This window comes from Pipistrellus hanaki (genome assembly GCF_964339955.1).
Source record: "Pipistrellus hanaki genome assembly, chromosome: 16".
Classification (NCBI taxonomy): Eukaryota; Metazoa; Chordata; class Mammalia; order Chiroptera; family Vespertilionidae; genus Pipistrellus; species Pipistrellus hanaki.
In genome coordinates, this window is record NC_140518.1 from 7,428,081 (window position 1) to 7,564,761 (window position 136,681).

Genomic DNA, 136,681 nt, shown 5'->3' on the forward strand with positions numbered 1-136,681 from the left:
CTCAGTGGTTAGAGCATCGGCCCACAAACTGAAGGGCCTCAGGTTCAAATCCAGGCAAGGGCACGTACCTTGATTGCAGGCTTAATCCTACCTCTCCCTTCTACTTTCTCAAGTCAAATGGAAAAAATATCCTCATGTAAGGATTAACAACAACAAAAAACTCATGGCTTCCCATCTTACTTGGAGTAAAAGTAAAATTATCATTATATGGCCTATAGAGGATCTGGCCCCTGGTACTGCTCTCTGACTCCACTCCTACTGCTCTCCCTTTCTTTTCTTTTTTTTTTTTTTTTTAATATATCTTATTGATTTTTTACAGAGGGGAAGGGAGAGAGTCAGAAATGTCGATGAGTGAGAAACATCGACCAGCCACCTCCTGTACACCCCCCACCGGGGATGTGCCCGCAACCAATGTACATGCCCTTTACCAGAATTGAACCCGGGACCTTTCAGTCCGCAGATTGACGCTCTACCACTGAGCCAAACCAGTTTCGGCTGCTCTCCCTTTCTTTACTACCCCTGCCACGCTCACCTCTTAGCTGTTTTTCAAACACACCTGCCATGTCTGCTTAGGTCTTTTCACTTGTTCCCTCCACCTGGTTCATTCCTTCAGATATTTTCTCTCTAAATACCTTTTCATCAGATCTTTTCTAGGCACCCTGTGTAAACTCACAGCTCTCCTCCAATCCCTCTGCCCTTTTCTGCTTTAATTTGTAGAACTTATTACCATCTAACATGTAATTTACTTGTTCTGTCCTAGAGTGGAAGCTTCATGTTTTATTCACGGCTGTATCCTCAGCACTTAGAACCATACCAGGAGCATAGTAGGCACTTAATATTCAGTGAATGAGGAAATGAGCTGTTTAGTTATATTAAAAACAAAGCATCTACCCTTGACCTTGAGAGTGACAGTCATAGAACAGTATAGCATAAAAAGAGTGAAACCTGGGGAAGAAGTAAGTTGTCTAGGAGCACAGGGGGTGTGTGCAGGAGGTGGCTGATCGGTGTTTCTCTCTCATTGATGTTTCTAGCTCTCTATCCCTCTCCCTTCCTCTCTGTAAAAAAATCAAAATATATTTTTAAAAAGCTGGCAATCTTGCCGAAACCGATTTGGCTCAGTGGATAGAGCATCAGCCTGCGGACTGAAAGGTCCCGGGTTCGATTCCAGTCAACGGCATGTACCTTGGTTGCAGGCACATCCCCAGTAGGGGGTGTGCAGGAGGCAGCTGATCGAAGATTCTCTCTCATCGATGTTTCTAACTCTCTATCCCTCTCTCTTCCTCTCTGTGAAAAAATCAATAAAATATATTAAAAAAAAAAAAAAAAAGCTGGCAATCTTATATCTGTCCCCCACTTTTTTTTTCCCCTGGAACCTTAACATCTCTAAAGTCCAGTCTAGGATTTCACTGCTCCAGACAGAGAAAACATGCTTTTCTCCCCCAATGCCAAAAGGCTGGCATTTGGGGATTGAAATTCTGGTCTTAATTCACAGCATGAGGTAGGTAATCCAATCCGGAAAACTGAAACCTGGTAAGAGAAGATCTTCTAGTAAGAAAAGAGAAATCTTGCCCCCAAACCGTTAGGTTTGAAGCTGTAGTGATCCTTGAACTAAGACATACAAAACACTAGACAGCCACGGGGAAAGGCCCAGGGGGAGAAAGGGGAGCTGCTAACTGTGAGAACCCGGGAGACCTGTAGGACGCATAAATCAAGTTCCCAAACAAATCCCTGCCTATTTATTTCTAATGGGATAATGATCGTTGCCTTTTGCCCTCTGGCTGAAGGTGCAGATGGAGTTGGAGACAACACTTTCACCATTCCTCCAGGGCTTTTAGAAAGGTGTACACTTCCTTTGAACTACATTCTTTGAAGGGAATGCCTATGGTATGAAAAGAGCACGTGGCAAGCCCTTTACCTGTCTGGGTCTTGGCTTCCCCGGCCCCCAAAGAAAAAGCCAGACCATCTTTATTTATTTTAAAAAAATATATTTTATTAATTTATTACAGAGAGGAAGAGAGAGGGAGAATTAGAAACATCAATGAGTCATCTATCAGCTGCCTCTTGCACACCCCCTACTGGGGATGTGCCCGCAACCAAGGTACATGCCCTTGACGGGAATCAAACCTGGGACCTTTCAGTCCGCAGGCCGACGCTCTATCCACTGAGCCAAACCAGTTTCGGCTAGCCAGACCATCTTTAAAGCGCCTTCTGGCTCAAAGACTGCAGGAAGCTGTGTTTTCCTGCTAACAGTGAGGCAGAACTAGGTAGTGAAAAGCGGAGGCGTGGTCCCACCTTCATGGCTCAGGGGTTGAACATGGACCTATGAACCGGGAGGTCACAGTTCCATTCTGGGTGGAGCACATCTCTGGGTTGCAGGCTTGGTCTCCAGTAGGGGGCATGCAGGAGGCAGCCCGTCAATGTTTCTCTCTCACCGTTGATGCGTCTATCTCCCTGTGCTTTCCTCTCCAAAATCAATAAAAAATATTTTTTAAAAAAGGAGGCTTGTTTTGGCTTTTTCCCAGGGAGAGAGGATTCATCTGCGCGGCTTCCTGAGCCTCTTGGAAAGGTAAACACAGGCTGCCCGGCTGGCACTAGCCCAGCCCCACATGGCACCAAAATGAGACCATGGGCGGAGAGGCCACTTTTCCCTTCTCCGGAGGATGGGGGATGGGGAACCAGCATGAAGCCACAGAGGTTTCCGGCTCCGAAGCTGGGCCCCAGCTCCAGAGTTCTTTTTCCCAGACACCCTGCCCTGCAATCCAGGCATCCACAAGCAAGATGCTCCGTCCCCTTCTCCCTTCTGCTAGGCCTCTCTGAGGGCAGCACACACCCTCCCTGCTGATTTTTTTTTTTTTTTTTTTTTAAATCACAACTCAAATTTGGGTATTTTTCTTCCTTTGCCAGCCCCGCCAAAACTTTCAGTGAGCTCCACCTACTCCACGTGGACCTCCCTTCCCTGTCCCAGCAACCCCTGCGAGAACCCCCACCCCCAGCACGTGACCAATTGTTATGTTTCCTTCCTGGGGCTTCCTTTTGGCTGGCACCAACTAAGGATTGAACAAAAGTGCCCCCTTCAGGGTTCATGTGGAGCAGCAGCCCGGGGAGGAGAGGAAATCTGAGTGAGGGCTGGAGTACAATAGGGGAAATGGGTGTTTCTGCTTACACTGATTTCCTATCCACGTAGCTCCCTAGTTAATGACATTAAGGCTCACACAAAAGATGAGGCAAATTCAAGAGAAGGGAGATCATCAAAGGTCTCGCTCACCACCTTGTGTCCCTGGCTGGGTGGCTCAGTCGGTTAGAACATCCTCGCCATGTACCAAGGTTGAGGAGTTGATCCCCAGTCAGGCACATGAATCAATCAATGAATACATAAATAAATGGAACAGCAAATCAATCTTTCTCAAGTCCATTTAAACAAGAAAACTACCTAGGGTCAGGTTGAATAAAATGTTAATCCCTAGTTGCAAACTTGGTTACCTTTACTCCACCTCCATCTGCCCGAGAGTTCTTCAGGATGTTGGCAGAGAGAGCTGTCTGAGAACCCAGAGTTCTTTAATTGGTGGCTTAATAGCGGGATACAGCCTCTCCTGGGGTGAGTGTTCTGCTTTTTGCCTCCTTCACTACCTTCCCCCCCCCCCCCCTTCACACACACAACACAAAGTAGTTCTCCCTCTATGGGCTCATACTCCCGAAGCTGACATAAATTATGTCCAAAAGGGAGCCTCCTCTTAGCATTGAGAACAGTTGCTCTGGATGGGAAGAACCCCAGGCGCTCATGTTGGAGGAAAGGGGAGTGGTCAGGACAGCAAAAATTAGTCCAGTGGGAAGGCTTGGTGTACAGAACAAGGGGACTAACCAGGAAAAGCTAGAAAATAGGTCAAGTGAAGCCAAACAGCGGGAACCGGTTTCCTTGGGGGGGGGGGGGATCTGACTTAGGCTTTGCTGTTTTCCTCCCCGCTCCTTTTCCCCACATGAGATGTGGGGTTGAGAGAGTGGGTAGGGAATTGGGGTGATAGGAGGTATGTGGTTGGAGGCTGACTGGAAGGAAAAGTTGTATGTACATCTGGCTGTGCTCAGAGAAGGAAGGGATTTAAAATCACAATGATCCCTGGGTTAGTTGTCCCTCCAAAGTCATAGAAGTAATGAACCAATGGTAAGATATGTACACAGATAATAATTAAATATAAATAAATAAACAAATAAATAAATAAATAAAAGTCATGAATAGCAAACAGCCCAAGAACTACAAAACTTGGGGTGCAAGGAGGGGACCTCATTGTTGCCAATAAACACACTACCTTTCTGGGGCATTTGTGGAAGAAAAGGGAAGGAGTCCTAGGGCAGATAGGGAAATGGTGTCCTATTTTCCAGTGAAATAGCCCAAAAGCAATCCAGCTAGAACGTCAAGGACTAGGGAAGACGCTAGCTTTCCTACAACTCAGCCTCTGTCAGCGCTCCCGTTATCAGGTGCTATTTCCAGAGTGCTGGGCCCAGGGGAGGAAAAGGAGGGGGCCTGGTGGAGAGACAGAGGGAGACCCTCTGAGCGCCTCCCTCAGCCCAGCTGCAGTTCCACATATTCACCACTCGGGGGCTCCCGAGCTCAACCACAGCCCCAGGGTGAGGGAGGGAGAGAGCGAGAGTCCAGAGGACAGTGTGAGACCTCAGTAATGACCCTGAGCAGAGAGGTGACCTAGGGGTCATCTGCCCTGAAACTGCAGATCCTTCTTGTGGCCGTTGAGAAGCAATCGGCCTCCACTTTCTCTCTAATAGGAACTCGTGGCGGAGAACCAGCTTCCCACCTCTTACCCTCACCCGCTTCTTTGTGGTCATTTCCTCCCCTGCTGCGTTTCCTTCCCCTCCCCCAGCCTCGCGGTGGGAACACCAGCACCACCCCCCCGCCTGTCAGAGTCCTGAGGAATGCTCTCACGCTGGCTGGGTGCCAAGCTGTGGACTTCCTGGGCTTTGGGGTGGAGCTTGGCTAAGGGAAAGCCCTTTGGACAGTGAGAGCCACCCTTTGCACAGCTTGCTCACCAGCTCGGGCTCGCTCTCTCTCTCTCTCTCTCTCTCTCTCTCTCTCTCTCTCAGCTCATCTATTATTCTCTGTCACCACCACCTAATTTCCTGCCCCCACAATAGGATTTCCTTGCCAGGGCAAAACATCCACAATCTGGACGCAGTGGGCATCCTAAACACAGTGGTTCATAGAGAGAGAAAAAGCACCTATTTCAGAGCCTGCCTTCCCTGTCCCAGAGGCCTGTAGCGAGAAGGAAAGCTTCCGCTGCCAGGGTCCCGAAGGCAGGGGTTTACGAATGGTAATTAGTAACGGGGTTCCTTATGGATCCTTTTCAGAATCTGGGGACCTCAGGAAGTACGTGTGTCTCTATGTAGGAAAGCCTGGGAGTGGGTTTCTGCATATCTGACCACCTCTACTCAGCCTCCACGTCCATGAAATAAATCAGCTGACATCGGATTCACTGGTTCCTAGCAAGCCCGAGGAAACTTCTCTAGCAGCTGCAGTGGACTGGGGTGCATTTGGCAGGCTTGGGGAGCAGCAGAAACCACTCCCAAATCTAACAAATAGAGACCAGGCCTGTCAGAGACCTCTGGCACCTATGAAAGGGGGCTAGAGAGTCTTCTGATATCATCTGCACTCAGTTCGGTGGTGCCCCCTGCGTTGCTCTTTCTTTCAGTTCTGAAGCCTTTTCAAACTGAGGGTCTTTATGACTTACTACATGTTTTCAATTCTATAAATCCTCTCTCTTCTCCCACCCTGCCCTGACATGGCCTTTCCCTGAAAATCAGCATTCCTCGAGGCACCAAGCAGTAGTCCAGATCTGACCAGTGATCACATAGCCTGGACCTCTGGCAGGCTAAAGATAACATGTTGACCTAAGTTATGTTTCAGTTCCTGACCCCTGAGGTGGGACTATTCCCTGGCTACTTTCCCATGAAGCTGGACAAAAAGGACCCTGGAAAAGGCCTCAGAACTGAAGAAATGGTTTATTACCTTTACCTTATCTCCAGCCAATCAGTGTCCAGCACAACAACTAACCCATGAGCCTTGCGACTTTGCCCTATGTAATCTGTAACCTACATGCCATTATTATTATTATTATTATTATTTTTTTTAGCATTATCTTCCCATTCTTCCGGGGTGGTGCCATTCATCAATAAAATAGCTAATATTTCTCCACTGCAATCCTTGATGTTTAGTGTTTGGCTCTGCTGCTGCCAGATGGACGAACTCTTTCTGGTCCATAATATTTTTTGCAGCCTGCCTTTCTGACGTCATCATCTGCAGACCTGTGCCAGATTCCCCAGTTCCTATCTTGAGACCTCAGCCCCCCTCCCCTGGGCCTGGGGAGAGCTGATGTAGGTCACTGCAGCTGAGCCTGCAGGGATGTCTGCTCCTTGAGCTCAGAGCCTCTCAGGCAGAGGAAACCTTGCAGAGAAACATAAGAAAGGGCATTATGAGAGTCACAGGAAAGTCTATTCCTCAAGAAAATGAGCAGGGAGAGGCCAGGAGTCAACGGCTCACACTTGAGACAGACAGGAGGGAGAGCTGTGCTCCTGAGGGGCTTCATGTGCTGGGGGAGGGAAGGCCTGAGGAGAGCTCCCTCCACCCCCCTAAACCCACCAACCCCCTGCCACCCACGCCCACCCTTTTCTGTTTGCTTGTGTCAGGGAACCCTTCGGGTCCCCAGTTCAGCACTCTCCAGTCACTTGGCTGTCCAGGCTCAGGTCTCCTTCTCGGGAGCCTTTGTGATTCGCTTTGGAGACCCTCTGCTGCTGCGGGTCACAGTTTCTGGGTCTCAGGAAGCTGGAAAAGGCCAGGCTTGTCCCCACCCTCCCCCATTGAAAGGCTTTTTCCTGCTTGTTATCTGTTAAACTCATTTCGTGGGGTACTTCCAACCCTCTGGGACCTCATTCCTATTCTTGGCTCTCCCTAGCCCTGCCTCGGAGATCCCAGGGAGAGAGAGAGAGAGAGAGAGAGAGAGAGAGAGAGAGAGAGAGAGTGTGTGCGTGTGCGCGCTCTGCTCATATCCTTTTAGTTGTGCATGGGAAGCAAGGAGCTATGGCTGCAACTAGCTTGGGGTCCCCATGCCAGCAAAAATAGACAAGGAACCAGTTTCTATCTCCAATCTCAAAACCATTTAAACCCCAATTCATTGCTCTAACAGGAGCCTCAGGGCAGGAAGAAAAGTAGGTAAGATGGAGAAAAGATAAACAATTACAACCCTAGCCTTCTCTCTCCTTGTTTTCTCTCTCCCCCTCTCCCCCCATACGTTCCCTTTCCCTTTCAGATCTCAGCTATTCCTCTTCCTACTCATTTCCAGAATCCTTGCACATGATAGGTAGACACTCGATAAATGCTTTTTTTTTCACTGATTCTAACTGTATCTGGCTATTCCCTCTGGCCAGAGAGGAAGGGAGATAGGGAAATTTGAGAGAGAAACCCCAACCAGCAACCTGGGTATGTGCCCTCACTGGGAATCAAACCCACTACCTGGAGGACTTCTTAAAACTCAGATTGCTGGACCTGGCAGCGAGGCTCAGTGGTTGAGCCTAGACCTATGACCCAGAAGGTCATGGTTCCATTCCTGGTTAGGGCACATGGTTAGCACACATGCCTGGGTTGTGGGCTTGATCCCCAGTGGGGGACATGTAGGAGGCATCTGATCAATGATTCTCTCTCATCATTAATGTTTCTATCTCTCCCTCTCTCCCTTCTTCTCTGAAATCAATAAAAATGCATATTTTTTAAAAACTCAGATTGCTGGGCTCTACTGCTGTGTCTGATTCAAGGGGGTCTGACAATTGACATTCCTAATAGGTTCTCAATTGCTGCTGACCCTGCTCCTAGCCCTGGGGCCACCATCTTAGGGAACTCTGTCCTCACCCCAACACTCACGTGGAGACCTTGCTGGCTCCGCTTTTGTATGGGTTTAGAAGGAAGAAACAGGTAAGACTCAGCAACACCTGCCTCCAGCTCAGCCTTCCACCCCAACCACACAGGGACCTAAGGAAGGACCAGCGCGAGAAGCTGGAAGAACTTCACCTTAACCTGGGTCCAGCTCTCCGATTAATTGCCCGTTCTCTCTCTTTTTGAAGAGCCCATTGACTCCATCCGTATTGAAAGTCACTTCCCAAAAACATGTTTTGCTGCAGCAGCGAGGGAGCACTAGGAATTTCCTGTGGCGAGGGAGGCGGCCCAGCGCGGAGGGCGGGGCGGTGCTGAGCGAGCGCCTTCCCTTGGCTCGGGCAGGGCCACGTGCCCCACCCCCTCGCTCGCACATGTCTCTGCCGCCACCGCCAGCAGCAGCCCGGCTGTTTATGAGCGAGTTGTTGTGGTAGAAATGGAGCAGGCTGCACATGCCCAGCCCATGTGACCCGGGCAGCCCGCGTGAGCCTCCAGCCGGCACAAACACACTGGGCCCTGTCCTCCTCTGGCCGGGGAGCAGGAGGGAAGATGGGGAAGGAGTGAAGGGCACTGGGTGCCCTTCTGCTCCTCTCCTGCCTGTGTGTCCAGTGACTGTCTCCTTTGGTCTCCCTGGAGCCACCGGGGGAGCAAACACGCGGGGAAGAAACACGGGTTTCCCAGGCATAGTCTCTCCCCGGCAGCCCCTTGGCCTAGACACACCCCAGAGCCCTCGGTCCCAAATGAACAAAGGGCTGCCCCAAGCCAAGAGCACAGACTGGTCCAGGCCAGCCCTGGAGCTGATGTGCTCATGTCAGCCCAGAGTCAAGACCTGGTTTCCCTGCAGCCTGAGCTCCCCAAATAAGGCTGCCTGGTCCCCCTTTGTGGGAAGGAGGACACCCCACAGAGATGCAGCAGGTGCCCATCCCAGATCAGAACCAGGAGAGTTCGGACCCGTGGGGTCAGGGAATGAAGGAATGAAACACGGGCTTTCTGTAGGGTGGGTCTCTGGAGTCAGAGGACAGGAAGGAGAAAGTCCTTCTGCCAGCTGGGGATAGGGAGGAGCTGGGAGCAGGGTGGGGGGCGGGGGGAGGAGATCTGGAAGAACTTCACCTTAACCTGGGTCCAGCCGGAGGACAAACATGGGGGCAAGTTCAGCCTCCATCCCTCAGGCAAGTGTCCCCTCCCTCCCAGCCCCCAGCAACCCTCTCAGCACATGAACCCCTGGCTCCCCCTTCCTGCCCTGGGCCTCAGCCCCCTGCCCATGACCCTGGCTCAGAGCAGCAGTGCCTCTGCCTGAGCTGACAGGCTGCTGGAGTCAGGCGGACAGTAGGTTAGCAGGAACAAGCAAACGAAATGAGCACGACCCACATTTCCTCGTGGCACCAAAACTTCGCAGATCCTGCATTGCAGAGCTAGCGCTTTTTTCCCTCCCTCTCTCTCTCTTTTTTAAATCTCCGCTGGGCCCCTACACACGCCTGAATTTTTGCAACCAGCACAGATTTTTTTTTCCAGGGTGCAAATGCGCATTCTAATGAGACAAAGCTCCTTCCTGTGGCATTGAAAATCTCTCTGGCAAATTGCTTCCCCCTTCCTCCCCCCAATTTGGAAGAAGGGGAGGGATCCCAAATTGGTCTCTCTCTCTCCTTCCCCCTCCCCTCTCCCCCATGATACTGCAGTCCTTCCAGCCCAGCTAACAGCTGCAGACCAGGGGGGAGAGGGAGGAGAGGAGGGAAAATTAGCCTCGTTCCTGCTTTCCATGCAGGCTGAGCTGGCGGGGCTGGGATTGCTTTATTTCCTGGGCAGCCCATTGCACCCCCCGTTCCCTCCCATCCAGTGTTTATGTAAGCCTCCCAGAAGCTACACACGCCTGCCCAGGCCATGCTCCTCCAAGGTCCATCCTGCTCACGAGGACTGTCATGAGCATCTGCCTCCCAGGCAGCTGCATGGAGAGCTGCAGAGGCCAAGGGACTGGGGAGAGATGCTGGATAAGGAGAGGGTTTGAGACAGATCTCATCTCGGGGTAAGGAATGGGAAAGGAAGCAGACATACAGGCGCCTTCCCCTCCTCCCCCCACACACCCCTGCACACTCCCCACACACATTCTCCTGAATCTCAGTCCTACCGAGGCTCAAGGACAGCCAATGGCAGGTGCAGGGACCTGGAAGATGACACCGACAGTAGCAGCACAGCAAAGGCTGGGCAGCATGGCCCTGGCATAGCGTGTCATGGGTGCCCTTGTGCCCCAACCAGGAGGAGGAACCCCAAGTCAGAAAGAGAGCAATTGGGGTTTGATTGGCCTGCCACCGCCAAGGACAGTCCATGCCACCTCCTGGATCCTGGGCTCTGAGAGGGGGACCCCCCTTCAGGTTCCCCAAATAGTTTGCTGAAGAACCATCGCCAGGATGGTCGGGGGCTGCTGAAGGGGTGTTTAGAGGCACACGTCTCCCAGGCAGGTGCAGGGGAAGTGGGTGTTGTTTCCGTAGGGCTTGTTACACAACTTGTGTGTCCCTGGTGGCTTTCAACACTCTCACTGAATCAACCATTCTTCATTCATACCTCGCAAGGAGGCACCATGGCTCTTTTTATTTTTTATTTATTTTTTAAAATATATTTTATTGATTTTTACAGAGGGGAAGGGAGAGAGACAGAGAGCTAGAAACATCGATGAGAGAGAAACATCATCGACCAGCTGCCTCTTGCACATCCCCCACTGGGGATGTGCCCGCAACCAACGTACATGCCCCTGACCGGAATCGAACCCAGGACCTTTCAGTTCGCAGACCGACGCTCTACCACTGAGCCAAACTGGTTTCGGCACCATGGCTCTTTTTAAAAATATATATTTTATTGATATTTTTACAGAGAGGAAGAGAGAGGGATAGTTAGAAACATTGATGGGAGAGAAACATTGATCAGCTGCCTCCTGCACACCTCCTTCTGGGGATGTGCCCGCACCCAAGGTACATGCCCTTGACCAGAATTAAGCCTGGGACCTTACAGTTCACAGGCCGATGTTCCTTCCACTGAGCCAAACCGGCTAGGGTGGCACCATGGCTCTTTAAAGGGCCTGGACCTACCTGCCCCTCTCTCCTCATCACCAGATCCCCAAGTCTGGGAGAGGGGGGAGTTCAGACGCCTGCCTCAGTTACCTCTGTCTACCTGGAAGTCTGTTTGTTGCATCCTAGGCTGGCCACCTTCTTCCTTTACCACCAGCCCGGGAGAAGGTGGGAGGGAGAGAGGGCGGAGTTGAGGGACCAGGAAATGTGGTTGGAATTATAATAGAGCTTCTGGGAAGCTGAGGTACATGGGGGCAGGAGCACAGTGCTCCAGGCTTCTCTTCTCAGAGACACACCTCACTTCCAAGCGCCAGCATTGCGCAGGAAACACAGGGTGAGCCCTGCTCAGACATTCCTGCAGAAGGAATCATTCTTGGGAAGGGCCGTCTTGCTGGTGGAAGGAGTTTCATCCTCGCGCCTGGGGTGGAATTCCCAACATTTGCCATTTTCTTCGTGCTGTTGCTAGGGGTCGTGCCAAAAGACAGCTGGGAGAGTGTTAGTCCCTCCAATAAGCTCCATCAACTCTGCCATCCTTTGATGCCACATCCTTTTTTTTTTAGAATTGATTTTAGGGAGGGAGTGGGGGGGGAGAGAGAGAGAGAGAGAGAGGAAAACTGAACATCAATTTGTTGTTCTACTTAGTTGCTTCTTGTATGTGCCCTGATTGGAGATTGAACCTGCAACCTTGGTGTATCAGGACTACTCTCTAACCCAGTGGTTGGCAAACTCATTAGTCAACAGAGCCAAATATCAACAGTACAATGATAGAAATTTCTTTTGAGAGCCGAAAACCGATTTCTGTGCATGGGCCACGAAGTTTCAATCGCACTGTATGTGCGCACTCACACGTGGTATTTTGTGGAAGAGCCACACTCAGGGGCCAAAGAGCTGCATGTGGCTGGAGACCACTGCTCTAACCAGCTGAGCCACCCAGCCGCGTGATGTGACACTTTCTTAATCTTAAGTAAAATGCTATGCAGATTCACTTCCAGACAAATTGCCGAGTCTCTGGAGCATTCTGGGCAAGTTAATTAATATCCTTAAGTCTCTGATTCCCCATCTCTCAAATAAGAATGAGACCTATAGCATAGGGTTGTTTTGGATATTCACCAAGGTAAATAGCACAGTACCTGACATACAGTTGGTACTTAATATGTATTTATTATTTCCTTTTCTTGAAAAAAATAGTGAGCTAGAGATAGAATTTGAGGCAAAGCATATTCATGGGACCCAGCCCTGACTCTTGCCTCACCCTCCCTATCTCCCATCTCTCCCAAATAACAAATTAGCTCAGGCTTTGACCCTTCCCAAGACATCAAGGCTCTGGGAAGGTTAGGGCGAGCTAGCTGACCTTTCAGAGAACCAGAAAAGGCTCTAGGAAGGCTGGGTCCCTGATTCTGGGACATCCCAGGTTGTCCCAGGTTTGCATCACCCGGGCGGGCAGGTTTTCCCCCTGGGCAATGGTTTGCTTGGTGAGAAAGGAGGGGGAAGGGAAGGCACCTACTGAAGCTTGACCTGATTTGCAGTAAGGACGCACCCTCAGTCAGTCCGTCAATGCTGGCCCAAGATTTAGGCCACCCAGGATTTGCACAGGGCGTGGCCCTGTTACCTGGAACAACCTCCTGACAAGGAGAATAGTTCTTGGATTAAACACACACACTCACACCATTCACACTTACACACTCTCTCTCTCTGGCCAGAACGGAAAAGCTCTTAGTCCACTGCCTTCTCTATCTTTGTACCCTCCCAGTCCAAAGACATACAGGAGAATTAAAAAGACATATTTGGAAACACACAGGCACAGGGTACAACCCTGTCCCTAAATGGCGAGGTCAGTGCCCAGAATCCTGGGCTCTGAGGAATCGGAGTAGAAGTGTGTGTAACCTGGAGCCAGGGCTGGCCTCGCTGTGCCAAGTCTTGGATGCGTATCCATTTCCCACGGTTCCAATCGGAGTCGTATTTATTAAGGGTCCAGTTCCTTCTTGGGCTGAATTTGGTTATGGGAGGAATGGTGTGTGTGTGTGTGTGTGTGTGTGTGTGTGTAGAAGTGAACTGGAATGTCTAGCTAGCAGGAGGGGTGGGAGGCTGTGCTGAGATGCACCTGTTATTGAAGGTCAAGATTGAGGTCAGAACGAAAACTGTGCCCCTATGGATGAGGACAATGGGGGGTGGGGAAAGGGCAGAGGATGGGGTAGGAACCTGGTGGAGGGGAGCAATGGAGGGAAAAAACACACAACAGGAACATTTGTAATAATCTGAACAATAAAGATTTATTAAAAAAAAAAAAAAAGATTGAGGTCAAAGAGAGGCCAAAGCTAGATTCTACCCCAGGTACCCCAAAGCCAGATAACCAAGCTTTTCCTCCATCCTTTTGGTGGCTCTGGGTCCCCTCGTTTCTGTCCTTATCCCAGCAGCTGTTGGCAGAGAGAGGAACCAGGTGAATAGATTAGAAGCTTCTGGAGCCAAGGGCAAGTCCTGCCTCGCATTATTCTGTATCCTCTACAATGGTAGAAGGACGATCCCAAAGGCACTTCTTTGTCAGGGAGAAGAGGAGAGCCCCGTAAGAAGTGCAGAGGAAGGAGGGAGCAGCAGAAAGCCCCACCTTGCCTCCTCCCTCCCAGCCTCCACCTTCATACCTCACACAGATTGCAAAACAGCCCAGCTTCTTGCCAAGTGTTAGGCTGACTGAATTTCAGCTCGAGCTGCCTCTGCTTCCTCTTCCCTCTCTCCTGTTGCAAAGTCAGGGAGGGAGCCTTGACCCCTGGACCGTCCCCCTTCCTAAGAGGGATAAACACCAGCAAGTAGAACAGAGGGTGGGCCAGATCGCCAGTGCAGCAAACAGAGCTGTGGGCCTTGGGGAGGATCCAGGGCAACTGAAGGGAGTGTGCTCATGGTGGTACTGGGACTGGTAGAGAGCTAGAGGTCATGCCAAGGGCTCTGACTCTGAGCACAGCCCTGGCAGCGCCGTGGGTCATGGCCCTGGCTCTGAAGGAGAGTCGGAAAGGAGGCACCGAGAGCATGCCGGGCCAGACATGGCAGCTCACCTTCCAGCTTTCCCTCCGGAGCCCAAGGGGAGGAGGGAGAGGAGGTGGAGGCTGAGTTCTGAACCAAGTTTTCCTGAAAAGCCTCTTTCCTTGTTTGTCCTTGCCCCTCCCAGGCCCTCCCACGCTCCGCTGCAGCTTCCCAGCTCTGGGCCAAAGGGCCAGGGCAGGACAAAGGGGCCAGCGCAGGACAAAGAAGGGGCCAGGGCAGGACAGGGAACAGAGCACTGCCTTCTCTCTCTGCTTTCCTTAGGGGCTTGGAAACAAAGCTAAAGCCCCAGCCATTTTAGGGGGCCCATCTTTTCCTGGGAGTCAGAGTCTACTGGGATCGGCAGTCTACTCCCAGCTGCCCAGCCACCACCCCTTCAGTCAACCTCACAGTCCTCTCGGCTTACTCACTTCCTTACTCCCCAGCTATTTTCTTCCTGGTGCCCACACTCCTTTTCTCTACCTCTTTGGCGGCTGTCATGTGCCCTAGCATCCATCAGTGCTACCCCAGGAGCTGCTTGTGAACGAGTGGAGAAGGGGGGGATCTCCCTAGAACCACTGGGTCTGGGGAGGAGTTAGCAGGAAGCAGCAGGTGGGCCAGGTTCCCTTGGCTGCTTGAAGAGGCTCTTCTCTCCCCATAACCCAAACCCTCAGACAGGATAGCTCTCTACTGGAGACCTGTTTTTACCAACTGGGCAATTGCTGCTTTGAAGGAAGACGCTGGCTGTTCCTAACCTCCATTCAGTGTTTCCCTCGCACACCTGCCCAGCTCCCAGATGAAATCAGCAATGGATGTCTGCCCACGGGCCAGTCCCTTCACAGCCTCACTTTCCTCATCAGTCAGAAGGGAGGGTAAGATGCTCTTAACCTTGGGTGTTCCCTCCTGAGTTCCCTTCTGTGGAATCCACAAATTACCCTCAAACACTGGGGGTGGGGGAGTGGGAGTGTCGCTGTGCTCCCAGGCCCCTGCCTCACCTCTGGCCTGGATACTTTAGGACCTCAAAGCACTTTCACCATAAAGTTCCCCTTCCTTGTCCTTTTTATTGCACAAATAAGGGAAATGACTCACCCCAAAGTCACCTGAGATGGGTGGGAAGGTATCATACAAGCAAACAGGGAGTCCCCAAGGGGCATCTTCAGCCCCCCCCCCCCCCCATCTCCTTTCCCTGGGGGTGCCCTCCCTAAGGGGAGTGGAAGGGGGAAGGGGTCACATTTCCGTTTAGTTTGAGGACTTGGCCCCGCGGCAGAAGTTCAGCTCAAGCTGCTAACTCAGGGATATCGCCCTCCCCTACTTGTCTCCTCTCCCCGTGTCACCAGTAACCTCAAGGCGAGGTCAGTTCTGCAATCACGTGAAGCGCTCACGTTTGCAAGGTTTGCAGAAAAGGCCTATTAGTTTTGATCTCCCAGGGAGCAGCGAAGCTTGCCAGTCCCTCCCCAGGAATTCACATGCCTCTGCCATACAGGCTTTCCAAACACGCCACCCTGACTCTTCAGCGCACCCCACCCACCCGGCTCTCGGCTCCTCCCCGTCCCGGCAAGAGCTTTTGCTAGGCAGAAAGGGATAAACAGACGCAGTCCGCCCACTCTATCAGCGGACCACAAATCCCGGCAGCCTTGGCGCGGCGCAGGCGCACGGGGCTCAACGTGCCTGCTGCTGGAAAAGTGTGTCACTGGGGCACGAGGCGCTCCCCGGGATCACATGGTACCTGCTTCAGTGCCGCGTGCGGCCCGGGAATCCTGGGTTGCTGGCGCCTGCGCAGAGCCTCCTGTCCCAGGGAAAAAGGCTGGGGCAAAAGGCGGCTGAGATTGGCAGAGTGAAATATTGCTGCCGAGGGAACCTAGCAGGGCACACATCTCGCTTCTCTGCGCCCGGGTGCCCTGTTTCTCCCCATCACCTACTTACTTCCTGACTGCAGCGTCTCCCCCTCCGGGACTTCTGCACCGGGAGTTCCCGATTCGCTGTCCTGCGGCGCTGCGGAGCCGCCGGGCAGGGGCACCGGTGCACTGCGGAGACCCGACCCTCCTTGCTGCCTGCCTTCTAGCCAGAACCGCAGGCTAATTCTCTCCGGCCCCCTTCCCCCACACGCTCTCTGCTCTTCCCATGCAAAGCAGACCTCCGCGGCCTCAGCGTCCTCCCCTTCTGCAGGGCTGCAGTCCGGCCACCCCCAGACCTTGCTGCAGGGTGCCTCCGCTCCCTGCGCTCCGCCAGTGCCCCGGGGGAGACAGCCGCAATTGCGACCTCCAGTTTGCGTCAAGGTCCAGTTTGAATGACCGCTCTCAACCGGTGAAGACATGACGACCCTGGACTCCAACAACAACACAGGTACTGACATGACTACCATCATCTTTTGTCACTTCTCCTCACTTGTGTGTCTTAGAACAAGAGGAACTTGGTAAGGGGCTGGGGAATCCCTTTTCCCCCGGGGGTTTACTAGTGTAATGGGGAGCACAGACTAGGATTTCAAGAGGGTTTTTCTTTTTTCTTTCTTTTCTTTTCTTTCTTTCTTTTTTTTTTCTTTTTTCTTTTTTTTTTGCCTGGGAATGTGACCTGAGATGCCCTACCCTCACCCCTCAGAGCCTAAAGCTCTCATTAGCCAGAGGATCCCTGGCCGAAGGAGACGGAGAAGGGGTTCCGTGTGTTGAGATGGACAGTTTAGGGGGACTGGGAGCTTCGGAGCAGTGACCCTGAACGCCCCCATCTACCCGCCCCCTGTAGCTGTGACCCGCCTGGCCTTCTCGGAAAGAAGGTCCCCTCCTTGGTCTCTTCCTCTTCCCCTGGTTTCCGCCGGCAGGAAGAACGCTCAGAGGCACTGGGGCGATCGGGGCGCCCAGGCAGGGGGCTGGGGAGCGGGTCAGGTCTCGCTGGGGAATCCTGAGCGGCCGCGGGGAGCGGGACTGGAGAAGCTGGGCGAGTGGCGCTGGGCCCCAGGAGGACACCCACGGTGCCCGGTGGCCCGGAGGGCTCACATGGCTGCAGAGCCGGGCCCACGTGCTGCGTTTGTTTTCATTCAGCAGGAGCCGTGGCCGCCACCTCATTGGTCGCTGCCTCCCGGCCCTGTTACATAATGAGCTCCGCCCCCCGGTCGCCCCGGCAACGCGTGTTCCCGTTTCCCCTCTCCTCTGCAGTCCCCGCCCATCTCGCCGCCCAGCCCGGGCCCGGGACCCGGGGAGGGGCGGGACGGAGGCGGTGCTCCTGCTGTCGATTGATGGGAAGCGGAGAGGGCGGGCCCTGAGTTCCGGGGTTCCTCGTTGGGGAGCCACGTGCAGGAGGCACACGTGGAGCGGAGACGTGAGGCCGGCTGAGGGCCCGACTCCCGCCCCGCCCCGCCCAGATCTGGGTGAAGCTGGGCTGACTCACCGCACCCGCCTGCCTCCTTTTCCTGTCCGCGTTCCCCCTCCTCCCCATCACCAAGGCTGAGTAGGATGGGGCCATCCTGACCTTGCTTGGCCTCCTGTTTACACTCCTCAGAAGGACCTCACAGTTAGCCACCCTTCTCCTCGCTGCTTTCCTCGTTTTCTTTTCGCGCCTACTCACTGCACTGCCTTTAGACCCAGCTTCTCGGCATTCCAAGTTCTTTCTGTGCCCCAGGCATCTCTTTCCTTAGTCCTGCAAACACTATCTTATTCCTCACCCCACCAGACAAGCAGCAGTTTGCTTCCTTAGGACTTCTCCGGCTACAACTACATTCCAGAGTAATAACTGAAAGGACATTAAGTCTCTCTCATCTTTTTGTTTGTTTTATAGAAAGGAAAACAGATCTAGAGAAGGGACTTGATTTTCTCTAGATCACAAATCAATTTGGTGGTGATGGATCTAGAACTAGGCTCTTCTGAGTGTGCCCTTCACTTCCAGGTTAGAAGGAAGCCTTTTTAGTGAGTCTTACTCCTCTTGGAGCCATCCCGGGTGAACTAGGTCATGTTCATTTACCATCAACTGAATACCCCATCCCCCCCGAATCAGCCTTGAAACTGGAGGAGCTGATCTGTTGTGCAACTACTTTACAGGGAGCTGTGTTCACCCTGGCCAACCTTGAGCTATTTTAGGGTTGCCCTGCCCAGCTTAGTGTGTGTCAGTGGGTGAGCAAGACATGTGCCTCTGGAGACACAGTAGCATAGCCTGTGTTGGCTTACACGTGTCCTGGGCTCGTCCCTTCTCTCACCCCGCCCATGGCCGGCCAAACTAGGTGCTTGGCAAAGGCGTGGCAGGCAGGTCACCTTTTTCTCCTGCTGATGCCACAGGAACATAGCCACCTGGTTAGCAAGCAATCAGATGGCCAAAGTCCTGGAGTGGCTAGAGAGCCAAGGTCATTGTCACCAGACTGAGAGATCTGGAGGGCCGGACAGTTTGTTCTTCACATCCACCTCCTGCAATGTGCACTGCTGTTTCCTGGATTCAGAGGAAGAGTCCCCTCGGACTGGGGGCTATTGGAGGCCAGGGGAACCGGACCGGGCAGGTTTGGTACCTTCGGAGAATACGTCTTCCACTTTGGGGGGAATGTGACTTTAAATTTCCACATTCCCCCACGCTGCTCGCTGTTGGCTAGCTGCCCCTCCATGCCCTCATCCCTGGAATGGCCTTCTGTTAAAATCGGCAGCTGTTTATTTTGGAAGACGGGGCCTTATGAATGGGTCTCAGCTGCTCTTCCCATCCTTAGGTCTGCCCCGGACAAGTCATTAGCTGCAGCCAGTTTCCAAGGAAGGCTTCCAGGGCAGGGGGAGGGGGCACATGTGTGAGATGACCACAGGGGTCGTGCTTCTAGGGAGAGGTACACCCAAGGCCGAAGCTGAGTGTGCTCTGCAAAGGGTCGTGGTGGTTGATCGGCTCTGCCGTATCTAATATGTGTTGGGGGTCGCTTATGGTGGCTCTTCTGGGGTGCCACATGATTAACTTCTGGTTTGGGGGAGGCAGGGGGGTGATGAGCAGGGTGGTGCCCTGAGACCATAGACATGCGGCAGCTGACATCCCCTCCCCCTGTGTTCTATCGCCAGGTGGCGTCATCACCTACATTGGTTCCAGCGGCTCTTCCCCGAGCCGCACCAGCCCCGAGTCCCTCTACAGCGACAGCTCGAATGGAAGCTTCCAGTCCCTGACCCAAGGCTGCCCCACCTACTTCCCACCATCCCCCACTGGCTCCCTCACCCAGGACCCAGCTCGCTGCTTTGGGAGCATCCCACCCAGCTTGAGCGATGATGGCTCTCCCTCTTCATCTTCTTCATCCTCCTCCTCCTCCTCCTTCTATAACGGGAGCCCCCCGGGTGGTCTACAAGTGGCCCTGGAGGACAGCAGCCGCGTGTCCCCCAGCAAGAGCACCAGCAGCATCACCAGTGAGTCCATTTCCACGTGATGGGGGAGAGGAGGTGGCAGACCTAGGTCGGGAGTGAAAGTTATTGGCCTTGGAGACTTCTCCTAGAGCTGCATCAGCTGCTGCTGAGCCCAATCTGGTCATTTGAGTGCCCCCTAGATACCTGGGCTCCTCCTCAAAAATTTCCCCCCAGAATCTCCAGCCCAGAAAACCTCCATCTCTGACCACTCAGACATCCCTCCTGCTCACTTGCGGCCCCTCTCTTCCCACAGAGCTCAGCGGCATGGTGCTGCTGTGTAAAGTGTGCGGAGACGTTGCCTCGGGCTTCCACTACGGTGTGCACGCCTGCGAGGGCTGTAAGGTGAGGCAGGCTGGGGGAAAGGCCAGGGCGGGTGACCCCCTACCCCAGGACGCACAGGCCGGGCCTGGATGGAGACGCTCACTCGCTGCCCCCGCCGTCTAGGGCTTTTTCCGCCGGAGCATCCAGCAGAACATCCAGTACAAAAGGTGCCTGAAAAACGAGAGCTGCTCCATCGTCCGCATCAATCGCAACCGCTGCCAGCAGTGTCGCTTCAAAAAGTGTCTCTCCGTGGGCATGTCCAGAGATGGTGAGGCAGCACGGTTGCCCCTCGAGCGTTCCCCTTCTGTTTCCGAATGAACCCCTCCCTGGAAGAAGCCCCAAACTGAGGCACATTATCCGGGAGTCCCATTTGCATAGGGGAGGCCCATACTCCATCCTCAGGGGTAAACACAGTTCCTTAGTCCCTCTGGTCACCTCCTGGCGAAATCCCTACTTGGAAAACCCCTCCATGGTGTGGCCCTGCTGGTTTTAGTTTTGATGTGGAACCCCAAGCCTGCAGGGTCTCGCCCTCTCAGGAGGAAGGAAGGAAGAGAGGCATGTGAGTGCGTATGAAAACTTCCTGACACTGCTCTCATCCTGTCACAGCTGTGCGTTTTGGGCGCATACCCAAGCGGGAGAAGCAGCGGATGCTCGCCGAGATGCAGAGCGCCATGAACCTGGCCAACAACCAACTGAGCAGCCAGTGCCCGATGGAGACCTCGCCCGCCCAGCACCCAGCCCCAGGCCCCATGGGCCCCTCACCACCCCCCGCTCCAGCCCCCTCACCCCTGGTGGGCTTCTCCCAGTTCCCACAACAGCTGACACCGCCCCGATCTCCGAGCCCGGAGCCCCGAGTGGAAGATGTGATCTCCCAGGTGGCCCGGGCCCACCGGGAGATCTTCACCTATGCCCACGACAAGCTGAGCTCACCTGGCAACTTCAATGCCAACCACGTGCCCGCCAACCCGCCAGCCACCGCCCCACATCGCTGGGAAAGCCAGGGCTGCCCGCCTGTTCCCAATGACAACATCATGGCCGCGCAGCGTCATAACGAGGCCCTGAATGGTTTACACCAGGCTCCCTCCTACCCTCCCGCCTGGCCCCCTGGCCCTGCCCAGCACAGCTGCCACCAGCCCAACAGCAATGGGCACCGTCTCTGCCCCACCCACGTGTACCCAGCCCCAGAAGGCGAAGCACCTGCCAACAGTCCATGGCAGGGCAACTCCAAGAACGTCCTGCTGGTGAGGGCACCAGGGGTGAAGTGGGCAGGGGGCCTGCAAGACTGGATTTAGCACAGGCAGCTGGGTGTGCCTGGAGACTAATGCCAGAATAGCCTCTTCCCCGGGTAGGATGCCGAGCCCTGAAGCGAGGGCTCTGCCTGGGGAATCCCTCCTCTGCTCCTGGGCCCTGCTCGCTACTTCACCTGACAGACCCGTCCTCTCGGCCACGGCCTCTCAGCCGGGCCAAATCACGGGCCCGCACCTGTGGGGGGAGCTCATCTGAGCTAGCCCGGCTGATCCTCCCCTCCCCAAACCCCTTCCTCCTCCAGGCGTGTCCGATGAACATGTACCCGCACGGATGCAGCGGGCGAACCGTGCAAGAGATCTGGGAGGACTTCTCCATGAGCTTCACACCCGCTGTGCGGGAGGTGGTCGAGTTTGCCAAGCACATCCCGGGCTTCCGTGACCTTTCCCAGCACGACCAGGTCACTCTGCTGAAGGCTGGCACCTTTGAGGTGAGTGACCCTTGGTGCTCCCCACCCTTGACCTTGGGAAGCACCAGCAGGAAATGTGGCTTTCGGGGCAGGCAGTGTCTGTGAAAGGCTTTGGAACCCCCAGCCCTTTGTCCTTAGACTCTGACTGAGGAGCGAGGGGGCAGGCCGTCTCTCACTCCTGCCTCAGGAGGCTGGGCCCTCTGCCCTCTCAGCTGGGTCTAGTCACATCCCATTGCCTTACAATAACCCTTCAGGGCTCATGGCTACCCCCAGTCGAGGCCTGAGCAAAGTAGCTTTGGTGAAGTGACTTGCCCAAGACTCTGAGTGAGGCCTGTTGGATTTCAAAGCCAGTGTGGGGTGTCCTCCATCCTCCCACCTCCCAGTCCCCGTTTGGAAATCATCCCCACTCTTTCCTGAGAAACCCAGGAAGCCCTCCCGAGAACTGCAGGGGTGACTCGGCCAGTGCTGCCGCCACCTCACCCAGGATGCCTTCCCGCGCTAGGTGCTGATGGTGCGCTTCGCGTCGCTGTTCAACGTGAAGGACCAGACAGTGATGTTCCTGAGCCGCACCACCTACAGCCTGCAGGAGCTCAGCGCCATGGGCATGGGCGACCTGCTCAACGCCATGTTCGACTTCAGCGAGAAGCTCAGCTCCCTGGCGCTCACCGAGGAGGAGCTGGGCCTCTTCACCGCGGTGGTGCTGGTCTCTGCAGGTGAGCCAGCCTCCGCCTGCCCTGACCCGGGAGGAGGCGGACGCAGTTCGGTTGAACACACCTTTTATGGAGTACCTACTCTAGGCCAGGCCTCGCACCGGGCTCTGGCGATACAGACACGATTCAGACACAGTCTAGCTTGGGAGACAGACTCATGCCCGACTAATAATAAAACAGTGAAATAAGTGTCACAGTAGAAGCATGAACCAAGGGCTTGGGAAGCACACACACAGCTATTCCTGCCTGGGGAGCTGGGGAAGGAGGTGACACTTGAGTGGGGCCTCCGAGGACAAGTGAGCTATTGCCAGGCAGAGGTGGGGGAGGGGGTGGGAGCGTGGGGGTGAGGGAGAGGCATTCAAGCGGGGGGGGGGGGGGGGGGGAACTATCGAGCAAAAAGCAAGGGAGCCTGGGTAGGATTGGCCTGTTTAGGGGAGGAGAGCGGCCTTATGGGCTGGGAGGTGCCGAGCCCAGCTGAGCCCATGCTCCCAGCTCGGGGGCACCTCCTGCTCCGGGGCAGAGGCCTGGGGGGAGGAGTAATGCTTCCCTCCTCCTCCCTCCCTCGGGCCCTCCGAGGGGCTTCAGGGAGAGGCTGCATGGCCCGAGGCAGCCTCCTGGCAGACCTCGGGGTCCTCCTGGCAGACCTCGGGGGGCTCCTGGCAGACCTCGGGGGGCTCCTGGCAGGCCTCGGGGGGCTCCTGGCAGACCTCGGGGGGCTCCTGGCAGGCCCCGGGGGGCTCCTGGCAGGCCCCGGGGGGCTCCTGGCAGGCCTCGGGGTCCTCGTCAGAGGAGCTCAGGGAGCTGGCCTCACTGCTGTCGTCTTCCCCACAGACCGCTCGGGCACGGAGAACTCCGCTTCTGTGGAGCAGCTCCAGGAGACGCTGCTGCGGGCTCTTCGGGCTCTGGTGCTGAAGAACCGGCCCTCGGAGACTTCCCGCTTCACCAAGCTGCTGCTCAAGCTGCCGGACCTGCGGACCCTGAACAACATGCATTCCGAGAAGCTGCTGTCCTTCCGGGTGGACGCCCAGTGACCCGCCCGGCCGGCCTTCCGCCGCTGCCCCCTTGTACAGAATCGAACTCTGCACTTCTCTCTCCTTTACGAGACGAAAAGGAAAAGCAAACCAGAATCTTATTTATATTGTTATAAAATATTCCAAGATGAGCCTCTGGCCCCCCCGAGCCTTCTTGTAAATACCTGCCTCCCACCCCCATCACCGAACCCCCGCCCCTCCCTATTTAAACCACTCTGTCCCCTCTAATGCTCTCGCCCCCCGTTGGTTCTGTTCCTGTCTCAAATCCAATAGTTCACAGCTGAGCTGGCTCCTGTGGTGTGTGCTTGCTGGGGGCAGGGTGGGGCGGGAGAAATGCCAAGGCCGGGGCACCCCTCTCCGTCTGGTCAGTTTGGGGGGTGGGCACTCTGCCAGCAGATGGGAGGGGACAGGGAAACAGCACACGAGTCTAAGGGGGGCGCCCACGGGGGTTATTTTCATCATATATTTATTACATAAATATATAGTAAAATAGACGAGCAACAATTACCATAAAAATATCTTTCTTTAAAATCCTGACCCAAAACACAACGGGGTGAAAAATCGCACATAACAGACATACTGATTGTCAACGTGGGGCAGGAGAAGGAGCCCCCCAAGTCACTCCTACTGGCCCCGCCCCTGGGGAAGGGAACTCCCGCCTTCCCTGTTTCTGGCCACAGCCCCCCTCCCCCCACCCCAGCACCAGCTTCTCATACATTCAGTAGCGCCTCCAGGGAAGTGTCCCCCTCCCCCACCCAGGAGTCCCGGGGCAGGAATTACTGTCCCTACGGAAGGTGTCCGTCACACGCCCTGCCCTCTCCCAGCCCTGAAGACCCGCCGCCGGGAGAAGGCATCGGGGCTCCTCGGCCCCCGCCCTCCCCACGTCTGAGCAGGGAGGAGGCTGGATGAGGTATGTGTGTTATGAGTGATAGGACGGGGAATACTGAGATGGAGAGGCGATGGTGGGGGTGGGGTAGTGGTCATGGCTCTGGCACCCCCTTGTCCTGGCCTGGACCCCTCATTCTAGTCTCAGCAGCCCCTCCTCCCACCAATACTGCACCTGCTGCCCCACCCTGCCTGCCCTAGTGCCCCGGGCCAATACTGGGGGAGGCATGCTAAGCACCCACGTCTGGCCGTCCCCCTCATTAGCACCAATGGCCCCCAGGAGAGGGCCCTGTCCCCCGCTTCCACAGCAGGGACTGGGACAGCTGCCTCTCTAGAGCAGGTGTGTGGCACTCCTGAGTCCCCCCCCCAGCTCCTCCCCCACCACATGCACTCACACATTCACACCGAGAAATGCACGCGTACGCCCCACATCACAGAGTGAGGGGGAAGGGTCAGGGCAGGAGTGGGGGGGTCACAGCTCATATGATCGGGGTGGGGTAGGGGGATTCCCAAGTGCCTGTAAGAGGCCAAGCCTCCTCAAGGCCTTTCTCCGCCATGTCCATGGCTGAGAATGGGGAATGGGGGGGGGGGGGCCTGGAGGGACGGGGGAGACAGCAGACAGGTCAGGAATTCCACTGGGCCCCTAGGGGTGGGAAGGGGGTACGAGAGGGCTTGCCTATAGGGCAGGAGGGATACAGGAATCGGAGCCCCAGGAGAGAGAGAGGGAGAGACAAGACAGCGTGTGCAGCCCGCGTGCCCCAGGGGCCGGGGCAGGCACTCGCACAGGTGACAGCACAGGGACAGCGGATGCTCCTCTGGGCCCTCCCCTCCACCCAACACTGACAGCAGGGGAGGGTGGGCAGCATAGCATTGCCTCTGTGTGTGTGTGTGTCTGTGTGTGGTGTGTGTGTGTGGTGTGTGTGTGTGTGGGGGGGGGGCTGTGGCAGGCTGAGGGTCGGGGTGGGGTGGCAGGTCCCCCACGGCTTAAGACATGTTTGCCCCAGTAGTGCAAAGCGCAGGAAGCCCTGGCACCCCGCCCCCCTCCCCCCTTCCCCATGGCTTCCGGGGGCATCTATGTCCACCCATCCATCCCTGCCGACATGCAGCCCTGAGCCCTGGGCCCTCTGGTCTGCTCCGCCCCTCCCCGCCCTCCCCCCTGCCCCACCCGCGGGAGAGCTACCCCCTTCTCCGTCCCTCTCCCTCATCCCTCTCCCCTGCAGAGCGGGCGAGAGCCAAGGGGAGGAGGAGGGTAACTGACCCAAATGCAGACCAACAGAGAGCACTCCTCGCCACGGAGGGTGGGAGGTGGCTCAGGCCAAAGTCCCTGAATTAGAGAAAAGAAGAGGGGAGAGGGGTCCCGGGCGGGGCGGAGGGGCTGGCTGGCCTAAAGAGCTTCCGGTGGGGGGGGGAGAAGGAGCACCAACCGCCCCCTCCCCAGGGCCCGAGCTAAGTGCTATTCATCTAAGCGTCCCGTTCGAGGTGCCTGCCCACCCGGGGTCTGGGTTCGTGCGTGGACGTGGGGGTAGGGACGGGGGAGGGCAGGGGTTAGAGAGAGCCCAGAAGACATGTGGGAGACAGAGTCCTGAGGGGGCGGGGGCCCGGGGGAAGCCGGGGCGCGCACACCCTCCTCGCCCTGGTGCAGAGCATCTGGACTGGAGCTGGAACAGCAGGATGTGAGGAGGGTGGGAGCTTGAGCCACAGTTTTTCCTGTGTGGGTGCCAAGGGGCAGGGGGAGTGGAGGGCGGGGGAGACGGGGGAGGGACAGGGAGAGGCCCCTGGGGCTGGGCACTTGAAAGGGGAGAGCTGTGCGGGCAGCAGGGCGGGCAGGCTGGTGAGGGGCCAGCTGGCATCCAGCGTGAGAGGTAGATGGAACTCAGCGGGCACGAGTGGCAGAGAGCAGAGGAAGTCCTGGGGTGGGGGTGCCAAAAGGGGCACAGAGGGTGGGGGCAAGGCAAGGGGCGGGTGGCCAGGACCCTGTTGTGTGAACTCACAGCTCTGATCGGCAGCCCTACCTTTAGGGACCTTGTGTGTGGGTGGGGGGTGGGGGCAGTTCTCTGATTTAGGGGGGGAGGGGTAGTTCTCAAAGTGCATGGGGGTAGTAGGGGGGCTCCTCCCCTCTGGCCAGCCTCAGTTAATAACTTAATATTATCTCTCTCTCTAGCAATCGTTCGCGCGCGCGCTCTCTCTCTCTCTCTCTCTCTTTTTTTTATTTCTTTTTTCTTTTTTCTTTTTCTCTCTGTCTAGTTTTTCTTCATTTACCTTCTCCCCTCGCCTGGTTTCCAAAGTGCAGTTAGAATGACTATAATTTTTAACCTCCGGGGAGGAGCCAAGCCCAGCCCTTCTCTGCACCCAGGCATCTGGGGAAGCGAGAGGCCCTGAGCCTGGAGGGGGAATCTAGGCCAAGGACCTAGATGGGGCCTCTCTCTCTCTCTCTCTCTCTCTCTCATGTGTGTGTCGGGGGTGAGCTGAGGGCCTCTCCCTCCGGCTCCACATTCCTGTCCCCTACAGTCAAGATGGCTTGTCCCCTCTCGGCTCTCCCTTCCTTCCCCTGCCTTCTCAGAGGACGGGGCCCACGGTCCCCCCAAGCCAGCCTCCCACCCTGTCCTTTCCATAGCCAGTTCGTCTGCGGCCCTGCCCCAGGGCTGGAGGCTCTGGGGAGGGGCGGGGTGGTGCGGGCGTGTGTGGGAGCTGCATCTATCCGAGGACGAGAGGGAGGAGAGAAGAGGGGTGTGTGGGGGGGTCTCCCTCAGCCCCCCCGGCTCTGCCCCTTCTCTCCAGACTCCTCCCCACCAGCTCCGCACACCCTCTGGCCGCCTGAGGCGTTAGACTTCCTGATCCTCAAAGACCTCGAGGAAGAGAGGGGGGAAGAGTTCGGTGGGGCACTCGACTTTCATGTGGAGGAAGCGGCTGGCGTGGCAGGCCCCGATCATGCGGAGGTCAGTCACCTTCATCAGCAGCTTGGGCCAGAAGTGCGGAATGTTGTGTTTGCGGTGGTTGACGTAGTGCTCGAACGCCAGCAGGTACGCCTCCTGACTCTTCTCGATCTTGTCCACGCACAGCAGGCCCGAGCGGTCTGCGGGGAGGAGAGGCAGGAGGGCGGGAGGGTGAAGGGAGGCAGAGGGGAGGGGCGGGGAGTGGAGGAAAACATACGGGGGAGGGGGGCACGGGGGGAGACATGTGTAGGATAAGGTGATCAGATGTCCCGCTTTTGGCAGGACAAGGCCCGATTTTTAACAATTTCCAAAAATCTTTCCCAAAAATTGGGACTTTTTTAAAATGCGGAGGGACAAGTTGTTAAAAATGGGACTGTCCCGCCAAAAGCGGGACGTCTGGCCATCTTAGTGTAGGAGGAACAACTCCGAGGCAGAGGGAGGGTGACGGAAGGGGTGAGGACAGAGGGACAGACAGGTGTGGGGAGAGGAAACTCAGCAATCGGGCAGGACTGGGGGCAGAGAGAAGGGCTGGGGGGCAGAGAGGTGGGTGGGATAAGGGTGCAGAAAGGATGAGGGGGCAGAGAGAAGGGCTGGGGGGCAGAGAGGTGGGTGGGATAAGGGTGCAGAAAGGATGAGGGGGCAGAGAGAAGGGCTGGGGGGCAGAGAGGTGGGTGGGACAAGGGTACAGAAAAGATGAGGGGGCAGAGATGGGAAAGGAGCAGGAGAGGAATCCGGAGGCAAGAGCTGGGCCCCGGGAACAGAACCGAGGGGGTGGGTGACAGAGCAGGGCGCAGGGGACAGGGGTGGGCTGGGTGATGGGGATGGCAGAGGTGAGGTGTGGGCCCCAGGGGTGGGCTGGGGGCGGCGGAGGAGCTGGTGAGCGGAGTGACAGGGGCGTTGGGAGCAGCCCGCCCAGCCGGCCAGCAGGTACCTGTCGACATTAGCAGCACGGCCTGCAGCAGAGCCACCTCCGTGTCGTCCAGGTTGAAGGCAGAGAGTGACTTGCCCAACTCGAAGATGGCGTCGGAGACGACGCCCAGGCCGCCATTCTTGAGCTGCTCCCGCTTGACAGCCATCTCCCCGCTCAGCGTCAGGGTGTCGCTCTCGGGGTCGTAGCGGACGGCAGCCCGCAGGGACATGATCTCCATGCAGCACCCCTTCAGGAGGATGATCTGGTCTTCGCAAGGCAGCTGTGGGTGGCAGGGCCGGGGGGACTCAGCTGGGCCTCCCAGGCGTGTCCCCGGGGCGGGGGGGTGGGGGGGTGGCCCCAGGAGCTGCGAGGCCACGCCCGGCCTCCACCAGTAACCTGTACTCAGCACAGCTCCCCTCGCGCTGGGCCCCAGACTGGCCCTATTCCACGAAACCCCACAATCACCCAATTATAATACATCTCCACCCCCCCTGCAGGTGAGGAGGCAGAGGCGAGGGAGCTAGGTGACACGGCCCAGGTCACTGAGCTGGTCCGGCAGCCGGGCCCCAGCTGTGCTCTCTAAGACGAGAACTTACGGGCTGCCTGGAGCTGGGGAGGCCACACTGAGATGGGGGAGAGGGGCTGGGAGGGCTTGAGAGGAGCCATGGGAACCCTCTGGTTCCTCAGGGATCAGGTAGCCCCGAGTGTGTGTGTAGGGGGGGAAGGGGACGGTGGAGGGTGTGGGGTGTGTGTTGATCTAAAGTAGGGGTGTCGAACTCAATCAGAGAAGGGGCCAAAATCTAAAATCCAGCCTAAATCGCGGGCCGAATGGTTTACTGAACAGTCATAAACTGACAATGTCATAAACTGACAGCGGAGTGCAGTGATGACAGCGCGGTGCAGGCCACATTGCAAGGCCTGGCGGGCTGGATTTGGCCCGCGGGCCTTGTGTTTGACACATGTGATCTAAAGTAAGGTGACCAGCCGAGACCGGTTTGGCTCAATGGTAGAGCGTTGGTCCCAGGTTCGATTCCGGTCAAGGGCATGTACATTGGTTGTGGGCACATCCCCGGTAGGGAGTGTGCAAGAGGCAGCTGGTCGATGTTTCTCTCTCATCAACGTTTCTAGCTCTCTATCTCTCTCCCTTCCTCCTCTCTGTAAAATATCAATAAAATATATTAAAAAAATAAAAAATAAAAAAAAATAAAGTAAGGTGAGCAGATGTCCAGACTTTTAACAATTTGTCCCGCGTCCCGTGGCGTTCTAAAAAAATCGGGACTTTTTTAAAACGCCGCGGGACGCGGGACAAATTGTTAAAAATCAGGACTGTCCTGCCAAAAGCGGGACATCTGGTCACCTCAATCTAAAGGAACCGTTCCCTGCCCAGAGGAACCCAGATGAGCCAGTGCCGGGACGGAGTGGCCTGGGGAGCGGGTCCAGGCCTCCCTCCCGGCTGTCACCACGTCTCCCCGCCCCTCGGCCGCTCACCTCGGAGAACATGGGCAGTTTTTTGGCAAAGTCCACCACGCGGGTGATGGCCGGGGTGATGATCTTGGTAAACTCGCTGAAGGCCTCGAGGTCCACCTTGTCCCCGTCCGGCATGGAGACGATGGGCGACTGGCCAATGTCGTCAGGCTGGAGGGAGAGAGCCGGGCAGGGGTCAGCCGGGGGGCTGCAGACCCCTTCCAACCTCCGAGGCTCCCTGCCCACCAGGGGGAGCTCCAGGGCAGCGTGGGGAAGAGGGGCCGCCGGCACCTGGGACGGCTCTAGCCCGGGCCCAGGGCTTCTTCTCCACCTCGGGGCAGAGAACAGACCGGAGCCAGAGCTCCCAGTCTGCTAATAATAACAATGACCATCACCGCGGCAGAAGCAATGGCATAAGAATAGAAGCTCTATTTACTGAGGATTGAATATGTGGCCAGGCTTCGGGCTAAGGGTTTTACACATAGTATCTCATTTAATCCTCACCACAAACCCTATAAAGAAGGTGTTAGAGCCGAAACCGGTGTGGCTCAGTGGATGGAGCATTGGACCTCGGACTGAAAGGTCCCAGGTTCGATTCCCGTCAGGGGCACGTGCCTTGGTGGCGGGCACATCCCCATTAGGGAGTATGCAGGAGGCAGCTGATGGATGTTTCTCTCTCATCGATGTTTCTAACTCTCTATTTCTCTCTCTTCCTCTCTGTAAAAAAAAAAAAAAAAAAAAATCAATAATATATATATATATTTTAAAAGAAGGTGTGATAGTTATCTCCATTTCACAGATGAGGAAACTGAGGCACGGGGCAGCTAACCGGTAAGCCCAAGGTCACGACCAGCAAGTTGTAGATCCAGGCAGTCTGATTCCTGACCATGACAGCACACTGTCCCGCCCACCGGCAGACCTTACCGGAGCCACACTGCCAGCTTCCTGCCGCCTCCATCCCCTCGGCACTCGGTTTGGCCAGAGCCTAACACCATGCCCAGCCCCCAGCAGGTGCCCCCAAATACTGTGCCATGACTGTGTCCCCCCGCCCCCCACTCCTCCCAGTTGCAGTCCCGCCGGAAATCTGACGAGGAAGGAGAGGCTCCCAAGCGGGTGGAATCGGCGGGAGGACCCAGAGGGCAGTCACACACACACACAGGGGTTCACACCAACACCACCAGGGCCTGGGGAGCACCCGCTTTGTGCGAGGGCAAACCGGGAGGGCTTCCTGGAGGAGGCAGCGAGGCTCTGCGCTGGCTCTCCGCTCCCCGGCCCCTCGCCCCCTCGCCCCCTCGCCCCCTCGCTCCTCACCAGGAATTTCCGCCGCTGCTTCCAGTGGCTGCCCTGGGCGTTGGTGCTGCGGTGGGCCTCCGTGGCCACGTGGATCAGGTCCCACTCCTCCGGAGTGGGCTCCGGCCGCTGCTGCAGGGACCGGATCATCTCCTCCTTCCGCCGCCGCTCCCGGTTCTGCTCGATCAGCTTGCGCTTGGCCACCCGCTTCGAGTCGTCTAGGACCACTGTCAACGGGAGGACACGGCCCTTGGCGCGGCTCTTCCCGGGGCGCGGGGCGGGGAAACCGAGGGCCAGGGAGGTCGCGCGAGCCACCGCCGAGCCCCCCAGCAGCTGCGTGGCACCCCCGGGGCGTGGAGATCACGGGGACAGCAGCTCCGCTGTGGGCCGACCCAGAGGCCTAGCAGGTTCCGGTCCAAAGGGCTACGGCGACAGCCGTGATCAACAGACCCTGCCGACCCTGCCGACCCTAGGCCACGAAAGGCATCCTCTCTCCCCCAGAAGTGGGGTGTCCCGCTCTGGAGGGGGTGCTCAGGGCTTCTCTCTACCCCACCACTCCCTCTGAGGCTGGAGCGGTGAGACGCAGGTGAGCACCCGGAGCCAAGACTCCGAACATCCGTTTCACCATCGGCCTCGCCTGCATGGCCCCTGGGCCCTGTGGGCCCTGAGGGTGCCTTGGGAGGGAGCTGGCCTATCTGAACTCCCCCTCAGCCCCCCCACCCCCAGCCGCCTGGCCCGCCTCCCCCGCCCCCCCAGCCCCTTACAGTCCATGGCCATGCCCACGGCGATGCACTTCTTGAAGCGGCACAGCTGGCACTGGTTGCGGGTGATCTTGTCGATGACACAGCAGCTGTCATACTTGCAGGAGTAGGTGGGATGGAGGTTCTTCTGGATTGTGCGGCGAAAGAAGCCCTGTGGGGGGGGGGGGGAGGGAGGCGGGGCGTGTTGTCATCGCGGCCTCCCCTTCCGGGGCGGGCCATGCAGCGCTCGGGGGGCGGGGTTAGTGCGGGAACCTGGCACGCTCCTGGCACAGCGGGCCCAGGACCACCGGGCTCTGTGAGGACGGATGGAGAGGGCCTGAGGAGCGCTCGCCCTCAGCTCCTCCAGCTGCTGGGGGAGGGGGATGTGGGGAGGGGATGGCAGAGGTGGGATGATGACTGAAGTATGGAGGTCTGGGCCTGGGAGGGTGTGAGGTCCCGCGAAGCCGGAGTAATAGCAGCATTGGCAGTGCAGGCAATACCCGATGCCCAGCGTTTTGCTAAATGGCCCTGACCCCAAGACCCACTCTCATACATGCTGCCTGGTGCCCATGCAGGTGGCGGTCACGAGAGAAGGAGAGGGGGTGGTCAGAACGTCGAGGGAAGGCATTGCGTGTGAGTTCTGGCAGTGTTCACACAACGTTTCGGTTCTGTGCATCACGACCAACGCCCGCTGTGTGCCAGGCACTGCCACGCCTCTGCGCCGGGCATCGCCACCTTTAACCTGCTGCCAGTCCCACGGGGCAGGCTGTCCCTGTCTCCGTTTTGCTGGCCAGAACACCGAAGCTCGGAGAGATTTAGCAATGTGTCCAAAGTCCCTCCACCGGCTTAAACTGCCCAAATGGCCAAACGGGTGTCCGAGCCAGGGCTGAGGCGTGGGATGCCAAGGTCTGAGCGCCCGGATGCTAGGGTGCGTTAACATCCCCTAGGCCAGTGGTCGGCAAACTCGTGAGTCCACAGAGCCAAACATCAATAGTACGACGATTAAAATTTCTTTTGAGAGCCGAAAACTATTTCTGGTATTTTGTGGAAGAGCCACACTCAAGGGGCCAAAGAGCCGCATCTGGATCACGAGCCGCAGTTTGCCGACCAGGGTGCTCCAGGTCCCTGGACCTCGCTCTGACCCACGTCAGACCCTCCAGGGGCGGGTCAGGCCCCCTGTCCTTTGAGCTGCTCTCCGGGAACTCGGGTCTCAGTCCCTGGAGGTCTAGGTCCCCCTGCGTGTGCCGCCTGCAGGGGTACGGCCCAGGGACTGCAATCCTGGAGGTCTTGGCTTGGTCAACACCGAGAAAGAAAGGAACTTGAAGCCTTCACATATTTTAAAACACTCCTGTTTCTTGGAGGGTTTACATTTCCAGGAGGTGGCGATCCCAGAAAAAAACCATGCAGGTTGAAATGTCCGAATGGAAATCTAATGAACCACCTACCCCGCCCCTCCACCCGACCCCCAAGTCTGTGAACTGGTTCCCTCTGCCCCGGGAGACCCTGCTATCCTCCTCTCTCCCGGGCGCCCCCACCCTTTCCCACCCAGCTCTGGCTCTCGCCCTGTCAAGTGCAGAAGCAACTGGGGAAGCTTGTTCCAAGCAGATTCCGGGGCTCCACCACGGAAGGCTCTGCGCGGCTGAGGCTGGCGGGAGGCCCGGGGATCTGAGTGTCACCAGGCCCGCAGGTGGCCCAGGAGCCACAGTGTGAGAAGCGCTGATGCTGGTTCCACCCGTCTGTCTCTCTCCGGGCGGCTGTGAGCAGCCTGAGGGCGGCGCCTAGACTACACGCCTCACACCCGGCGCACTGAACCGGTGACGGTGGCTGGCCTGGACTGAGCGCTTCTTTTGCGCCTACTGTTACCGTTTTTAAATACTCCCGAGTGGGTGCTCACATGTCCCTCCCCCAGTCACTCTGTGAGGCAGGTGGCGCCATTGTCCCCACTTCACAGATGAAGAAACCGAGGCCCAGAGAGATCAGGCGTCTCGCCGATGAGGGGTGGGGCAGGGATTATGGATGGACACATGGATGGATGGATGGGTAAGAGAAGTGGTGATGTCACAGGTGAGCTGGAGGTGGCGTGTTCACAGAGCCATCCTGAGCTGTGCTGGGTGCTGAGAGCCTTAACAAGCGTGCGATGGGGGCTCAGGCAGTGGGGGGAGGGGCAGGAGCCGGCTGGTCCATACCTTGCAGCCCTCACAAGTGATGCAGCGGTAGTGATAACCGGTTGCCTTGTCCCCACACACGACACACTGCTCGTCTTTGTCCAGGTAACTAGGGATATACCCTGGGAGGGAGGAAGGGAGGCAGGCAGGCAGGCATGGCTGGGGCCCCTAGCAGGGAGGCTTACACTCTCTGCGTCCCCGGGCTTTCCTTCCCTGGCCCGTCCCCGAGCCCAGCCTCCCTGGAGGGCGGGATCCTGGAGACACATCGGAGGTTATCTCCTCCATCCCCTTCCCTGAGAACATGGAGAATCCGGAGTTCTCCTGTTTGCCCACTCAGGGCCTTTCTCTCGCTGCGCCCCAGGGGTGAGAGGGTGCAGGAGCAGCAGCAGCCAATGTCAGCAGCTCCTCTCGGGGGGAATACAGCCCCTCAGGCTCTGATTTTTGGGGCGGGGGCGGGGTCTCAGGCAAGAGGGTTATGGGAGAAGGGAAGAGGTCCCCTCTGGCCTAGTCCATCTTCAAGGCGGGGGCATGCCCACGCCACCCTTCTCACCTGCAGACAAGTCCATCCCAAGCCCTCTAGGGGGCTCTCCCCGGGGCCACAGCAGCGGCGGGCACGCGCCAGGCTCCCGAAGAGCTGCGGTCTGGCTCGGCGGCGTTCGGGGCAGGGAGGGAGGGCGCACACAGCCGGGCTCACCTGACATGCTGGTTTTCAGGGAACATTGGCCGTTCTTTCTTTTTCGCTTTCCATCTGGCGACCTGGCACTGGATGGGGGCAAAGTGGGCAGAGTCACAGAGCAGCCTGTGGGCGGGCAGCCCCCTTCTCCTCCAACAGGCTCAGATACCCCCCCCCAGGCCCGCCTCCCTGCCCCTCATGTCCTCATCCTACCTCCCACCCCTCCGTCAGCTGACAAAGCTGACAAGGGTCCAGCTATCTAGAAGCTTCAGAGAGCGATAAGGGGCTTGGCTGGGGCACAAATATGTTCTGTGCGCGCGTACACACACACACACACACACACAGACACACACAGCATTATAGAACCGTAAGCACCCACAATCTAAAGTACCCACATATTGAAGCCTTCAAGTGCACGAGACATGCAGGAAGAATCTCCAGGACATGCTTAGAGTTATATAACCTTGAGAACACACACACACACACACACACACACACACACACACAGACACAGAGACACACACACACACACAAACACACCCCTGTGCAACACAAGACCACTAGCTATGAGTCACGATGCAGCCCCCAGGATAAGGCCAAGCATGGTAAGCAAGCGCCAGGATCTACATAACTACCCAATTTTCAGGGCGTTCTCAAGTGTGTTACATGACCTCTCGGGTATGCCCACGTGCTACACTGCCCTCTGGACAGACACCCAATCACACCCCTCCCTCCTCCCAACAGTAAACATGACGCTGGATTTCCAGGTCACACACACCCATGCCCCCTAACCACAGTGACGGAACACAGAGTGCCCGGCGCCTGGAACCCGCAACCAAGAACGTGAGAAGGCGAAAGGCCTTCCGGAGCCACCCTGCCCCCTCAGCTCTTTCCACAGAGCGGCAGACGAGGGCCCCCGAGGGTGCTTGGTGACCCTGAGCACTGACATCAGCCGGGACAAGGACCCCGAGCCCCGCCATGCAAGGTGTTAGCAACCCACAGCCCCTGCACACACGTCCCCAGCCTCTCCACATACGTGTTACATAACGTCCGCGCACACGGGTTACATAAGCCTTGCACATGCACGCACGGATTGTATAACCTCCCACACCCACACCCGCTCTCCTCCGTGTGGCATGTGGCGTGGCCCCTCCCCTGATGCGGCTCCCAACATACTGACACAGTGACCTTGGTCAGGGTCATAGTCAGAGACAGCTCTGTGCGCCACGCTCCCTGGAGACGACCCCTGTCTGATTACTACAGTGTTTGGAAGGTCAGATCTCCCTCTCTCCCCCCTCCAGGCCCCAGGAGGGGAGGGTGTGGGGGAACTCTGGCCACCTAGGGTCCAGTTGAGCGCCCGGATTTTCAGCAATTATTAGATTTAGAGCCTCTGGGTGCAGTCCCAGGGACAGCCACCAGGTGGCGCAGGGACATGGGGGAGGGGAGGATAACGGGTAGGGGTGCAGCTCTGGGGGACCGGGAACCGGGATTCCAGCCTTTCCCTGCTCAGAGGCAGACTCTTCCAGATTCACGAGGTCTGGGCCGGGAAGTACAGAGGCTGCCAGTGAGAGCTACGCAATGACACAGACACGCCCGATCTTTTTCAGAGTCTTCCCTCTCCCCCACACCCCACTCTCCCGCCCTGGGGTGAGTCTTTCGGGAGGGGAAACTCTAGGTGCCCTACCCAACGGACAGCCCCATCCACCCCCCCCAACCCCTCCAGAGACCCAGTCTTGGGCCCCAGGGCTTTGCCTGGCCAGGCTTCTGGCCTCCTGGCTCAGAATCTGGTCTCCTAGGCAACGGCCACTCTGCTCCCCAGAACAACCCATCCCCCACCCGCTCCCTGGCCATCGACACAGGCTGTACCCAGCTCCAGGGGCACCACGCCAACTGGCACAAAGTTCTGTGCCACTCGGAGTTGATGGGAGAGGCAGAGACCCTCTGGGCTCCCTCAAGGGTACGGCGGATCACGGGGAGCCATTCCCAGCAGGGCTCATGCCTCCTCCACCGGTAAGCAAAGCCCTCACCGTTGGCATCCACTTCCACTTCCTGGGAGGAGCCCCACGGCAGCCTGCGCCCGCCCTTGCCCGTGAACAAGGAAGAGCTTGTGGGGCTCCCAAAAGGTTCCAAATATAAGCACGGGCTGACGAGGGCGCCTGGTGCGTGCGCCCTGGTCGGCCTGTCACATCACGTGCACCACGGCTTGTGGGCTGCACGCGGGGGGCGATGCGGACAGGCTGGCAGGGAGAGGAGGCAAATGGCGAGACTGTTTGCATTCCACACGCTCAGGGGAGGGCGGCGGAGGGGGCACGGGGGGCGGGGGGTGGGTGAGCGTGGGAGCCTGCCCAGTCCTGCCCCGGGAGGGGCCATGTGCCTGCTCCTCGTCACTTCCCCACGCCAAACGGGCATCTCTCCTCCAGGTGCCCAGTTCCCGTCACACGTGGACATGACCTCACCTCCTGGGCAAAGGTAGGCAGCGGCAGGCTTGCTGGCCTCGCGTCCATCCCCCCAAGGCCCAAGCCCAGCTCGCTTTTGCCCAACCAGGTGACCGTGCCTGCCGGCTTAGCGTCGGCGAGACCTAGCTGCCGGCCCCATTACCTGTTCTCCTCTGGGTCGGACCCACACTCCACCTTGCTTGGCTTCTGTTCCATTCACTTTAATTCCATCCAGGATGCCCTCCAGCACGCCAAGAGACTGGGTGGGCACAACGGCCCCCCCCGGCACACCCACAGACTGCCCACCCCCTGCCACCCAGGCCTAGGGCACAGCACCCATGGTGCCCGCCTCAGCACGTGGCCTCTCACACCATGCCCTGCGCCCCAGGGGGGTGGGCGGTGAGACAGGCCAGGGACTGGCAGGTGGTAGTGTTGGGGGCGGGGGGAGCTGGGTCCGTCGGGGAGTCCTGGGCTGGGGGAATAGCTTCAGAGTCCTGTCCTGGCGAGGTCCCTGCAGAGAGAGGAGAGAGGCAGGGATGAGGTGGCACCGCGGTGGAAAGCAGGCCTTTGGTGGCATCATGTTGGGGCTCTTTGAGCTCACAACAAGATGGCGGTGGGCATGGAGGGCAGGCACGCGGGTGGGGAGGGGGGAGACAGAAGCAGGAGAACCCCTCCGACAGACCAGTTTTAGCCGGCAAAACTGGAGATCCATGTCCTAAGCCCCAGACACGGAAAGGGGTGGAGGGAAAGAATGAGATCATCCATGTACCATGTCTCAGTCCTCGCATTCAATCAAGTATCTGGCCCCTAACAATGTCTAGTAAATGCTCTTGTTACCACGCATCCAGCCAAGTTTTCATAGAACTCACCATACTACAGGGCGCGAGGGGGCCAGAGATGAGCGGTGTTCAGCCGGGGCGCGGGGGGGACCAGGGAAGGAAGGATGGGGAGTGGGAAGGGGGGCGGGATGGAGAGAGACACTGAAGACCGTGGTGGGGGGCGCTGACCTCCCCTGCTGCTGGCCAGCTCGTGACTCCCAACCGGGCCCCCCCCCAGAGCTGCCCAGAGGAGCTGCCAAATCACACTGCCCAGGCTGAGGCCCAGACACCCCCGTAGCTGAGCCGCCCCCCCCCAGGGACGGCAAGGGGGAAAGGACAGGAAACGGACACGTGTCAACGTCACAGACGAGGAAACTGAGTCTCAGAAGTCACCGAGCTGGTGAGCAGGTGGCTCCGGGGTTAACACCTCGATGCCTGGCTTCAATGCCCGTCTTGTCCCCGTCCCCGGGGGCCGGGGCCGTGCCAGTCCGGGCCCACTGTTCCCTCCAAGGGTGCCTCTGACCGCAGGCTCTCGACCCGAGGCCCCTGTCTGCGCACACGGGCAGGCGTGGGCATGCTCGAGGGGGACAAAGGGTGCAGCTCCCAGCACACAACCAACCTCTCTCGGCAGAGACCTCGCCCGGGGCCCTCCGCCCCACCCCCGGGGCTGATAAGGAGCCAGAGGAGGAGGGGAGGGGAGATAAGTCAGCCCACTGGGCAGGGGCCCTGCCCCAGGTGAGCCCTCCCTCGGTGTGGGGAGCGTGGCAGGAGGACGGAACGGTGGCCCCTCTGCCTCGGATCCCGCCCCCCCCCCCGACCGGGACTGGGCACTGGGGGCTGGACAGGAGACGGGGGATGGGGGACGGGGGGGTTGTGAGCGGGGAGCCTGAGCCCGGAGAGCCGTCAAGAAAGTAGGTCAAGTTTTTCTTGGCTTGTGGAGAAATTCCTGTTATAAATTTATAATGGCGTAGCCAGCCCTGAGGGGTGGAGGTGGGGGGAGCGGCAGGAGTGGGTGGGGATGCCCAGGGCCTGGGCGCTGGGGCCCGCTGCTCTGGGCCTGGGCAGGGAGGGTAAGGGGCCGGGGCAGGGGTGGGGCGGGGCTGGACAATAGGGGGCTATTTTCTGCCGCCCGTTTCCACGTCTATCTGTGCCCAACAAGGCTTCCTTGGGACTGTCTGTCTGCATCTGAATGTCTCTCTCTCTCTCTCCGGGTGTCTCCCCATCTCCCCCCAGGCTGTGCCTCGGTGCTTGGCACACCCTGGCTGCAGTGCTGCCCCCGCCTGTCTCCTGCCCACCTGGCGCGCTGCCACCACTTGTTTACAGAGGCTGGAAAAATCCACTCGCCAGCAGGAGGCCCGCGTGCCCCTGGGGAGGGGAGGAGGCGGGCGCAGGAGTGGGCATGCCGGGAGGGGGGCAGCCCCGGGGAGCAGGCCCCGGGGTGTGTGCGAGTGGGTGTGCGCAGCCGCGGGCCAGGCCTGGCGGGGAACACCGGCCGCGGCGGCAGCCACATGCCACGGGCCGTGCCTGCCCCGGGCCGTGGCTCTGGGGGACCCCTCCTCCCTCACCCCTGCTGCTGCCAGCTGCTACAGGGCACACCTGGGGCAGTGCCAGCCTAAGCCTCCATGTTTGTTTTCCCTTCCCCCTCCCCGGCCCAGCCTCCGCTCCACATGTGTCTGGGCACTGCCAAGGGCTCGCACGTGCCCGTGGCGGGAGGGGAACCTCCGGGCCTCGGCTCCATGCTGCCGAAGGGTGCCCGGGGCCCGGTGCCCGTCAGCGCCCAGGCCGCACTGCACCCCTGGCAGCGGGCAGAGGGGAAAGACTGTCCGCACGGCCGCAGGCACCTTGGCCTCCAGCGAGAAGCCGGGGGTTCCTGGTCATGTCTCCAGGGACACTCCTGGGTCTCTGAGGTGACACAGCGAGTCAAGGGCCCAGCATTCAGGAGGCACACGCCAGGGTCCATGCACGGGAGCCTGAGCTAGCTGTGGGCAGAGAGGGGTCAGGGGGGACGGGGGTGGGGCAGGGGTACCCACCCTGGAGGGAGGCCTCTCCCTTCCTCCTGGAGTCCTTGTTTCTTTTTCCCTTTTTCTTTTTCTGACCTGGAGTCCTGCCTCACCCCCCAGCTCCTCCCTGGCACCCAGGCTGGGTCCCAGGAGGCGGAGGGGGTGGAGGGGTGGGGGTCTGAGTCCCACCTGCCGGCCGGCCTGGCCACCCCTCCCGCTGTCAGATAAGCACTGCCTGCCGGTGGCGCGTGGGCGCGGTGCCCGCGGAGGGGAAGCGTTTCATTAAGGCTGAGTGCCTCTGCCACGGGGGGACCCCGCGCTGGGCGGCGTCCGCAGGCGCCACGCCAGGCTCCGTGCGGGCAGTCCCGCCCCCAGACTGCGGCCCAGGCCTCCCCCAGCGGCCTCCGTGCACAGGGCTGCCCCCACCTGCCGGGGCCCCTAAACTTTGTCCCGAATGCTCTGGAGGAAGCCCAGCCCCCCTCCCTGCCAGCCACAGAGGGGGAGGCACCCTCACAGGGAGGGGCCAGGGGAGGGGAGGAGGAGGAGGAAGACGGGGGGACAGCGATGACGGGGGCGAGGGGGCGCAGGACGAGGGGACGCAGGAACAAAGGGCAGAAGGGGACCCGTAGCAAGTGCAGGGGAAGGAAGAAAGGCGGCGGCGAGAGGAGTGGGGGATGGGAGGGAGGGAGGGAGGGGGAGAGGGGCGAGGTGGAGAGGAGGACAGAGAGGGGGAGGGGAGACAGTGGAGGGGGAGACAAAGGAAGAAAGGTAACAAAGAGGGATGGGGGGGCGTTGATGCATGCCCTGCCTAAGCCCCTCCCCACGGGGCTGGGGGAGGGGGAGTGGAAATGGTTTCCACGGCGACAGCTGGTTCTCGGTGGCCTGGCATGTGGGCTATTAATAGTGCCGTGGGCAGGTTCGCACCTCCCGCTCCCCTTCCCCTCTGCCTGCTGCTAGGGTGGGGGACACACTCCCCCCCCCTAACGATCTGGCGTGGATGGGCTGACCCCACAGCACCCACTGCAGCCAAGCGGGGTGATGCTAGGGGCCCAGGTGGCTACCAAACCCAAACATACACACAGGCATGCACAGGCACACACAGGCATCCGTGTGCAGACACCGCCTCCCCTGCCTGCGTGGGCTCCGTGGGCGGCCACGGGCACCTGCAGTCCGGGGGGGGGGGGGGTCCGGTGAAGGGGGAGGCTGCGGCAGCAACACAACCCCCCCCCACGGAGGGGTAGATGCCCCTGGGGGCGGGGCCTCATTTTCCTTCCCCAGGTCCCGCTGTTCTGCTCTCAGGTATGCACTGAGCAGGACGGCCCCACCCAGCGCACTGCTATCCCCGTGCCAGGAAGGAGAGGAGGGAAGGTGGGGAGGAAGATACTGCTTGGCAGGTGTGAGATGGCAGAGGAGTGCAGAGACACAGGCACCGGCTTGGCAAGCGGAGAGAGGGCCGGAGGGAGGGAGGGAGGGAGGGAGAGAAGGAGAGAGGGAAGCCCAGGAGGCAGCACTGCCAGGGGGGCCCCTTCTGGGCACCCATGAGATGGGGTTCTGGAACCTAAAGGCAGTGGCCCTTAAGTCCGATCTCCCAGCCACTGTGGGACCCTGGAGGCCAGAGAATGGGAAACGGGGGTGGAGGGGACCGGACCAACAAAGGATCTGTCCCCCCGAAGAATGGGACAGGAAACTCCCCCGGCGGGTCAGAGACAGAAGGACATAAACAGCAGCCCGGGCTTGGGCCAGATGCCCAGTATTCACATCAAAGACCGCTCCCCCCAGCACGGCCTCACCCACCTGCCGCTCCGCCCTCCTCCCCTCCCCGCCGGCTCCAGCCAGGCAGCAAGGTGGGTGCCCAGGTCTAGAGGTCAGCCCCACCCCCAGGCCCAGCCCTGGCCTGCCGATCCCTGGAACTTTGTGTTCCTGACCCAGTTCCCCTTGGGAACGGATGTGGGAAATGCAAGTCACCCAGAAAGCAGAGCGAGGAGCACCCCCAGCTGGGCAGGGCCCCTCTCCCCGCCCTCCCCCCCGCGGCCAGGCCAGGGGTAATTGGAGCTGGGCGCTGGGGCAGCTGAAGGCTGGAGGCATGAGTGTCACGGGGCCAAGGCGCTCCCTGGCACCGCGGGCACAGGCTCGGGGTCCTCCCCTCCCCGCTCCCCTCTTCCGGGAGGGAAGGAAATGGTGGAAGGGAAAGGCAGGGATGTTCTTCTCCCAGGCCCCCCAGGGAGGTGGAAGCTGGCCCCTCCGAGGGCGGGCGGGAGGGAGAGACCGAGGGAGGGGAAAGAGGGAGGAAGGGAAAGGGAGGGAGAGAGAGGAAGAGGGAGGGAGGGAGGGAGAGAGGGGACAGAGGAGGGGGGGAGAGGGAGAGGGAGAGGGAGAGGGGACAGAGGAGGGGGGAGGGGGAGAGGGAGAGGGAGGGAAGAAATGGGGAGAGAGATTAAAAAGTGTGTGCGTGTGCGTGTGTGTGTGTGTGTGTGTGTGTGTGTGTGTCTCCCGCCCGGCACGCAGGCTGTGCATGCAGTTGGGGCTCAGGCACACACACGGACACGTGCAGACACACACTCGCCCCGCATGCGCAGAGCGTTCCCAGCTATTCGGAGCCCTCCCCGCCCCACACATGCACAAAACACGCACACATGGGCGCGCGCACAACACACCCACTCACGGATGTGCACAGAAACGCCACCAGCCACCGAAATCTCGGCCCGTTTCCCTTTCCCCGCCCACGCCGGGGGAAAAGAGAAAATGAAACAGGCAGCTGAGGCTCCCGTGCCCAGCTCCTCTCTTCCTCGCAGGAGGAAGAGGAGGAGGAAGAAGGGTGTGGGGGGAGCTCGGCCGACCATGCTGCAGTTGGCCGCTGCTGGAGGGTGTGGCTGTGCCCTCCCCCCTCATCCTGAACTCCAGTCCGGGGTCCACAGATCGAATGCTACCCCCCACCCCACCCCAAGGCGAGGGAGCAATGGCAGCATTTTCTGGGCACCAGGGAGCTCCATTTTGCTACCCTGGTCTGCCCAGACACCGTCCGACCCCTCCCTCCGGACCACCTCGCACTCGGTAAACAAAAGTCAGTTCCTCTTTGGCAGCCCTGCCTGGGCCTGCCAAGGAGGAGGGCTGTGCCGTAGGCCCAACCGTAAGCCCTCCGCCACACACCGCCCCAGAGGCCTCCGTGAGCCGCCGAGAACTGTCTGGGGTTCCAGCGGCCTGGACATCCCCACCCCGGAGCGGGCCAGGCCCTGGGCGGGCAGGGGCGTCCACAGGTGTCACTCACAGGCCGGGAGGCGCCGGGCAGGGCGCGCAGGTGTCACCCATGGTGCACTGTCACCCTCCCTCCGCGTGCGGGAGGCATCCTGGTCTCCAGGTGACGAAAACCCAGCCCCAATTCGGCGACTGGTGGATGGCAGACGCCCAGCTGCCAAGTCCCAGCCAGTTCTCTCTCTGCTGTGGTCCCGCTCGCCTCCCCCACCCACATCCAAACAGCCCCCCAAGCACCTCTGCAGCCAGGAGAGCTAGAGTTGAGATGCCCGCCCCCCCCCCCCCCGTGGCCCACCATGGGGCACCCCCTCCCCCACAGTCTTACTGCACCTTGGAAGGGAAGAGCTGAATAAAAGGAATTTGGAGGAGAGAAGAGTCTTATCGCCAGCTTCACAGAGGGAAAAGGCAACCCAGGACAGGCCCTGGGCCTCAAGGCACCGTGCCTACCGCGCTGATCCTTCTCAGCGCCGCTGCCATCCACACAAATGCCCCCTCCATGCAGGGGTGGGGACCTGGGGTCTGTCAGCCAGGCTGGGTCCTGGTTGCTCAGCCAATGGTAGGTAGCTGGGTCGCTGGGTCCCCAGGAGAGAGAAGGGGGCTATACTCTATAAGGAAGGAGGGTTACTGAGGACGAGGAGCCTGCTCTCCTGGTTATTCTCCCTCCTGGTCCCCCCCCCCCCCCCCATTCCCAGGGCTCAGACTTGCCCCAACAGAGATGCAGTGATGCCCAAACATTCATGCATGTGGCCCTGACTGGGGAGGTGTGGCCCAGGCTGAGATGCCCAGGGCTCCTTTTAAGCAGCAGCTATAAGAACTCCAGTCCGGGGCCCACAGCTGTAAGGCGAGGTTCAGAGAAGCTCGAGGCTGCAGGAGCTTGCAGAGGAGAGAATGGTGACACAAAGGCTGAGGGGTCTGGAGATGAGGGACCCACGATGCCCCTGGACCCCACCCTCTCTCATTCCCGCTCCTGTGATGTCTGGGAACTTCTCCAAGAAATCCAGGGGACCCCCGGCCCCCGGGCCGCCCCACTGTAACAGCGAACACACACAGTGCTTGAGGTGCACCAGGCACTTGGCAGAGCATTTTCCTATATTCTAAGCCCTCTGCTCCTCAAAAAGCTGAGTGAAGCAGGAATCATCATCTCCCAGTTACAGCTCATGCCAGGGGTGGGTTGAATCACTTGCCCAAGGTTATACAACCAGCAAGTGGCATAGCTGGGATTCGAACCCAGGCCACCCAGCTCCCAACAAGTCCGTGCTCTTAACCATTCTAGCATATGTATCAGCTGCCGGAGGAATACTACCTTGGTCCCTGTGACCCAGCCTCCGTTGTCCCTTCTGTGGCAACCCATGGCTTCTCTACGGTGGAATCACTACCAGTGCTGCCTCACCCAAACAGGCCACAGCTAGAGGGGAGCGGAGCAGACATGCCTGGTGTGCCCCCGTTCAGATGCACTCTCTGGAAAAGTTGCCCATTCTGCTGCCCTGGGCTGGAGCCTGCGCCTCCCTCAGCCCTGCATTAGCCTGGGCAGCTGTGCCCTCAGAAACACACTCTGAGGCTGGGCAACGGGGGCACAGCTGTTGGGCATCTCTGAGGTGGGCCTCAGCTGCCAGGGGTGTGGAGAAAGGCCACTGGAGGTCCTGCCAACTCTTGCCACTGCCCATGGGGGCGAGTCTCTTCCAGCGGGTGAGTGAGGTGAGGGGCTCCTCACTGGCCTGGTTGGAGCCAGCCTGCTTGGCATGCATACCCGGGGCGCCCACCGATCTGGTGTGCCCTGGCTGAGCCTGGCAGCCCGAGAGGTCAGCACGGGCAGTAGGTAACCGCCTTTCCTACCCCCTGTTCTGTCTGTGTGGGCATATTCCCTGTTCCCGCCTCCAAAGCTTGCTGGCCTGCAGCTGCAGCATTGAGGAAGTGCAGGATGTCCTGAGCAGCCGCGGAGCCCCATGAACACCCCCCACCCCCCAACCTCTCCATGACCCCAGAGGCAGGGCAGGCAGGGACTGAGGGGCGGGGTTTGAGTATTAACAACCGGAAAACTATGAAGACCATCCATGCCAGTTCCCAGCTCTGAGAAAGGAGGTTGTGGCAAAAAAAACAGACAAGAGCAGGGGTAGACGGGAGTAGTGACAGGGTGAGAGTTACAGTCTGGCAGACATGCAGGCAGAGGGAATCAGACACAGCGAGACAGAGCCACGGAGAGATGGCGTTGGAGAGAAATTCCAAGTCAAAAATACACATCACTCACCCAGACACTCACCAGCATCCAGCCCGAGGAAGGCTTCCAAGTTTAGACAGGAGGGCAGAGGTGGAAAAGGGGGCCAGACCCGGCCGAGAGGCAGGAACGCGGCTGGGGGAGAGCGAGCTGCCCCGGGAAAGGCGCGGACAAAAGATCCCGGCGGGGGCAGCTGGATCCCCCCACCATTTGCTTTTGGGGTGGGGAGGAGGTTCTAGAAGCTCCTTCCCCCAGCAGCCAGGACAACCCCCGCTGCTGGAAGTCCCTGGACACTGCTCCAGGCCCATGACTCTGCTCTCTGGAGCCCCCCTGTCCCTACCCTCTTTGCTCTAGTTTCTCTGCCCCTCAGAAAAATAAAATAAAATAAAATAAAATATAAAATAAAATATAAGATAAAAAATAAAATAAAATAATAAATAAAAAAATATATATATTTTTAAAAAAAGCTAAACCTTGAGGAAAAAAAGGGGAGGAAGCTTAAGGGAAAGAGTCCATGACTATGTGTGCATCCGGGGACGGCCTGCCTGCACAGTCCCAGTGTCTTTGCTGCTGGGTTTGTGCAGGCACGACCATTGGTGTGGACCTGGGCCTCGGGGAATGCCTTCTGCACCCGAGTCCCCGGGACTTGTGCGCACAGGAGTGCACCTGTGACTGGAGTTCCCACAGTCAATCAATTAACGAGTATTTACAGAGCACTTCCTGCGGTAGGCTGGGAAGGATCCCCAGCCCCCGGTGCCGTTCTGCCAGGTCTCACGCTCATTATGTAGCGCCTGCCGTGGGATGGCGGGCGGCAGGGACCTAGAACACTATCACCGGTGCATGCCTCGCACCATTCTGCAGAGAAACCCTTTCCCGCAAATACACGTTTCCTTTTCTCGGGAGCAGGGGCTTTGTCGCAGACAGAACCTCAGAGAGCCACAGCAGGAGTCCAAGAAAATACTTGTTGCTACACTGTGTATACATGTGTTGATGTGTAACCACGTTTGCTTTGACTGAGTGACAGCGGCTGCCACGGCAGGCGATAACGCCTGTGTGACTGGGCTCACGCGAGCACGTGTGTGCCCGTGAGTGACAGGGTCTTTTGTAACGTGTGGCTGCGTGCAATGGCCCCGTGTTCCTGCATGCGTGCCACTGAGACTTTTTTTTTTTTATGTGGTGACGGAGACGCCTCCTTGCCCCTGTGGGTGACAGCCTCTCCGGGTGACCCTGTGCGTGGTCTCCCGTGGGTGTGTCCCACCCTCGGAGCTCCCGGGGCGGCGCAGCCTGCCTTTCCCCTTGTCCCCAGTGGGTGTGTCCAGCGGCTCCTGTCCTTGAGTCTGCCTGGGTGTCCCTGGGCGTGCATGTGGCTGTCTGTGCGGGCATATCTCAGCGTCTGCATGTCACATGTGCTCCCCCCTCGTCTTGGACAGCAGCCCTGTTCATTCCTTCCCCCCCACGCAGGGCCAGAGCCATCATGGCGAGGTGGGTTCCCACCCCCCGGCTGTCCCTGCAGGGACCTCCGCCCGGGAAATGGTGGCTCCCTCCGCTGCCCGCCAGCCCCAGGCCTTTCTCTCCCGCCGGACAAGGGAGGGCCCCAGGCAGAGAAGGGGCACCAGAGGAGACACGTTGCAAGGGGAGGGGATAAAAAAAAAGGGGGGGGGGCACGCACAACACAGGTCCGTTCCTCCCTCTTTTCTCCAACAACGCGGGCTTGCAATTGCCCTGATCATCTCAGGACCCTCCAATACACACTCCCCCACCCCCAGCCACGTTTGTTTTTTTGTTTTTTTGTTTTTTGCAGTCAGGACTGTTGCACCGGAGAGAGCCGTGCTCCACTGGGGAGGCGGGTGAAGTTGGGGTGGGGGCAGGAGGACGACTTCCCTCTCCCGGGGGCCCTGCAAGCTCCCCAGCCCACCCCACGACGACTGGCCTCCGCGACCGGAGGCAGCTTTGCAAAGGCCACTCGGCCTCGGAGGCCGGGGTGGGGGCCGCGGGGGGGCAGGCTCCGGCGGGCGCACCGTAAACAAACCGCGGGCGGCGGGCGGCGGGCGGCGGGCGGGCGGGGGCGCTGGGCGGGCGGCCGGCGGCGGGGCCGGGCCCGGGAATGCGCAGCAGACGGGGCCGGACCGAGGCCAGGCGGGCCCTCGAGGGGGAGGCCCGGACGCCATCTCCGCTGGCAAACCCCGGGGCCCACCGACCTCCCCGCAGCACCTCCCTCCCCAAGGGCGTCCGTTGCAAGCTCCCGGGGCTGTGACAGGGTCCCCGGGGCGCCGGGGGCAGGCTGAGGCCGGCGGCGGGGCCCCTCCCCGGGCGCCCCCCCAGATCGCCGGGGAGCTGGCCACCGAGCCCCGCGGCTTTGCATAATCAATCGCGAGGGATTTGCATATTAATGCCCCCTCGCTCCCTCCCTCCCTCCCCCTTACCTCGGCGTGGCGCGCGGGCCGGGCTGGGCAGCGGCGCGGGGTCTCAGCGCCCCGTGCGGGGGGCGTCCATCGGGGGCCGGTGGGGCCCGGGCCGCCCGCCTCTGCGCCCGGGTGTGAGCGAGTGAGCGCGGGGGGGCGGGGGGCGAGAGTGGCGGCCCCGGCTCCTCCGGCAGAGGCGGCGGCCGCGCTGGCTCCTCCCCGCCCCGCCCCGCCCCGCGCCGGCTGGGGCTCCGCTGCTCCGGGCCCGGCTCGCGGCTGCTCCCTGCAGGCCGCCCGCCGCCGCCGCCCGCGCCCCCCGCGCCGCCCGCCCGCCGCGCCCGGCCCGGCCCGCCGCCCCCGCCCCCGCCCCGCGGGCCTCCCGGCCCCACGCCGCCGCGCGAGGGGTGCGAGGGGACACAGTCCCGGGGAGATGTCCTTTCAAAGACCAGCCTGTGCCCGCGGGAAGAAGGGGAGGTCCGGGGGGTGCATGGTGCGGACGGGGAAAGCAGTATGGACGAGCCTGCCTGCCCCTTCCAGGAAGGGAGAGCGATGAGATGCCAACCCCTGGGCCGTTAGGGTTTGCTGCTGAGTCCGGGTCCCCGGCCGGGAACTCGGTGTGACCTTGAGCAATCACCCCGCTCTCAGCCAGCGGGGGGTGGGGTGGGAGGGGTGTGTGTGTGTGTGTGTGTGTGTGTGTGTGAGAGAGAGAGAGAGAGAGAGAGAGAGAGAGAGAGAGAGAGCGAGCGAGCTTCCTCGACCCGAAAAGGCGAGCGTTGGGCAGGTGAACCCTGAGGTCCTTTTAGCTTCCATCATCCCGTTTGTAATCCTTCTGGAGGTTTATTGGCTTCCTCTCTCATTTCTAAGGCCCATCGCCTCCCCTTCCCAATGCCGCCCTCTTCCAATGCAGGCTTTCTCCTCACTGTCACCAGCCACTTCCTCAGCCCCCTGCCCCCTACCTGAGCTGGGGAGGGGGGAGGGGGATGCAGGACTTGCCCTAGCCCCTGCACCCTCAGCTGCACAGAGGTGGCCCTTCCTCCCGCCGGTGCCCACACCAAAATCCAGATGGTACAGGGGCCAGCCTGAGGAGGAGGGGGGCAGGCTGCATGGACATGGATTCTCTTCCCCGCAGGAGAGGGCTCCACCAGGGAGCCCCGCCAGCCATGCACACACACACACACACACACACACACACACCTGCGTTCATGGACATGAAACCAGCCCGGTGACGCCGGAGCCCCTTTCATCTCGGGATCTCCCAGCGCCGGGGGGCAGAGCTCTAATTACCCGGGCACCCCCCCTGGCCCCGCCGGTTCCTCTGCTGTCATTAGCCGCGTTTACCAGCGGGGGCCACAGCCTTCCCACGGCTCTCAGGGCGGGGCCCTGCCTCCCAGGTCTGCTCTCGGAGGGGTGTGTGCGTGCTGAGGAGGTCTGCTCCACTAATCACTCGGTGTACGCTGGAAAAAAAATCACTAAGTGTGGGGTTCTGGCCGACAGCCTATCTGCGTAGGGCTGCCCTGGCTCATCTTAGTCTCAGCCGCCTGCGTCTTCCCTCTGGTGCAGCCCCTCCTCTGACAGGGGACAGCGGGGTTTGCAAAGCCTGGGAGAGAGAACCACCCTGGAGTCGTGAGGCATGAGAAGGGCGCCCGGGATGCATCCCACGGGTTGCAGAGTGGGGAGGTGGTGATGAGGGTCTGCAGGGGGGGAGCGGGGAGCAGCCTGCAGTGTGCGGTAGTGGCAGCTGCAGTGGGGGGCCGAGGCTGCAGCATGCAGAGTGAACAGCATGCAGTAAGTGAACCTGTGGGCTTGGCCTGGGCGCACAGTGGGCATGCAACAGCTGCAAGGTGGAGCAGGAGGCTGCGCTGTCCAGTCAGAGCAGTGTGTTGCGGAGCAGACAGCGAGGTGCACGGAGGGCGGCTGCTGGGCCTCTAGGCCTCCTCCTCGATCATCAGGTTTGGCTGAAACCCTTCGGAGCAAGGCTGTGGTGTGCAGGGTGCAGGGTGCACGCTCTACCCTGTACGGAAATAAGTCTTTTGGGATAGGGCTGCCCAAGGAGTTGGGAGAGAGTCCCAAAGTACGGGGTAGAGTTATGGAATGAGCTACATGTATGCTCTCATCGACCAGGCAGAACCAGGAGGCCGTGGAGAGGTCCAGCAGAGATTTGGATGAAGGGGGGGGGGGGGGGGGGAGGAAAATGACAGAATCAAGAGGGGAAAGATAAAAGAAAATGGCTATGGCCCTAACCGGTTTGGCTTAGTGGATAGAGCCTCGGCCCGAGGACTGAAGGGTCCCAGGTTCGATTCTAGTCAAGGGCATGTACCTTTGTTGCGGGCACATCCCCAGTGGGAAGTATGCAAGAGGCACCTGATAGATGTTTCTCTCTCATCGATGTTTCTAACTCTCTATCTCTCTCCCTTCCTCTCTGAAAGAAAAAAAAAAAAAGGCTATGGTTTTGTCTCCCCTCCATTCTGGCTCCCCCCATCACTCTCTCTGACAACAGGCCTTAAAGATATTGAGCGAGATAGACTCTCAGAAATTCTAGACCCAGAGCCATCGAAAATGAAGTGAAGAAGGAAAAAAAAAAGTTAAAAAATATGAACAATAAAATGGCAATAAATAGATATCCACCAACAATTGAATCTAAAAGTCAAATGAACAAGAAATCTAATGAACAAATTGAACCGGTGGATGAAATAGAATCAGAGGCATGGAAACATGGTCCAGACGGAGGAATCTCAGAGGGAAGGGGTTGGGGTGGGAGGAGATTAACCAAAGATCCATGTACGGATGGATCAGTAGGGTAGTGAAGCGCTGTCTGGGCAGGGTAAGAACCGGGTGGAGGGGAGACATGGGAGGGGGAAAGAGGGACATCTATAATACTCTCCACAATAAAGATTTAGAGAAGAAAAGAAAAAGGTGCTTCCTGATCCCCCCCCCCCCCCCTCAGGGGCAGAGTGGGCCCCCTTGAACTCAAAGACAAGAGTTCACCATTTTGGGGAGAGATCAGCCAAAGGACTTGTATGCATGCATATAAGCCTAAGCCATGGACACAGACAACAGGGGTGGGGGTGGGGGTGAGGGTGAGGGCATGAGTGGGGGGATGGGGAGTTATGGGGGAATAAGGACACATATGTAACATCTTAATCAATAAAGAAATTTTTAAAAAGAAGAGTTCACCATTCCTATCTTCTCCTTTCCCTTGGCTCCCACCATGGGCTGCTGACAGACCTGGGCAAGGGCAGGGTGAAGGGCACGCTGCCTCCGGAGCAGATGCCAGGACCCAGCCCGGGTGTGGGCTCGGAGCCCCTGCCTCTGTGTGGTGTCAGCACCCTGTCCACCCCACTCACCCTGCCCACCCCCAACTCTTCCAGCCCTTCTCAGAGCTGGCTCATCCCCAGCTCCTGTTTTCTCTTTGCCATGGAAACCCCCACCTGCCTGTGTCTTCCCTCCCCCACTTCCACTTCAGGACCGAGGCTAGAGGGGAGAGAAGGAGGGTGGGGCCTGGGTGAGGAAGGATAGAGACCCTCCAAAGGGACATGCCTGGCGGTCCCTTTGCTCTTAGATGTTGGTTGCCATGGAGGTGGCAGGAACAGCCTGTTCTCTGGGCTCCTGTGGCAGCAGCTCTCCCAGGCCCCTCCCTCTTTCCTTTCTTTCTTCCCTCCCTCTCAGACGGTTGCTAGGAAGCACCCCAAGATTTCTTGAGGGTGCCACCCCTAGAAACCAGGGATCCAGATATCTTTCTGAAGAGCTTCCCCTAGAAGCCTTGAAGCCAAGACCCCACAGAGCACCCTCCACCCCAGCTCAGAGGAGCCTCGGGCCCGTTTGGGGGAACAGGGAGGAGCTCTGTGTCTCGGGCCTCGGCAGCTCCCCTGCCCCCCCCCCCCCCATCATGACCTCCTGGGCTCTGGGCGAGGGCAGCCAGCGGTGAGGTGTCCAGCAGAGACCCCTGACTCCACAGACACAGCCCAACTTTGGGGGAATTCTGCGAAAACCACCAGCTAAAAGAACCTAAAGCCCAGGTGTTTCTTTCCCCTCAGGGATCTTTCCATCAAGAAAAGATGGGAATAGAGGAAAGACAGAGGGGACCGTTTATGGGAGTTGGAGACCATGCACCAGAGATGAGAGCCGGGGAAATGAGCAAACAATTGTCCTGCTAAAAATAAAGCTGGTGCTACCTTTGTCCTACCAGGCACCCTGGGTATGGGCCACTGACAAGGGAGTCAGGGAAGGGATCCTGGCTAGGTTGAGCCTTGCTTTTGAAGGCCGAAGCAAGTGGAATAAATGCCTACACCTTCTCCAGGTGGTCTTTCAGGGTTCATCCTGCTTTTATTCATTGATTTGACACATTTTTATTTTATTTTATTTTATTTTAGAGAGAGGGGGGGGGGGGAGAGAGAGAGAGAGAGAGAGAGAGAGAGAGAGAGAGAGAGAGGAAGAAGAGATATAGAGATAGCTAGATGGAGAGAGATATATATGAGAAACATAGGTTGATTGCCTCCCATACTCACCCCGACCAATGATTGAACCCGCAACCTGGGTATGTGCCCTGACTGGGAATCAAACTCACCACCTTTTGGTGCAGGGGATAATGCGTCAACCAGCTGAACCACCCACACCAACCAAGACAACACTTTCTTTCTTTTCTTTCTTTTTTTTAAAGCATGTAATATGTAGCAGGTATTCGATCCCCTGTTCCCAGCTCCTGGCTTCACTCCCATACAGAACCCCCTCACCCTGCCTTTGCCAGGAGGAAAGAGAAGAGGAGGGAGGGGGAGGGGGCGGTCTCCTTTACCACAGAGTTTGGGTCTTACCATAGAGCAGCCCTCCCCTTTCAGTTAAAGGCTGGTGTGGAGGCCAAGAGTATCGAGTGGCACTTACAGAGTGCCCAGAGGGAAGGCCTTCTTCGGGGTGTGAGAGAGGAAACCGCTCAGAGGATGGTTCAAATTCTGCCTTTTACTGTTCTGGTTGGTCTCTCTCTGGACCTCTGGTGAGGTCAATGGGAAGACGGAGAAGTGTGTGGGGATCCAGAAGCTGTCCTGGAGGTGGGCCCACCATATAGACCCCTCCTCTGTCCTCCCCTGATAGATAAAGAGCAGGCAGTTTGATGGGGGACTGGTGAGCACAGGAAGCGGGTTTGGAGCCAGCTGTGTGTGAGTATGTGGGAACGGCTCCCTCTCTTTCCCCACCCACCAGCTGCCACTGCACTCTCCACAGTGGGGGGACCCAAGCAAGCTTCCAAAAGGAAATATCCCATTAGGAGAGGGGAATGACTCAGTTTCCCTCTGTGCCTTATATCCTCCCCGAGTATTTCAGTGTTCCTGGGCCTAGACTCTTACCCATTTTCCTTCTACTTCTTTTTAACCTCGATAAGAAATGTCTGTCTCATTGGGTACCCAAAACCCTGTTCCTCACAACCACTCACATCACTCCAAGCCCTCTTCCTGGCCTGGCTCCTTTTCTGCCCCTGCTCCAGGGATACCGTGCCACTCTGCCTGGCTGGCTGCTGCCACCTGCCCCTCTCCTCTCCTGCCCCCCCTTCCCCGGCCAGCCCAGCCAACATGAGGAGGAGGCTGGGGCTTCGGGCTAAGAGAGCAGAGGTGGGAGCTCAGGCCCCAGCAGTGCTGAGGGAGAAGAGACACAGCAGAAGAAAGTGGAGCAAGAAGAGTTTTTGAGAAGGACTGCGTGGGGGGAGGCTTTCCTTGTACGCTCAAAGGGGATGTCAGGATCTCTTCTTTCACATGCTGGAGGGTTGGCATGGAGTCCTGTCCTTATAGTCGGAAGGCAAGAGAGCGTGTGGGTCCTCGGAAGCTGCGGTGATGTGGGGAGAAGTGATGTACGTGAAGGCTATTTCTGATATTCACAGACTAGCAGACAGGACAAAGCAGAGAAGCTGAAGAGCGCCCTTGCCCAGAACTAAAGGAGTCCTTAGGTTCCCATGGGAGTCCAGTCCTTGGCGAAACCCTGCCACGCCCAGAGAAAGGGCTGCTGGTGAGAGGTGGGGGGTCAGGGAAGGCAGCCGGCGGGACTGCAAAAGCGACCTCGCGATTGTGAAGTGGGAAGGAGCACCCCACTCCCTCCAGCCGGATCTGCCAGGCTGCCCGCCAGAGGGAGGTGGTTGGAGCTTAGAACATTACTATCCTCAGGCCCAAACACTTTCCACTTCCAGGTGGACGGGATCCAGCACCCACTAGTCCAATCAGGAGCAGTCACAAAGTCACAAAGCTGACAGCTTCTTTCCCAGAGGGCCGTTTGGCTACGAGGGAGGGGACAGGAGCTGCGGGAGCCAGGCCTGGCTCCAGGAGGGGTTCCTTGGCGGTAGTAACAGGAAAGGAACGAGAGGGAGGCAGCAGGCACAGGTAGCGTGAGGGCCAGGGAGGGATTCCAGGTAAGTGAGAGAGCAAAGACAAACAGGGTTGGAGGCCATCTCAGCGCGTGTGTATGGCCGGGGGGGAGTCTGGAGGTCAAGTGTGAAGAGTCTGGTTCTCCCTCCTCCCTGCTCTGGAAGCGTTGGCAACACATATTTGGCAATTGTTCCCCAATGATGTCACTTGGGCAGGCGTAGAAGGAAGCAGAATGAAGGGTGTGTGTGTGTGGATGCATCGGGAGGTAGAAAGGTCAGAAGGATCCCTAGCCAGTTTGGCTCAGCAGATAGAGCATCAGCCTGCAGACTGAAGGGCCCCAGATTTGATTCTTGTCAAGGACACATGCCTAGGGTATGGGCTCGATTCTCAGGGTGGGGTGCGCAGGAGGCAGCTCATCAATGATTCTCTCTCAATCTTTGATGTTTCTATCTCTCTCTTCTTCTCCCTTCCTCTCTGAAATCAATAAAAATATATTTAAAAAATAAAAAGATGATATTCTTATAAAGAAAAAAACAAACAAACAAACAAACAAAAACCACACAAAGAAGTAAAGGAAGGCCATAAGCAGCAATGACCTTAGAGGGATGTGATCTGGCCCTCCTCCAGCTGCACTCTCCCCTTCGGAACAGGAGTCCTTGTCTCCCTGTTTAGACTACGCTCCAGATTCCCAGGATCCTGTTCTTTCTTGTTTTAAGGCTCACACATTTTAGCCTGAGTGGCTGCTCCCCAGGTTCACTTTCCTGAGAACTGATTTGCCGCTGAAAGGATGGCCAAAGAATGGCTGTTGGGAAATATGCATGGAGCTTGGACTCACAAACTAGGGTGTCAAGCTCCTCAGGCACTGAGATGGAGAGCTGAAAATAGGAGTGGGGACACTGGGCTGTTCATTTTTTTTTTTTTTTTTTTTTTTTTTTTTTTTTTACAGAGAGGAAGGGAGAGAGATAGAGAGCTAGAAACGTCCATGAGAGAGAAACATCGACCAGCTGTCTCTTGCACACCCCCTACCGGGGATGTACCCGCAAGCAACGTACATGCCTTGACCGGAATCGAACCTGGGACCTTTCAGTCCGCAGACTGACGCTCTACCTCTGAGCCAAACCGGTTTCGGCTGGGCTGTTCATTCTGTCCCTCGTTGTAAACATTAGGGACAACCTGTTCACAGGACAGAGCAAAGATGAGGGCTGTGTATGGGGAGACGCAGACATTGGAGTCAGAAGTAGGTAGCATTTGTTTTTTGACTTTTCACTGAGGGGGAAAGAAGGACCAATGATGGAAGCCATGGGCATAATTATCTACAATATGGTTCCATAGGATAAGCAAGACAGCACATTTAAAAATATATATTTTTTATTGATTTTTTACAGAGAGGTAGGGAGAGGGATAGAGAGTTAGAACCTTCAATCAGCCACCTCCTGCACACCCCCAACTGGGGATGTGCCTACAACCAAGGAACATGTCCTTGACCAGGATCGAACCTGGGACCTTTCAGTTTGCAGACTGACACTCGATCCGCTCAGCCAAACCTGGTTTTGGCAAGACAGCACATTTTTTAATAAACTTAAAAATATTTTTAGCTCTAGCTGGTTTGACTCAGTGGATAGAGCGTTGACCTACAAGCTGAAGGGTCCCAGATTTGATTTCGGTCAAGGCCTTCCTCCCCGGCCAGGGTCCTTGTCAATCTGTTTCTCTCACATCAATATTTCTCTCTGTCTTTCCCTTTCTCTTCCACTTTCCCTAAAAATCAATGGAAAAATATCATTGGGCAAGGATTAAAAATGTATGTACATTTTTATTGCCCAACTGGCATGGCTCAGTGGTTGAGTATTTACCTATGAACTAGGACAGTGGTTGGCAAACTCATTAGTCAACAGAGCCAAATATCAACAGTACAATGATTGAAATTTCTTTTGAGAGCCAAATTTTTTAAACTTAAGCTTCTTCTAACACTGCTTCTTCAAAATGGACTCTCCCAGGCCGTGGTATTTTGTGGAAGAGCCACACTCAAGGGGCCAAAGTTTGACAACCACGGACTAGGAGGTTGAGGTTGATTTCCTGGGTTTTGGGCTCATGCCTGGTTTTTGGGCTCAGTCACCCGTGTTTGGTGTGCAGGAGGCAGCAGATCAATGATTCTCTCTCATCGTTGATGTTTATCTCTCTCTCTCTCCCTCTCCCTTCATCTCTGAAATCAGAACCTCGACCTCCTGGTTCATAGGTCGACACTCAACCACTGAGAAACACCGGTTGGGCTAATAAACTGTTTTAAAAAGAATAGTTTTAGATATATAGGGAAAATTTTTTAAGATAGTAGTGGGTGTCCACACACCCCAAGCCCAATTTTCCCTTTTGTTAACACCTTACATTAGTATGGTACATTTGTTACAATTACAATGGAACCAATACTGATACATTATTATTTACCAATGTCCATGCCTTATTCAGATTTCTTAGTTTTCTCTTAATGTGCTTTTTCCGCTCCAGGGTCACACCCAGATTACCAAATTACATTTAGTCATCATGTCTCCTAAGGCCTTCTTTGGCTAAGACAATTTCTCAGACTTTCCTTATTTTTGATAACCTTAACCTCAGTTTCCTTCTTACTTTTCCTCCTGCGTCTCCTGGTATTCAAGCAGTCTGCAAAGCCAGGAGAATCTGGGAGGAATGCCAGATTTGGGGGTGAAGTGGTGATGTATGTAACTGAGGAAGCCTCAATGTGGCCTGTGGAACACACGTGTGGAAAGGAGAACTCTGGTAATAGACTCAGAGGTTTAGGAAATAATAATGCTTGTTTAAATATGCCAGGAAAGAAGAAACATATTGTTAAGAGAACGCCGCCCCCTTGCTGTGCGTACTAACTAGCGGGTAACGAAGGAGTGGCAGAATATTTAAATAACGAGTAGGCAGTGACGTCATTGGGCGAGGTCTGATGGCGAGCGGCCTTCGAGAGCCCTCCCCACTCATTCCTCTGAGCCCCTGGGATGCCTTAGCTAGCTCCCACAAGTCCTTCTACGGAGGAGAGAAGCGAGGCTGGCTGACTATTTATCTTCCACGCTAGCTCAGTCCGAGAAACTACAATTCCCAGAAGACCTCGCGGCGTGACCTGTCTCTCGCGGCATTGGCTCGTGTACGTTGTCCCCAGCCAATAGAAAACTAGCTCTTTGATAAGTGCCAAAATGGCGGTGCCTGGGTCTTAGAACTAAGTGGACCGGTAGGCTTCATTTGGGGCGTTGGTGGATGAAAAGGAAACCGGGGACTAGAGTGTCAGGGTTATGGACGATAGAGGAAACGGGGGTGTTGTCTAGATTTGGAGTGGGGGTGCCTGCTGAGGGACGGAGCCAGAGCTGAGGGTATAATTAGGCAACCAGAACTGGCTTAACCCTTTGCTGTCCTCTTTACTCTTTGTATTAAAGCCCCTTTGACACCCTCGTTAGCTTAAGAAAGGATGGTCCAAGAGGGAAGAACCTGGCAGGACCCTTACCACCCTCTCCCCCTCGTTTCCATTTTGGTTCTGTCTCCCTTAAATCTTCCTGTAACTTCTCCATTTCATTCAGGTCTGCCCTCCCCCGCCCTTCCCCTCAGCATCTCCTCTCCCCTTCTCTAGCTCGATTTCTCCCGCCTCCCAGCGGACCGCCACCGGCCGCGCTTCCTGAGAGTGCAATCATGAAGGTGGTGAACCTGAAGCAAGCCATTTTGCAAGCCTGGAAGGAGCGGTGGAGTGACTACCAGTGGGCAATCAACATGAAGAAATTCTTCCCCAAAGGAGCCACGTGGGACATTCTCAACTTAGCAGGTCTCCAGTGAAATAGGAAGGAAGGATGGGAGGGCTCCACCCGGGAAAGTTGTGACCACACTTTTTACTTTGTGATTCCCCTTGCAGAAGCACTGCTGGAGCAGGCCATGATTGGACCTTCCCCCAATCCTCTCATCCTGTCCTACCTGAAGTATGCCATTAGCTCCCAGGTAAACTGCCCCACCGGTGCCAGAGGGCGAGGGTGTGAAGGTATAAAAGGCGCAGGGTACCTTGTGGGCTCATACACCCTCCAGGGGAATTGGTTGGAATATATCACTTCTCTGAGTGGCAGTTTTCTCTTGGAAAGAATAATACTTCACTAACTTATTCTACAATAAATATTCACGAATGTGCCAGACGGTGCTATAGGCTCTGGGGATATATCTCTGAACAAGGTCTGATCCCAGCTCTCAAAGAATTTACTGGGTAATGCAGATATAATAAGCTGCCAGTCACAGGGTAGGCTTATGATAGTGGATGGGACAGGGTACTGTGGGAGTACATGGAAGGGGCACCTAATCCATTCTGAGCAAACAGAGGGATGCCGATGTTTAAACCAAAACATGAATGTTGAGTTAGCCAGGCAGATTGATAAGATTGTGCATAGTGTTTGACAGTATTTCCACACATCTTTGCCAATGCTGGATAGAATCTTACAGATTTATTTCCAGAGAAGCAAAAAATAACATCATGTTATATTATGTCTTTCCATGATTGTGATGTTGAGCATATTTTTATATGCATGTCTTCTTGAATTACTTATGTATACCATTTGCCCAGTTTTTTATTGTTTGATTGTTTATTTTTTTGGTAACAGCTTAATTGAGCTATAGATCACGTACTATATAAATAGCTTACCAATTTAAGGTATACACTGAGTGGCTAGATTATTATGTTCTTTGTACACATAATAATCTGGCCACTCAGTAAATATCCTATATAATAAAAGGCTAATATGCAAATTGTCCCCTCGACCAGGAGTTCAACCAGCAGGCAGGCCGGCCAACTGCCATGTCCCCTCCGCCTGGCCAGGCTGGCCTAACCCCACCCATGCACAAATTCATGCACCAGGCCTGAGTGGCCAGATTATTATGCGTTCAGAGATCATAATAATCTGGCCACTCAGTGTATATCTCAATAGTTTTTAGAATATTCAGAGTTATACAACTATCACCACAATCAGTTTGGAACATTTTCATTGTTCCAAGAAGAATTCTTACTGATTTTTAAGTGTCTTTTAAAATAATATATCTTGCCGAAACCGGTTTGGCTCAATGGATGGAGCGTCGGACTGTGGACTGAAAGGTCCCGGGTTTGATTCCAGTCAAGGGCATGTACCTTGGTTGCGGGCACATCCCAGTAGGGGGTGTGCAAGAGGCTGCTGATCGATGATTCTCGCTCATCGATGTTTCTAACTCTCTATCCCTCTCTCTTCCTCTCTGTGAAAAAATCAATAAAATATATTAAAATATATCTTGCCCTAGCTGGTTTGACTCAGTGGATAAGAGTGTTGGCCTGTGGACTGAAAGGTCCCAGGTTCTATTCCAGTCAAGGGCATATGCCTGCGTTGTGGGCTTGATCCCCAAAAGGGGTGTGGAGGAGGCAGCTAATCAGTGATTCTCTCTCATCATTGATTTTTCTCTCTCTCTCTCCCCCTTCCTCTCTGAAATCAATAAAAATATATCAAAAAAGTAATCTATCTTGTAATCCTTTTTTAAAAAAATATATATTTTATTGATTTTTTTACAGAGAGGAAGAGAGATGGATAGACAGAAACATCAATGAGAGAGAATCATTGATCAGTTGCCTCTAGCACACCCCCTACTGGGGATGTGCCCGCAACCAAAGTACATGCCCTTGACCAGAATCGAACCCTGGACCTTTTCAGTCCGCAGGCCGAAGCTCTAACCATTGAGCCAAACCGGTTTCAGCTATCTTGTAATCCTTATCTGCTGTATATATTTTTAATTTCCATTCTGTCACCTTTTTTAAATTTGTGATTTTCATTTTCTTAGCATGCAGAGTTTTTAAAAAATATTTTTATTGATTTCAGAGAGGAAGGGAGAGGGAGAGAGAGATAGAAACACCAATGATGAGAGAATCATTGATTGGCTGCCTTCTGCCCGCCCCTCTCCCCCACTGGGGATCGAGCCTGCAACCTGGGCATGTGCCCCTGACCAGAATCACACCCAGGACCCCTCAGTTCGCAGGCCAAGGCTCTGTCCACTGAGCCAAATCAGCCAGAGCAGCATGCAGAAGTTTTTAATGTTTCTGTTGTCAGATTTAGCCTTTTTATTTTTTCCTTTGTGGCTTTGTCTTGCATAAGGGGTTGCCTGCTCTAAGGATCAAAATATATTTTTCTCTAATTTTTGCCAACACTTCACTTTTATTTTTTATGTTTCTTTTCTCTGACACAGTTAAAATGTATTACAGTGTGAAACAGAGATCCAATTTTATATATTTTTTCAGACAGATGGACAGTTGGCTTGATCATTATTTGTTCTATCCTAAATTTTCTTATAGGCAAGATTCTATTTCTTGACATTCTAGTTTATTTTATTGATATATTAGTCTTTTCTCACACCAGTACTTCATTGCTTTAATTACTGTACCTTTATAGTATGTTTGATACCTGGCTAGGCAAGTCTTCCCATAGTTTTATCTCAAAAATTTCTTGACCCAGGCATTTTCATTTCTAGACAAATTTTAGAATCCACCTACGTTCTTTTTAAAATCCTATTATATTTTGATTGGGATTTCCTTGACTTTGTAGATTTAGGGAATTTGTGGATTAACTTTAGAAAAATTACTCTGATCGTAATTCGAAGAATGGGTTGAAAGGAGGTAAGACAGAAGGCAAGAACACAATTTAGTCTAGAATATTTTTGCTGTAAAGAACCAGACAGCAAATATTTCCTGTTTTGCAGGCCATATAGTTTCTGTCACTACTGTTCTGTCTTTATAGCTTGAAAGCAGATCTAGATAATATGTAAATGAGTGGGCATGCCTATGTTCTGATAAAACTTTATTTACAAAAATGGTGGATAAGCCGAAACCGGTTTGGCTCAGTGGTAGAGCGTAGGTCTGCAGACTGAAAGGTCCCAGGTTAGATTCCGGTCAGGGGCATGTACCTTGGTTGCGGGCACATCCCCGGTGGGGGGTGTGCAGGAGGCAGCTGATCGATGTTTCTCTCTCATCGATGTTTCTAGCTCTTTATCTCTCTCCCTTCCTCTCTGTAAAAAATCAATAAAAATATATTTTAAAAAAATGGTGGATAAGCCAGATTTAGGTTGTAAGCCATAGTTTTCCAACTCCTGATTTAAGCTATTGTAGTAATTCAGGAAAGAGATGATATTAGCATAAACTTGGGAAGTGCCAACCCTGGTTGTTAGAGCATTGGCCCTAAAACCAAAGGATCTTGGGTTCAACCTGGTCATGGGTTCAACCTGGTCCAACCTGGGGTGCAAGTTCAATCCCAGGTCCCAGTTAGAATGAAGGTAGGAGTCAACCAATGGATCTCTTTCTCTCTCTCTCTCTCTCTCTCTCTCTCCTCCCCTCTCTCTCCCTCTCTCCCTCTCTCCCTCTCTCCCTCTCTCTCCCCCCCCCCCTCTCTTCCCCCCTCTCCCTTCCTCTCTCCTTCCCACTCTCTCTAAAAATCAATGAAAAAATATCCTTGGGTGAAGATTAACAAAAAAAAACAAAAAAAACAAAAAAAACAAGGAACAGTTGGTTGGACATCGTCCCATGCGACGAGAGGTTACAGTTTGATTCCCGGTTGGGGCACATGCCTGGGCTTCAGACTTAATCCCCTGTAGAGGGTGTGCATCCAGCTTTCACTCTCCCATTGATGTTTCTCTCGCTCCCTCTCTAAAAATCAATAAAATCATTTTAAAAAGGTGGCTTCAAGAACAAGTTAGGAAATGACATTGAGAGAGGATTTGGTGATTGACTGGAGGACAAGTGTGAAAGAGAGGAAAACATCCAAGGTGGTGTCTAGGTCTCTGGTTTGGAGGACTGGCTGAATGATGGGATCGTAGGAAGACAGTGGGAGAGAGTAGGACTGTTAGGTTTGGGGTGCAGATGAGGGTGGAGATGGCATGTTTGATTTTGGCCTTGTTACGTTTAAGGTGTCTCTGTGGGCTATCAAAAAGGAGATACTGAGTTGGCAGTTGAACATACAGATCTGGAACTTAGAAGGAGAGGCCTAGACTAGAGCTGTCAATTTAGGAGTCATCGTCTGCAGATGGTAATTGAAACTATGGGCCCGGAGAGTATGGAGAGTGAGCAAGGAAGGGAGGGACCAAGCCACATTCCTGAGGAACCCATCACATTTAAGGAACACACACAGGAAAAGAATTCCTTATAGGAGCCCAAAAAGAAGGGGTCAGTGAGGAGAGAAGGAAAGAAAAACGAGAGAGCGGGGTGTCAGTAGAAGCCACAGGAGGAAGGAGAGGAATGAAGAATGAGGAGGTGTCTCCTGGTGTGAGATGCTGCTGGGAGGTCATTGAGATCAAAACTGAGAGCTGTCTGTGGGGTGTAACAACAAGGGTTTGCTGATGAGCTTAATGAGAGGATTCATGCCGTGGGAAGGACAGAAGTGATTGGAATGGGTTGAATTGCCAACGGGAGGTGGGGAGGTAGTGAGAATAGAGAACTCTTATGCCTGTGAAGAGCAGACGAGAGGGTGGTGGACAATTGGAAGTGTGAGGTCTGCGGGAAGTTCCTTTAAAAATAGAAGAATCTTGAGATGTTTAAACACTGAAGGGGAAAACAAGAGGGATAAAGAGGCTGAAGTAACAGGGAGAGAAATAAATATACATGGAAGACCTTCGTGACTTCCAAAGTGCTGTGCACAATTAGTCACTTATTTTCCCTTCAGAGTCAAGAGGCTCTTTGGTCCAGTGCTGTAGGGTTCCTCAGGAGCAGTTGGGGTGCTGACTGTGAAGAGCAGAGGAGATTAGAGAGCAGTCTGGGCTGGCGAGGTGTGCAGGGGCCACAGACGGTCTCCATCCTTGGCTGCTGGTATCTAGTGCTCCCGCGTTGATGGATATATGACGACTGGCATAGGTTAAATCCTGCTGTTAAAACAGTTCGCCACGTGGAAAGTATTTTTAGGTCTCTAGAGGAGGAGTGCTTTATTGATACTGTTGGCAAAAATGTACTAAACAGAATCCTGAATTTGGAGACCATATAAACATACAACCCGTGGCATCCTTCAGGACATACAGAATTGGGGGTGTCTCTTCTTGTAGTTTGGGTCCGTTTCTCGTGGGGACATCCAGCTCCCCCTTCAGGTTGGTATCCAACAAGGTTCCGTGCTCTGCCAAGCTCTTGCTATGGGGACATTGGTTATAAATAAACAGAGCACGCGCCTGGAGCGTTATGGTCATCCTGCCCAGGCAGGCGCCCAACTTTCTGGTCTCTGTCAGACACACACCGGCTTCCCGGCGCGCCCTGCTGAGAGCGGCACCAAACACCGGTGGTGTATTTAAGTCTTCTGCGTGCTTTGCACCTGTTCAATTTAAGAATATTCATTAAAGATGTCTGAACAGAGAGCAGTCTGTGCACACGATGGGGAAATAAGACGGGAAAGGCATTGCCACGCATGTAAAATTCACCCGACTAAGGACATGGAGGCTGACTTAGCTTTCCTCTTAAATCTTTGGAAAGTTCTGTTTTTCTAGGGAAGAAAACCCACGAGGCAGGTAATTCATTGTCTTGACAGTTTCTGTCATTGTATTTATTTTTATTTGGTGTATTGTGCTGCTAATTTTGACTTTTCTGAAGAATTACTCATTTTATCAGCATGCTATATTGTTATTTTTTTTTTAGAATATGACAACTTAAAAGATTTTTTGTAGGGTTTAATTTCATTCAGGACAAATTATTTCTTTTGAATTATATCTCTGATCTTATGGTGATAAGTAGGTTTTACTAATAGAAATTTGTTTTAAGGTAAATTCCCTCCCTTTCCCCACCCCGCCCCAAACAATAGTTACATGACATCTTAGATATCAGAATGAAAGACACATCAATGATGAAAGTGAATTCATCAATCTAAAGCAATAAAAACTTATGGAGGACCCACTACCAGCTGGGCCCCAGGCTGGGTTCTAGAGAAGCAGATAATACATTTTAAAATTCTGTTTAACTTTAAAAAGCCACATGTGGCTGATGGCATCGCTGTTGTCCAGTGCAGCTTTAGAAGGTACTTTGGGAAATGCTGATCTCAGGGTGTGTTCTTACTTATTCATTCTATAGACATTGTCAACAAGTTCATGGGTCACCGAATAAAAGCATCCTTTTCCTCAAGGAACTTCTAGTTTGGTGTGTGTGTGTGTGTGTGTGTGTGTGCGCGCGCGCGGGGAGGGGGTCAGCAGGCACCAGCTGTGCAGTGATGGGCAAAAGGGAATTATTGGACTCAGAGGAGGATTTCAGCTTTGGGTGGGAGGTTGGGTTGGGTCAGAGAAGGTGTCCTGGAGGAGTCCTCGAGAATAACTCCAGAAAAACGAGAAAGAGGTGAATAGTGGAATTCAATACCTTTGTCAGGGTGCAGTTACCACCTCATCCACTGCAAGAAATATGTGCTTGTCTCCAGTTCTTTTTTATTTAATTGATTTCAGAGAGGAAGAGAGGGAGGGAGAGAGAGAGAAACATCAGCGATGAAAGAGATTCATTGATTGGCTGCCTCCTGCACGCCCCCCACTGGGAGTCAAGTTCACAACCCCAGCATGTGCTCTGACCAGGAATCAAACTGTGACCTCCTGGTTCATAGGTCAACGCTCAACCACTGAGCCATGCCAGTCGGGTTGTTCTTATACAAACAAAATCACTCTTGATAGAGGTTGTAGGAGTAAAGAAACATAACCATTTTGTTCACGGGCAGTTAGTCAAACTCTGTAGTGGACCGTGAAACACGGTCCCTTTGAAAACCCATCTTCTGAATGGGTTTATGCTTATGATGTCATTAGCGGTGAGTGTGATAGAGGGAAGAATGGAGACAGTGCCTGGTGATTTGTCCATTTAGGGGGTTGAGGAAGGCCTCTGGAGGGGGTGGAGGTTTAGGAGAGCTGCAGCAACTTGAAGTATCAGCGCTTGTTTGCTCAACTGCGAACACCCGTTGTCTGAACTTTATCTTTCTTCTTTCCCTCCAGATGGTGTCCTACTCCTCTGTCCTCACGGCTATCAGCAAGGTACGATCATAGCTACTCACAAGCTGGGAGGGGGCAGGGGAAAAGATACGGTCATGACGGAGGGGGCCCCACCTCCTCGAATGCTCTGATCATGTGACCCCTGAGGCTGGACAGGCAGCCCACGATGCCTCTGGCTGGCATAGCTGCCTCTCCCTGGAAGGGAGAGCATCCTGGGAAGCGGGGGCTGGCAATTAGCCAGTCTCCAGTGTTGAAAGGGTGCCCATTCTGAAACTTGAGGTGGGAGGAAAGATGAGTGGGAGACCAGGGGTTGACTGTAGCATCGCCTCTGTTCTTCCCACAGTTCGATGACTTTTCCCGGGACCTGTGTGTCCAGGCTTTGCTCGATATCATGGACATGTTTTGTGACCGACTGAGGTAATAGGGGTGAGAGGCTCACAGCCCCCAGCTCTAGCTTAGTGTCAAGTATAGAGACTCTGTGGCTTCCCACACTCTCCCCCCCCCCCCCCCCCCCGCTCACCCACACCTGCCAGCCCCATCCTTTTCTCCTTAGTCCTTAGGACAAAAATGCCTCTTCTCGATTTGGTGTAGCTCATTTGAAATCTGCCCAGTGGAAGCCAACAGGGCTGTCTTCCTAGGACTTTGCTAGCTTCCCAACCCTCTTCCCTGGTAGGGGAGAGCCAGGCAGTGGGGGTCAGATTTCAGCCTTTGGAGCAGAGACAGATTTTGCATCCTTTCCCTTAGCTGTCATGGCAAAGCCGAGGAGTGCATCGGGCTGTGCCGGGCTCTTCTCAGCGCCCTCCACTGGCTGCTGCGCTGCACTGCAGCCTCTGCCGAGCGGCTCCAGGAGAGGCTGGAGGCTGGCGCTCCAGCTGCGGGAGAGAAGCAGCTCGCCATGTGCCTGCAGCGCCTGGAGAAGACCCTCGGCAGCACCAAGAACCGGGCCCTGCTCCACATCGCCAAACTCGAGGAGGCCTGTATGTCCCCTCGTCCCCCTGAGCCCCACCTGCCACTGCTCCCATATCCGGTTCTGTCATTGAGAGGGGAGAGGCAGGATGGCACCCCACTTTTTTCCAGGAGGATCTGAAATCATCCCACTTCCTTTTTTTTCTCCCCATAAGCATTGCATACATCCCAGGGACTTGGGCAGGGTGGCACCCGAGCCAATCAACCAACAGGTATTTACTGAGCCTTATTGTGTGCCCAGCACTCTGCCAGGTGCTGGGGGCGGGCGGGCTGGGGGCTGCTGAAGGAGCATGTGGCAGGGTCCCTGCCTTCAACCAGTGTACATGCCAGTGGGGAGCAAGACCAGTGTGCAGTGCACTTGGAAAAAATTAGAGGACAAGGCAAGCACATGACCCACCCTGTGTTTGTCTCCGTGTTACCCATCATCTGAAAAGCAGATGGCTGTGATTGCCTAACACGTCCTTTAGACACGATGCGTGTCTGCTGCCAGGCCTACTGGGCCATACACCTCTCGACTCCAGTGCGCGTGTTAAACTTTGGAACTCTCCAGAGTCTGCGATCAGACAGGTCACCTGGTGGGAGGGAGGGTTCTGATAGTCCGGACGTGGGGCCCGGAGGCCGCAGTCTTGCTGCGGTTGGGACCACGGAGGATCTGTATTTCTCCAACAGGAGAAATGCTAGGATAGGGCACCTCAGAGTCTTCACGGCCTGGTGAAGGGCTTGCTGTAGGATTAGTATATTTATGACTTCCCAAAACATGTTTTATTGCCTGGGTAAAGCACAGGAAGGCGACCACGATGTAAAAGTGGGCTATGCTGACAGTTCCTTACCTCTCTGGAGCACTTGACAAATGTGTATTAGCTGTAAAATGAATGAATATTTAACTTAATGGGCCTCCGGTCTCACCTCCCCCATGCTTGTTGGTGCCATTCTTCATCATTTGACCCTCTGGAATTGTAACTAGAATAAGTGACTTGTAATGAAGTGCTAAACCATGCAGTATAGACTATGAATGCAGGCACTGAGGAGCGATCAGTGGGTTGGACCCGTTGGGTCAGTTGTTAAGGCAGCTGGGGCTGGACCGGAGGCTTGAAGGCTGGTGAGAGCCGGCGAGGTGATGGGTGGGAGGGGCGTTTCCGGAGGGAGGACGGCTGGAGCCGAGGCCCAGATGGGGTGGAGGGCGCGGAAGGGGGTGGGGGAGTCCAGCTTGACTGAGTTGGAGAGTGTTGGCTGTTTGCAAGGCTGGCCCACTCCTGGAGTGACCTGTGGCCACCTCCCCGTTCCAGCCTCTGGACTCCCCTCCCCGGCCCCACCCCTGCCTCTGCCACCGCCTGTCTACACTCAGCTGTACGCACCCCTACCAGTCAGGCTTCTGGGTTTGGCTTCTAGGGGCTTCACTGTGGTATACAGCCTCCTTCTAGAAACAGCACACGCTGCCCCCAGGCCCCCAGCCTCCACGTCACCCGCCGGGGAAGCCTCCATGCGTGGTTTTGTGGGCCCAGGGGGTGCCAACGTTGAGGAGTTTGGGGCTACTCTCTCCCTCTTCCTCTGTTTCCCATCATGTTCCTGCATTTCCCTTTCTCCACCAGCCTCCTGGACGGCTATCGAACATTCTCTCTTGAAGCTTGGGGAGATCCTGGCCAATCTCAGCAACGCCCAGCTGCGGAGCCAGGCCGAGCAGTGCGGCACACTCATTAGGAGGTACCAGCCCCCGTCCGAGGGCAGGGAAGGCAGAGGGGAAAGGCCCTGGGTGGGGGTGGGTCGTGTGGCGCCTGGCCCCAACCTTTTTGCTCTGCCCTGCTCTCCCTCGCTTCCCAGCTCACCAGATTCCTCCCCTGTGTGTCTGTCCTCAGCATCCCCACGATGCTGTCCGTGCACTCGGAGCAGCCGAACAAAACTGGCTTCCCCACGGTCCACGCGCTGGTCCTGCTGGAGGGCACCATGAACCTGACCGGCGAGACGCAGCCGCTGGTGGAGCAGCTGATGATGGTGAAGCGCATGCAGGTGGGCGGTCGTTTGTGTGCCAGAGGGAGGGTCCTCTGGTCCTTCTGGCGGACACGGGGTTTCTCCTGTTCATGGTGGAAAGGGAATCCCTGTCTTGTACGGCTCTGCCATCTCACCTCACGTCCCTGGCTCTCAGGTCCCTGTGTTTCCCGGTCTGTAACCCACGGGCCTGCAGAGGTGAAGGGGGGGTGGGGCCCCTCTGACGCCTTGCCCTTGGATCTTCCCGCAGCACATCCCCACCCCGCTTTTCGTCCTGGAGATCTGGAAAGCCTGCCTCGTGGGGCTCATCGAGTCTCCCGAGGGGACGGAGGAGCTCAAGTGGACGGCGTTCACCTTCCTCAAGGTGCCGGGACACGGGGCAGCCGGAGGCCAGTCTGGGGACGGTTCTCGGGAAAAGCAGCGCCTCCTGGGCCTTGGCCCTGTGTTTCTCTCCGCTGGCGTCCTGCCCAGCCTGCCAGGTCCCCGGCACTAGTCCCATCGATTCTTTCCTCCGGGAGTCCCTGGGCCACGCTTAGCTCGCTGGCCGGATCCTGCTGTTTCTCGGCGCACAGGTGCCTTCAGCTCCGGCTGCAGCCGGACTCCCGCAGGGCGGTCAGGAGCCGGGGAAGCAGGCCGAGGGCACCGGGCACGTGGGCACCATTGCTTCCTGATTTGGCTCCTAGAATGCTCTCCCCTTCAGGGCAGGGGCGTTCCTGTCTCTGCCCAGAGCAGGGGCCGGAGGGGGCCTTCAGTCCTGGGTGGAAGAGAAGAACTTGTGCTCCCTGTTTCCCCCGCCCCCCCTCTAGATCCCACAGGTTTTGGTGAAGTTGAAGAAATACTCTCACGGGGACAAGGTGAGTAGAAGAGATGAAACGGAGGGAACATAGGAGCAGTAGATCCTTGTCTCTGCCCTGGAGAAGCAAGAGCAAGGGCAGTCACTTAACCGGGCGGGAGCGTGTCCTTGTTCCTGTGGGAGGGGAGTGTGTGTGCACTGAGCATCTGTGTGCACCGCACATGCACCCGGGCTCCGAGAGAAGGCAGCCGGCTGCTCAGGAGGCAGGGCTGCCCGAGATGATCAGGACCCCAGATACCGCCCCGCCCCGTTGTCACTGAACGCCAGTGGGCAGGCACGGCCGGCTTGTAGGCTTTGTATCCAGGGTCCTGGTGAGCCTGCAGCGCAGGCTGTGGGTGGGGAAGAAGACTCGGGAGCAGATGGCATTTCTGGCTCTCTAGGACTTTACCGAGGATGTCAATTGTGCCTTTGAGTTCCTGCTGAAGCTCACGCCCTTGCTGGACAAAGCCGACCAGCGCTGCAAGTACGCACTCCCCTCCCTCGCCTGGGCAGTGTCCTGGGCCCTCCCACTGCTCTTCCTGCCACACACGCCTCACAGCTCACCCCCAGGCAGCAGCAAGAGGCAACCGAGCCCCTCTCCCCTCTCCCTTCCCTCCGGCCCTCCAAACGTTCTTCCTCCTGAGGGAGGGGGACCCGGGCTGGGACCCTTGCTCCTGCCCCTGGGGAATCCCTGCTCTGGGCCGCTCCCCTCACCCTCTGTCTCCCTCACAGCTGTGACTTCACAGACTTCCTCCTGCAGGAGAGTCGGAAGCAGGGGCTTCTGTCTGAGGCCAGTGTGAACAACCTCATGGCCAAGCGGTGAGTGTGCGCTCCCTCGGGCCGGTCCAAGGCCCCTCGCCCTCCCTCTCTCCTGTCCAGACTGGCTCCTGGGTGCCTTTCCCCTCCTGTTCACTAGGGGCTCCCCTAGTGTGGGGTGTGGGGGCCTGGGGCCAGGAGATGCTGGTCTCTGCAGACTAAGGTTTTCCCCATGAGGTTCTGTGCCTTGACTCTCAGCCTCCTTCATGGTCAAAGTCAAAATCCTCAACCTTCCTCCAGTCTTAAATGAACGTTCAGAACGGGTGTGATGACCAGTGACCGAGGGAGGCGATCCCATATTGGATAGGCTTTTCTCGGTGTCACCATGGCACCACAGGCTCTCCCGTGCTTCCCCCGACTCCGGGCTCTGCTCCGGGCTGGAGGAGCACGTCAGGAACTGACCTCTGTTCCTCCTCTCCTCTCTGGGCCTGCTGGCCACAGCGCCGCAGACCGGGAGCACGCCCCCCAGCAGAAATCTGGAGAAAACGCCAACATCCAGCCCAACCCTGGGCTGATCCTCCGCGCGGAGCCCACTGTGACCAACATCCTCAAGGTGAGTGCGCCCGGCCCTCGCCACCAGGGCCGACCCTTCCGTCTTTCCAGCTTTCCCTCTACTTCCGGATAAATGCTCAGAGGCCATAGACGTCTCCCGCTCTCTCCTGGCTTTTGTGCTCAGTTACTTGGGAAGTAGAGAAAGGGGTTCGCAGGGGAAGCTGCCACTGGAACTCACCTTTGTTGAGCATCACGGTAGCCAGGCGCTGTGGTAGGTGCTTCACGTAGCTCGTCTTGTGCAGAAACAATGGAGAATCTCACAGCAAGGACCCCACCGCCCCGGTCCTACCTCCCTTGTCCCAGTTTCGTTGTGAGGGATGGTTTTGGAGAGCAAGGATAAGATTTTTTTTTTTAAATTATTTTATTGATTTTCTTGGAGGAAGGGAGAGAAATAGAGAGTTAGAAACATGGATGAGAGAGAAGCATCAATCAGCTGCCTCCTGCACACCTCCCACTGAGGATGTGCCCGAAACCAAGGTACATGCCCTTGACCGGAATCGAACCTGGGACCTTTCAGCCGACGCTCTATCCACTGAGCCAAACCAGTCGGCTAAGGATAAGATTTTAGAAACTGTTCTCCAGATTGGAGTCAGAAAGCCGTAGGTTAAGTTGCAGGTCCCGGTGAACCGTTGGCTGGAGACACGCAGAGAGAGAGACTGTGGCCAGGCTGTGCCTGGGGGGGGGCTTCAGTGTTCTTCAGGACTTGATTTCCTGTCGTGTTCCCAGACGATGGATGCAGACCACTCCAAGTCCCCGGAGGGGCTGCTGGGGGTGCTGGGCCACATGCTGTCCGGGAAGAGCCTGGACCTGTTGCTGGCTGCGGCTGCTGCCACGGGGAAGCTTAAGTCCTTCGCCCGGAAATTCATCAAGTAAGGACGGCCGAGCCGTGATCGGGCGGGGAGCTGGTCTGACGTAAGAAGGAGCGGGATGGGGTGGGCCCCGGGTCGGGGTCTCCCAGGAGGCTCAGGCCAAGGCAGGGCCTCCAGCTGGCGGCCCCGGGGGAAGGGCCGCTTCCTCGGACATGGAGCCCCGTTGCTCTTCGGCTGAGGGTGAATTGGAGGAGTCCCAGGAGGGGGCGAGGCGGTGGACGGTGGCCCAGAGGGGTTCTGAGTGTGCCCAGGCGCTGACCAGGGCTCCCCTGGTCTGTGGACTTATTCTTGTTCACCTGGACTTTGATCTATAGAAATTGTTCTATCCAGTGAGCCGTTCTCTAGGTTTTGGGAATCTTTAAAAACAAGGTTCTCTCTTCGGTAGCAGTGGTGTTCATTTTAAGGTTAACCTGTAATTGGGACCAGTGAGTGCCTCTCGGGCTGGGTGTGGTCCGCCATCCCCAGCTCACTCCGCCCTTGCCTGGCTGATGCGGCCTCTCTCCGTTCCCCCCACAGTTTGAATGAATTCACGACACACGGCAGCGAGGAAAGCAGTGAGTCACTCTGCACATCCCCGGCCCGCGAGGCGGGTGTGGGGCCCAGGAGGGAAGAGGGTGCCTTTCGTGGGCCCCGGGGGCTCTTTCCCTGAGTGATGGCTCATGAAGCCCGGGGGAGGCTGGAGAGAGGGGGATGCTGGGAAAGGGTGCTCCTACAACCGCCCCCTTAGGATTCGGTTGGGTATTGGGGGGGGAAGAGGGAATCGAAAGTCTGATTCCAAGGAAGGAATGATGTTCCAATTGAAACTCAAGAAAAGGATTCTGAGCCTCAGAGCTTTGAAGGAGACACTGGCTCTGACCTTCCTTGAGGCGAATCCTGACCCCCTCCTGCCCCAGACAAGGGCGTTGGGTGAGCCTTCTCATCCTTCACAGCCAAGTCGGCCTCCGTGCGCGCCTTGCTCTTCGACATCTCCTTCCTCATGCTGTGCCACGTGGCCCAGACCTACGGCTCCGAGGTGAGTGAGAGGAGAGCAGGCAGGATTAGGGGCACTGAGTGGGTGGGGCAAGAGGGAAGGAAACAGCCAGTATCTTTCCCCTCACCTCCTGCCCCACCCTGTCAGGTTCTTGGTGCAGAAATCAGGCATCCACCCAGAGGATGTAACAGAAGTTAACATGCCCTCCTGGTCACATCCCAAATCCTTCAGTGCCGCATTCCTGACCACTAGGTGGCAGCATAGCCCTCGTCTTTCCCCTGTAGCTGCTTTGTCCCCAGTTCTCCAGGGGACAGATGGGAGCAGGGAGCCCCAGGGCTTGTGCTCCCCACTCTGCTGGCCCGTGACTCGCCTCCTTTCCCAGGTGATCCTGTCTGAGTCGAGCACCGGGGCAGAGGTGCCCTTCTTTGAGACCTGGATACAGACCTGCATGCCCGAGGAGGGCAAAATCCTGAACCCTGACCACCCCTGCTTCCGGCCGGACTCCACCAAAGTGGAGTCCCTGGTGGCCCTGCTCAACAACTCCTCCGAGATGAAGCTGGTGTCAGTGGCCTGGGCGCCCACTCCCAGGGCGGTGGGCGAGGCCGGTCCCTGTCCCTCAGCCCCCCTCGTTCCCCTGGTGATTCTCCTCCCCCTCCCCACCCTGCAGGCAGATGAATTGGCACGAGGCCTGTCTCAGCATCTCAGCCGCCATCTTGGAAATCCTCAACGCCTGGGAGAATGGGGTGCTGGCCTTCGAGTCCATCCAGGTAGCCCCCGCCCCCCCTTCCAGCAGCCTTCTCTCTTCCCCGGGACACAGAGCCAGTCCTTGGTAGATGGTCATATTTCATAAGAACAAGGAGGCAGACCCTTAAGCCAGGAGCTCCTGTGTGGATGCTGATCTTCCTTGTAATCATAGTCCTGGCCACTCCCTCCACCCAGGTGACCGGGAAGGGCTCCGCTCTGCACTCAGCCGCCCGCAGAGGCTGCGGAAAGTGATGGGCGGGGAAGGGGAGGCAGTGGCCCCGTCACACTTTTCCCTCTCTCAGAAAATCACAGACAACATCAAGGGGAAGGTGTGCAGCCTGGCCGTGTGCGCCGTGGCCTGGCTCGTGGCCCACGTGCGGATGCTGGGCCTGGATGAGCGGGAGAAGTCGCTGCAGATGATCCGCCAGCTGGCGGGGCCGCTGTACAGCGAGAACACCCTGCAGTTCTACAACGAGAGGTCAGCCCGCCCCTCCCTCCCTCCCTGCCTCCCGGAGCGCTGCCGGTCTGCGGTGAGGAGCGAGACCTAACCCTCTGAGCTTCCCAGACACGCCGCTCACCGGCTCTCCACTTCCTTGCTCGCTCACATTCCTCTTCCCCTATTCACTCACTGAGTCAGCAACAGTTTCGTGTCTTATCTGGCACCTGCTGTGCCCAGAAATACAGACCCCGAACACCGATGCTCCTGCCCTCACGGAGGTTAAGTTCTGGAGAACCAGCTTGCCCAAGAACAATGCCATTATCTCAGCAGCGTTACTGTCTAGAAACTGTGAGCCATCTGCAGGTGTCACAGGCCGTGGCCCTGCCCACTCCTCTCACCCACACCGGCTGCCTTCTGTGCCCTTTTCTCCTTGGCTTTTCCTGGGCTTCCAGAACCTCCCTGGCGACTTCAGCCATGTTGAGTTCGTGGTGCTGGTCCATTCACCTGTCCAATAGGTTTTATTTTATTTTATTTTTTATTGTGGTAAAAAAAATACATACTGTGAAGTCTACCATTCAACCATTTTTATGTATTGATTGATTTTGGAGAAAGAAAGGGAGAAAAAGAGAAGCATCATTTTGTTGCTTCACTTACTTATGCATTTGCCGGTTGCTTCTTTATATGTGCCCTGACCGGGGATTGATCCCACAACATTGGCGTGCCCGGCCAGGGCCCATTTTAGCCATTTATTTTTTTATTAAGGTATTATATGTGTACATACTTTACCCATTCATTTTAGCCATTTTTAAATGTAGAGTTCAATAGTGTTAATGTGTGTGTGTGTGTGTGTGTGTGTGTGTATATATATGTTATTCATTTATTATGTAACAGTGGGAAGAGATTATTTTTGTTTGTTTGTTATTCCTCATCTGAGAATATTTTTTCCATTGAATTTTAGAGAGTGGAAGGGAGAAAGTGGAGGGGGGGAGACATGGATATGAAAGAGACACATTGATTGGTTGCCTCCCGTATGCACCTCAACCGGGGCTGGGGATCGAACCTGCAAACCAGGTACTTGCCCTTGACCAGAAATCAAACCTAATACCCTTCGGTCTAAGGGCTGACACTAATCACTGAGTGAAACCAGCCAGAGCTGTGTATTCACGTTGTTGTAAATCAGACCTCCAGCATCTCCATCTGCGAATCTGAAACTCGTGCCCCTTAAGCAACCACTCACCCTCTCCCAACCCAGCTTCTCGTAACCGCCATTCTGCGTTCTAGTCCTGTGAATGTGACTGCTTTAGATAACCCCGTAAGTGGAATCCTACAGTCTTTGTCATTTTGTGACTGGCGTATCTCTCTGAGCACAGTGTCCCCAAGGTTCGTCCACACTGTGGAGCATCTGAGCACACCCTCCTTTTTAAGCTGGATAACATCCCACTGTTTGTCTGTACCTCCCACGGTCGCCTGTCCGTTTATTAGTCGATGGGCACTGGGTGTCGACCCCCTCTGGGCTGTGTGAGCGGCGCTGCTGTGACCTGAGCCCGGACCAGGCGGCCGTTGTGAGTGGTGATGCTCCAGGCGGCCGTCAGGGTGCCTTCCGAGGGAGAATGGACACCGGGCTGAAACGGGGCTGGAGCCTCTGAAATCGCATCTGCTTCCCCTGGCCTGTGGTCCTCCCTCCACAGTAATGAGTGTGCGCTCTCCGCTCCAGGCCCCCGACCCTGTGAGGAGAGTGGGAAGTCTGTGGCTTCGTCATGCTCCAAGCAGTGGCTCTGACAGTCCCAGGGACTTTCCCAGCCCCACCGGCGTTCCAGGAACAGCTAGTCTCAGGCCCCGTCTGCATTCAGAGTCGGAGACTCTTCACGTAAAATTCCTGGATATGCACTGAAATTTGCCCCGAGAAAATTCCTGGATATTCACTCAAATCTGCCCGCTACCGAGGGCCGGGAAGAGGGTCCCGCGGGGCAGCCCTGGGCCCCGGTCCTGGCAGTTTGCGTTGGTTGGAGGCCCAGGCTGGGGGGACCCCCCCCTCAAGCACTCAGCCGGAGGGAAGTGGTTGTTCTCACTGATGCCAGGGCATTGGCAGGCCAGGCCTGCGGGTGGGGGCGTTGGAGAGAGAAAATACAAATCCATCGCTAGACAACCTGGGAAAGGAAAGCACCCCTGCCCCCATCGGCTCTGTGCCCAGCAGAGTCCTGCCAGGTCAGGTCTGCTAGGGGTTTCCAACTTCCTCTTGTCTCCTCCCTTAGCACAGAACGGGGTTAATTGCCCAGGAATGTTTCCGTAACCCAACCCCTTGGAAACGTCTGGCCTGGGAGTTTCCTCCTCTGCCCTCCCCACCCCAGCTCTTGAACCCGTGTTGCCCGAGCCTCAGGTTCCCCCCTCCCCCAGGGTGGTGATCATGAGCTCGATCCTGGAGCACATGTGTGCTGACGTGCTGCAGCAGACGGCCACGCAGATCAAGTTCCCGTCCACCGGCATGGACACGATGCCCTACTGGAACCTGCTGCCCCCCAAGCGGCCCATCAAGGAGGTGCTCACGGACATATTCGCCAAGGTGCTGGAGAAGGGCTGGGTGGACAGCCGCTCCATCCACATCTTTGACACCTTGCTGCACATGGGAGGCGTCTACTGGTTCTGCAACAACCTGATTAAGGTACTTGGGGGGTTGGGGGAGCAGACACACGGGCCGCTGGGGGGCGGGTGTCCTCAGACTCCAGAAGACACCTGAGGACATGCCTGACATGTTCTCATCCTCTGACTTCCCAACACTAACCTGGGCCTCTCAGAGGTGTCTAAGGACGGAGAAGCTCCCTTAAGAGAGAGGCTGGTCCTCACCTGGGGAGCTGCAGGGCAGAGGGAGGGATGGAGCCGCAGCTGGGGCTCCCTCATAAGATCCTCAGCTCCCGGACCCCGCCTCACCTGCCCGCGCAGGAGCTGCTGAAGGAGACGCGGAAGGAGCACACGCTGCGGGCGGTGGAGCTGCTCTACTCCATCTTCTACCTGGACATGCAGCAGGTGACCCTGGTCCTGCTGGGCCACATCCTGCCCGGCCTGCTCACCGACTCCTCCAAGTGGCACAGCCTCATGGACCCCCCCGGCACCGCGCTCGCCAAGTAGGCGTCTGCAGAGCTTCCGGTCCCCGTAGCCCCGGGTCAGGCGGCCTTAGCCGGGGTCACCCAGGAAGTGGGGCTGTGGGAGGCTGTGTCAGGTGGGGCCTGATCACCAAGGGCGCAGAGCCCCCCTTAAGAGCTGGAGGTGACTAGGGGTCCCTCTGATTTTACTCCTCTTCCTGGAACCCTCTGCCAGGCTCGCCGTCTGGTGTGCCCTGAGCTCCTACTCCTCCCACAAGGGACAGGCATCTTCCCACCAAAAGAAGAGGCACCGTGAGGACATCGAGGTAGGGTCCCTCCGCCCGCTATTCACGAGTTTGTGGAGCAGACCTTTCCTGAGCCTCTTCTGGCGAGAGGCCCCTCCCAGGGCGAGCAGCCAGGCTGCTCCCTGACTCCGGGGGGCCTGGCGGCCACGTGGCCACAGGGATGACCGAGCAGGTCTCACTGGGATCGGAGGGGTGAGGGGAGGGCTGGGTGCCGCGGGCGGGGAGCCCTCTGGAGGTGCCGACCGAGGTCCGTGGGGACTCGGCCTTCCCATAACGGTGAGTTCCCGCCCCCAGGACTACATCAGCCTCTTCCCCTTGGATGACATGCAGCCCTCGAAGCTGATGCGCCTCCTGAGCTCCAACGAAGAGGATGCCAACATCCTTTCCAGCCCCGGTGAGGGAGGACGGCTGGGCAGCGGCTCCTTTCCTGGCACTCGGTCCTCCGGCTGTGCTGTGCTAGGCCCAGCGCAGGCATCTCTGCTGGCGGTCAGAGGGCGGCAGGGGTTTGTCCCATTTTGTCTCCTGGCTGCTGTTTCCCACCGCAGAGAGACCGGGCTGCTGGGGTCCCTCCTGCCAGGTGGAGGCTCTCCTGCCCGGTCTAGGCCCAGGCACAGGGTAGTCCCTTCCCCGCCCCTTCCTTCCCGCCAGCTACCAAGGGCGCCCACTGCCTGGGCACAGTCTGCCGCTGACTCACCAGCTCTGAGCTTCCTGCCCCTGAAACGGGCCCTGAGGCTGCGGGCCGGGCCGGCCGGGCCGGGGCTGCTCCCCGCTCTTCCTGCCGAAGAGCAGCCTCCCTCACCGGCTTCCCTCGCTGTCCGCACCCCGGGCTCTGGTGGCACTCACATTGTGCTGCTTCTAGACATTTCTCTGAGGCTCTCTAGGGACCAGGGAACCACCTCTGCCTGAGCAGCAGCTAGATGCCGCTCTGCCGCCTGCAAACCCTCTGGCCTTTGACTAGTCACTTAGCACCTCTGATCTCGGTTCTTCGTCTGGAAAACGGAGGTGCGAGGCTTGCAGCGCCGAGTCTGCGCGGCCACAGAGGCCCCTGGCGCCTGGCGTGTGGCCGGTGTTAGTTCTGTCTCCTCTCCTCTGGGCATCTCTGTGTTGGGGGCCCCTCGGTGACTCTGGACCCAAGGACTCTGCGGGGCCCTCCACGCCCGATGGTGAGCTTCCCCGGAGAGGGCCAGGTCCTGAGCGCTCTCCGTTGGCCCCACAGCCGACCGGTCCATGAGCAGCTCCTTGTCAGCCTCCCAGCTCCACACAGTGAACATGAGAGACCCCCTGAACCGAGTCCTGGGTGAGTCCTCCCCCCACTCCGGAACGGGGTTCAGGCCCGTCAGCTGGAAGAGGGCCTCTTGGTTCCCCCGTCTGCTCTGTCACAGCCCCTGCCTCCATCCTTCTCCCCTACCTGCTAGCTCTCCGTCTCCCCCGGGCTCCCAGGTTGTGCCTCTTCTGACTCACCCCCAATTTCCCTTTACATCTCCTCTTCATGACACCCCCATCTGGGGGGACACTCGGCACTGCTCTCCCTCCCCTTTTCAGTGCCACCTCCTCCCAGTCTGACCCCCTCCCAGACCCTTCTCACGGGATTCTCGCACCCTCCCCGCCCTCACAGCCAACCTGTTCCTGCTCATCTCCTCCATCCTGGGCTCGCGGACCGCGGGCCCGCACACGCAGTTCGTGCAGTGGTTCATGGAGGAGTGCGTGGACTGCCTGGAGCAGGGCAGCCGCGGCAGCATCCTGCAGTTCATGCCCTTCACCACGGTGAGCAGCAGGCTGGGCGGGGTTCCGTGGCGAGCCCTCCGAGGAGGGAGGGGGCCCTACTACGAGGTAGACCCAGGAAGCAACTGTCTGTCTGTCTGTCTGTCTGTGGCAGGTGTCAGAACTGGTGAAGGTGTCAGCCATGTCCAGCCCCAAGGTGGTCCTGGCCATCACGGACCTCAGCCTGCCCCTGGGCCGCCAGGTGGCTGCCAAGGCCATTGCCGCCCTCTGAGGGCCTTCGAGTGGCCCCAGGGGCCCCGCAGGGAGGGTCTGGCCCCAGGCGCCTCGAAAGGAGACAGTGAGGAGAGATGAGGCATCATTGCTCACATCCACATGATGTAAGAGCCCTTTGCTAGCTTCCAGATCCCTCCCCTCTCCCCTACTTCTGGCTCTTCAGATGCCCCCATCTCTTTTCATCATTTCCTCTCCGTGCTGCCCGTTCCTGACGAGTGTGAGCAGCCTGGCCCCTCAGCTCAGAGCGGTCTCCCCGCCCCGCCCCGCCCCCTCCCAGAGGCACTAGGTGCGGAGTGTACATATGTATGTATGTGTACATTTAAACGTTTGGCAACACACGAGGGACATTCACGTCAGCTCACTTGTAAATAAAGGTCCTGTGGATCCCTTTGTAAGTGCTGTCCGAGTCTCTGTCTGGCCTGGGGGTGGGGGTGGGGGTGGGGTGGGGTGAGCAGAGGAGGGCTGGCCTCGGGGGCCGTGTTTGTCCACTCATTTGGGGCATGGAGGGCAGTGGCCCCAGGGGCCCCGCAGGGAGGGTCTAGCCCGAGGATAATGAGTCAACACTGGCCCACCACCACCTACACCCACCCCCAAAGTCAGACTTTCTCTGAAAAAGGTGAATGACTCATTCCTAGAGTTGGGGTAGTGTCTTATTCTGATGCTCAACCCAGACCAGCCGCACCCAGAGTCTGATCTGTCCCCCATGAGAGCATGGGGGGTGGGGGGCGCTGTGGGGCGGTGAGGGGTGGGAGCTCTGTTTAACGCTGCCTTGCCTGCTCCGGGGGACTCCAAGCCTGATTCCTTCAGAACTGACCGAGGGAGGACTGAGCCACCGCTGGGAGGTCCAGCTGGCCGAGCCAGACCCTGCTCTGCAAGGAGCCACGAGCGGAAGGGAAGGGAGGGCCGATGAGGACGGGGAAGCCTGGGGAGGGGGAACTGGGGACTGGCTGGCCGGCTGGACTTCCCGGGGTGTGGCAGAGGCACCTGGGAACCACAGGGGCACCTTGGGCTGAGGGAGAGAGCTGCCCTGTGGGAAGCAGCCCCTCCCAGCTGCCCGCTCAGCCCAGGCCTGAGACCAGCAGGAGAGCAGGTGTGAGCAGCTTCCTGCCCGCCCGGTCAGAGGCCGCTGCGGAAGGGGGAGAAGTACAGAGCCTGCGATTTGAGTTCACACCGACGCAGTCACCTAGACTCCGCCTCCTGATCTGTACAAGGCACTTCTCTTTTAAAACTACATTTTTATAGGTTTCCGAAAGGAAGGGAGAAGGAGAGAGCCATAGATACATCAGTGATGAGAGAGAATCATTGATCGACTGCCTCCTATACACCCCTGCTGGGGAGGTGCCCTGGCCAGGAATCAAACCTAGACTTCCTGGTTCATAGGTTGACGCCCAACCGCTGAGCTACACTGGCCAGGCCAAGGCACTTTTAAAAAAATTTTTTAAATCCTCATTTGAGGATATTTTTTTCATTGATTTTTAAAAAAAAGTGGTTTAATGATTGTGTTAGACATATGGCAGGCAAGATGAACATATGTTTTTTAGAGTATATTTTTATTGATTTCAGAGAGGAAGGAAGAGGGAGAGAGAAATATCGATGAGAGAGAATCATTGATCAGCTGTCTCCTGCACACTCCTGCTTCCAGCACACTGGGAATTGAGCCTGCAAACCAGGAATGTGCCTTTGACCAGAATCAAACCTGGGACCCTCCAGTCCACAGGCTGACAATCTATACACTGAGCCACACCGGCTAGGGCAGTGGTCGGCAAACTCATTAGTCAACAGAGCCAAATATCAACAGTACAATGATTAAAATTTCTTTTGAGAGCCAAATTCTTTAAACTTAAACTTCTTCTAATGCCACTTCTTCAAAATAGACTCTCCCAGGCCGTGGTATTTTGTGGAAGAGCCACACTCCAGGGGCCAAAGAGCCACATGTGGCTCGCGAGCCGCAGTTTGCCGACCACAGGGCTCTCTGGGTAGCAGTGTCCCATCTGCCTTCGACCAGGCCCGCCTGGCGCACTGCTGTGGCCCTAGCATTAGCCTTGCGCCTGCACAGAGAAGGTGCAAGATGCATACGTGCTGAAGGAATGAGCCAGAGGACTGATAGCCCCTCCTCCCCGCACCCCTCCCCCCTCCCTCTGCCCTTGACCGCCATTCAGCTCCCTGCCCCCCAGCCCCTGGCCAGGCACCAGCTGGACTCAAGAAGGAGGAAGGACATTTACTAGAGACAAACACTTTATTAACATGAAGTCTGGCTACAAGAAGCAAGTAGAGGCTGAGACTGAACAGTTGAGCTTCCCTCTCACCCATCCCATAACCCCCCTCCTCTTTTCCCGCCCACGTTGCCATCCCCATCCCCGCGCAGCCAGGCAGGTGCACCACCATCTGCACGGCCCGAAAGGGAGGCGGAGCACTGGCCCCGGTGCGGGTGGTGTCCCAGGCCTACGGGTGTCCGTCCAGAAAAAACAAGAGACACCCCACGGGCATCAAAACATGCCCCCCGAAGTCTTAAGAAAAATTAGATTACCCAACAAACTTGTGGGACCGCAGGGTCAAGCCTCCAAGCCCAGGCCGCCTCCGCCGGGCTTCACGCCCGTGGGGAGGGGCCGGGAGGGGAAGAAGGCCTGGCGCTCACACGCCACGCCGAAGCCGGCGAGGGAGGGATCGAGGACACAGCTGCGAACACGGCTGTTTAAATATTAAACAGGCTGTCTGGTCTCCCACGCGGGAGAGCTTCTGATGCTTCCAGGGGCCCCGAGTTGGGGTACCGTCGGGGTTGGGGGGTCGGTGCCCACCCCAGTCATCGGAGTTAATACTTGGTATTTACCTAGCGACCTCCCAGTCCAGGGGACAGGAAGTCAGGAGTTTTCTCTCTGCCACAGACAGAACGACACTTGGAGGTGGAGGGAAGGGCCCAGGAATCGGAGACTCCGTTCCGCTCTTCCCTGTCTTTAAATATTAGGTTTAAATAAATAATAAATAGCGATAAATACATTGGGGGGGGGGGGGTTCGCTCAGGGCTCCGAGGAGAGGTAGCGCAGGACGCGGAGCGCCAGCTCCAGGAAGCCCTGCAGGTTGGAGGCCACCAGGAAGGCCCCTGCCCGGCGCTGGAAGGCCGAGGTGAAGGTGAAGGTGAAGGTGGGCATCGTGCCCTGGGTGGCCGGCACTCCGGGGGCCATCCCCAGCTCTTGCATCTGGGGGGGGGGGGGAGAGAGAAAGGACAAGATTAGCCAGCGCCCTGCCGAGTGGGCATGGTTACCACAGATCATGAGACAGAGCCAGGGCCCGAACCCAGGCCTCTTCGGAGCTCCAGTGACCCCACTCCTGCCCTCAACTAGGGGAGCGTGGGAAGGCCAGCAGCAGGAGGGTCCCCTCACCCCCCAGGTTGCCAGCACGACCTTTAGGGACCAGCTCGGTCTAGGTCCCTAACGCCTGCCGCTCCCAACCCAGGCTCACCTGCTGCCAGATGTTGGTGGCGAAGTCAGTGATGTCCAGCTGCAGCACGTCCAAGGTGGGGCCCACCCCGGGGGGGCCTCCTGCCAGGGCCTGCAGGAGGCTCTGGTAGAAGAGGAGGCCACTGTGGAGCTGCCCCAGGCAGCCTGTCTGGGGAGACGGAGAGGGAGAGTCAGCGGGTGCTGCTGGGGTGCTCCCCTCAGGGCCCCAGCCTGGAGCCTGGAGGTGGGGGACCTTCCAGATCACCCTTCCCCTCCCCGCCCTCCTCCCCCTCAGACACTCACCAGCTGCAGGGCCTGGCTGGAGCAACTGCCCAGGGGCACCTGGGGGATGCTCAGAGAGTGCCTGAACAGCACCAGCTCCTCGGGGTGGCACAGCTGGTGGGTGGCACACTGGGGACGAGAAGGATGCTGAGTGCAGGGGACTTAATAGAGCCAAGCTGTCCCCCAATCTCTCTGAGGCCTCCCCCTGCCTCCATGTCCTGCCAGGCTCCTCAGCCCATCCTGCCCTCCACTTCCATCCCGGCTCGGTCCCCAAGGTTCTCTCCCCCAGTTTCTTCCCGCCTTTCAGGGCTCCCCTTCTCCTACCTTCCTTCCCTGTCCCGTGCTTCTCTGCTCCCAGGCCCTCCTGACGCCCCCGCCCCCCATGCACACACACGCTTCCCTTCCCCTCCCTCCGCGGTCTCCTCGGTCCTCTGCCCGACCCCCCTGGGCAGCGTGTGTGTGCCCTCCCTCCTTGCCGCCCGCCCCTCACTCACCAGCCTTCCCTGCAGGGCCAGGACATCCGCTTGGATCTTCCTCGCCTGCTCTAAGCACTTGAGCAGGAAGGTCTCGGGCAGGTGGTGGGCAGGGCCCAGGGGAGCCGCTTCATGCACCGTCCAAAGTGCACTGTGCCAGAGGAGCAGCTGGAGGGCTGGGAGCGGGCGGACGGGCTCAGGAGCTGTCCTCTCCGCTCCCACCAGCACCCCGTTCTGGGGACTTAGGGACCACCAGCCCCTGGACCCTTCCAACCCCCCGCCCCTGCCCCAGGCAGGCAGATCCTGGGCGGGACACTCACCCATCAGCTTCATGGGCTCTGGGCAGCGGGTCAGCAGAGTCTGGCTGGGGCTGCAGGCTCGGGCTCTGTCCGGGACCAGCTTTGAGGATCTTTATACCTCAGCCCATGGAGGCCCGGGAGGAAATACCTGCCACTGAGGCTTAGTAATAACTTCCCAGGATTTATGCAAATTTATTGTCCTGGACAACAACAAGGGGGGGTTGAGACAAAATGCTGTTTGCGAAAGTTTTGTGAAATTGTGGAATCCCACATCCTTTGACCTCGGGGCCCCCTCACACTCTCTTCCTCCCCTTTGCCCCACCCAGGCCCGAGCTGCTGTGGGGTGTTTGAACAGGGCCCCGAACAAAGGCTGAGCCGCCGATCCGGAGCCTTGGAGGCTGGAGTTGGACTGCTCGGAGCCTGACCTCTGGGCAGCCCCACCCTCTCTCCTGGCAGATCTGTGGGGCAGCTCGCTCTGCCACTTTCCCGTGGGATAGTCAAGCCACCTGCTCTCGGCACCTACATTCCGAGAGGGGAGAAGCTAGTCGCCCCCATTTCTACCCCCAAACGCCCACGGCCTTCCGGAATCCTCCCCCGAGAGCCCAGGGGCCGGGGATTACGGACATTAGGGTCTTGCCTCCTGACCCTCTGCACGGCTTGATGGCCAGCATCCCAGGCTCCTGCCTGCACTGATTAGCTGGGAACTCCCCAGTCCCCCCCATGACTCATCCCTTTAAGCCCCTGGAATCCTGGCAGAGACCAGAGGAAACCGGATGCCTGTCCTGAATGAAGCAAGACCCTTTCGAGGCTCTGGGTTCACCTAACCCTGCCCTTCCTCCTCCTCCCGCACCCCCTTTCCCGAACAGGGTCCCAGGGCTTTGGAGTTGGGGTCTGGGATGCGTGGCTTCCCAGGCCGGGTGCACTGCCAGCCAGAGCGAGGGTGCTGCCCCAAGGCGGAGTGGGCTGCGGGTGAGAAAGAGGAGCTGCCCTGGCTCTGAATCCGCAGACCATGCCATGTTGGGACTGGAAGGAGCCTAGGAGACACGTCTGACCTCAGAGAGCTTAGGTGTCTTGCCAAGGAGCAGAACTTAGATCTGCCCTGTGAACTGGGTCAGAGAGGGAAGTGCCTCATCCCGGGTCATGTTTTACAACCGGGGCCTCTGCCTTGGGCCAGAGAGCTTTCCCCAGGCCGAGGGGCCTACCCAGGGCAGTCTGACCAAGCACACCACGGCTGTCCATTTCTGTCCATTTCTGTCCCAACTTTCTCTGAAATGTGCCTGGGAACAGAGGAATCCTCTCCACCTGAGGAGTGGGTGTGTCTCATTGGGTGAGGTCATTTCTGCAACAGGGGTGCCCCCTGCTGGTCATAGCTGGCAGGGTCTTCACCTGCTGATCTGTTCACATCCTGCCTCAGGGACCCTGTTCCTTGTGGAGCAGGCTCCCCACCTCCACTTTCCCGTAGGCATTCTGCCACCGTGCACTGGCTGCCCCCACTCCATGGGCGGGGGGCTGGGAACTCACATTGACAAACGCGACCCCTCAAACCTCCGGAGGGGTCAGCCTGCCTTGGTCAGTGTGCCGAGTGAGCAGAGCTCGCTACACATCGTCCAGTTCCTCTCCATAAGCCCTTCTCCCTTTTACAGAAGACAGATTCGACCTCAGAGAGCTTAAGTAGCTTGCCAAGGAGCAGAACTCTTAACCATCAGGTCTCTTAGCCAGCGTCTGGCCTTCCTCACTCATGACCACGCCAGTGCTAGACCCAGACTTTTATCTGCACCTGCAGTCCAAGTGTCAGATGTCTGGTTCAGAAAATCATGTGACTCTAAGAAGGGTGGCCGGAATGGTGAAAGGACTCAGGATCATGGTTAAAGAAAACAGGCTTTCTCACCTGGGGTGGTCCCGGGGCTGGAAAGGGACCGGAAGTGAAGGCCACAGCCCGTTTTCAGCTCAACAGAAGGAAAGTGCTTTCTAACAGTGTGAGATGTTGAAAGATGGAGTGGGCTGCTTCCAGAGGAAGTGATGAGCTGTCGTCCCAGGAAGTGTCAGGTCATACATCCCATAGGGAGAAATCTGAATGCTGGCTGGCAATTATGTCAGGCACCTTCTCTTACACTTTCGTCATTTCTTTTTCTTTTTTTTTTTTAAATAATTTTTTATTGATTTCAGAAAGAGAGAGAGAGAGAGAGAGAGAGAGAGAGAGAGAGAGAAACGTCAATCATTGATCAGCTGCCTCCTGCATGCCCTCTACTGGGGATTGAGCCCTCAACCCAGGCATGTGCTCTAAGTAGGAAGTGAACCGTGATCTCCTGGTTCATGGGTCAACGCGCAACCACTGAGCATGCCGGCTGGGCTACACTTGTCATTTCATCTGATCAATCTGGCGGTAGGATGTGGCTTGTTCTCGCAGACAAGGGGTGGCCTTGGAGAAGCAAAGGGCCTTGCCCAAGGTCACAGCCAGGGGAGAGCCAGGCAGACCTACTTCCCAAGCCCCCGTGGCTCCCATCGCGTCACCTTCCTGCTCAGATGGATAACGGTTCAATCCAGACTCCTGCCCAGCTCAGGGGAGAAGAAAGACCAGGTAGAGAGAGGGGAGAGAGGCGAGAACTTGTCACTGACCACGCACACACAGGCTGAGCTAGACCCAAACAATCATATGGCAAAAGGTCTGGCTCCAGAGACCCCGAGTTACCCATCCTTCCAACTTCCCAAAGGCTCTCCCAGGTATTTCTCAGTGTCCGGAGCGGGCAGCCACGTCCCCTCCTCATCCTTCCTGCTTTCGTCTGGCACCGGGTGCGGAGCATCTGTGTCCCGGCTCCGGAGTAATCATTTATTGCAGTTAGTCAGTGGGCCAACGTACGTACGCCCTGAGTTAAGAATGGGCTTTCCATTTTTAAATGATTGGGGGGAAATAGGACAAATAATATTTCATAACACATAAAATTGTATGAAACTCAACCCCCAGTGCTCATAGACAACATATTTGCATATTGTTTATAGCCGCTTTCAAGAAGGAAGGAAATGAGTAATTGTCACAGACCATATGGCTCACCAGCCTAAAAATGTACTATCTGGCTCTTTAAGAAAGCTTGCACGCCATGTATACGGCAACGTGTGCAAGGAGACAGGCAGAGATGTTCGCTGCAGCATGGCTTGTAACGGGAAAGGCTGAATAAACTGTGGCCCATTCATACCACATATGCCTCCCTGCCACCCCCTGACAAACTCAGAGAGTTTTCTCAGTGCCTGGGACAGTGCTGGGCTCGTGTCAATATGCTTAGACCTCAAAACCAATACTGAGCCAAAACCAGTTTGGCTCAGTGGATAGAGCTTTGGTCTGCGGACTGAAAGGTCCCAGGCTCGATTCCGGTCAAGGGCATGTACCTGAGTTGCGGGCACATCCCCAGTAGGGGGTGTGCAAGAGGCAGCTGGTGGATGTTTCTCTCTCATCCACGTTTCTATCTCTCTATATCTCTCCCTTCCTCTCTGTGAAAAATCAATAAAACATATTTTAAAAAAAACACCAACCCCCCCCCCAATACTGAGTGAAAAGAGCAAGTTACATTCATGAGATACATCATTTACAAAGATCTAAAGACTCAAAACAATACCACATATATTTTATTGATTTTTAGAGAGGAAGAAAGAGAGAGGGAGAGAGTGGTAGAAATACCATCGATGAGAGATAATCATGGATCGGCCACCTCCTGCACGCCCCTCACTTGGGATTGAGCTCGTGACCCAGGCATGTGCCCTTGACCGGAATCAAACCCAGGACCTTTCAGTCTGCAGACCAAATCTATCCACTGAGCCAAACTGGCTAGGGCTGTGATCGGTAAACTGCGGCTCGAGAGCCACATGCGGCTCTTTGGCCCCTTCGACAAAATACCAAGGCCTGGGTGAGTCTATTTTAAAGAAGTGGCATTAGAAGAAGTTTAAGTTTAAAAAATGTGGCTCTCCAAAGAAATTTTAGCCCTGACTGGTTTGGTTCAGTGGATAGAGTGTCAGCCTGAGGACTGAAGAGTCCCAGGTTCGATCCAGTCAAAGGCATGTACCTTGGTTGAGGGGAACATCTCCAGTAGGGGGTGTGCAGAAGGCAGCTGATAGATGTTTCTTTCTCATCGGTGTTTCTTTTTTCTTTTTTTTAAATATATATTTTATTGATTTTTTATAGAGAGGAAGGGAGAGAGATAGAGAGTTAGAAACATCGATGAGAGAGAGTCATCGATCAGCTGCCTCTTGCACACCCCCTACTGGGGATATGCCCGCAACCAAGGTACATGCCCTTGACTGGAATCGAACCAGGGACCCTTCAGTCCCCAAGCCGACGCTCTATCCATTGAGCCAAACCGGTTTCAGCTCTCATCGACGTTTCTAACTCTATCCCTCTCTCTTCCTCTCTGTAAAAAAAAAAAAAAAAAAAAAAAAAAAAAAAAAATATATATATATATATATATATATATATATATATATATATATATATATATATATTTAAAAAAAAAGAAATTTTAATTGTACTGTTGATATTTGGCGCTGTTGACTAATGAGTTTGCCAACCGCTGGTCTAGGGCAAAACAATACTATATTTTGTAGCAAAGGTGTAAAAACAGAAGCTGGAAGGCTACCCACTGAATCCATCAGTGTCTGCCTGGGGAAGGAAGAGAAGGGCCTGGGGAATGAACAAGATGGATTTCCAATTCATTGGCAATATTTTCACTTGGGTTAAAAACCTGACACAGCCGAGACTGGTTTGGCTCAATGGATAGAGCGTTGGCTTGGGGACTGAAGGGTCCCAGGTTCGATTCCGGTCAAGGGCATGTACCTTGGCTGCGGGCATATCCCCAGTAGGGGGTGTGCAAGAGGCAGCTGATTGATGACTCTCTCTCATCGATGTTTCTAACTCTCTATCTCTCTCCCCTGATTTTTATTAAAAAATCAATAAAATATATTTAAAAACCTGACACAATAACAAAATGCTAACATTTATTAAATGCAGGTGGAAAGTACACGGGTGTGGCGAGCTGCTCCAGCGTTTGGACAGGTTCTCAGACTAATGAGAGGGCACGGTCCTCTCGTGGCAAAGCCACGTGCAAGTCCCAGCACAAATACCGCCGGGGCTATAGCCGTGAGCTTGACCTTACGTCCGAACCTGTGGTCCCACGTGCCTGAGTGACATGGGCTGTGGGAGGGGCAGCAAGTAAACAAACCTGGATCAAGTGCAGGTAATTAGGTAGATTCCAAACCCAGGAGAATGTTGTAAACATCTTGACCACGCCCTTACTTTGCCTGGTGGAATCTGGCTATAAAATAAAGACTCAGGTTACAGCCCGTGGCGCTCTCTCTCCATCTGGGAGGGCGGCGCCCCAGCTTTATTCTTTTAGTCTGACTTTTCTAATCCTTCATCCGAGAGGGCGGCCCCGCTCAGGTTCTCCCGTGGCCAGGCTGGCGTGACTCACGTGGGTATTTGTTATGCCATTTTTTGTATTTCTCTGTTGTTTTCCAATTAAAAAAACAAAACTGGAAGCAGGACAACACAAAGGGCGCTCCAAGCATAAAAATGACTGCTTCTCCAGGGGAAAAAGCCAAGCTGATGGGGATGAATTACTGAAGGAAGTTCTGGACAGCGGAGCAGACACAGGTGAGCAAAACCCAGGACATCATGTCAAACGACTTCAAGTCTACCCGCTCCAATCCGCTACCAAGGAAAGAAAGGGTCCGAGGCACTTTGGGCCAGGCACAGAGTTTAAGAATTGTAAATAATTGAGAGGATGGGCATCATCAGGAAGACTTTTAATTCCTATGAGACATGCTAAGCAAGTAAGAAAGCCTCAGGGGCTGCATCTGTCCTCTGTACACAAGTGCCCTCATCAGATACTCAAAAAGGAAGTCACTTTCCGAGGTCGGGGAAAGTGGTCGAGGGCCAGGCCAGCCTCATGAGGACAAAACTAACCCACCAGCTGCGAGAGCCGCAGATGGGCTGGAAGAAGGCAGCGCCTGGCGGAGGGAGCCTGATCTTGGCGTCTCGAGAGGCAGTTCACTTCCCACCGAAGCCCGGCCAGGATCCGGCATTGGAGAAGGACATGCCCGGTGCTCACCATTAGTCCTCCGCCCCGTTCTTCCTGGGAGGGGATTAAAGGTCTGTTCCGTTTTTTAATTGGCCGGTAAAATGGGGAAAAGGATTAGAATCCTTAAAATAAAAGTTTGGGCTCTGGCAGGTATGTCTCAGATGGAATGCCCTGCCAGGCACCAAAAGGTGGCAGGTTCAGTTCCTGCCCAGGGCACATACTCAGGGTGTGGGTTCAACCCCTGGTATGAGGTGTGTGCCGGAGGCAACCAGTCAATGTTTCTCTCTCTCAAAACAACAAAAACAAAAACCATCTTCCACACTGACATTGGGGGAAGTGGCATTTCACAAAGCAAACTTTTTTGAACTTGAGTACACGGGGAGGTGGCAGAAGCATAAAGGAAATCGATGCCAAAGCACTGACCAAGGCTGGGTGGGACCAGGCGCCAAGGCCAGGCACCTAAAACATGCCTTTCATGGAAAATAGGGATGTTAGGGGATGAACACAATGTCCCGTTTCCAACAAACAAGACTTTCTGGAGCCCAGAGTGCCCTCCACTAGGGAGGCTGGGAAGACACTTGCCCTGCTCAGAACAGCTCACACACCAGATGGGAAGGCCCTCACACCACCTCCCTCTTCAGGAATTACTTGATTACGAGTGGTCTGGAAGCCAGGGGGCGAGGTCGGGGAGCCCAGGGGTTGCGTTCAGAATCCCTCCAGAGGCAGGGTGAGCACGCAGACAGGAATTCGGTTAAGGAGGCAGAAAACCCCAACGCATGTGCAGTTGACAGAACTTGGCAGGAACAGTGTGTATGAGCAGCGATGACCCAGGGGCCGGCGGAGAACACGGGTTACTCAAACGCCCCACGGGAGCCCTGCTGGCGGCGGCAGGAAGACGGAGACGCAGGCTGGCCTTTCCCCACCACCGCAGCTGGGAGGTGAGCCGGGGCCACAGGGGGCCCCCTCCAGCCGCACCTCTGCCCTCAACCTGCGGTTGCCCAGAGGGAGACCCTCCTCTTCTCTGCAAACCTCCCGTCAGGCTCGCCCTCCCCTTGGTCCCTGGAAGTCTAGATTCCTAGATCCCAAATGGAATCCTGTCAGATGTGGGAAAGGAGACAGAGGTTTAGGGATCTGCCCAGTTAGATACGAAACAGAGTAAGCCCGGGCCTTCTGACCCAGCTGTCTCTTCACCCTGCCCTGGCCTTCCTCATATCCACTGCGTCCTCAGATCACACTTGAGAAAGGAACAAACCTGGGCCTGTCAACATTGCAGGCCCAAGAGCAAGCACAGCCATTAACTGATGCACAAAGAGCTTTGGAGAATTTTTTATTGTTTAAAAATCATAATTGAAGCTTCAAAAACATACAATCCAACCCGTGTCCCAATTCAAGTCCTCTGCTCCCCGGAGGAGAGCACAGGTCTCTTCCCTCCCACCTCGATGCCCACACCACTAGCCAGGACCCTGCCCTGGGAGGCCGCCTGCCCGCCCTTGGCCCTCCGTGTGCTAAGTCATGGGCTGGGGAGGGGCCCTGGGGCGAGGTGGGGTGGCTGGCTCTACGTCCCCGCCCCGCCCCACAGCACGCAGTCTGGGAGCTGTGTGTGGGAAAAGGGGCAGTGCCCTGGGCAGGGGACCCCAGGGGAAAAGAGAAAGAGCCAGTCCCCACTCACCCCACCCCTCCCCAGCCCCCCAGCTCAAGGAAAGCTGTCGTCGTCATCTTCTGCCATCTCCTTGGCAAACTCCAAATCTTGCTGCTCTCGCTCTCGCCGTTCCTGGGCAAAGAGATAGCGTGAGGGCTGCGGCCTCTCTCACTCCTCCAGACACCCCCCCGGCCAGGATCTGCCTGGCTCACAGCTGCCCAGACCCTCCAGAAACCCCCTTCCGTTGTGAAGGGAGTTCTGTCTCCCGGTCTTCCCCCCGCAGAAGGCAGCTTACCTCTGCCGACTCCAAGTCCTTGTTGTAAGATTTGGGAGGAAACCTCATGGCCTGAAGCGGAGTAAAGAGAAGAGGGCATGGTGAAGTGGAGGCATTAACACACATTTACTTCCGTGTACCAGGCACCAAGACACAGTGAGGCAGGCTGTCAGCCTCCAGTTTAGAATAGCGAAGGAGCCAGGCATGGAATGAATTACTGCAACACCATGTGGTGATGCTAGAGAGAGAATGAGGAGACTCGGGGGTAGAAATGACTAACCTCTGGGTTGGACAGGCAGGGGAAAGGCAGTGAGGGGGGAGAGGAGGAATGGACTGGTTGTGGGAATGAAGGAAAAGCAGTCCGGACAGAAGATGCAATGTGTGAAGAGGTCTGTCCTGGGTTCAGTGGGGGAGGAAAAGGAGACAGGGGCCTGACCGCTGTTGCTCAATGGTTAGAGCGACAGCCTGTACACAGAAGGGTAGTGGGTTTTCTTCCCGGTCAAGGGCATGTACCTGGGTTGCAGGTTTGAGTCCTGGTCCTGGCCAGGGAGTGTGCAGGAGGCAACCCACTGATGTGTCTCTCTCACACCCAAGTTTCCCCCCCAACCCCTCCTCTTCACTCTCTAAAAAACCAATGGGAATGTATCCTCAGGTGAGGATCAACAAAAGAAAAAAAAAAAAGGGAGGGGCAGAGGGAAAGAAGGGGGGTAACAGTGGGTGTCCTGGAGCATGGCTTTTGCCCAACTGTAAGCAAGTGATATCCCTGGATTCCAGCTGGAAGACCAGGAACAAACAGAAGCCAACAGTACAGGCGCCTAACTCAGTGCCTGACACAGGATAAGGGCTCAACAGCCTTTGTGGGACAAATACCAGCCTGTCTTTTACACAACCTGGACTTCACTCGGTGCCTGAAGATGGTGATTTCATTTAGTCTCATCACCCTGTGAGCAGGCAGGACAGGCACCCTGCTTCCCCGAAAATAAGACAGTGTCTTATATTTTTTGCTCCCAAAGATGCGCTAAGTCTTATTTTCAGGGGATGTCTTATCTTTCTATGTGCCAGGTCTTATTTTCGGAGGATGTCTTATTTTCGGGGAAACACGATAGTATCTCACTATCAGCTTCACTGGCGGAGAAACAGCCTCAGAGAAGGCAAATGACTCCAATTTGGAACCAAATCTAGAACCCGAAACTGCGCATCTCTGTCCTCCTCGGCAGCTAGACCCCTTACAAGCAATAAGAGGTGCTGCAGCCCCATGAGCCAAGTTCCGTGTCCCCGGAGGCCCTGTCCTCACGGTGATTTACAGAGACGGCTGGGAACTGGGGCCGCCCACGCCCATCTTCCCCGATCGGTGTGAGGGGCTGTGTCCTGCCAGCTGGCGCCTGCGGCCGGCGCCCCTCACCTTGACGGACATGTTGTGGATGTCTAGGCAGAAGGAGATGCGCTGGTGGAAGGCGAGCTGGGGCTCCCGGGTGGAATAGATGTCGATCATCTCCTTGGACTGCACGTAGCCCTTCTCGTGGTTGATGCTGGCCTCAATGACGCCGTCCCGGATGGCCTGTGGCCCCAACGGGAGGAAGGTCACCAAAGAGCCCGCCGTTCTCCAAGTCCTAGAACATCCTGTCCCATCTCTGTCTTCCCTACACTCTCCCACATGCACTCACACACACACTCTCCGGCTGCTTCCTGCAAGACTGGCCCCCCTAAAAAGAGGCCACTGCTCTACCCACACCCCTCCTTGGCCAACTTCCGCCCACTCCCATCCCCTGAACCGAGGCAGGAAGGTGACAGCTGCGGCCCCTGGACAAGCCCACCTTGGCAACAATGAACTCGGCGTCCTCCGGGCTGTCCAGCTGCAGCTTCTGGGCGATGTCAGCCAGGGAGATTCGGGAGTAGGAGAGGCTGATCATGCGCACCCCTGGGAGAGAGAGGAGTGGCAGGGTGGGCAGAGCACAGGCCCTTCACCGCCCCTGGACACCCACAGGGTGGTCCCCGTCCCTGGGTCCTGCTCCTCCATGGCCCCTTGACCCGGATGCACACCTGTCTTAATGACGTTGTGCCGTAGCCGGATGATGAGGGTGTAGGTCCCATCTGCTTGGAACTTCTCCCCAAACTGATCCAGGACCTGGTTGAACTTGGCCAGGTTTCCTGTCCTGACAGCTGCAGGGAGGAAGAGGAGTGGGTCAGCGGATGCAGAGGACACACACAGCAGAGGCACAGGCCATGGGTCTGAAGCGCTGGGAGGGCACTGGCTTACCTTGGGTCAGAAGGAAGTAGGGCATGAGTGAGCGCTTGAGAGATGGCTGACGGAACTGCAGCCGGTCCGGGATCTCCCCCAGCAACAGCTCCACCACAATCAGAAGCTTGTGCACCTGGCAGAGTGTGACACGGGAACACAGTGGGCAGGGAGTCCCCCAGGTGGAAGAGAATGAAATGGGGCTTCAATTCAGTCAGACATCCTGGGAAACGGGGACACGGCACTGTGATTAGGCCCAAGGAGACAGGACACATCCCTGACCCTGCGCTGGGCAGGGAGTCCGGGCTCCGCCCGTGGAGTCAGGTCTGGGAACATTGGACCCTCTGACCGCACTTCGCCCGTGCCATTCCCTCCGGCCAGTGGGTGTGCACACTGCTCTGAAGTGGCGATGCTCTAACCCCCCAGTAACTCGAATGCGACTACACTGGGAAACAGTCTTTAAAGAGGTCATTAAGGTAAAACGAGGTGTCCTTTAAGAGATTAAGATACAACCATGCACAGGGGAGACCATTCGAAGACACTGGAAGAAGATGGCAGTCTACGAGCAAAAGAAAGGCCCTCAGAATCCAACTGCTGACCCCTGACCTTGGATTCTGGCCTCTGGGCTGTGATGAAATACGTGTCTGCCATGGAAGCCACCAGGCTGTGCTCCTTGGGAAGGCGGCCTGAGCAGACTAAGACGCCATGGACGCTGGTGAAGCAGCCCGGGGTCAGAGCTGAGCCATGAGAGCAGGAGCACCCAGGAGAGCATGTGGCTCCTACTTTGGATGAACAAGCTTCCAGAGTGTTCTGCTGTGGACTCCACGGTCACCTAGCTTCTCTACTGTGCTCTCTACCCCATTCCTTCCCGTCTCTCCCAAGGCCTCGACCTTTCTGCTCAAGTCGGGAAGCTCTCCCAACTCTGCTTCTTTCCCTCAAGCAACCATACCACCTTTCCTGCTCCCTCACCAGCAGTCCACGGCCCTCACTCCAGCTCTCTGCTTCTTCCTGCCACCAGGCTCCACCACAGAAAACATGGAAACCTTATTCATCTCCAGTGAAATCTGGTTTGAAAACACTGCTTTACCTTTCAACATCTACCCCCAGTACGTGGACGCGGCCTGTATGTTCATCACTCATTTTTAGTTATTTTTACAAGGAACTTTAGTGTATGTCCAGTATGGTAAGCAATCTCACGTTCTGCACATTGTGAAAAGCCATTCCTTTCTGTGAAAATTCTTCCCATCTTTCAAAAACCAGATAAAATTTAACATTTTTCTTTAAGACCTCTTTAGTTATTTGACCAAAATCAAACCTTCCTTTTTATGAACTTCTGAACAGAAAACAACCCAATTCTCCTGCCACACTGACCTTATCATTGTGTTTTTAAAAAATACATATTTTTATTGATTTCAGAATGCTATAACCTAGCATTTTCCCACACTGCTCCCAATGGCACCGAAGGGACCAGGTAAGAGCCTGAGTTTTACCAACAGTCCATGCCGAGGACTGGAATGACCATAAGGAGTGCTAGGAATCAGGACCCTCTACCTCTCTACCAAGCACACTCTGAACGTAAACTGCCAGAGGTGCAGGTGGCGTCTGCTTACTGTGCCCTGGACAACGCTGTGCACAGGCATCTGCCACCTCTGGGATAACGAAGACTGAGGAGCCTCCCTGGCCCTGCACAGGGAAGCAGAACTAGAATGTCATCAGATGAGCAAGTAGTGAAGGGATGAGAATTGCTGCTCACAGTCTGTTTGAAGCCGACAGCTGTGTGCTGAGGGGCCTTGCGAAGGGCATTGGTCATCGTTCTCCGGGCCTCTGAGTATTCCAGCTGGATGGCTTTGATCCGCCCTGGGGGGAGGAGAGAAGAGGGGGTCCAGAGAATGGCACCATCCAAGCCCTCTTGCAAACCAGAGTGCCGAATGCATCTCTAGCGCCAGGTGAGCCGGAGGCCCTGTGGCTCACCTGTGTAGTAGAGGTACCTCGCCCACTCGTTGTTGTTGGCCTGCTCGGGGAACACGGACTTGGACACCAGCTTCTCCGCCTGGTCGTACAAGCTGTAGTGTAGGTAGTTCCGCAGCAGGAGGTTCAGCAGGGTGGCCTGTCCGTCTGGGTCATGCCGAAGGGTGGCTGTCCGGAGCCGAGCATGTAAGAAGCTTCAAGAGGGAAAGAAAAAAATGTCAAGTCCCTTCAAACTGCTTCTGACCTCCTCCTTCTTTCTCAATTCCTAAAGACGCGACACAAACCGCCTTTCTGATTATTCACAGAATATTTAATGAACTATTCTAGGTCCACAGAAAGGACAGCACTCTGCTCTCGGAGTTTGGATTCTGTCGGGGAGGCAGAAAATGATCAGGATGAACAAGTGTATCATGCTGCCTGGAGAAACCAGGGTAAGTCAATGCAGAAGGTGGGGAGGATGGGGCTATGATTTTAATATGTTTGTATTGATTTCAGAGAGGAAGGGGGAGGGAGAAAGAGATAGAAACATCAATGAGGAGAATCATTGATCGGCTGCCTCCTGCATACGCCCCTGGGGATCAAACCTGCAACCCGGCCTGTGTCCTGACCGGGAATCGAACCAGGACTCCTGGGTCATAGGTCAATCACTGAGCCACGCCGAAGGGCACCACTGCAGGCTTTAGAGTGAAATGTTTTCTAACCTGTCATCTACTCTTTAGCTACCAATCAGCCCTCCCTTGATGTGGGGTGAAGGGAAGAGACTGGGGGGACAGTTCTTAACCAGCCTTGGTCATCTGTTTCTTCTTCATCTAACATCATTCTCTTTTAGCCCCTCCCATGGCAGGGCATGTTAAGGACATGCTAACGACGACCCCATTTCCTGCTGGGCAATTACATCTACCAGCTTATCCCCCTCCGCAAGCCAGCTCTGTTGGAGGGACCGACCACAGCTCCGCCTAAGGGCCGGACTGAGACCCTGGGCCCTGTACCTGCGCACCACGTCCAGCTTGTCCAGAAACTCATAGACCCGGGCGTGGTAATAGTAACACTTTGCAGCCAAAAGGTCCAGGGCCCGGCGGTTCTGAGTGCTGATCTTCTGCATCAGATCATCAGAGATCTTCTGTGCCTGGGGAGGCAGCGAAAGAGAATTAGTTCCTCAGAAAGTTAAACATGGAGCCATCATATGAGCCAGCGAGCAATTTCTCTCCTAGGCATATATCCAAGAGAACTGGAAACATTTGTTTACATAAAAATTTGCACACAATGTTCACAGCAGCATTACTAATAACCAAAAAGTGGAAATAACCCAAGTGTCCATCCACCACCCGATGAATAGATAAACCAAGTGTGCTATATCCATGCACATTATTCATTAAAAATGGAGTACAGATACATGCTACAACATGGATAAAACTAGAAAACATCATGCTAAGTGGAAGATGCCGGACTCTCTTATGGAAAATCCATGAGACAGATGAGGGCTTGTCAGGGGCTGGGTGGGGCGAGGGGAATGGCTACTAATGGGTACCGTGGTTCTTTTTGGGGCGATTAAACTGGACTGGAGCTGGTGATGACAGCTGCTCCATACTGTGAATATACCAAAGAGTACAGTACACCCACTGTGCTCCTCAAAGGTGAATTACATCTAAAAACAACCAATTGCAAGGAAAGGAAAAACCCCCCGAGAACTGAGGGGTGGGACCTACCATTTTTCTTTCCCTTTTTTTAATCTCACCTAAGGATGTTTCCCCTCATTGATATCATTCCCCCCATTAATTTCAGAGAGAGTGAGAGGGAGGGAGGGAGGAAGAAAGGAGAAGAGAGAGAGAAACATCAGTTGTTTGCCTCCCACACCCACCCCGACCAGGGCCAGGGATCGAACCTGCAACCCAGGCATGTGCCCTGACCAGAATCAAACCCGCGACCTTGTGGTGCATGGGATGAGGCTCTAACCCACTGAGCCGTACCGGTGGGCGGGACCTGTCATTCTTTGGATGTGCTCTTGTGACAGTGGCTATGACTGACAAGAAGCTGGTCCCAAGTGGAGGAAGTGGTGACATATAATACCCAAAATGAGTTGTTCAGGCCCCTAAGAGGCTACCTGCCCAAGCCAGTGTGGCTCAGTTGGTTGCAGCACCATCCTGTGCACGGAAAGGGTGCCGGTGTGATTCCCGGTCAGGGCACACACCTAGGCTGCACGCTCCATTCCCAGCGGGGGGCATGCTGGAGGCAGCCGACTGATGTTTTTATCTCATCATGTTTCTATCTCTCCCTCTCCTTCCTCTCTCTGAAACCAATAAAAACATATTTAAAAATAAAAAATTTAAAGAAAAGTGTGAAAGCTTACTATGTACAGATTGTGCTAATTATTTTTAAATATACTATTTTAATACCAACAATAATCTTGTAAATTAGGCATTGTTTTCCCCACTTTACATACAGCTAAGGGAAGTTAATTTGCATAAGGTACAGCTGGGATTTGAACACAGTTCTTTCTGCCTCCTCATTTCCAACTTTCCCCCGAAGAACCCACTGGACTGGTATTGTGCCGTGGCCATGCGCACAGAATGACCACTGCAGGAGTTGTGGGGTCTTTCCTGACTGCGGGGTTAGGTGCATCCCCGGGGGAGAGCTGGGGTGGCTGATAACCCAGGGACTGCCTCCGTTTTTCCACTAGAAGCCATCTCTCCCCAAACCCGGCCCGCCCGGGCCCCGTGGATCACCCCGGAAACCAGCACCTCCTTGTAGCGCTTGCTGCTCATGAGGAAGATGACCACGAGGAGCTGTAGGTAGGCTTCCACTTCGGGCAGGAGGGGCGCCGAGGCAGCTTTTCCTGTCCGGGGACGGAACTGCAAATCGGCTTCCGTGTCCATGGGCTGGGAGAGGACAGGCGTTACCGTGGGAAAGCTCAGTCGCGTCAGTCAACCAAAAATGTGTTAAGCGCTCACTGTGTATTCAATGGATGCCTAATACAGGCCAAGATTTCCCTCGGTGCTGGGGATAAAAAATGCACGATGACGCTCTCTTTCTCAAGGGAGCCAAGGGGCTGGCCCTCCAACAGAAAAGGTTACAAGAGTGTGACAATTTCACAGAGGGCAATGGGGACAGAAAGGATGCGGTAGGACTCTCACAGAGCTAACAATCTTGGTGGGGAGAGTAATCCACTGCACCTGGAACTACTTACAAATTCTACCGTCAGGGTTTAATAAAGTGATAGTTTTAGAGATGAGATCGATAATAATGAATCAAAAAACACTTTTTTTGGGTGGGAACAAAAGAAATTTTGGGGAAATGTGCTTATACATAGTACTTATTTTCAGCTTTAGTCACCAAAACTGGAGTAATGTGAACCACTGAGCAACACGCTCAAAAAGTGTAGGCGAATTTTGGGATATAAGGTTAAAAAACACCCCAGTGGCCTGGCGCTGTTCCCCTTTCCCTGACAAGAGATTCTTTATCATCCCACTTCAAGGAGTTTTCTGAGCTTTCACACCCATGGAACAGACTGTGAGTATATAGAATTTTTGGTGGTTGAAGGTCAATGTTTTAGGGAGATGAAGGTGGCGGAAGGGTCAGGATCTGGACTGTGTGCCATGAATAATAAGAGCGATTTCCCAGCCAGAAAGGAAAAGGAGGGGCCTCTCCAGGCAGAGACCACTACCCCGATCAAACTTCCTTCCTGGCATTCACTATGAGCCAGGCACCATGCGCTTTACACATACTCCTCCCCTCCACTGGCCCCAAATCTGTCCATCACATTCAACCACTGAAGAAAATGAGACACAAGGAGGTTAGGATTCAAATTTAACTCTACCTCCAAACCCTGCGCTCTAGACCTCTGTTTCACACGTCCCCATAGTGAACCTCAGAGGCAAAGAGGCGGGGGCACCTTCTCCTAGGACAGTGGTCGGCAAACTTATTAGTCAGCAGAGCCAAGCATCAACGGTACAACCATTGAAATTTCTTTTGAGAGCTTAAAACCGACTTCTGCACATGGACCACCAAGTTTCAATCACACTGTACATGGGCGCCCACATGTGGTGCTTTGTGGAAAAGCCGCACTGAGGGGCCAAAGAGCTGCAGCACTGTCCTAGGACAATGGAGAGGCGATCCGACTGGAGGAGAGGTCTGTGCTGTGGGCAGTGGGAAATGCGTTTGGTGGGAAGGTTCCGGATTCCCAGCTCCGGTCCCTCACTCGGAAGAATGACACTACAGGGCGGAGGACGGTGCCCTTGGCCATGGGCCATGGCTACTGAAATGGGCCGCCATTTCTCTGCTGCAGCAGGTGACAAGACAGGGCTTTAGGACGTGCCTGGCTCACTCACCTCTTCCAGAAAGGGAAGCAGGAAGTCCCGAGTGGCGCTGTTGGAGGTGAAGAAGCCATGCACAGCCTTGTACAGAACGTAGTGGTTGAGGCGGCGGGACGTGGAGGGCAGCATCCGCAGGGCCCTCAGCACATAGCGGGGCTCCTTGCCGGAAACGGCCTTCTCCAGCTGCTTCACATGCTCCTTGATGTCTGCGAAGGACCAGAGAGAAAGTGTCACTTCCAACTCTCTCTATCCCTCCCTTACCCCTTCCTCAAAAGGGCAGAAGGTGGCCAATCACCTCTCCTGCCCTCACAGGGCTCAGCAATACCTGTGGATGCCATACAGGGATTCTAAGACCTCACCACGTGCCAAAGAAAAACAAAGCTGGGGTAGGGAAAGGGGTGGAGATACGAAGAAAAAAGAAATGATGAGAAACAAAACAAACTCATGGATATTTATCAGATCTCTGAATAAGAGAAGGCTTTCCAAATGTAAACAGTGGGAGAAATCACACACACACACACACACACACAATTGATGAATTTGATTTCAATAAAAGAAAAATATCTGCAAATGTGACCAAAGATGCATATTCTTATTCTACAAAGACCTGTATAAATGATTAAGACAACTCTGGGGCAAACAGGACATTTCTGCTGGTATAATGTAAACCAATCCAGTTTTTCTGGACAATGCCTATCTCAAACATTCACCCTTTCCACTCAAGCACATTGATTCTAAACTGAAGAAAAAACTAGAAAGGCAGATTAAAAACTTGGGCAAAAGATGACTGCTGCATAGCTATTTATAAAAATAAGAAGCTGGCCACACTTAAATGTCCAAGAAGGAAATGCAATCTACTAGTCATTTCTTCATCAACTTTGTATACTTAGCATAGGGTGCCTAGGCCACATTAATAACGTGATATAATGATAACAGCTAGTGTGTATAGAGGGTTTACTACGTGTTCATCATGTGCTGGATGCAGTTCTAAGCATCTTCATCTTCACAACAACCCAACCAAGTAGATACTCTTCCTCTCAGGGAAAGAAACTTAAAAGCACACCAGATCACCTGTTATTACGCTATGCCTGTTCCAAACCATACATATAACTCGATTTGAATTATATAGGAGAGCAGCTTAAAAATTCACTGGAAAAAATGGGAACCCTGGTTGACCCCCCCTCTCCCTCCTGCTACACTTTTAGACTTCTCAATTTTTCCAACATTTCTACAATGAACACGAGTTACTTTATAATAAGAAGGTGAAGTATTTGTAACAAACACGTACATACTTAGTAGGTAATGCCAGCAGCCCCTTTGCTACTGGCTATCATTATTTTAGGTAAAAAGGTGGATATTAGCTGCTGAGCCCAGTGAGCAACCTACTTAAGAGCAGGAGCTGATGTAGTCAGCACGCTCACCCCCTCAAAACGCCACCCAGAAGCATAACTGCGCTCGCTTCGGTGTGTCGGAGCTAGTTTCTCATGCACTTGGGAGAGAAAACCCAGGAAACTGTCCAGTCCCACTCGATCGGAAACCGGGGGAACAGCAACAGGCTCAGTGAGAAAGGAGAAACGTGACCCGGGAGGAACCAGAGCTCACTGGGAGGAGAAGGGAGCTCCGATGGGAGGCGAGTGTTAGGAAACTCACAGGCGATAGCTACAAAGTTGAAAGTGTGTCATGGATTTCTCTTTAGAAACAAGAGTGGGAGGAAGGGCTTGAAGGGAGAGGAAAAAAGAGATGGGATCGTTTGGACGCCTTGGATTACAGAGAGGAGGAAGCAGGATCCTAGGTAGAAGGGGCTCTTTCAGGGGAGTTTGCTAAGGTAGCCAGCACAACAGAAGCCTTTGTACACGCTTAAAACAAGTGCCGGTCTTCCACCCGCGCCCTCCTGACCCCCTTTCACACACATAAACACAAACAGTGGTTTCTGGAGGGATCAGTCGTACACACGGGCGCCACAGACCCAGGATGTAAACGTGAGTTAGGGGGGAGGACTAAGGAGGAGTCTACACGCCCAGGGGGACCCAGTCCTGGATGCAATGCCGGGCGGGGTGGAGGCGTGTGGCGAGGGGGAGTCCTGAGCCCGGAGTGATTGGGCTGGGGCTGGGAGTGTCAGGGTAGTGGGGGCGGGAAGTTTTTTTGGGGGGCGATCCTTAGGAGCCAGGGGCGGTGGAGGCTGCGCTGGGGACCCAGAGAGAAGCTGATCACGGCCCGTCCCCGGTCCAGACTTCCGTACCCTCCAAGGTGATGGTGTCCAGCTCTCGCTGGGAGTGCTCAGTGGCCGCCGCCGTCTTCCCGTCGGCGTCCCCCGTGGACCCGCTCCCCGCCGTCGCCTCCTCTTTCATCTCCACATCCTGGGGGGCCGGGGGCACCGGCGGTTCCTGTTCCCCTCCGCCCGGCGGCGGCTTCGCCTTGTCCGCGCCGCGGCGCCGCGCGGAGCCCTCCTGCTTCATGGCACACGGGGTCGCGGCCTAGTCCGGGGACTGAGGCCGGGGCCTCGCGTGAATCCCCGCAGCGGAGAGCTGGAACCAAGTCGGGCCTGCACACGAGCGCGGGATCGCTACGGGCCGCACGATGACGGAGCAGCAGCAAACCCTTTCCCAGCGCGGGGCCTGCTGGGAAACGCCAGGCCCGCTGGGCCGAAGGCTGAGTCCACGAAGGCGAGAGAAATCAACAGCCGAGCGCAGGATGGGGGCGGATCGGCGAGAGAGGCGAGGGGAGGAGCCTGTTTGGGTTTGCGGTGCTTGCTTTGCAGTATTTAAAGGTTGATTTTCTTCCATCTTCCTCCGGAGTGCACTTCTGTGCTTGCCCACGAGAGGTCCCCACAGGCTCCAAGCTGGGCTTCTTTGGACTCGGCGCCTCCACTAGCGAGGAGTGCGCAGGACCCGTGGGAGCGCGGGGCGTGATGACGTCACCAGTAGCCGGGCAGGTTTCTGCCCAAACTCTGCTTGCCCCCGGCTGAGTCGCCTTCCCGGTCCGCGGATCCGCGAGGCTCACCTTCAACGGCTGCCCCGTGCGTCCCGCGTGAGGGAAGAAAAGCTGCGCAAGAGGGATGTGGAGCTAGGCTGTTGGGCTTAAAATAAAACCAAACTATGGGATCCAGCCTTTTAAAATTTTTTTTTTAATTTTTTTTATCAGGGTTTTTTTTTTATCAGGGTTTTAGCTAACGCAGAGGCATAACAATCTCTGCAGCCTGGGAGGGTGGACAGGGGTAGAGCGCATTGGCGTACAGTCGCTCCAGTTTAATAAAGTGTGGGTCCGCTCTATATGGCCCGGCGCTAGCGCACTGGGGGGCGCCGTGGTACCGCATCGCTGCAGAAGGCGGTCTGCTGGAAGCCGTGCTCCCTGCCGTGTGCTGTGAAGGAAAGAGGTGGAAGCCCCTACTGGCAGAGGCTTCAGGGAGTTGTGGGCGTCCAGACTGTGGTGAAATAGGGACCAGAAATAATAGTGTATCTACGGAGAGCCTGAGACTCCCCCAGGGAAAGGAAATTGGATCAGAAGTCCTGTCTACTTATTTTACAAAGGAATCGCCCAGGGATTCTGCAGGAGATGGATACATGTCCTAATTTCCGAAGACAAAACAAAAACTTCCTTGGAACTTGTATCTCTTCCATAAATGGAAGTCCTGAGTTTTAGACCAGGTCAGACCACACAAGACAGTCTAGCTGTCTTGTAAGGTCCTAGAAGACAGAGGATATATTTTCACTATCTTCTCCTTTAAATTTATATATATAGAAAAAATTATTTAATTTTAAAAATATTGATTTTAAAGAGAGTGAGGAAGGAGGAAGAGAAACATCGATTTGTTGTTCCACTTATTTATGCATTTACTAGTGACGCAGTGCTAGATTTTTTCACATTGAAAGAAAATTAATTAGGAGGTGGCCTGCAAGGTGGGACTGGGCGAGAGGGGCCAGACATGCCCTGGAGCCAACTTCCCTGGCCTCTCCCCAGTGTTTTTGGAGTGAGCAGGGTCCCTCCGGCAGGTAGGGTCCCTTGGCAGGTGGGGTCCCTCGGCCTGGCCTGTGGGGATCAGGCTGAAACTGGCTCTCTGACATCCCTCCAGGGGTCCCGGAGTGCGAGAGGGCACTCTGCAAAGTTGCTGTCGTACAGGGTATGAAACACAAACACAAGAGTTCAGTAAACCAGAATTGGGCGGCAGAGCCCCAGCAACAACATAACCCATGGCGGAAGGTGGAATCGCGCAGCTGGCAAAGAATTGGGTTCCCTCCTCTCTGTTTTCGGGGTGCATCACCCAAGGACCTCCGCTGCCAAGCCACTGCAGCTTGGCAGCTCCTGCATTGAGCATCTGCCCCCTGGGGATCAGTGTGCATCAGCGACCAGTCAGACGATGGGAGGGACACTTAGCATATTAGCCTTTTATATATATATATATATATATATATATATATATATATATATATATTCTTGTATGTTCCCTGACCAAGGATCAAACCTGCAACTTTGGTGTATCCAGTCAATGCTCTAACCAACTGAGCTCTTTGACCAGGGTTTTACCACACCCTTTTCATACTATTGTACCAAGGAGCTCATGCACTAAACAGCCACTTGCTAAATGGGAAAATGTGTGCTCCAGTTTTAGGGAACATGCCTTGACCAGTTCTTCCCTAACTATCCCCCTTCTCCGAAGGGCTTGGGAATGGATAACAGGACTTTTGAGTCATCACTGGAATAAACTCATTAAAGCCTCTTCATAACGCCATATCTGTAACTGAAGGTGGGCAAGAATGGCAAAGGAAGAAAACAGGTGAGCTTCATTGTTCATCTTTATGGAGTTACCCTTCCAGATAGTTAGGGTGTTAGGTCACTTCTTTATTATGTTTACATCGTAAGATTAGAACAATCAAGTCAGCAGATAACTACTCAGCATGTACTTGAGCAATAGAGTGAGGCCTTAGAACATGCCCCAGAATGGAGGAGGATGGCTTAACACAAAGTCTTTGGCAGTTGGTCATGAATTCTTGGTGAGTGAGGGAACTAATCAAGGCAAGGGGTGGCTAAGAAGGGGAAGAGTTTGACTCCCGGGGCCAAAAACCTTGGAGAAATTATTCCACCCACAGAACTATTTTAAAAGGGGTTGGTGAAAGATATTAAAACCAAGTTTTAGGCGGAGGAGGATGGTATAAATCTAGCAGTTTTATGAGATTGTAATATCCATGTTAGCAGGTCCATATGCAAGTCTAGCCATATCACTTCCTCCTACAACCACCTCGAACGGAGAGCAAGAAGAGAAAAAGGTGAAATCAGAAGATAATAGCACAATTTATTTTTTAAAAAGCTGTTGGTCAATATATATATTTATTTATTTCAGAGAGGAAGGGAGAGGGAGAGAAAGAGAGAAACATCAATGATGAGAGGAAATCATTGATCAGCTGCCTCCTGGATGCTCCCCACTGGGGATCAAGCTCGAAACCTGGACATGCCTTGACCAGGAATCAAACCTCAACTTTCTGGTTCATAGGTCAATGCTCCATCACTGAGCCACACTGGTCAGGCAGGTATCTTTTTTTTTTTTTTTTTTTAAATCACATATTTGCATTTTAAAATTATTTATTTATTTGTTTGTTTTTAGAGGGAGAGAGAGAAACATCGATTTGTTATTCATTTCATTGATTGATTAATTCTTGCATGTGCCCTGACTAGGGATTGAACCCACAACCTTGGCATATTGGGACAATGCTCTAACCATTTGAGCTACCTGGCCAGGGTCTATCTGCATTTTTAGCCAATAAACTTGAAAGTTGTCTTACTCTTGTTTGGGGTTTGTACAATGTATCTCTAGATTTTTGCCTTTCCCAGTCCCTTAACCCAGGGGTCGGCAAACTCATTAGTCAACGGAGCCAAATATCAACAGGACAACGTTTGAAATTCCTTTCGAGAGCCAAATTTTTAAAACTTAAACTTCTTCTAATGCCACTTCTTCAAATTAGACTCTCCCAGGCCGTGGTATTTTGTGGAAGAGCCACACTCAAGGGGCCAAAGAGCTGCATAAGACTGTCGAGCCGCAGTTTGCCAACCTCGGCCTTAATCCAAGTCCAGAGGACTCCAGAGGCTCCTCTATGAAGACAAGCTGCTTTGATGACATCTCACTTTAGAATCTAGATTCCACATTCTATGCCCTCATAGTTCTTCTCTGAGTATCTCCCAGCTGGCCTGAGGACAGTGTAATAGCATTCATGTACATATGATCTATATGTAGTATGACAGTGTCTATTTTCTCTTCTGGCACAAGTTAAGAATTTCCTTATGATAGATTCTTGAAAGAAAACACCAAAGACATTTCATCCAAAGTGAAATATTTTCCATTAATTCCAGTAAAGCTTGATTTTTTTTAAAAAAGCACAAGATTGAGGGATTGGGATAGAAAATTAATTAATTTTGGTTTTGCTGAAATGGTTCATAATTTTTAAAATTTGAGTGTTTCTACTCTCAGAGGACTTAAGTGTCAGCGGGTGGGCTTACTGGGTAGCAGAGCTACAGGGGCAGGAGGAGATACAGAGCTCGTCAAGTGGAAATTGGTTATCTTGGGGGATCAGCTAGGATTTTCATCCTCCTCGGCCTGGCGGCTATGAAATGCCCTTGAATGTTAAGGAGGTAGCACAGTGAGGCAGGGAAGGCGTTAGGGAAGCAACAGGCAGACGGAAAAGGCAAGTTAGGAGGCTTTGGTCAGCAGCTGCAGGAAGGAGAGGCCGGCGTAAAGGGCACAGAGGTGGGGGAGGGTGTCTGGGTCCCATGTGTATTGGGGGCCCGATCTCTGCACTTCCAGGCCGCTCAGCCCCACGAGGGCCTCGGTGAGGATCAGCTCCTCTTCCCCAAGCGAGGCAAGCAGGTTAGATTGCAGGGGGAAAACATCCTCTTTGTCATGCAGAAAATTCTGTTCCAGTGTGCTCTCCACCTGGAAGGAACAAAAACAGCATGAGAAGAAAGAACTGGAAACCTCTTTTCCCTTCTCCTAACTCATAAAAACCACAGATGCCTACCTTTCTCTTATAACTCCTTTTATTACGTTATGTTACAACTCCACCTGGGCCTTTTTTTTTTTTTTGGAAGTGCCCTGACCTCAATGTGCCCTGATCGGGGATCGAACCCACCACCCTTTGGTGTATGGAACAGTGCTCCAACCAACTGAGCCGCACTGGCCAGGGCCCATCTGGACCTTTTAACAACCCTGTACAGAGGGCAGCTCATTTGTTTTTAGCCCCATTTTACTCAGAGACATTAAAAAATGAGTTCACATCACTTGGTGAGGACTAAGCAACACCAGGGCGTTCTGTCTCTCCTCCCACGATCAGGCTGAAAAACCCAGATAATCGCCCGGACATCTATCTACTCTTCTGTCTCTAGTTGTGAAATAGCAAAAAAGGAAGAAACGAGAGAAATAAGAAGGGGCATGAGGTGCTGGGATGAGACAGAGGCCCTCCGGGATGGATCTGTCAGGAGGCGATGTTTGTCTCTTTGCCCTGGGTCTGGCTGACTCCCTCCCCGGCTGTCCCAGGAGTCTGCTGCTTATTCTCACAAGTTTCAGTTCCACAGGCAGGATCTTTTTCTCCATGGATTTCACCAGCAGCTTCTGTTGGGCTTCACTTAACTCTGAAGAAAGAGAAGAGAAAGATGTGTGTTGTTGGTGCATAGGGAACTACAGACTCCACATGGGCCAGCCTTTCAGCATTAATTAATTCATCCAGTCAGCCACAGGTGATGCCTGCTCTGGGCCAGCCACCTTTGCTGAACATGTTCGGTAAATATGTACTCCCTTCACTCAAGGAACCTGCAGTCTAGTGGGGAAAACAGGAAACTGCAAATACAGCACACAGTGTTAGGGGAGCCATAGCGAGGGGTCTACTTTGGTCTTGGCATTTGATGGTAGACTTCTTCTTCTTTTTTTTTTTTTTTTTAAATATATTTTATTATTATTTTTTTACAGAAAGAAAGGGAGAGGGATAGAGAGCTAGAAACATCTATGAGAGAGAAACATCGATCAGCTGCCTCCTGCTCACTCCCTACTGGGGATGTGCCTGCAACCAAGGTACATTCCCTTGACCAGGATCGAACCTGGGACCCTTGAGTCTGCAGGCCAGTGCTCTATCCACTGAGTGATGGCAGACTTCTTAAGAGAGCAAACGTCTCAGTTTATACCTGAAGGACCAGATAGTTCTTTTAAGTCGGGGAATGTTTCCTGCAGAGCGAAGGAGAGTGTTCAGGGGCTGTTACCCTATGAAAGGAAAGCTAACAAATATCGATAACACGTGATGTGGTTAGCGATATGTTACCCCAACCTCTGTTTGCAAGATTAGGCCATCTTCTCGGACTATCCAAGGTGACCAAGTGAATCCTTAGGCATGAGACCAATTTTTAAATATGTAGATATAAGCTACTTCATTGTGCTATAATTTGCATGGCACTCATTCAATTACTTATTCATTCATTCAAACATTTGGGAATTCACTCAGTGATTCATTCCTATCACCAAAAAGGTGTATGAATGAAGGCCTCATTCCTTACCTGTTAGTGCTCCAAGGAAGTAGAGGATGGCGCCCATAACCTCCTTGGATATGAGCACATCTTTTGGGAGTGCCTCCAGCGTCACTTCATGTCCTTTGTCGAGAGCCCCTTCAAGCTGTGGGAAAGGTGGGTGACTAAGGAAACCCGAGGAAGGGGCCCAGCACGGTGTCTGGCACATGTGTCAACTTCCTCCGATTTCCAGATTTCTTTTTCAAGGTATCAAGTCCTGAAAATATTGGACTTGGGGGTTCCTTGGTTCCTGAGCCTTGCTTCCTGGAAAGGAAAGTTCCGGTCCCCTTCCAAGAGAGGGCCCTGCTGGCTGCTGCCTCCCCTGTCCATCAGGAAGGAGCGTGTGCCTTGGAAACTGCACTGTCTGTCCTTCTCCAGAGGCACCAGGGCAGCCTGGGGCATTTGGCCAGCTTGGGGAAGGCATCTGCTGTTGAGTCCCCTGGCCCCTGATCACCTTCTGCCAGTGTCAGATCCCCAACCCTCCAAATGCAGCTGCATCAAAAACCTCCCTTCTCCCAATCCTCCTCCCCGCCCCCACTTCCACTGGGACCTCACCGTGAGCTCCAGGTCTTGTAGCTCCTTTTTCTTTCCTAGAAGTTTGCAGAGGGCTGTGAGCAAGGAGCTTTGTCCCACGGGACTCAGCTTCTCCACTTCTTGGGTCTCTCGTTGAATCTCTGCTTTAAGCGTCTTGAAGTCCTCATGCATCTCCCCTGTGGGGATAGTAAACGTGGCAAACAGGCGGCTCTCCACCTGGTACCCTCCCCACTCAGACAGCGTTCTCCCTGCAGGCTCCTTCACACACCCTCACAGGTCCCGTACTCTCTCCTAGCTTTAGCCTGGCCTCTCTTTTTTCTTGACCAAGGAATGCAATTATGAAGTTATCCATTAGCCCTGATGTGAGATGCATACGTGTGTGTGTGTGTGTGTGTGTATGTGTGTGTGGTGTGTGTGTGTATGTGTGTGTGGTGTGTGTGTATGTGTATGTGTGTGGTGTGTGTGTGTGTGTATGTGTGTGTGGTGTGTGTGTGTATGTGTATGTGTGTGGTGTGTGTGTGTGTGTGTGTGTGTGTGTGTATGTGTGTGTGTGTGTGGCCATTGGGGGCGAGGAGGGGTCCAGGACCCACAGTACCATCTAAGCCAGGGGTCCTCAAACTTTTTAAAGTGGGGGCCAGATCACGGTCCCTCAGAGAGCTGGAGGGCCGGACTATATGAACTACTAATTCCTACTGTAACACCTCGGCTACGCTCACTGCCCAAAAAACCTGGCGGGCAGGATCAGACTCCTCTGCGGGCCGCATGTGGCCCACGGGCCGTAGTTTGAAGACCCCTGAAACCATAGTCATTCTCCCTGAGCTCCCAGGCCCCCAGGCCCCACCAGGGATCAGCAGACAAGTGACTTCCCTTTCTCTAAGACTGGCTAAAAGTTGAGGAGGGAGGTCTATCTCCCCTTCTCCTGAGTTAGTTGGCAAAGAAGAATGACTGGTGACTGAGTGAAGGCCAAGATGGGACTGCTCCTGAGATCTGTGGGTGGGTCTATAGACAGATGGATCAGAGTTGACTTGAACCTTGGCCTGACCCTAAGACCTGGCACCCTAGGAGAATGTCCAGCCTGCTTTGGAGAGATTGGCTTCCTGGCAATGGACTCAGCACTTGTCTTCCCCTCCCTCCACCCCAATGCTTCTCCTACTCCAAAGACTTGGGAGAAACCCACAAAATTCCTTACCGACATCAGATGCCTGGATGACTGAGAAGAAAACAAAAAACAAACAATGATATGAATGTAATCCTCTCAAACAGTAGCCATACCCAGGGGATGAAACATTAATGGGGGGTTAGGATACCCAGCCAGGCAATGAGGTTTAGTGGGGGGAGGGTGTGTGTGTTAGGATGGTCCAGCCAGTTTAAGGATACTCTTGTCCCATTTGTGGGAGGCAGGAATGGGTCAGGAGAAAAGCTAATGCAATGGGAAAATGGCAGCTGAATTGAGTTGTCAACACTGTGACTCAGCTGCTTCCGCCCCAGGTGCTGGGTGGTGGGCGGAGTTGCAGGGGTGTGTGTAATAGGTAGAGCTACTAAGGCCCTCGAGGACAGCGGTCCGGTCCGAGGAATCAGCCCACCTGGGCATCTCATGCAGAGACCTCCCCTTTCCACTGCTTGTCCCTAAGCTACTGGCATTTCCACCATGTTTCAGGGACGATTGCTGAGATCTGCTCTGCCATGCTCCTGTCAGCCCCATGGAGGAGGTAATCAAACAACAACTGGAGTTTTAAAATTCTGAATCAAAAATGTTACAGTGAAATGGCAGGAAACACTTACGGATGAGCTTCTCCTCTTCTGGCTTTTCTGAAGACAGAAACAATGCACATATGTCAGCATAACACCTACTCATGCCTTTTAAAATGGAGCAGTTGTCAAGGCAGCTTTATCAGTGATCATTATAAAAACACTCAGAGCCAGGCCAGCTGGCCAGCACGGCTCAGTGGTTGAGTGTCAACCTATGAACCAGGAGGTCACAGTTCAATTCCCGGTCAGGGCATATGCCACAGCAGTCAGGGCATATGCCTGGGTTGTGGGCTCGATCCCCAGTTAGGGGTGTGTAGGAGGCAGCCCATCAATGGTTCTCTCTCATCATTGATGTTTCTATATCCCTCTTCCTCTCCCTTCCTCTCTAAAATCAGTAAAAATATATATTTTTAAAAATCTCACACACACACACACACACACACACACACACACACACACAGCCCACACAGAGACTATGTTAGCTCATCTGCCCACAATTTGAGAACACACGCTGTCTCCATGTCTTATTATTGTTTCCACTGGTGCCTTTCAGTCTCTCTCTGTTTCTCTGTCCCTCTTGTGTGGTATTCACAGGCCTTTATCTGTCTTCCTAGAGTTCAGAATAGATATTTTAGGGACTTGGAAAACCAAACCAGGGGCTCCTTGGCAGGGGGATTATGGTGTGTGTATGTGTGCGCTATTCAAGGGCACAGTCTTCAGCAGATAATGTCGGGGTAGGGCAGAAGATGTGGGGAGCCGGGAAGCAGACTCACTTACCTGAAGGAAGGAAGGTTTGCATGTTATCGTTGCAGATATGTGGAATCTCTGTAAGAGAGAGGAAAGCAGGAACCTTAAACAGCTGCCCCATTTTTCTTTCTCTAGTTTTCATGTCTATGGGCTCTACTGAGGCCAGGAACCTGCCCTCAAATGCCTCGCTGCATCTTTGGCTCCTCCTCTCTTGCCACAAGGAATCCTTTCCCCCTTTGTAAATCCTTTCCTGTGATAACAGTATTCTCCCCCTTGCATTTGAGGTACTGGTTTATGGGTCTGTTTCCTCCACTGGCCACAGACTCCTTGAAGCTGATTGCTCTCAGCTCCCTCTCCCCCAAAGCTAATGCAGCATCTAGCACACAGGAGATGCTCAGAACTGGGAGTCCCTTCCCTCTCTCTCCAGGGCAGCTCCTGCTGTTCTATTCCTTGAAGTTGGACCACCATACAACACCCTGGCTCACTAATCCCCTAGCATTGCCCCAAGAGGGGACCAGGATGTCTTAGTATTGGTGCAGGTCATTCTTGTCCTGTCTTGAGTGGTGTCTACTCACCCCATTCATTTTCCCCTTTGACTATCAGCTGCCTCACTCGAAAGGCCAGGATGCAGCCCTTGGGGATGGTTACCGCCTCCTTGTGGTTGATGGATCCCTAGGATGAGACAGTGAGGACTTGTGAATCTGCGGAGATCCTAAGTATGAGACATTGGAAGTGGGGGGTGAGGGTGCAAATGAAAGGCCAGTTTGAGGGCCTTTGGGGACACAAGAAGTTGGGAACCCTTCACTGGTGCCCCTGATTGCCTTTCTACCTGGCCCAGACTCCATGAAGTGGGCTTCACAGCTCTGTATCTCTAATGATCTGTATCTCCCTTCCTGGTTCAGACACATGAAGGAACTGGGCAGACCTGCTCCATCACTTGCCTGGGCATCCCTGTCCCACCTTAGAACTTCCATCCAGGCCTTGGTTCCTTCTTCCTCTTTGCAGTCTGTCCCTTGCTCACCTCCTTCAAGAAATCTTCCATGACTAATTCCTATTCCCCGCTCCAACTCATCCCTTGAATATTTATACAAAATAGGCAGAGGTATCCAGAACATTACGTATTTACATTGAATTTTGCAACCTAGGTGTCAACTCCATGAGACAGAACTTTCTTGAGGACAAGGATGCCTCTCCTGTAGATGGGGTGGACTCCCTCGTGGAGCAGCCATGACTGTGAGTTTCCCCTTCTCTGACAGATTCCCTGTGGCATGTGGCACATTTGTGTCTGGCCAGCAGGGGACTGGATCCTGAAGAGCGGGGAGAAAGAATGGGTCCTTGATAGTGTCCTGGATGGGCACTGATGGGGCAAAGTCAATGCAGCCTTTGTGGAGAGGCTGAATGTGTGTGTGTGTGTGTGTGTGTGTGTGTGTGTGTGAGAGAGAGAGAGAGAGAGAGAGAGAGAGAGAGAGAGAGAGAGAGAGAGAGAACCAAACCTGGATCCCCAATGGGGCGAAGAAAGGGAGGGAGAAGACACCCTCTGCCTTGCCGGCTCTCTCTAGAGTGACCTCCTGCACCGTCTCCACCACCTCCATCACCACATACAGGTTCTCGCCTCGATCTCGCATCTCTTTCAGGAACGGGTGCTCTGCTGACAGCCTCCTGTGGCAGGAGAAACATAAGGGAATCGTCCAGAGCTTCTCCCTGCCTGGGCCCTGGCCTCCCCTTTTCTTCTGTCATTCCCAGGTGCTAGGCATAGCGGAGTCCGGGAAAGAGTGGGGTCTCAGAGGAAAGACCGAGGTTGAAATCCAGATCGCCGCTGATATCGGGGCAGCTCCTCTGTCGCAGTGGCCTCGTCTGTAAAGTGTAGTGACACCTACCTCCTGGGTGCTGACAGACAGACTGGGCACTCATCCGGCCCGGACAGAGTCTCGTGGTTGCTTCTTTCTCTCTTTTCCCTTGGCCCTGGGGTGGACTCCCTCCCCTTTCCTCCCTGTTCTTAGTCAGCATCTCTTCTAGGGGCCTTTCTCTCCATCTCTTGTTCTCCGTCTTGCAGTTTCCCTCTCTTCTTGCCTACATACATAAACATGTCCTTTGATCTTGCTACTCCCTCAAATTGCCATTGTTCCTTTCCTTCACTTCACTGGCAAATATGTCAAAAGATACACCTATACCCGTCTTTACTTCCTCCCCGCCTTCGCCAAAATTCTTTGGCTTCTGTTTCTACTCCTCAGTGGAAGTCACGACTTCCCACTTACCAAACTCAAAGGTCTTTCCTAACTTCGACCAGCATTGGACCCTGCTGTGCAACCCCCGCCTGAGATGCTGTCTTTTGGCTTCTGATCACCCGGTGCCGCCCCAGGTTCTGCTCCCGTCTTTCTGGCTTCTAAATCCTATCCATTCTGTCGGCATCACATTTGCCCTAAAATTTTATGTTGTCTAAGATTCTGCTCTCAGTTCTCTGCTCTCTGAACTCCCACCCCATTCCGATAGTTGTAACCTTTATGTGGCTGATCACCACATATGTATTTATCTCTTGGCTTCCCTCCTGAACTCCAGACGCTCATTTTCAAATACTTTTAACATTTTAAAAAAATGAGGTCTTGCTGACATATAACACTGTACTAGTTTTAGCTGTATAACATAATGATTTGATATATGTATACATTGAGAAGTGATTACCACAATGACTTTAGTTAACATCAATCACCACACATAATTACAAATACTTTTTTTCTTGTGATGAGAACTTTTTTATGATCTCCCTCTAGCAACTTACAAATATAGAATACAGTGTGGTTAATTATAGTCACTCCAAGTACCTATTGACCATTCTCACCTGTGGTCTCAGTGGAGACATGAACTCAAAACATCCAACAGGAACTCACAATCTTTCTCTCCAAATACACTTCTACACTTGATCTTCATGTCTTTATTAATATCATTAGTTGAGTCAAATATCAAAGTCATCTTGGGGTTTTTATTCTTATATAATTAATTTCAATAAAATTTATATATATATATATATATATATATATATATATATATATATATATATTTAAGGTGTACACTTGCTTTGATATACATAGAGAAATTATTATTATAGTCAAGCTAATTAACATGTCCATCTCACAGTTACCATTTGTCGTGTGTGTGTGTGGTGAGAGTACCTGAGATCTACTTTTAGCAAATTTCTAGGCTACAATATAGAATTATTAACGACAGTCCTTACACTGTACATTAGACCTATATTAGCATCGTCGTTGACAAAATCCACTCCCTTATCCTGTACTCGGTTGGCAGGTCCAGTCCATTCTGCTGCCCCAGAGGCCTTGCACCCATCCCTCCCTCTTTGCTCTGCTGCTTTTCCCAGCTCAGGTCCTCACTTTACATCTTCGATGGACAGTGGGACAGCGCCTTGCCTGGTCTGCCTGCTTCAACTGCTTCAAACCCCTGTCTCTTGTGCACTAACACTCTTCCTCCATCTGGTTAGACTGATCATGACACACATCAGAGCATCGCCAGGGTCCCTTTGGTGCCTATAGGATAGTTGCGTCTCCTTGAGCTGGCACCCGGTTCCTGCATGTTCTGGGCTCATCCTAATCTCCCTTTGCTCCACTCATACCTCTTCATGGCCCCTATAGTTTTGTGATTTTTCACCTACGTGCCTTTTCTCGGCCCTGGATGTCCAATTTCTACTCCTCTTTCAAGGCCTAGATCATGGGCTGTGTCCCCTGTGAACTCTGTCCTCCTTTCCCCAGCTAGAAGTCCCCTTGACCTGCCACAAAACTCAGACACACCCCTCCTATGGCACTCACCACTTCTTGTCTTGAAATCTAATTATTGTTATACACTTTTCTCACACACCTAGATCCCAAGGTTCTTGGACCAAGATGTTCTAGTGCATCTCAGCACCTAGTAGGGTGCGTTGCACTTAGTGAAGCTATATAAATTTTACTGGACGATTTCTCAAGCACCCAGTCCTTCCTTCCTGCCTCCCTACTCTTCACCTGCTTCTTTCAACCACTACTTAACTACTTAAAAGTCAGTTCCCTTGTCAAACCACACATCTGAGGTGCCCCGCATCAGCATGGCATCTGCCACACCCCTGTGCTGCTGGGGCAGCAATCCCAAGGGCTGCCCTGGGAGTGTGGGGGCCAGGCTTGAGGTAATTTATGAGAGCAGACTGCTGGCTCAAGCTGCAGTGGAGAGCAGTTAAGGACCTTTTCTTTTAAAGCATATTTCATAGAGTCTTAGGGTAGGAAGGAATCCTTGAGATTTCCATCCAACCCCATCATTTTTTCAGGAAACAAAACTGAGGTCCCAGGGGCAGAAATAACTTTTCCAAGGTCATAGAGCAAGTTCATGTGAATACACTCATTCTCATGTGTGTGTGATGGGGGGTGGTGGTGGTGGTACCAGAGGTGGTGGAAGGACAGGGGAGTGGTTAGAAAGTGGCCTGGAGGCACCCATAGGCCAGAGCATCATCTTTGAGAGTTCCCCTGTGGTGATCTTTAACTTGGGGACCAAGGCACCCTTTCCATGCTACCCCCTCCCACATCTTGGCAGCCCTCATCCCTGCCAGCCCTCACCTCTCCTGGTGCAAGGTCTCCAGGGCCTTGGGAGCCACACTGAGTGTCTGGACCTCCAAGGTGCTGTTCCGAGACAGTCCTGCAGCCCCCGTCACCTTGACTGTCCTTGGCACATCCACCTGTCCCTCCACTTTGGCATCCAGCATATTCTTAAAGGCGAAGTTCCCAGAGTCTGTTGGGTCTGCAGGAGGGAGAAGACAAAAGGAGCTGGGCCGAGAGGCATCTACCGGCCATCCCCCACCTCCCGTGAGAACTTGGGGCTAGATGACACCTAACCACATCTGGGTAGAGAGAGCTTCGGGGTCCTCCTCATAGGCTCATGCCTGGGCCCCCTCCCTCAGTCCCCAACCCCACACCCTGAGGCTTACTGGAGGGTGATTTGCCAGGTTCCAGCACATCCAGGAAGGTGTAGTCGGTGCGCAGGTACCGGGCACCCCAGAAGAGCGTGCTCTTCCTTTTCCTCAGCACCAGGCAGAAGGGGTGGAAGCGCTTGAAGTCTATGAGGCTGTCCAGGGGCGTCAGGTCCCCTCGAGGGTTCAGCTGTCTGGTCAGGGCCCGGGTGACATTTTCAAACATGGTCATTGTCTCTGGGGGGCCAGAGGGAGACAGAAGGGTGACAAGTTGGGAGACCAGGCCACGGGAAGGCCCCTGCTGAGAGAGATCACCCTCAGGATGCCGGGATTCTTGGAATGTCTGCGTTGGAAGGAACCAAAGGATTCTTCCTTTTATGACGAGGAAGCGAGGCCTCCAGAGCTGAGGCAGCTTGCCCGAAGCCAGCCCTGCCCTATCTTTGTCAAGGGCTCTTCTCAATCCACACACGTTTTATTCACGGACTTGGCCGGAAGCCAAGCTCTTCTCACACAGCTATGCCCACCTCATCTTCCCAGAGAACTGTGACAGCCGGACCGGGGATGCCAGGGGAGGGGGCAGCCACCGCGGGCGCCGAGGGCCTGGGGAGGCAGTTGCCCTGTTTTGGGGGTTGGAGTCACTTCCCTGTACCCTTACTTCCCTGTGCTCTCCTCCTGGCTCCCGGGGGTGGGAGCCACTGCCCTCCGGGGCCTGCCCAGCAGATCCAGCCATTTCACTGCTCTTTGCCTTTGCTTCCCTTCTGCTTACTGCTCCCTTCCAATCTAGAGTCACTAGTCATCCTTTACAGTTTAATTCGGGTCACCTCCTCTGTGATCTCTTCCCTCATCCTCTCAGACAGCTCCACCCCACCTCCCCAAAACAGGTGTCCTTCTGAACACACCTGCAACCTCATGTTATGATCTATTCACCCGACTCTCTGACCTACTCTGCTGGGACCTCCCAGAGGGAAGGAAATGGCTGTTAGTCATCGCAGCAGCAGCAGCACCAGGCACAGAGCCTGGCACAGACTCGGAGCTCGGCATGTGTGTGCAGAAAGAATGAATGATCAAACAAATAAATGTGGCCCTGGGAGACACAAGCTGGGGCGAGAGAGCCCTAAAGAATGTGGGGCCTGCAAGAGCCCGAGGTTCATACTCTTGGGTCTCTGTCTTTGAGGTTCAAGTCCAGGTGCACGGGCTGGGCAGCCAGCTGGCCGAGCCAAATTATCCCCGTGGGTGGCAGAGGATATACCAGCTGGCCTGGATTTGCTTCACCTCCCCTGTAGGCACTTCGGAGAGTCATGGAAGCAGGAGGCAGTGCACAGATGTATGGGCTGTTCTGCCAGCCACACGAGCTCTCCTCATTCCTAGGAGGCCCAGGATGGGGCAGGACCAGCTCCCGGACCAGCCAGACTTACCCTGGGAGGGGCCTGGATGCCTGCAGTCTCCTCACCAGAGAGGTGCTCACAGGCTCCCTTCGCTCCCCGAGGCCAATCAGGAAACCAGCCCTATTGGGCTCTTGGGGATCCCTAGACCCTTCTTGACCCACCCCAGTTCTTGTTCATCCCTCGAACAGCTCCTGCCTTCTCTGCTGTCAGCAAGCTCTTACCAGGGAGTGGTGCTGGGTCCTGTCCGGCGGCTGGGTCTGTGGGTTGAGTGAGTGACTGTCCCTCACCAGGACAGGCTGCTGCTTTATGTGTCTGTGGAGGTGAGGATGTAGGCCTGCCCCAGTGACCCCACCCCTCTCCCACTCCACTTCCGGGAGAACAGCATCAACCTGTTCCACATGTGTCCTGCCCCAGGCAGGTGCAGCGTGGGTTGGGGGAGCCAAGGCCAAGAGAGAGGTGGCAACTGAAGGTCAGCTTATTGGGCTGAGAGGACAGGAAAGAAGGCACCTTTGGGAGAAAAGCATGGAAGTTGGTGTGTGTGTGTGTGTGTGTGTGTGTGTGTGTGAGAGAGAGAGAGAGAGAGAGAGAGAGAGAGAGAGAGGAGGAGGGCATCTCTGTTCTGTTATCACGGTCATCAGGAAGCATCTAGGATTTATGGTGAGACCTTGGGGGTGTGATAAGTGGATAAGAAATCCCGTGTGTTTACAGATTCCCCCATAAAGCGGAGCAGCTGTGAAGTGGCCCTCCATCTTTCTGCTAGTCAGCCTGCATATTACGACCTAGCTCCATTTGTTTTCCTTACATACACGGATCTACGGCGCTGCTGGAAGCATATGTCTGTGTAGGCAGAGTTGGTTTTCTGTTCTTCTGTGTTCAGCATCTCTGCTCCTCATGCAGCACTGTATGTACACATACACACACACTTATAGGCAGAGGCATATGGAGTTAGTGGAAACCCAAAATGTGGTGTCTGCCGGGAGAATTTCGATGTCTCCCCACGGGTCCCTCGAGTCTTGCTCCTACCTGGAATCCCTGCCAGGAAGGAGCTCTAAAGGAACTTACACACCTGGGGAGGCTCTAGGTGACACGTACAGGCCCAGCTCCTAGACACTGGGCTGTGTCCGTGTCTGTGTCTGCGTGCATGGGTCACCTGACTGCAGCTGAGCATCTGTGCTCCACCTGGAGGCTCTCAGCATCACTCACCAAACACGGAATGCAGCTCTGAAAGCCACGGAGACTGAGTTAGGTCTTTCCCGGAGGTTTTCTTGAGGGGATGGTGGTGAATGGGGAGATTAGACCACATTGATTTCAATAAAACTCCCTAAAAACTTAATTACTGCTCCTCTTTCCCAAAGTCTCAATCAATATGGCGGCTCCTCCCAAATCTCTCTTTTCTATATCTCACACCAAACAAACACGTGCCCCTTCAGGGTCTCTGGTCGCTGACTGCTGTCTTTTTGCTCGCCTTCCTCCCCAGGCCCTTCTCTCATACTTCCCCCTTCCATAGCCCTAGACTTTACCTTAACCTCACATCCTGCCCCCCGAGGGGAGGCAGGCAAGAGTTTGGACATATAGGAAGGTTGCCATTTGTTATTTGGTCCCTTTCATGCCTGCACATGTATGTAGAAATCTGTTGTGTGTATAATATTCTTCCCATTTCTATGTTTTCCTGGATTTTTGCCTCTTCCTCCCCCCCCCCACCCTCTCTCTCGTATATTTCTTTATTGATTTCAGAGAGGAAGGGAGAAGAAAAGAGAGATAGAAACATCAATGATGAGAGAGAATCATTGATCGGCTGCCTCCTGCACACCTCCTACTGGGGATTGAGCCAACAACCCAGGCATATGCCCTTGGCTGGAAAAGAACCAGGGACTCTTCAGTCCACAGGTTGACACTCTATCCACTGAGCCAAGTTGGCTAGGGCTGTATCTCTCTTTTTTAAAAATTATGTTTTTATTGATTTTAGAGAGAGAGAGGAAAAGAGAGGAATAAAGAGAAAAACATCAATGGGCTGCCTCCTGCACACATCCTATTGGGTGGTCGGAAATTGAACCAGTGACCTCTCGGTGCATGGGGGTGCATGGGATGGCACTTAAGCAACTGAGCCACATTGGCCAGGGCTATATCTGTTGATCCGTGCATTGATGTATATAGTCCTAGGCTGTGCGTCTCCCTTCCCTTAGCTCCAGAGTAGACAGCTCCACTCTAACCCTCTCACCAGCCACCATTGCCTCAGCCAGACTTTTGGGAGTTTTTCCCCCAGTGTCCACTCTCCTCCTGCTGGCTGCAGGCCAAGATTTCCAGGCCAGCTCATCTTCCAAAGATCTAGAGAGCAGTGGTTTCAAGAAGCCACACATGTGTCTGCTTTCTCTGAGATAGATTCCAGAAGTCCATCTACCCAGCTCGCTCTCCTCCGCCCCAGACGTTTTGCTGCTTTTCTTTCTCTCGGCCTCATTCATGCTGAACTCTACCAGGCCTGTCCTCATTCTCTTTGTCCCGTCCCCACCCCACCTCTGATACATTGAACCATTCCTCAAACCATTGCCTAATGGTGCTCCAAGCAGGAGGCTTTCACAGGGTTCAAGGCAGAGAGAAAAAATACGGGCTGGGGGGTCAGCCCGGTTAAAGGTCCTGTGCTTTTGGGATAAAAGTCTCCATGTCAGGCTTGCCCCTGTGCTGCTTCTCCCACCCATACAGGTTACTCTGTCTTTTTATAACCCTCTCCCACTCCCACCCCCATGCCCACCCCTCACCCCATACCCATAGTCTTAGGGAAAGTCTACAGAATCCCTTTAAGATCCTGATTTATGTTCCAGGGAATCTGGGAACATATTTTTAAAAAATATGTTTTATTGATTTTAGAGAGAGAGAGGAAGAGAGAAGAAGAGAGAGGAAGGGAGAGAAGGAGAGAAAGAAGGAGAGAAACATTGATCTGCTGCCTCCTGCATGCACATCCCCCACTGGATGTGGATCAAGCCCTCAACTCAGGCATGTGCCCTGACGGAAAATTGAACCAGTGACCTTTCGGTGCATGGGACGTCAATCCAGCAACCGAGCCACACCGGCCAGGGCTGGGACATATTTTAAATTGCGCTGGAAGGTGTTTAAGTTTGACTAATACGTAAGAACTCTTTAAGTCCATTAAAAGTGACTTGAGGTGGCGGTGCCTGGTGCTGATGCAGTGGCGGCTTTGCTCTCTTTCTCCCTCTGGTGGTCAATCAAGGGAGGGAATGGCTGATAATCACCCCTGAAGTGCAAGCCAAGCTTTTGACTTGTGCGTGGTTGGTGGGCAATGGGAATCCAGTCAGGGAATTGGCTTAGGGGAGAAGCCCCGGCCAGGGTTCTCTGGGGACCTGATCGCCTCCCAGAGTGACCCACAGAGTGCTCCCAGAGTGACCCACAGAGTGCTCCCAGAGTGACCCACAGAGTGCTCCCAGAGTGACCCACAGAGTGCTCTGCAGACCCCGCAGACAGACGTAGATTTTGGGACAGGACATTCCTTCCTCACACGTTTTCCTTTTCATTGCTGTTGATTTTCTGCTCACCAGGGGGCCAAAGAGGAAAGAGAGAGGCGTGGTCTCCTGGAGGTCAGGAGGGTGAAAGGAACCAGTCCTGCCAAGAACAGGAAGAAGCTGGCAGTGACGGGGGAGAAGGTTCCGGAACGCGCCTGTAGGGTATGGAGCCCCCTTGCAGGACGTGGGACGGCTGGAGCATTTGGGGGGAGTTACCCCTCGCACAGACATACTTCCATATCTTCTCTGAGAATGAGAAGGTGAAACAGTGAGAAAGGGAAGCGGGCTGGGACGGAGGGGTGACTGTCTGGTGGAGAGGCAGGGAGAACGCTCCCCAAGGTCGTTGAATTTTACACTCCCCATGGGAGGCTGGAAGTTTGGGGCGCCCTTCTTCCATAAATGCACTTCTTTTCTGAGCACAGTAAAACCCCCAGACCCCTTTCTTGTTCCTTAAAAACATTGAGATTTCTCCCTAAATCCCCAGATTAGCTTTGGAGCCCATGGCATCGCCAGACGCCTTGCCGAGCAGACGCTGTCCAGTGTCTGTGACACTCACTCAACTCCAAGTTGGGCTGAAGAACTGAAGTGATAAACATACCTGTTCAGCTCGAAGCATGTCAAACGCAGCGCCAACCCTCAAGATGGCGGCTCCCAGCCCTCCACTGCCATCCTCCTGAGGATGCGGCTGGAGCAGGTGCGGGCGCTCCTGTCCCTTCATGGCGTTGGTCCTCAGCGAGGCTCTTCTGCTAGGACAGAGCCCCCGGGTCCTTGTCAGTGAGACGGGGTCCCAGATGGAGCTCTTTACCATCTCCCCAGGCCCGTGCCACACTCCACTCCGCTTCCCCTAGCCCTGGTCGGGGATAACCAGGTGTCACCTAGTGCCTGGAGGAAGGAGAGGGCGGCACAGCAGTCCCAGAGTGGTCCCAAGGCATCAGGCACCCACACAGAGAGGAGTCCAGCCCCTCGTGTGTCATTATTAGGACTCGCCACCTCCCCAGCAGAGTCCCTCCGGGGCCTGGGCCATCTTCAGCTTCTCGCCCCAGCGGCCTCTGACCAGCTTGAAGAGAAGACAGAAGAGCACTGCCTGCCCTGGGAGAAATTCTGGCCCAGGATGGTCTCCATGGGGACAGTAGAGAATGGATGGAACAGGATGCTCTGCATTTGGGGAGGGAGCCGCCAACTGCTGAGGTGTTCTGCAGTAGAAATGTAAATTTCAGCCCTGCCCCCCATCCTTGACCTCTCTGCCCATTAGTTCTAGAGTGGAGCGGAAATGAGCAGGGATCAGGAATCTGGAGACCTGGGTCTCTGGAGAGAGCTCTGCCAGGAGCCTGCAGGGTGGCCTGAAGTACCTTCTCTCTCTGGGCCCCAGAGCTCATCTGTGGGGAGGTGGAGCTGGGTGAGTTCTCGCACCCCCTCTGGTGGTCAAACTCAGTTTTACCATAGTTGTCATCCTTGCACCCTAGGACCCTTACCCGCTCTGTCGGTTGGGGTAGGAACCCTTTCTCTATGGACATGGCAAGCAAGGAGATAGCAGGAGGGACAGGGGATTGTATGCAGCTCTGGGAGCTGGAACTATAATAACACGTATGTGTGCATGTGTAGGTGCATGTGTGTGTGTGTAGCGGGGGCCAGCAGATTCACTCTTTCCACTCCAGGAGTGAGTGAGAGAAGATTCCTTGAATGATGGCTCCTCTTTCTTTTAGGGGAAATAGGTGTGGAGTAGGTGGACTTGCCTCTTGGAGGAGGGGACAGCGGGGTTTGGACTCTGATTCGCTCTGCCTGTGGCTTGGTAGGAGAGCCAGCTTCACAGGCATGCAACCTGTCAAGCTGCACATGGCCCCATGCTTGGTTCAATGTGGAACGATTCTTAGTCCTTTTTAAACAAGGAGCCCTGTGTTTTCATCTGGCGCTGGAACCCGCAGGTTATGTTGCAGGTCCTGCTTGTTATCATAGGGCCTCATCCATTAGGCCCGTCAGTCCCATCAGGGACCGAGCCCATCCCCACTCCTGACCCCACCGACAGGTACGAGATTGAGTTTCCTAGAAAACTCCCACAGTCATTGGAGGACTCCACGAACCGCTGGCTCTCTAAGATCTAGGGCCTGACCCCTTGGCAGAGAGATGAGGAGTGGTCAGCTGGCAGAGGGGAGCAGTCTCCCCGTTCAGTGTGGGGACTCCCTTAGGGAAGGGGTCCAGTCTCTCCCTTAGCCTGAAGGAGACTCCTCCGAGGCGGGCTGAGCTCTCACTGGACCAGGAGGTCGGCCCCGACCCCCGCCGCCTTAGCCACGTCCCCTCCACCTTAGTCCTGCCATCACCACCCGCGCCCGCCCCCGCCCCGCGCTCACCGTCTGTCCCCATCTCTTTAGCTCCGCCCTGACCTCCCCAACCCCGCTCCATGCAATCCGGTCTGCCCCGCAGCCGGCACTCCTAAGTCCCTCCTCTGGCCTCCACGACCCTGAGGTCAACCGACAGCCTCCTCCTGCACTCTCCCATCACTCCGCCGGGCCCGCCCCACTGTGTCCTCCAGCCCCGCAGCGTCCAGTCCTTAGAGCCCACGTTCCCAGTCAGGCCCTTCAGCCCCAGCAGCTCCTCCATCTCGTCCTGCAACTCCAGGCACCCCGTGTGCTCCAGGGGGCGTGGGGATGGGTGGTGGCTCAGGCCTGGACTGAGCTTTGAGGACAGGACCCTGGTGACCAAGCATCGAACCCAGGACCCTTCAGTCCGCAGGCCGACGTTCTATCCGCTGCACCAAACTGGCTAAGGCTGCAGTGCTTTTTACGTAAACACTTTTGATAACGTTCCTGCCTGCTGTCAGGTGGTGGTTTCTCACTGCTGTTACTCTGTCTGTAATACACTTTTTGCTGCTTCAGATGTATTGCTTCTATCTTGCTGTAGGAAACCATAGTTCCAAAGTTATTAGAACTCTATGAAAAGTAAGATTTTTGAAAGTTGGTAAAATGAATAAGTTCTGGGTAAGAGTTCCTGTGAACCAACATGAGCCTTGGTCAGTGTCTGCCTTAGATGACCTTTCGGGGCTCACAGGGCCCCTGTGCACCCCAAGCAAGGGCACCATGACCTCCTCACCTCTGTGTCCGCAGTGCCTGCCACACCGCAGTCACTCAGTCAGTGTTTTTCGAATGAATGAGTGGACTGATGGCAGCATCTGTTTTGGCAGCGTGGATGTCTGCTCTGCTTTGTTTGCTGCATTCCTGACTTGGGACAACATCCCTCCTCTGCAGGAGAGAGTCCCAGAGAGAGGAAGAAAACCTGTTTCCAGTTGGAACTGCCCTCAGTCTGATGGGGAGGCACAGTCCCTCCAGAGGAAGCTGCCCGCGTTCTGCTGGTGTCGATGCTGAAGCCCCTCCCTGTGCAGGAGAGCTCAGCGTTGCACCGAAAGGTCTGGCTGTTGAACCCAGGCAGGAAGGGTGGGGCACCCCCCCCCCCCCCCCCATGCTCCTCAGCTGCCTCCCTCAGCGCCCTGGTGCTCCGTGTGCTCTCTGCTCACTTCCTTTCGTAGAGAACGAGACTTTGTAGGTGCTTTAGCCTCTGTGTCCCGGGTATGCCTGGATCTCATTAGGTTCAGAGCTCCCCAAAGAGAAAGAAAGCTGTTTACTCCATGACTGAGAGTTAAGTCCAGGTCGCTGCCCCGCTGACTTGGGGCTCCCTGAGGGCAGTTCCTGCTTTTTGCACCTCTTCATAGGGCGGGAAGACGCTGGTGGTGGGAGGGCGGAGTGAGGGACTTCTTTCTTTTTTCAAAAAAAATATTTTTTATTGATTTCAGAGAGAGAGAGAGAGAGAGAGAGAGGGAGGAGAGGAGAGGGAGGGAGAGATAGAAACATCAATGATGAGAGAGATTCATTGATCAGCTGCCTCCTGCACACTCCCTCCTGGGGATCAAGCCCACAACCCTTGCACAGAACTGAACCTGGGGTCCTTCAGCCCGCAGGCCGATGCTCTACTCACTGAACCAAACCAGCCAGAATGGGAGCCAATGGAGCATCTTTCCGGCCACCCCTGCCCTCCCTCTTCCTTGCCTTCTGTCCTCGCTCCACAGAGGGAGAGGAATTTGAGCCAGAGGGGACCTAAGGGGGTAACTGGTGGGAAGTTTGTGATCCAGGGCTCCTGTCCCATCCTGAACTCACCGCTGAGATTTGGAGATAAGTGTCAGGGTGGGGGAGCTAACGCTCTGCAGACCAGAAAGGTTTGGTCTCTGCTGCTCAGGATGACAGGGAGTCAAATGAGCCTCTAGGAATGGGCACCAATCATAGAGGCACAGGGCCCCACCCTTCCACCTCCACAGATCCATGCAGCCTGTTTCCCAGAACCCAGCGAGACACAGTCCAGCCTGATTCCAGCAGGGGGTGGTGAGCCGAGTGGGGCAGACTCAGAGTGGCAGGGGAGGGACCGATGGAGGGTTTGATAGGAGGGGCCAGGATTCCAAGGCCCAGGCCAGGGTGTGGCTGGGGTGGACAGTCAAGGCTGCAGCCTGAACCTCCCCACACCCTATTCCTTCCCTCACCCCTGAAGTGGGGAGGCCCACGTCTCCTGAGACGGGAGGATGGGTGGGGTGCCCCAGGTTTTTCTGATGTGAATCAAATTCAGGCTCCCTGGATGACAGGAGAGCTCAGCCTTGGATTGGTGGGAGGAGCCTCAGGGATGGAGAGAGGAGAGGGGTCTGGGAAGGAGACAAGGGCATCAGGATGGGTCAGAGGGACCAGGAGAGGTGATGAATTTCTCCTGAGTGGCCACCCAGTCTGCCCCAGGCTCTGCCCCAAGCTGGGGGAACCTTGGTTCAGTGGTTTTTGAAAAAAAAATATATTTTATTGTTTTTTTTTTTTACAGAGAGGAAGAGAGGGATAGAGAGTTAGAAACATTGATGAGAGAGAAACATCGATCAGCTGCCTCCTGCACACCCCCTACGGGGGATGTGCCCGCAATCAAGGTACATGCCCTTATCCGGAATCAAACCTGGGACCTTTCAGTCTGCAGGCCAATGCTTTATCCACTGAGCCAAACCGGTTTTGGCAGTTCAGTGGTTCTTACCTTCAGCTTCTACTGGGGCTCCTACAAGCTTTCCCAAAGCAGCTGTTTCCTCCCTGGAGGCCACGTGGGCAGATCGCTCTGCCTGGGGCCAAGGGACAGGGTGTGCTGGTCCCTCCGGGCCCCTGGAGAAGCCTGTTCGGTGACAGGGATCTCTCAGGTAGCCCCTGCTTCGGCCAACTTGGTCTTCACCCTCCCCCCCCCCCCCCCCAACCAGGAATTCTTTCATTAACTTTGAGCACATCTAGTTTCTCCTACCCCCTGCTCAGACGCCCGCTGAGAGAAAAGAAGACTGCAAGATGGCAATAGCGGCCTCTCCCTTTGCTGGAGACTGCTGGCAGATGACTGATGTCCAGACATGGCCCTCTTCCCGCCTTCCCCCCAGGCCCCCTCCATTCCCCATCCTTCCCGTTTGTCATCATTAATTCAGAGGCCCTGGCATTTCCAGCAGATGGACTCTAGTGCCAGGAGCTGAGTGCCTAGTGCCAGGTAGGAAGGGAGAAAGGAGATGGCATCTCACCCAGCAGGAGCACCCCCCACCAAAGGGTGATGGTGAAGCTCTCACCTCCTCCCCCCTCCTCAATGCCAGGCCACAGTGTTTAAGGAAAAGAACAATAAGAAAAAGACCAGGGGCATTAACCAAAGTGGCTTTATTGAGTTGTCTTGGGGTGATGTTCCGGGTGTGGGCAACCTTCTAATCCTCCCACCCCTGCCCCCAGTTCCCCGGTGAGGGACCCATCCCCAGCTCAGGCATAGAGGAGACCACTACACCCCCAAGGGAAAGAGTTCAGGAAACCCTTCGATATACGGAGAGAGCAGAAAAATGGGGAGCCTCTGGAAAAGGAACCATGGGGCCCTAAGCCAGGGGTTCCCCAAAAGAGGACCTAGGGGGAGGAGCCTGGGGCCAAGAGAGAGGCATACGTGAGGGGGGAACTTCTCAGTAGAGGTGTGAGAGAGGAGGAGCCCACAGGGTCCTTCTCAATCTGACTGCACTCCAACTTTCTGACCCCACCCCCAGCTTGGTCCCTTCATCTCCTTGCCCTCCTTTGCAATCTCTGTTTCAGCTCCAGGGTAGGGCTTGGTGCTGCCCAGACTTTCCAAGTGGTTTCCCATCTTCTTTGCCTTTGTTCACCCCCTTTCAGGAGGGTCCTCTCTCTTCTGTCCGAAGCCCTTAGCATTCTGGAAGAGTTCGCTCAGACTTCCATACAGTGAAGCCTTGGAGATCAGCTCAGCCACACAGCTGTCTGCCCTGCCTCTGAGTGGGCACACGTGCCACCTACATTCTCTGTTCTGCAGTCCCCCCTCACCACGGTGCCCTCAGGAGCTTTGAGGCTCACACAATCTGGGCTCAAAGCCGGCACCCAAAACTCCAGGCACCGATAACGGTGTTGGCTGAAAGAGAGCGATCAGGAGGATAGGAGAGACAGAGGAGGGAGGGGGGTGGGATTTGGGAGGTGGGGCGGGGCTGCAGAGGAGGCAGAGGAGGTCAGAGGACAAGAGAGAGAGCCCAGGGGAAAGAGTGTGGGTGTGGGGCCAGAGGAGGGGACCTGGCCATCAGACCAAAGTGCTGAGGGTGGAGGAGTCCTCTTCAGGGCGCACCGGTGGAGGCATGGGGGCCCTCTTGAGGGGACGTCTGGTCTCATCCCGATTCTGCCACACGTAGTGGGCCAGATAAGCCACCACCAGCGCCAGCCAGCCCCCCATGGTGACCAGCAGGGCCACGTCTGTGCTCCGCCGGGCCCCGCCCCGCCCCGTCCCACACAGCTCTTCCTCCCCTGCCAGCAGCAGGAACTCCTGCCCCACGAGGTCTGGTCGGGCTCCAGGGCCACACACGATGCCTGTCCCCGTGCCCGGTGCCAGCCTCACCTGTCGGAGAACCTCTTGGAGGGCACAGTCGCAGCGCCATGGGTTGGCAGACAGGTTCACTTGGATCTGCAGCCCCACAAAGGCCTCCACGGGCACGGAAGCCAGCTGGTTGGCAGAGAGGTCGAGGTGCCGCAGTGTGCCCGCCAGGCCTTGGAAAGCAGCCCCCGAGAGGTGGGCAAGGACATTATGGGACAGATCCAGCTCCTCCAGAACAGGCAGGTGCTGGAAGGCACCGGCTGGCACCGATGCTAGCCGGTTGGCATCCAGGTAGAGCTTGCGGGTGTTGTTGGGAATGCCAGTGGGCACAGCAGTCAGGCCTGCCTGGCTGCAGCGGAATGTCTGCTCACCAGCTTCCTCTGCCACGTAGCAGCCCTGGGGAGGTCCCTGGGGACTGGGCATGGTACCCCCTGTGCCCATCACCAGCAGCAGGGACAGGAGGTGACAGGCTGGTGCGAGCATGGCCACAGACTGGCATAGTCCTGGAATGGAGCAGGATCTGGGGAAGAGAAGGTTCCATAAAGGAAGAGTGAGTCAAGACAATTCCATTTCCCACTGCCAGTCTCTCTGCCTGAGGGCTCCCTGCGGCGTCTCTGTGAACTGGGGACCTTCCTTTGGGGATCTCACAGGCCTGGCAACCTTTTTGCTTTCTCTTTGGGGTTTAGGGCTCCTCATTCAGGCCCTCTGGGTAAGAAGTCCTCTGGGCCTGAGCCTCTCCTAGAGTCTCTTTGGTTCTGGAGGGCGAATCTATAAAGTCTCTTGGGCCAAGGCCCTGTTGCCATTCTGGGTCTGGGGGCTTCTAAGTTTCTGCTTCTGCCCACGTATGTGTTTTCCTCAGTGGAATAAAGTCTTTTCCCACCACCTTACCTGGGTGGCTGCCAGGTGGGCCAGGTGGGCACCAGAAGGCCAGTTGGCACTAGAGTGAAGGATACAAATAGGACAGGTTGGTAATAGGATTTTAGGGCATCCCGCTAGGCTAGTGACTAAGGGCCCACCTCAGTGTCCATTACCCCTTTTCCTGGAGCATCTACCCCTCTGCTGCTCCAGCTTCGTCTCCTCTACCCCACCCAATTTTCTGCCCTGTTCCCTCTTTTCTCTAAGCCCCTCACCTCTGTTGGGGGGAGAGCCTTCTCCTGGGCTGCCCCCTCCCGGAAGTAGCCTCCCTGCTGCTCCTCTCTGGAGACCCGCTTCCTTCTCCAGAAGTCCGCCTTGCTCATAGCTGCTGGAAGTTGGGGGCTGGGACCCAAGAGTGTTGGGTTTCCTGGCATGTGACTCCGGGCCCCAGGTATCAGATACCTGAGCCATGGCCTGGCTAGACGATGCCAAGAGAGGGCAGATCCTGGACCCTGATGAACTCTGCCTGGGGAGGCCAGGCGCCATTTCCATTCCCTGCCCCAGGCTCCCCTCCCATGACCTGATGCTGTCATCTTCCATCCCTCCCTTCTCAGCCGGGGAGGAGAGCCTTCTGTTACCCAGAGCCTGACCCAGCAGAAGGAGCCTCGCTTGGCAGACATACGGACAAAACTGGGTGGGCTCAATCTCACACCCATTGCCTCCAGCTTCCCCCAACTCCACCCCTCCTTCCACTCTCCTGCATCCTGGAGCGAACCTGTCTCAGCCTTTTCCTGGGAAAACTTGTCTCACCCTGGAGGACTTGGTTTTCTGTTCCTCACAGGGTGCCCAGCCCTCTTACCTGGCAAGGGGCACGGTGGTTCCATTTTAGTTTGTTCTCTGCACTGTTGGTAGATGGCCCCTCTAGGAGGTGGAAGGGGTTCTGCAAGGTGCCCAACGTCAGATACGGTTGTCTACAAGTTGTCCTGCGGATCTTATGTCCTGGATTGGAGCTGACTCCGGTTCCCTCACTTTGCTGGGACACTAGGTTCCAAAGTTGGTACTTCTAACTCTCTGTCACGCCTGAGAGCCAAGGAGGGCTGGGACACCATTCCCCAGGGCCTCTTGATCCCACCCGTCATGTGCAGCCCAAGCCACCGAGTTACATCACCGTCCCCTGAGGCTCACGGGGTTAGTGGAAGCGTGGCGTGTCACAGAGATTTGCACAGAGGAGGCTGCGGTCCTATGCTGTGGAGTGCTCCCTGAGAAGGAAAACCTTGCTGGATTTCATAAGAGACCCTGCGTGACCAGGATCGGACACGATGCAGGACCCAGTGCAAAACGAAAATGGGGCCTTGTGTTCCAAGACTGTCCCGAATGTCACAATAGCCACCGCAGATGGCAAAACCAAGTGCAGGGCCCCTCTGAGCACAAGGTGTGGTGTCCTGGGCAACTGCACAGGTCACATGCCCACAGAGCTGGCCTTGTGCAGGTAACCTTTGACCAGGGGACAGAATCAGAAGGAAGGATACCAGATGATGTCATCTCTGTGGATGATGTACTGACCACTGACTCATTCTTGTGACATCGACAGGGCATGTCTCACACTCACAGTTGTCCGAGGAATCAGGGAAGCTACGTTGTCTGCCTTTGGGTAGCTTGTCGGTTAGCCCAGGCGCTGTGCCATTGAATGGATACTGCAGAGTCCATTTCGGAATTGTAGCTGCATGTGGACGAGAAAGCATGTGGAAAACTACCCCTTCCACTGCTCTTCTCTCACACCGGGCAGGGTGGGTAGCTCAGGCACAAGAGCTGAGCCTGGCTGCTGATGGAGAGAGCTGCCTCCTTCTCAGACTAAGGCGGCTGCCAGGAAAAGTTGGTACCCGGATGTCCAGCTGTAGCAGCTATAGGAGCAGCGGTCTGTGCACACAGGAGAGGCCACCCGGAGCATGGATGTGGTTAACGGAGGGCGGCTAAGTGCAGTGCTCAGGGTGAAAGGGAGGCCTGAGAGGAAGGAGGAACCACACCACAAGGGCTGACAAGGTTGGAGGAGAAATTCCTCTCTGCCTTTCATTCGGGGAGGATTTGCTGCAAGCCCCATGGTTTAAGCACTGTGTTTGTCGAAGGATATACAGACACTATTCTTAAGGTCCCAGATCTGTAGCTGTGGCCAACTCAGCCTGCACATTAGAATCCCTGGGGGGAGAGGGGAAGTGTAGCTTTCAAAAATTAGTTCTACCTGGGCTTCATGGGGACCAATTAAATTAAAACTTCTGTGAATGGGGCCTAGGCACTGGTATTTTTCAAAAGCTCCCTGGTGCCCTAACTGGTTTGGCTCAGTGGATAGAGCATTGGCCTGTGGACTGAAAGGTCCCAGGTTTGATTCCAGTCAAGGGCATGTACCTTGGTTTTGGGCACATCTCCAATAGGAGGTGTGCAAGAGGCAGCTGATTGATGTTTCTCTCGATCCCTCTTCCTTCCTCTCTATAAAAAATCAATCAAAAAAATATATAAAAAGCTCCCTGGGTATCTCTAACTAGAGGCCTGGTGCAAGAATTCACGCACAGGTGGGGTCAGGCCGGCCTGCCCCAAAGGGGCCATGGGAAGTTGTTCCATCGTTCCAGTCGCTGACCTTTATATACATAGATGTGCAGCCTGAGATGAGAATTGCTGGTCTGAGGAAGACATGGACATATGGACCCTTGTCTCCACAAAGCCTTAATGTGATTGCTGCATAACCGATGTGTATACGGAAGCTTTGACGCTCAGAGAGAATACATCTCTGGGGCAGAATCTGCTGGCTCTCTACTTGGTATTGTAGGGGAGGCAACATTTTACCTCTACCCCCTTGGGGCTTTTCAGCCAGGCCTGAGAATTAACCTGACATAAGACAGATTAACAGGTGAAAAGCATACACATTTACATACCTTTTACATGATGTGAGAGCCCTCATAAGACAGTGAAAACCCAAAGAAGTGGAAGAACATAAATACTTTTGTCTTAGGTTGAATAAAGAGAGGCAATTGTAGAAAAGTAACTAAAATATATGAGGCTAGAGGAAAATTAGAGTTATTTTAACAAGGTCTGTTTGTGTCGAGTTCTCTGGGCTTTGACTCCCCATTGAAGAATTTCTCTGGGCTTTGACTCCCCAGTACAGGGAGAGCGTCTTTCACATGGCAGTTTCTGTCTCCTGTTTTTTGGAAGAAAATAGGAGAAAGGAATGCTCTTCTGGTGTCTGTTTTTTTTTTTTTTTTTTTTTTTTTGTGTGTGTGTGTATATGTGTGTGTGTGTGTGTGTGTGTGTGTGTGTGTGTGTTTTAATGTGCCTTTAGCTCAAAACAATCCTTATGCCTAAATTTTGGGGTGGCCTATTCTGTCACCCTTCAGTATCCGTTCCTTACCTCCTCCTTTGATGACATGTGCTGATTTTGGGGTAGCAATGTACTGTCTGTCCTGAGAGAGCCTGATTGGTCCTTTCAGTTTATTAGAAATCCTGTTGCCCACTTTTCCCAGTCACCCTTGCAGCTGGGGTGGCCCAATTCTGATCAATAATATCTAAGTGGAAGTCTGCTCAAGAGGTTTCCTAGACTTTCTTTGATTCACTCATAAAAGTGGATGGGCTGGCTTGGCCGGTGTGACTCAGTGGTTAAGTGTCGACCTATGAACCAGGAAGTCACAGTTCAATTCCCCGGTCAGGGCACACGTCTTGGTTGCTGGCTTTGTCCCCAGTAGAGGGTGTGTAGCAAATAGCCAATCAATGATTCTCATCATTGATGTTTCCATCTCTCTTTCCCTCTCCCTTCCTCTATGAAATAAATGAAAATAAATAAATAATAAAAAAAAGAGAGCCCTCCTCTTCTCCCTATAGCTCTCTCCCTGCTTTGGACACACAGGGTCAACTATGGCGATCTGTGACCTTGGGGCAATAAAACAGAAAGGAAAGGCCAGGAGCATCATGGAGATATTGGCCTGGATATCAATGAACCACTCAACCAACACCAGCAACCACCTACCACTGGACTCATTAAATGTAAACCCCTGCTTCAGTGCTTCTGAACGTGGCTGCACATTAGAATATGTGAGGTTTTGAAAAACACTGATGTTGGATCCATCACAGAGATTCTGATTAAATTAACTTTGCATGCTCCTGGGGATGGACTGTTAAAACCTCCTTAGATGAGCAATGGCACCCGGGTCAGACTCATTTCTTTGCTTGGCATTTTCTGTTGTTTTCAGATGACATCATTCTTATCTGATCCGACTAACTTTTCCAGGCTAACAGGGAAGGCTTCACCAGGAGTGACATTTGAGCTGGGTGGTTAAGGTCGAGTTCATGAGCTGGAACATGTGCAAGAGCAAGGGAGCATGAGAAGGCCTGTCTTCTCCTACATTGTAGAGGGAGCGGTGGGCATGGTAAAGGCTATGGTTAAACTGGAAATGGATCGGGTGCTTGTGGCCTTGTATACCATGTAAGAATTGGAACTTGGTTTAGTAGCTGATGGGTGGATTTTAAAATTAGCTTTTTTTTGGGTCACTTTGCTAGCTGTGTGGAGAATGTGTACATATATAATTTAAAAAAAATATTTTTAGCCCTAACCGGTTTGGCTCAGTGGATAGAGCGTTGGCCTGCGGACTGAAAGGTCCCAGGTTCGATTCCCGTCAAGGGCATGTACCTTGGTTGCAGGCACATCCCCAATGAGGGAAGTGCAGGAGGCAGCTGATCAATGTGTCTCTTTCATTGATGTTTCTAACTCTCTATCCTTCTCCCTTCCTCTCTGTAAAATTTATCAATAAAATATATTTTAAAAATATATATTTTTATTGATTTCAGAGAGTGTGCCTGCATGGAAGCCACGGTGTGGGACTGAAGGAGCCATGAATCGGGTGTTCCATTCTTGGCCATGACCTGTGGGGTGCACAGGAAAACTCATGGGCCAGGCTCAAGACCATCCGACATTTGTGCCACTGGGTACATCCTTCCCCAAATCCCCGTGGGCCTTTGGTTCTCTGGACCTCACAGTCTCTGAGATCCCTAATTACCTGATGATGTCAATCTGCCTATGGTGGTGGGGCAGGGGAGAGGCTGAGGCACGGCAAGCCTGGCTTCCAAGTTCAGGGCCCAGGAAAGTGATTCATCCTGGGTGGGGTGAATCACAGCTTCTCACTTCAAGGGCAATAATTTCATGTCCCAAAGGTGTGACCTTGGAGAAGAGGAATTCAACAGGCCTCCAGGCCCCTGCCTGATGTAGCCCCCGATCCAGACTGGAGAGAGGGGCCTAGTGAAAGGAAAGGAGGAGAGCCAGCTACTTTACCTAACAGTTAGCCTGGTGCACAACTAATGCCAATGTTCTGTGCAGTTTCCGTACGAGGGGCAGCTAGGGCCTCTGCTCTTCCTGTTTCTTGTGGAAAATGGCAAAGCATTTACACACCTCATGCTCCCATCCTTGGACGTACTCTCTCAGTTGTTCAATGCACTCCTGGCCCTCTGAGGCACTGGGGATGCAGAGGGAACTAAAACGCTCCCTGCACAATGTGGGGAGACAGACTTGTGCACAGATACGGCCACCTGATAGCCTAGGGGAGGGTTCTAGCTGATGTGTCAACAGGAGCCCGAGGAGCCCAAAGCACGAAGCAGCGGACTCAATTGGGGAAGGCTTCACAGAGAAGGTGACAGGTGAGCAAGGCCTTAAGGGATGAACAGGCGAGACAAGAGCAAGTCAGAGCAAGGCATGTTCTGAGAGAGGAGCTCAGTGGAGCTGTAGTCTTGGATGTGTGTGGGAGTTACCTCCTCCAGCTAACATCTACTGAGCATCCACCATGCACAGGAAATGCGAATGTGAATAAGATACGGAGCAAGCACCCTCTCAAGGGAAGTGGATGCGTAATCCGTCACTTAAATAAAGCACCCTCAGGGCAGGAGAAAAGTCTTTCCGAGGCACCTACGGAGACAGAAGGAATGACGTTTTGGAAGAAATGCCACTTCCCAGCTGTGGGACCTTGGGCAAAATAGTTCAACTCTCTTCACTGCAGTTTTGTCGTTTGTAAAGCGGGGAGAGTAGAAACACCTACTTCCCGGGGCTGTGTGAAAGTTTGCACATGTACAGCCTCTCAGGCTGTCCCTGGAACACAGCAAGTGCTAAGTGACATGGGCTGTGATTGCTACGGAAAGGAGTGGGCGTCAGGCAGGGGAAGAAGGGCTGGCTGGGCATGCAGTGGGCAGGGCACCAGGGAACCTTCTCTGAAAGCGACTATTTTCTAGGTACTGCCCTTTCGAGCTGTAATATTACGTGTTCTAAGCTGTGTGTGCCCCTCTAGGAGAACATATCAATTCCCCACATCGGAGAAAATACAGATGGAAGGGGTCACAAAGAGCAGGCCTGCTCTTGTTCCAGAGGGAGGTTCTGGTTCCCAGGCCTTGGCGCCGGCCCTGGAGGCCCTGTCTGGCTCAGCCCCTTTCCTCTGCAGCCCAAAATAGCCAACCACAGGGCTGGGCGAAGGGAGGAGAGGGAGTGCCCACTGGCACTGGTACCATCCCTGCACCTCCCCCACCTCCCACCAGTTCAGTAGCTCTCACTCAGTGCTATCTGCTTAGCATCATGCCCTCCTCTTCACCTCAGCCCCACGTGACTGGGGTGCCCCCACCCAAACAAAAACACAATGACTGCCAACACAATAAAGTTTTTTTTTTTCTTTTTCTTCCTTGCATTTGCTCTGGGAGAGACCTCAACACCTCCCCCAGGAAGGAGCCAGGGGCTGAGGGAGACCAGAAATGGATTGAAGGGAGGAGGGGTAGTCACAGGGGTACCATTCTTTCCTCCAGAGGTGTGTGTGGGGGGAGAGAGCTCTGTTTCTTACACCCCACCTCCTCACTTCCCATCGCCGCCATCACCCTGGAATGCGTTCCCAGTTTATCTCCCGCCCATGTTTGCTATCTCTGCCCACATGGGTGTATCTATGGCAAGCAGAGGCCATGCCACCCCGCCAGATGGAAACACCCCAGGGCTGGGAAAGGCAGCTGTCTCAGCGGTCTCAGGCACTTGCAAGAGGACAAGGGGAGCCCGGGAAGGCAGCTCACTCTGTTTTCAAAACACAAATACATTTCATAAAAAATTTAAAGCTGGCAAGCTCACGTTACACAAAGTTTGAAACCAGAGAATGAAAAAGATCACCCCAAATCTCTTCCTCCTAACACAAGACCTGTTTTTATTTTGTTGAATTTCCACAGGCCCGTGAAGTAGGTGCTCAGATATCATTTAAATGTGGAATGGATTAATACGAGGCAACACATATAGAGCAACAATCGCCAGGAATTGTTGTGAATGCTTACATTTGTGGGCCCATTTCATTTTAACAACAACATGAGGTTGGCAATGTCCCGATGGTCACCATCTCCACTGGGAAATGAGGGGGAAGCACAGAGAGGCTCGGTGAGCTGCCTAAGGACACACAGCTGGTAACTACAGGAGCAGGAAGTTGAACTCAGGCAGTCTGGTGCCAGGATCTCACCAAACACTTTATTTTTTAACACCACAGTGGTTAATGCATATGCAGGCTTACTACAACTTCTTCTTCTTCTTTTTTTTTTTTTTTTAATATATTTTATTGATTTTTTTTACAGAGAGGAAGGAAGAAAGAGAGCTAGAAACGTCAATGAGAGAGAAACATCGACCAGCTGCCTCTTGCACACCCCCTACAGGGGATGTGCCCGCAACCAAGGAACATGCCCTTGATGGGAATCGAACATGGGACCTTTCAGTCCGCAGACCGATGCTCTACCACTGAGTCAAACCAGTTTCGGCTTACTACAACTTCTTATGGTCCATTTCCAACATGAAGAAGCAAGTAAAATGATATAAGCAATCTCATATCCCCATCACTCCGTTTTTATCGTAATCACTTCATGGCCCATCTTGTTTCTTTTATTTCTCCACATCCCTCGCCCAGAGTATTTTGAAGCAATTTCGGTCATCCTGTCATTTCTTCCACATACATTTTAGTATATATCTCCAGAAGATAAGGGGGATTTTTTCTTTTAAAAATTATCACAATACCATACCATGCCCATATCTGGACACAGACAATAGTATGGTGAAGGCGTGAGGTGGGGGCTGGCTGGAAGGGGCAAAAGGGGGCAAAATGGGGGACATATATAATACTGTCAACAATAAATAAAAAATTTAAATGCCTTAATATCAATTTGAATAGTCAGTGTTCAAATTTCTCTGATAATTTAATATTTTTAAAAATAATGTTAGTTTGCTTAAATCAGGATCCAAATATATTGCTTAATTTATTTTCATCTGTAAGTCTCTCCCTCTACTATGTTTCTTCCAACTTATTTGTTAAGGGAATTGGGTGTTTTCCCAAGTCATTCTTTTTCTAGATTTTTCTGGCTGCAGCCCTGGGGAATGCTCATGCTATTTTTTCCCAATCTTTTCATAT

General features: G+C 54.8%; 7 protein-coding genes across 12 annotated transcripts; 2 read left to right on the forward strand and 5 right to left on the reverse strand.

Moving 5' to 3' along the window:
• Positions 1-15,805: 15,805 nt before the first annotated feature.
• NR1D1 (nuclear receptor subfamily 1 group D member 1) lies at positions 15,806-23,391 on the forward strand. Its single transcript, XM_084863703.1, has 8 exons — positions 15,806-16,332; positions 18,999-19,334; positions 19,585-19,673; positions 19,776-19,920; positions 20,259-20,893; positions 21,202-21,387; positions 21,869-22,079; positions 22,908-23,391. Exons 1-8 carry the CDS (start codon positions 16,302-16,304, stop codon positions 23,105-23,107), a joined length of 1,833 nt encoding a protein of 610 aa, XP_084719829.1. The 5' UTR covers positions 15,806-16,301; the 3' UTR covers positions 23,108-23,391.
• Positions 23,392-23,546: 155 nt separating this feature from the next.
• Positions 23,547-47,499, reverse strand: THRA (thyroid hormone receptor alpha). Its single transcript, XM_084863727.1, has 9 exons — positions 47,305-47,499; positions 36,766-37,113; positions 34,189-34,256; positions 33,516-33,616; positions 31,354-31,501; positions 30,611-30,816; positions 29,324-29,470; positions 27,857-28,115; positions 23,547-27,065 (listed from the first exon to the last, which is right to left on the reverse strand). Exons 2-9 carry the CDS (start codon positions 36,816-36,818, stop codon positions 26,815-26,817), a joined length of 1,233 nt encoding a protein of 410 aa, XP_084719853.1. The 5' UTR covers positions 36,819-37,113; positions 47,305-47,499; the 3' UTR covers positions 23,547-26,814.
• A 9,155-nt stretch (positions 47,500-56,654) lies between these two features.
• MED24 (mediator complex subunit 24) lies at positions 56,655-78,523 on the forward strand. Of its 6 annotated transcripts, none has more exons than XM_084861813.1 (27): positions 56,655-56,763; positions 57,241-57,429; positions 57,517-57,599; positions 64,584-64,622; positions 64,924-64,997; positions 65,325-65,557; positions 65,702-65,758; positions 67,136-67,247; positions 67,400-67,550; positions 67,780-67,893; positions 68,336-68,383; positions 68,763-68,845; positions 69,094-69,180; positions 69,619-69,730; positions 70,456-70,598; positions 71,115-71,152; positions 71,528-71,610; positions 71,951-72,129; positions 72,236-72,335; positions 72,615-72,790; positions 75,146-75,410; positions 75,689-75,870; positions 76,064-76,154; positions 76,428-76,527; positions 77,350-77,430; positions 77,749-77,897; positions 78,010-78,523. In XM_084861813.1, the coding sequence occupies exons 2-27, from the start codon at positions 57,300-57,302 to the stop codon at positions 78,124-78,126; spliced, it is 3,027 nt and encodes a 1,008-aa protein (XP_084717939.1). In that variant the 5' UTR covers positions 56,655-56,763; positions 57,241-57,299; the 3' UTR covers positions 78,127-78,523. The 6 variants fall into 6 exon arrangements, with proteins under 6 accessions (XP_084717939.1, XP_084717938.1, XP_084717941.1 ...); XM_084861812.1 differs by lacking the exon at positions 56,655-56,763 and adding an exon at positions 56,767-56,847; XM_084861814.1 differs by lacking the exon at positions 56,655-56,763 and adding an exon at positions 56,880-56,899.
• A 2,229-nt stretch (positions 78,524-80,752) lies between these two features.
• Positions 80,753-82,727, reverse strand: CSF3 (colony stimulating factor 3). The gene is made up of 5 exons (XM_084861859.1): positions 82,638-82,727; positions 82,339-82,493; positions 81,866-81,973; positions 81,585-81,731; positions 80,753-81,322 (listed from the first exon to the last, which is right to left on the reverse strand). Exons 1-5 carry the CDS (start codon positions 82,648-82,650, stop codon positions 81,143-81,145), a joined length of 603 nt encoding a protein of 200 aa, XP_084717985.1. The 5' UTR covers positions 82,651-82,727; the 3' UTR covers positions 80,753-81,142.
• Positions 82,728-89,992: 7,265 nt separating this feature from the next.
• PSMD3 (proteasome 26S subunit, non-ATPase 3) lies at positions 89,993-101,803 on the reverse strand. The gene is made up of 12 exons (XM_084862257.1): positions 101,345-101,803; positions 99,121-99,311; positions 97,534-97,671; positions 95,785-95,921; positions 94,799-94,989; positions 94,581-94,684; positions 92,849-92,963; positions 92,632-92,751; positions 92,406-92,509; positions 91,994-92,149; positions 90,613-90,663; positions 89,993-90,449 (listed from the first exon to the last, which is right to left on the reverse strand). Exons 1-12 carry the CDS (start codon positions 101,559-101,561, stop codon positions 90,372-90,374), a joined length of 1,602 nt encoding a protein of 533 aa, XP_084718383.1. The 5' UTR covers positions 101,562-101,803; the 3' UTR covers positions 89,993-90,371.
• Positions 101,804-105,462: 3,659 nt separating this feature from the next.
• Positions 105,463-117,290, reverse strand: GSDMA (gasdermin A). Its single transcript, XM_084861845.1, has 12 exons — positions 117,216-117,290; positions 115,628-115,846; positions 115,260-115,440; positions 112,164-112,329; positions 111,246-111,342; positions 110,701-110,748; positions 109,957-109,983; positions 109,364-109,384; positions 108,196-108,350; positions 107,632-107,746; positions 106,646-106,719; positions 105,463-106,024 (listed from the first exon to the last, which is right to left on the reverse strand). Exons 2-12 carry the CDS (start codon positions 115,839-115,841, stop codon positions 105,782-105,784), a joined length of 1,341 nt encoding a protein of 446 aa, XP_084717971.1. The 5' UTR covers positions 115,842-115,846; positions 117,216-117,290; the 3' UTR covers positions 105,463-105,781.
• Positions 117,291-127,100: 9,810 nt separating this feature from the next.
• On the reverse strand, positions 127,101-127,910 carry LRRC3C (leucine rich repeat containing 3C; the record flags this gene model as incomplete). Its single annotated transcript, XM_084861860.1, has 1 exon — positions 127,101-127,910. The coding sequence occupies exon 1, from the start codon at positions 127,869-127,871 to the stop codon at positions 127,101-127,103; it is 771 nt and encodes a 256-aa protein (XP_084717986.1). The 5' UTR covers positions 127,872-127,910.
• Between the last annotated feature and the right edge of the window lie 8,771 nt (positions 127,911-136,681).

What these genes read in the sequence shown, in the direction of transcription:
- NR1D1 (XM_084863703.1), top strand. Translation starts at nt 16,302, where the DNA reads ATGACGACCCTGGACTCCAACAACAACACAG. An exon ending in GAGCACCAGCAGCATCACCA is followed by an intron (nt 19,335 to 19,584) that starts GTGAGTCCATTT and finishes CTCTTCCCACAG; the next exon opens with AGCTCAGCGGCATGGTGCTG. An exon ending in CGTGGGCATGTCCAGAGATG is followed by an intron (nt 19,921 to 20,258) that starts GTGAGGCAGCAC and finishes ATCCTGTCACAG; the next exon opens with CTGTGCGTTTTGGGCGCATA.
- THRA (XM_084863727.1), bottom strand. Translation starts at nt 36,818, where the DNA reads ATGGAACAGAAGCCAAGCAAGGTGGAGTGTGGGTCCGACCCAGAGGAG. An exon ending in TCACTTGTGAGGGCTGCAAG is followed by an intron (nt 31,502 to 33,515) that starts GTATGGACCAGC and finishes CCCCCCCCACAG; the next exon opens with GGCTTCTTTCGCCGCACAAT. An exon ending in AGCAGCGGCGGAAATTCCTG is followed by an intron (nt 29,471 to 30,610) that starts GTGAGGAGCGAG and finishes CTCTCCCTCCAG; the next exon opens with CCTGACGACATTGGCCAGTC.
- MED24 (XM_084861813.1), top strand. Translation starts at nt 57,300, where the DNA reads ATGAAGGTGGTGAACCTGAAGCAAGCCATTTTGCAAGCCTGGAAGGAG. An exon ending in CGCCAAACTCGAGGAGGCCT is followed by an intron (nt 65,558 to 65,701) that starts GTATGTCCCCTC and finishes TCTCCCCATAAG; the next exon opens with CATTGCATACATCCCAGGGA. An exon ending in CCGAGCCAATCAACCAACAG is followed by an intron (nt 65,759 to 67,135) that starts GTATTTACTGAG and finishes TTTCTCCACCAG; the next exon opens with CCTCCTGGACGGCTATCGAA.
- CSF3 (XM_084861859.1), bottom strand. An exon ending in CCAGCCAGGCCCTGCAGCTG is followed by an intron (nt 81,732 to 81,865) that starts GTGAGTGTCTGA and finishes CCGTCTCCCCAG; the next exon opens with ACAGGCTGCCTGGGGCAGCT. An exon ending in CCACCAACATCTGGCAGCAG is followed by an intron (nt 81,323 to 81,584) that starts GTGAGCCTGGGT and finishes CCCCCCCCCCAG; the next exon opens with ATGCAAGAGCTGGGGATGGC.
- PSMD3 (XM_084862257.1), bottom strand. Translation starts at nt 101,561, where the DNA reads ATGAAGCAGGAGGGCTCCGCGCGGCGCCGCGGCGCGGACAAGGCGAAG. An exon ending in GAGGTACCTCTACTACACAG is followed by an intron (nt 94,685 to 94,798) that starts GTGAGCCACAGG and finishes TCCTCCCCCCAG; the next exon opens with GGCGGATCAAAGCCATCCAG. An exon ending in TCCACAACATGTCCGTCAAG is followed by an intron (nt 90,664 to 91,993) that starts GTGAGGGGCGCC and finishes ACTCCGCTTCAG; the next exon opens with GCCATGAGGTTTCCTCCCAA.
- GSDMA (XM_084861845.1), bottom strand. Translation starts at nt 115,841, where the DNA reads ATGACCATGTTTGAAAATGTCACCCGGGCCCTGACCAGACAGCTGAAC. An exon ending in GCAAACCTTCCTTCCTTCAG is followed by an intron (nt 109,984 to 110,700) that starts GTAAGTGAGTCT and finishes TTCTGTCTTCAG; the next exon opens with AAAAGCCAGAAGAGGAGAAG. An exon ending in TGCCTGTGGAACTGAAACTT is followed by an intron (nt 106,025 to 106,645) that starts GTGAGAATAAGC and finishes TGTTCCTTCCAG; the next exon opens with GTGGAGAGCACACTGGAACA.